Here is a 132,489-nt window from a genome sequence, read left to right on the forward strand (position 1 = left end):
GTATAGACTCTTTAAGAGTTAAGACATGTTAGTTGAACACACAGTAGGAGAATTTGTAACTTAAGGATAATAGAGGTAGTCTTGAAAGGTAGATAACTTTCACCTTGTTAGACTATGGACACTAGTTCATAGGGAAATTGAACATAATGGATAGTAGGTCATGGATTTGAGTACTTGGTGTCTTGTTGTTATTTGTATATGATACCAGAGTTCAATTGATTCTTTGTAGTGACATATTTAATCAACTTCATAATTAGATTATGAGATTGCTAGTATCCTATGGGACTTAGTAACCCCCTCTTTGAGCTCATATACCTTGTGCATAAGGGCATTTTGGTAATTACGTAAGATTGCACATAGGTAAGTGAACAAGGTCCCTGGATTGGACTAATTGATTAATTAGTAGGCCATATTGGATTAATTAATCAATTAAGACCCGTTTTGAGCTAGATTAAGTAACCCAAACCCTTAGTGAGCTCAAGTCACTAAAACGTGACTTGAGCCCAATGAGGAACCCTCTAAATACCTTCTTAGGAGTTAGGATTTCCACAACTTTTTATAGAGAGCCGTTTTCCATCTCCAGAGAGAGAGAGAGTCATAGTCTCAACCTTTCCTTCCATCCCCATCGGAAATGTGTCAAGATCAAGATTTGAGTCATTAGACAGAAGACTTCAATTTTATAAGACTTTTGTGATTTTGTCCTTCATTTTCACTATGTGGATTTGATTTGAGAATATCCGAATATGAGGTATGGTTTTCATTAGCACTATCGAAATCCCTTTAAAGTTTAAAAATGCTATATTTTTCCAATGTGTATAGGATTTTAAAAAGCCTAGGATAGTTATTTATGTTTCTAACCTAATCCAGACTTAAGAAATAGAGAGATTCGAGTTTTCTCCATCATTTTGAAGACCCTAATCCTAAGAATATATTGTATTTCTCCTAGATCTTTCACGTGGAATCAAGTAGATAACTAGATTTTGATTGATGATAGTAACTCTACATCATTCCTAGTGAGTTGAATGTCATCAATGATAAAAAATACTACCATGTTTCTGTACATCTTCTTATACACACAAGATTCATCTTCGTTTTGATCAAAATTAAGGGTTTTATTACCTGATCAAAACATTTGATTCGTGAGTGAGATGCTTTCTTTAACCCATAAATGGATTTATGCAACTTACATACTAGTTACTCTTGGCCCTTTGCTATGAAATCGTTGCAAGAAAACTCAGATCTTTCTGTTCCCTGCACTCGGATTAGGTTAGGAGCATGAAAACTTTCCTAGGCTTTTCTAAATCTTATACGCAACGAAAAAATTGTGTTTTAAAAAAATAACAGGATTTAAAATGCGTAATGATATCTTCTGTGTAATTCATAATGAACCAAAGTCATGTATAATGTAAATGATATAAATATGAATGCTCAAATAATAAATAATGTAATCATGGAGAGAAAAGTAAAACCATAAATCATAATATATATATATATATATATATATATATATATATATATATATATATATATATATATATATATATATTGATGAAAACTTATTCTATTATATCATGTTGTGCTTTTAAGGGTTCTATCTTGATGGTATAAACCTGAACATACATTAAACTCCTAACTATAAAAGAATAAGAAATGTCCTTCATTTTTTCCCTTTCCCTGTCATTTCTTAGGTATGGGTTCAAATTGCATTTCTTGAGTATTGGTTCAAATTGAATTTGTTACCTTCTATGATAGGTGCAACACCAAATGAGCATTCTTTCATATGAAATTTCTCTAGAACTTTATTGATATAGACTTTTTGAAACAATCTTATATATGTGTGTGTGTGTACACGCATGTGCTTGCATGCACATCCTAGTTTAGGATTCTAAAAACTTTTTTTTTTGTTGTTAATTTACACTTCTTTGAACATTTAAGGTTAATCAACCTAGGATAAAACATGTAAGTATGGTTGATGTAGGAGAGAATAGTGATGTAAAAGGCATAAAGTGGACTTATGGAAATTAAAAATAAAATTAATTTGAAAATAATTTTAAATTGAGAATTCAAAAGATATATATATATATATATATATATATATATATATATATATATATATATATATATATATATATATTCAAATAATAAAATTAATTTGAAAAGGAATTTTTAAAAGGGTGAATCTTTCCAAATCTTTGAAGAATTTTGAAAAGTAATTTAAGTTAAAAATTTTAAAAGGAAAATCCTTCTAAATCATTTTAAACTTTTTTAAAAAATAAACTTTCCAAATCTTTATACAATTATCTAATTTTCCTAAATTGTTTTTCTGGTAAAATATAATTTCTAAGTTAATTTGAAGTGTAATATGTTTTCTTTAATATATATTTATTGAGAGAGTTCTCTCAACTACTCATATGCATAAACTTTTAAGTTATTATTCTTTGCACTTAAATTGCAACTCTCAAAGGTGTTTGTTTTATTTTTAAGTTCATGAAAGATACATCCCTTTAAAACACCGAGAAGTCTACTAAGGAGCATTATAGTGCAACATTGCGAATGTCAAATTAGTTGTAGTTTTTGGGTGTGTAAATCTCAAAGACCATAAATTGCTAGGTGTATATATATAATTTTTGCGATCATTGATTCTATAATTTTTATATCTACAAAATCTCTAAAAGACTTTATGAGTGGTTTTTCACATAAATTGTTGTTTTCTTGTATGTTTAAATTTCTTTACTTTATTAGAAATCTTCAAAATAAAATTTGGACTAAAAGGAAAGAACTATGTATTCACCCATTCTAGGAATTTTATAAGCAAGGTCTAAATTTTCAATTGATAAAAACATATAGTAAATCTTCAATTATCTATTAATAGTTTTTGATAATTTGTGTGAGCCCTTTCTATCGAATCACTTTTTTTTTAATACCCACAAAATTGCTTTTCCATACTTGTTACATTAAAAAAAATAAATCAAAAGCTTCGATTAGTTTTAATAACATCTGTAATATGAATACCTTTAGACTTTGTAATAATAAAAAGTGTTATTTTATGATTGCATTTTCTAATGTCATATCCTAATATTTTCTTATTATTATTTTACATAATCTCTCTTTCTTTTTCAATTCCCCATCAGGAAAAAAGGGGAAGCCACTAAATCGAAGGCTTTGCTTGCTCGCTCAAACGCTTGTGTCCTAATTGGAGGGTTTATCATATGCTTACCTTATTGGAGATTCCAAATACTGGGTTGTTTGAATTGCTTGCTACCTAGAGGGAAATCAATACAAAGATAAGTTTCGACTCAATCAATCAGGGCATTGCTTGGGCGCTTGGGCTAAGTTAAGTAAAGACGGGTTACCCACTTATCATAAACCACTAATATCTATGAGCACCCTCATTGCACACTTTTTATATCTCACATACACATTTTTCTTATATAATACAATGGTTGATTTAAAATTTCTTATATAATAAATTCAATAGTCCTCTTTGATGAAAAAATTATCCCTCATTTATTTTTCAAATAAATGTTTTTTTTTCATAAAATGATATCATTATATTGCCTTGAATGGTATTATAATCCTTTAAGTTTGTACTAATGGCTATAAAAAATAAAAAATAAAAAATAAAATCTTATACTTATTATTTTCTCATTTTAGTAATTTACATTTAATTACTTATTATTTACCCTATAAAATTTGGTTGAAATTTTCATGGGATCTTTAATATTTATTAATATGCCAAAACTATACTAAGAGTTTGTAACTATTCTTTAAATGGGCTTTTTTTATTTTTATTTTTATATTTATTATTTCTCTTTTTTCTTTCTAATAAGTTTTCAATGGTATTCATAAAAGACCATATTATCCCTTCAAGAATAATAAAGTTCCAATTTATGGAAGGGTAATTTTGTCTTTCTATCTTATTTAGTGTGGTAATACACCAAGTTTACACCTGTATAGAGAATTAAACAGTAAAGCCCCTGTAAACTATTCGGCATTCCCATTTTTTTCACTCTCTCAACTCCCAATTCCGGCGATATTTTCCGGCGAAGCCCCCCGACTACGGTGATATCGCGGCCACAATTGGCAGTGTTTCACTAGCTCCGGCGCGCAGATCCGGCAGTCTACAGTAACTCCATCTCCGTCTTTTTACTTTCCTGCTTTCTGTCTATAAATCGAAACCCTAGCTCAAATAAGCTTCAAGGACATGCAAAACGGAAGTTCAATAAGTAGTATTTCGAAAATGGGTTACTAATTTTCTGTTTCTGAACATCTATATGTGAACTCTTGCTTAGAAGTCCTGATGATTTGGGGTTAATTTTTGTTTTTTTGGTTAATTTGTCGTTTTGACATGTGGGCGATCCTTTATTTCGCAATTAAATGCATATTTACTGGGAACACTCTGGTGGGTTTGCTTTTGTACTTGGTTATGTGTTTGTTTTGCTGAGTTTTAGCTCCTATGCTTGTTTCTGATGCGGTTTCTTGCTTTTTAGCTGAGAATTTTGTAAAATTACGATGCTAGAACATATGCAGATTGAATTTAAAAACAGTAGATTGATTTTATATTCTAGATTGTTTAGACACTTATGTGTGTGGGTGTATATGCTTCAATTGTGGCCTTTTTTGGTTTTAATTCTAAATGGTGGATCTTGTGTTTGATTTGGTAATTTCTGTACAAAGTTGTTGCTTCTTTGGGTTAGAAATCTGGTCTTTAAGATGCTGCTTGGAGTAATGGTAGAGGCTGTAATTATTGAAATTTTGCAAGAGTAAAGGCTAGAAGCATCACTTAAAATTTAAACACTATTATTTAAACTTTTTGGCAAATTTAAAATTTTTATCTGAACTCTACTCACCTTTACAAATTTGCACTTATTTTTTTTTTGATAAGCACGCACATATATTAAAGAAGGCTTAAAAGCCGCAAAGCATACAGGGAGTATACGAGGTGGCTAAGGCCTCTCAAACAAAAAACAAAACAACCCAACCCCTAATTGGAGGCTAACCACTCCAAGAATCCTATTAGGGAATTCGACTCCATATCAATGTACACTTTAGCCCAACCCCAAATATTCTACACAAACGAAGTTTTTAACTTCTGAAATGCTTTACAAATTTGCACTTATAAACCTAAGTCGGCGTTCTTTCAGCATTCTGCAATGATGTATGTGGGTATATACATATACATATATATGGCGATAGTGTTGAATCTTGAGCCCGCCAATGCCCCGTCTAAAGAAGAATACATTCATTTACTAGAGGAAGTATGTATCATTTTTAGATGCATGGTTCCATAGACAATACTAAAAAGTGTTCAATATGAGTTTGGATGCCCTTGACTGTTAATATTAAAGTGTTCCATGATTTGTTTCTAAAATACATTATTTGTCATGAGGCACACACCCATTACAGAAATGATGGGGTAAAGTTGGCTAAACTACAAACATCCAAACAGAGCTCTATAGCCCTTACCAATTTATTGTTGTTGCTAGGTATTTGGGATGCTTAGCTAATCACACTGCAAAGTAATTAGCTTTTCTCTTAAGTGGTTTGGACATCTTCTTTTTTATCAGATTTTATATACTTTAGAATGATGTCTCATCCTTCTGTCCTTATTTATTCTTTTTTTTTATTTATCAGAAACAAAGATAATTTTTTATTGCGTCCTTATTAATTCTTATTAATGAATTCTTTGTTTTTGAGAAAGAGAGGACATTCTCTAAACTAGAAACTAGGTTAGAATCTTTGTCTCAGCTCTGAAGAGGAAAACTTTATGCACATGAGATGCAAACCATCACCACACTTGCAGAGAAGTTTTTTGTATCGTTGATTCCAATCTTGGAACAAGTGTGATGGTTGAACCTTAGTGCTTGGCACATGAGCGATAGATGACCTAGGATATGTCACCTGAGATACAATTGCAAATTAAAGCTGAAGGGGCATGGATGAGCAATTATATTTGTCATTGTAGCCTCCCCTTTTATCAGACATCTTGGCTGCCTTGAATACCATGATTCTATGAATGTTTTTTATTCTATGTTCTTGATTTTAAATATCCATGATCTAAAAAACCTTTTCCATGATCAACATTATAAAGCTTGTGGAGGGATATCTTCAAAGGAGAGATCAGTAACATGAAGGAATTGAAGAGAGAATTGGTTTTATTTGAAGAAGTGGTGGAATTTTTTCATTCTTCAATTCAGTCCCAGGTTACCTAGGGAGCACCTACAAATTTGAGCTTAAGGCAATTGATCGGTGGAGGGCTCCACTTAGCCATAATATTTATTTTGTTCTTTAAATTTTATATCAGCTCTTGCCCCAGGAAAGTGGAAGTGTTTGACTATGTCAAAGGTGGAAATTAGTAGCTGTATCTGTTATTTTATTTTATTTTATTTTTTCAATTATAGAAAACAGTTAGGATTGTGTTGGGGCATGTCTTGGTGTTTTTTTCTGGTCATAAGCTGAACATCCTACAAAATAATCTCTGAATTTATTCAAATTTTATGTAACTAAAACTTGTTTTTTCTTTTGTTCAGTTGTGTGTGAATGAACCTTATGTTTCTCTGGTTGATTGCCTCCCATTTTTGCTAGTTAAAGATTTTAACAATTGCTTTCTTATGAAAAAGGTTAATAAAAAGCGTTTGGATGTTCATTTTTGTTGATTACTGCTGCTTTTAGTATTTTTCTAGTCATAGATAGTAGAATTTCTTATTTTTTTCTTCTTCTTTTGTCTTTGTTGCAGAATATGAGTAGTTTGGTTGAGAGACTACGTGTAAGGTCAGATCGAAGGCCAATTTACAATTTAGATGAATCAGATGATGACGCTGATCTTGTGCATGGGAAATCTGGCATGTCTCAGGAGAAGTTTGAAAAGATTGTTAGGAGTGATGCGGTTTGTTTTCTATTTGTTTATTTTTAAATTTTAATTTCATTTTCACCAATTTTCATTTGATCAGTCTGTTTCTCCTTTCTGTACTGTGTTTACGTGTTAAAAAATTGTAAGTTTGGCCTTACGCACTAGGCACAACTGCCTATTGCTCAATTGCAAAGACTAACATTGCTGTTTGGTCTAACTATTGAATTTTAAAAAATTTGTTTGCCTCATTAATAGTTATGCAATCTGTTTGAAGATATGTTTGAGTATCTGTCTTCATTAAACTTTTCTTGGAAAATTTCAGGTTTGTTACATTTGTTGTATATTAATTTGAAATACATAGCTGTGATTTGAGGCCTTTTAAGTTTCAGATGGATTGACAATGGTGTTCAAGCATATTTTTAACATTCGATAGAAGGGATTACTGATTTGAAATGTTTCTCCGTCTATTGCAGTTGCACTTGTCCTGGGGTTTATTTGTCATGTTTGTTGCTCTTATTTTTGCAGATTTTGAGAATGCAAAGTTTTACTTGACTTTTTTTTCCTCTCTCTTTTTAATTTCATCTTGTTTATTCCTAACAGAAAGATGACTCATGTCAAGCCTGTGGAGAAAGTGGGAATCTTTTGAGCTGTGAAACTTGTACTTATGCTTACCATCCCAAGTGTTTACTTCCACCACTGAAAGCTCCTCTTCCTAGCAACTGGAGGTGTCCTCAATGTGTATGATTCCTTAATATGTTTGGAACCATTGTTAATTTATTATACCTAATTATGATTATGCTTTGGTTATAACTGATAATGAAAATGTTTTCTTTATTCAGGTTAGTCCTCTAAATGATATTGACAAGATACTGGACTGTGAAATGCGCCCTACTGTTGCTGGCGATAGTGATGCCTCTAAGCTGGGATCTAAGCAAATATTTGTAAAACAGTATCTTGTAAAGTGGAAGGGATTATCTTATCTGCATTGCACATGGTAATTCCATTGTTAATTATCTCCATTAATTATGTTTATTTTTTGAGGAAACGTTCTGTAGTTGATGGTTTTCACATGAGAAATAATTTCTAGCTATAAAGTTTTTTTAAACTCTGCTAAGCCCTTAATAATGCTTTCTAATTTTTTCTGTTGTGTTGCTGTGGTAAATTATCTTCAAAGGCGTTCTAATTAGTTCTGATGGTCTTGTTTCACCTACCATCCACACTTTCTTCTAGGGTGCCTGAGAAAGAGTTCATTAAAGCTTTCAAGACGCATCCTCGGTTAAAGACTAAAGTAAACAACTTTAATCGTCAAATGGCATCAAACAATAACTCTGAAGAAGACTTTGTTGCGGTTCGGCCTGAATGGACTACTGTTGATCGAATTATTGCTTGCAGGTTAAACCCTCTGAAAACTGTTGTGTTGTTTCCTCGTATAAGTTCTCTTTCAGTAATGTGCTTTAAACCAGAGGTTTTAAACTTTGAACTTGAGTTTAACTTTGCTTACTTAAGAATTTGAATCAAGTTTGTGGGTTCCAAGTCTGCTAAGTAAAGTTTGAATTTTGTTTGAACTTCAGTACATCAGGAAACAGAGTTTATTCTTACAAGTTAAAATAAGTCAGGACAATACTTGGATCTTTATTATGGCCATAGCCTAAAATATGTATGAATATATATATATATATATTTTTTTTTTGATAAGTAAAAAAGTATATTAAAAGAAAAGAGGGAACACCAAAAACCGGTGCCCTCGAAGTATACAGGGAGTATACACAACACCTTTCCTAACTAGGAGCCTATCCAGTCTACAAAACTTACAATAGAAGAATGACTCTCTGCTAGGGAACCCCTGACCCAGTACCAAAGATTACATACAAAAGAATATTTCAACCTTTGAAGCAAAAGGTCCTCATCCCCAAACGCTAGCCTATTTCTCTCCTTCCAAATTGTCCAAAAAATACATAACGGCGCCATTTGCCAAGCCTTCTTGCGTCTTTTGCCCACAAACCCTCCAGTCCACCCAAGAAAGGTTAACTTCACTGAACACGAGAGAGTCCAAGATATACCAAAAAGAGAGAAGAGGAGGTTCCAAAGGACCCGCGTCTTGATACAATGCAGTAGGAGATGATCCACTGTTTCTTCTTCAGATAAACAGAGAAAGCACCTATTTGCCAAAGAGAACCCCCTCCTTTGAAGTTGCTCCTGAGTTAAAACTTTGCCCCAAGAAGCCTCCCAAGCAAAGAAAGCTACCTTGGGAGGCACTCTTGCCCTCCAAATTCTTTCACTAGGAAGCAAAGGAAGACCCCCCGGCTCTAACATAGAATAAAGGGATCTAACTGAGAAAACCCCATCCTTTGAAGCTGTCCATATCACTCTATCTTCCTCCTCCCTTTGAACCCTGAAAACTTGGATCTTTTGCAACAACTGCTCCACCAAAATAATCTCCCAATCGTTAAACGCCCTTGCGAAGAGAGGAGTTCAACCAATCCCATCACCAACCGGATTCCACACATCCGAAACCCAAGCATTCTTTGACATGGATATGGAAAAAAGAGATGGGAAAGACTCACAAAGAGGCTCATCACCACACCACTTGTCTTTCCAAAATTTCACTCTTTGCCCATTACCCAAATGGAAGGCTACCCGGCCATTAAACAACCCCCACTTCTTCCTAATTGCTTTCCAAAGCCCAACTCCATTTCTTCCCAACACATCCCGAGTACACCAACCCCCTTCCTCTACGCCATACTTAAGGCTAATTACACTCCTCCATAAAGCATCTCTCTCATTAGCAAACCTCCAATTCCACTTACACAATAGGGCGTTATTCATCAAGGATAAATTTCTCACCCCTAGACCTCCTTTTCTTTTCTCCAAACATACCAAGTTCCATCTTACAAGGTGAGGTTTATGGGCTAAGGTTCCCCCACCCCACAGAAAATCCCTCTGAATTTTCTCCAATCTCAACCTTACTTTTCTGGGCAAATGGAAGAGAGACATCAAATAAATAGGCATACTTGACATAGTGCTTCTGATTAAGGTAAGTCTACCCCCTTTAGATATGTACTGCCTCTTCCACATAGCAAGCCTTCTACGAAAACGCTCTTCAACCCCATTCCACACCGCCACCGAGTTAAACGCTGCCCCAAGGGGCATTCCCAAATAACTAGAAGGAATCCTACCCACTTTACACCCCAGCTCCAAAGCCAAGCCCTCTATATTCAGCACCCTTCCAACCGGAATCATCTCACTCTTCTCTAAGTTAATCCTCAACCCCGAGCACGCCTCAAACCACATGAGAAGCCAACTTAGATAAGTCATCTCGTCTGGAGAGTCCTCACAAAAAACCAACGTATCATCCGCAAACAACAAATGCGATATATGCAACACCTCACCCCTCCCACCACACACTTTCCACCCAGATAAGTACCCCCCACTAATAGCCCTTCTCATCATACTACTAAAAACCTCCATGGCAATCACAAACAAATAAGGGGAAAGGGGATCGCCTTGTCTTAGCCCCCTCGTGCTTTGGAAAAAACCGGATGAAGACCCATTGACTAACACGGAAAATTTTACTATGGAAATGCACCAATCAATCCACTTTATCCATCTCTCTCCAAACCCCATCTCTTTAAGAACAACCATCAAAAAACTCCAGCTAACACGGTCATAGGCCTTCTCTATATCCAACTTGCATAACACCCCTCCCACATTGTCTTTCAACCTAGAGTCCACAGCCTCGTTTGCAATCAGCACTGCATCCAAAATCTGTCTACCCTCCACAAAGGCATTTTGAGACTCTGAGATCACTTTCCCCATAACCTTTTTAATTCTATTGGCCAACACCTTGGCCAGCAACTTGTAGAGGCTACCTACAAGGCTGATGGGCCTGAAATCTTTCAAGTCTTCAGCTCCTCCCCTCTTTGGGACTAGTACCAGGAAAGTTGCATTAAGAGATTTTACAAATCTACCCCTCTCATGAAATTCCTTGAAGAATCCCATTATTTCAGCCTTTACTAGATCCCAACTGAACAACCAAAAGGCCATGGTGAAGCCATCTGGGCCGGGGGCCTTATCCTTGCCTAGATCTGAAAGTGCCACGAACACCTCCCCTTCCGAAAAGGGAATTTCCAGCCCCTCAGCCTCACAACTGTCTAATCTCAAGAAGGGCAGCCCCTCAACACCAGGACGCCATCCTCCTTCTTCAGTGTACAGATTATTAAAAGCACCCACCACACTATTTTTTAAATCTAACTCCTCCGTATGCCAAACATCATCCACTTTCAGCCTTGACAACCAGTTCCTTCTGCTATGCGCATTCGCCATCCTATGAAAGAATTTGGTATTGTTGTCCCCCTCCTTCAACCACAATTCCCTTGATCTCTGTCTCCAAGAAATTTCTTCCCTCAACACCCAAGTCTTATAGGCCTCCTTAGCCTCCTTCCTTGCTTCACAATCCTCCAGACTCAGAGTTGAATGATTCTCCACTGCATCCCAGTACACCACCTGGCTAAGAGCTTCTCTCTTCTTAGTCTCAATTACCCCAAAAACTTCTTTGTTCCAAGTCTTTAACAGCCCTTTTAAGGCTCTTAATTTTGCATCCAAGACAAAGCTAAAAGACCCAGTAAAAGATAAGCTGCCCCACCACCTCTTCAGCTGATCCATGAATCCCCTTTCCTCCAACCACATATTCTCGAATCTGAATGGTGATGGACCCCTCTTCAAACCTCCACCCTCAAGAAGGATAGGAAAATGATCAGAGACTGGTCTAGCAAGAATCCCCTGCGTGGCTCCATTGAACATTCTGTCCCACTCATCTGTGACTAAGAACCTGTCAAGCCTAGATTGAGACTGGTTGTTTAACCCCCCTCGCCAAGTAAAGAGACCCCCCTGTAAGGGGTAGTCCCTTAGCTCCAAATCCTCTACCACTTCAGTAAATCTCCTCATTGAAGCAGATAACTCACCTCCCCTACTACGCTCTTCCGGGTATCTAATCATATTAAAGTCTCCCCCCACACACCAAGGATCTCTCCATAACCCTTTTATTGAGCCAAGCTCCTCCCAAAAAACCTCTCTATCCCTTCTGCACACCGGCCCATAAACTCCAGTGAAAACCCACCTCATCCCATCCATACAATTCTTGAACAGACAAGACACTGAAAAAAACCCTTCTTCCACCTCCAACAAGTCAACCACTCTGTTGTCCCAAAACACCAGAACGCCTCCAGCTGCCCCCTTAGAGTTAATTGCTCTCCAGTCAATATGTCTTCCCACCCCAAGGCTACGAACAATCCCCGTACTCATGTCCTTGATTTTTGTCTCCTGCAAACACACCACGTCCACCTTGTTGGATTTTATTACAGACTTAATGATTTTCCTCTTTTCATTATCGTTTGCCCCTCTAACATTCCAAGATAAAATCTTTATCTTCATTTAATTCCTGGTCCTGAAGCCCCTCCGAATTTGCCTTCATTGGAAACCAGCTTAACTCTTTTATAGCTTACTGTCCATTCCAGCTTCTTTAATTCCCTGTTGGATTTTGTGACCGAAGACTTTGTCTTTTTATTCTCCCTGCCCTGATTTTTCTTTTCAATTCTCCCTCTCATTCTTCTCAACAGGTATAGGATTTCCTCCTCAAACCCAACTGTCGGCATGCCCAGGCAGTGACTGAATTTCGCAAGGCAGCTGGAGTTCCAATCTTCCTCTCCTTTCCCCACTTCCACCTGAAGGGTCATCGTCTCCACTAATGGGCTTTCTAAAACCCCTCCAAATGGAACAATGGATAAATCGGTCCCATTTGCCTCATCGCCCGACACTTGCGGAGACATGTTCCCATCTTCGTGGACCGAGAGGTCTGCCAGCCACTCTTCACGCGAAGGGGCCCTGCTCCTTTCTTCTTCCACGACCCCAAACAAATCGTTGATCACCCCCACCTTCCCCACCACAGCAACATCCGACCCCAAGAAAAGAGGAGAAGGAGAAGAAGCCCCACACCCCAAAGAGAAAATAGGGGATTTGAGATTACGGGGGTACCTAGAAGCCTCGTACAAAAGCGCGTCATCAGTGGGCTTCCGATGGCCGAGGGATGGCTCCATGCTGCCGACGCACCTCGTGACCAAAAGCTCCTCCTCCATCTCCGTAAGGGTCCCGACAGTCTTTGGGGGAGCCCTAGAAGGGACGGGCTCCCTTAAATGGTCCAAATGGGCCTCAGGCTTAAAAAGCCCAAAAGGCTCCTCAGGCCCCTTAGTCCAACCCGACAAGTTGGGGCAGAAGGGAGACGGGCCTTCAGTCCAGCCCAAACCTTCCTTTGAAAACAACCCTCCATCACCTTTTAAAAAAGCCCCACTGCCAGTCTTGGGCCCAGACCCACTCCCTGAGCAGCCCACTGCAGGTTCAACAAACTGCCTGCCCCATTCTTTGCCATCCTTCCTGCTTTCGCTACCACACGCCACCTTCGCTTCAGTTCCCCTTTTTTGAAAATCAGCTTTAGGCTCCCGTACTCTAGATTCAGCGCGTGAGGCTCCCCCAACTTCATCCCTAACCTCCCACTCACTTCTTCTCTGCATCCACGAGCATGACCCATCCTGCAACACCCTCGGAATGGCTTCCCACCACAAGCAAAGCTCCCACTTAGTGTTACCAGCCTCCACCTCCATCGTTCCAGGCCAATTCATTCCCGAGTCTTTAACCAAAATCCGAGCCCACTGCAGCTGAGAGAATAGGGCCGTGTCCTCATCCACAGCTACAAACCCTCCACAGCAGTCTCCAATACTCTTGAAGACCTCCCTACTCCAAAGATGAAGAGGAAGACCCACGACTCTTACCCACACTTCCTTTGCATGGCTCTCTTTCCAAGTGCACCCCACTACCGGTCCCCACCTTTGCAGTAGAAATTCTCTGTCCTTAAATCGTCTGCTCCCTCTAAGAAGCACCATATCAGCTTCCCATTTGTTTTGAAACTCAAACAGCACCAGGGCCCCACCCAACCTGAATATTCTTACCTCCCCTTTTAGTAACCAAACCTCATACTCCCATCTCTTCAAAGAAGGCAGTGACGGGATAGACTCAGGACTACCACCGAAACAACCCACCAGGCAACGCCCAAGCTGTTCCTCCCTGCACATTGTTTCCTTTTCCCCTAGGTTCACCCTCATAGACTCCACTGGCATGCCTTTCTTCCCTTTAACTACTTCTGCATACGAACTTGACCCTTTCTCTGAGATATTGGCATTGCTCTCCTCCTTACCCATGGACGACACACTCTGGTATCTATTCCTCACTTCTGTGGAAGAGACCCCAAGAGCCCTCAAATTGTTAGCCAGCAAGAACCATCCCCCTACTAAGCCACTTCCCTCAGGAAAAACTAGACAGAACTTTTTCCTTTCCACATCTCTGACCGAGCAAAGCAAAAATCTCCCAGCCACATTAGAACGACATTCTAGACTGTATTTTCTTCCACCTTCATCCCAAACTTTTAAAAGCTTCGAAGTAGATTCTCCTCTGCACCAAGCTTCCACTCCTTCCAACAGAAGGCTTAAACCTTTTTCTCCAAATCTTATCCAAGAGGAGAGACCTTTACTCCTCTCCCAGATAGTTCCTCTTAGCCTTCCTCTGACCTCTTCAATGGAAATTTCGAAAGACTTAGATTCAACGGCAAACCAACTCTTACCTCCCTTCGGAACTCCATAGGAGTCCCTCACTCCCATGCTTCACCTAATTAACTTATTGGTGATTTTTGTATTAGAAGCCTATGTATGAATATATATAAACACTCTTACATTAGAAGAACCTGTGGATGTATGTTGTAACTATTGGAAGTACATGTGTGCTATTTTTTTTTTTTTTTTTGCATCTATCTCTGCCGGTACTTAAATCTCACTACCCCTTAAATTCTCTTGGAACATTGTAAGGTGTGGAACATGAGCATAGCATATGCCAGATGCCACTAGTTCTCTTAGCATGTTATTTGTTTTCAGGCAAAGAAAGAATTCCATCCATAACATTTGTGGGAAACCTCTGTCTTGGACATGGGTTGAAACTACTAATATGTCAGCAACTAAATTACTGATTGATTTGATGTATGCAAGGTTCATATATTGCCCAATAACTTGTTTTGTCAAAGTTGAATCTTTCACTGTCAATTGATGTGTTTGCCTGGCTGGCCTGCCAATTCATCTACAATAGAACAGTATGTATCAATATGAAAAACTGTGGCAAGTTGGATAATTTGTTTTCATTCCCTTTAGTCAACCTTCTGATGTTTTGGCCCCTCCCATGATGGCAAGTTCATGTTTGGGAGGACCTTCTCCTCTGTGTGTGTTATTTTTGTCTCTTCTAAATATTTCTTTTATACCCTTACTTCCAAATCTTTCTTTTATACCCTTTCCAAAAGTGAGTATCCAACCCTTTTTCCTTGTGCGAGATTTATCTAAAGCTTGATAGAGGTCAGAGCCTTTGCATGGTTAGCAGCTAATAAGAAGGTTAATATTAACGACTTGTTATAGGATATAATACTCTATAAAGCCAGTAGTCTTAAGCATTGTGTCTTGTCCTGAGGGGTGAGCAGACTGTTGACCATCTTTTCCTTCACTTTTCTATTACTATGGCTTATGACAAAGGTTATTCTCTTTAGTGGACGTTGGAAGTTCCACCTGAAAACATTGCGGACATGATGGTTATATCATATTTCAAAGATTTTGGAGGAATCCTGGCAGGGAATTTTGTGCCGAGGGGCTCCATTAGCCATTTTATGGGTTATTTGGCTGTGGAGGAACAATGATATCTTCAAAGAGAGGAGGAAGTTAATTGATTATTTATTTGGAATTTGTATGCTCTCTGACATCATATTTGGCATTGGCTGCCAAAAGATTCTCAGGTGTCCCTTTTTAGTATAATCTTGCTGTATTGAAGGGAGGCTTGTGGTTATTGTAGACGTGAGGTGATTAGGGCTGAGTAAGTGCATGCCCTTGTAGGAGAACTTTATGCTTTATTTTGGTGGATGTTCATTAGTTAACCTGGGGCAAATGGGGCATGGTGGAGTATTAAGGGACCACCAAGGCAGTCTGGTTAGAGACTTTTCTAAGCCTACTGGCATGGCTTTGGCTTTGAAGTGGAGCTCCTTGCTTTAGTGGAGGGATTGACCGAAGCAACTTTGTTGGGTGTTTGTTACCTTTTGGTGGAGGGGGATTCAATTATTATCCTCTTCTGGGTCTTTTGAGGTGGAAGAGAACCTTGGAGTTATTATTATTCTATAATATGCAGGATACCGGACCTCTGCAGAGGTCTTGGTTGTTCCTTTGTTTGGAAGCCTAAGTATGCCAACTTGATAGCAGTTCATTTTTCAAAGTAAAGTGTCATCCTCATTTGATACCCTCATATTTGAAGGGGTCTTTGATAGGCTTTAATTATTACTTTTTGTTTCATGTGCGTGATATCTCATCCTCCTTGGTGCTACAATTTTCCTTTCTTATGATATAAGATGATATTGTTTCCCGTTGAAAGTTTAAAAATTGTGAATTTCATTCTGTTGATCACAAACCAGATGTACACATTTTTAGATCCAATAAAACTGGGGACATGGTACTGTATCATAATACCCTTTTTCTGTGAAATAGTATGACTGGAATTTCTGCTTTAATTGAGAAAGTTATTCAATAATAATTATAGATCTACAGGATGTAATGGCATTTCTATCTTATGCTTTAGTCCATATTCAACATCAGATCTCTTGCTGGCTGATAATTTTCTCTTTATCTATCTTTGGTCATGTTGTACACTTCTTGTATTTGCGCTAAGCAGCACCAGGATTTTTAAGGATAGATGGAGACTTATTGCTTGCAAGATAGAATATCCTTCTTGATTTCTCTTTGGATGTCTGTGAAGATGGAATTTGCAGGCATTACTTCTAGCCTGGTCTCTTTGGAAATGGAGGCAGCCTATTTTCTTGTTCAGGGACTAGGGGCATTTCTGGTCTCTAGTGTTTGGTTTTAGATGGGGTATTTTTGGAGCAGGGGTTTAGTTTCCTTTTCTGTTTGAAGGCTATCTCATCCTTTATTTTATTCCCTTCTGTCTACCTTCATAATATTCTATGTACTATATCAAAACACTAATATGGTTATCTCTTATCCATATAAAGAAAATTGATTTTCTATTGCAGTAAGAGTGGGAACATGAAATCACTTTGCATTGTGCAAAAAGAAAGTGTTTGTATGCAAATCCCAGAAATTGTAAACAAACATTCATCTGTAGTATCTGTATGGGTTTTTGATTCGTATATTTTATATTGTTATTTTCATATATTGTTTTCTTCTTTCTGATAAATATAAAATGTTATCACTGAGAACTGGCTGTTAACTGAAACACTGTTTGTGAAACTTTTCAGGGGAAATGATGATGAGAGGGAGTATCTTGTAAAATGGAAAGAACTTTCCTATGATGAATGTTATTGGGAATTTGAATCAGACATTTCTGCATTTCAACCTGAAATCGAAAGATTTAATAAAATTCAGTCTAGGTCTCGCAAACTTTCGTCTAGTAAGCAGAAGGTTACCATTCGTGATATTAGTGACTCAAAAAGGAAACAGAGAGAATTTCAACAGTTTGAACATAGTCCTGAATTTCTTTCTGGAGGTATATTATTTTCAGAAATGTGCTTCCTACAACTTTTTGTTTTGCTTTTGTTATGATGACCATGAACATTAAGCGCATTTTTGGTGTAAACGAAGGCTCACTACATCCATATCAGCTTGAAGGATTGAACTTCCTAAGGTTCTCTTGGGGCAAACAAACTCATGTAATACTTGCAGATGAGATGGGCCTGGGTAAGTTTTGTTTTTTGTTTGTTTGTTTCATTTCTTTTCCTGGTGGCTTTCTGCATCTTGTTGGTTATAGTTTGGTTTTTTGTTTGGGTGCAGGCAAAACTATACAAAGTATTGCCTTTTTAGCATCTCTTTTTGAAGAGAACGTCTCTCCACATTTAGTTGTAGCGCCACTTTCAACTTTGCGAAACTGGGAACGTGAATTTGCAACATGGGCACCTCAGATGAATGTTGTATGTACATCAGGACGTGTGAATTTTCAATTTATTAAGTAGTTAATATACATTATTCCTAATAAAAGTTAACTTGCTGCAGGTTATGTATGTTGGTTCTTCCCATGCTCGTTCTGTTATACGGGATTATGAATTTTACTTTCCCAAAAGTCATAAGAAGATCAAGAAAAAAAAATCTGGTCAAATTGTCACTGAAAGCAAGCAAGACAGGATAAAATTTGATGTTCTCCTGACATCTTATGAAATGATAAACTTGGATTCTGCATCATTGAAACCAATTAAGTGGGAGTGTATGGTAAATTCTATGGCAAATTGATTTCATTGCTTGTCCTCAAATGTGTATTGCTACTTTATTGTTGATCTCTTTATGTAGATTGTTGATGAAGGTCATCGTCTCAAGAATAAGGATTCGAAGTTGTTTCTATCACTGAAGCAATATTTGAGTAAACATCGTGTGCTTTTGACAGGAACTCCTCTTCAGGTATGTTGTCAGATTATCCTTTTGTGTTATGCAGGTATTTAAGATTATTTCTCATTCATTTGCTTTCTTGGTATTCTGTAGGTTTTTTAAGGTACCCATATATTGGATGGCAGTTTGCCATGTGAACTATTTTTGTCCCACATGGGAAGTTGTTTGCCTGCTGATATATTTTTTTTGATAGGAAAACACACAGAAAAATATATATATATATGAAAAGAAGAAAAGGGTGCCTAAAGGCCAACCCAAAGCATACAGGGAGTATGCAAGAGGCGCCAAAAAGCATGAACAAAAAAGAAGAGGGGGGACAAAAAATACACACCAGTCCTCATCCCCTACCAATCAAAAAAATTGATTAAAGGTAAAGGTCCTTCATATATAATCGACTTAGTCCAAGACCAAAAATTACATACAAAAGAATTTTTCATCCTTTGAACCGAAAACTCCTCATTTTGAAAAGCAATTCTGTTCCTTTCCTTCCATACCGACCAAAAGAGACATAAGGGAGCTGCCATCCAAGCCTTTCTATACTTCTTGCCCATGAAAAACCATGCCAATCAAGAAGTGTATCTTTAACTGAGAACGGGAGGACCCACAACACTCCAAAAAGAGCAAATAATAACTCCCACAAAACCCTTGCCTTGGTGCAATTGATTAGAATATGGTCAATAGACTCCTCTTCAACACCACAAAGGAAACATCTATTGGCTAAGTGCCACCCCCTCCTTTTTAGTCGATCCAAGGTAAGCACCTTGCCCCACGAAGCTTCAGAACCAAAAAAACCCACTTTTGTGGGAACACAAGGGCTCCAAATAATGCTCTTCGGGAAAGATACTGCACTTCTAGGTTTAAGGGCACTATAAAAGGACTGAACAGAAAAATTCTCGTCCTTAGTCTCTTTCCAAGGCTCCCTATCCTCCATGTTAGTGGTTATCTTCTTCCCTTGAATTGTCAAAAGGAAACCTCACCACCTCCTCCACCTCCCAATCATTAAAAGGGCTAGAGAACCTAGGGCTCCAATCATCCCCTTCCACACCCATTGAGTTTCATAACTCCACTACCCATGCCTCTTTTGAAATCGCTAAAGCATACAAGGAGGGAAAAGAATCACAAAGAACATCGTTCCCGCACCGTTTGTCTTTTGAAAATCTCACTGTTTTACCATCCCCCACAGAGAATATGGTTTTATTTTTCCATAAAGACCATTCCTTTCTAATTTCCTTTCAAAACCCCACACCAAACCCCTCCCACACAAACTATGGTTCAACATGAGAATGAGACATATCAATGTTTATTACGTATACATATTCTTTTGGAATCACTCTCAATTGCATTTGTTATTGTGGAGCAAAATTCTATTTCTCATTCATATTTTAAAAGTATACAACCCTAGAAATATATATAACAATAGAAAAGAAAGAATAAAGAAAAATTGCAAAGAGATTTTTTGTGGGGAGGGGGAAATCTGGAAAGGAAAGCTCACCTTGTTAAATGGGAGGTGGTTTGTGGGGATAAGGAGAAAGGGGGGCTTGGAATAAGGAAGCTAATACTTTTGAACAAAGCTTTACTTGGCAAATGAATTTGGAGATTTGCTTGTGACATGGAGGCTCTTTGGAAGCAAGTGCTTATGGCGAAGTATGGACAAGAGGACTGCGGTTGGAGGACAAAAAAGGTTGTGGGTGCGTTTGGAGTGGGGGTTTGGAAGGAGATTTTGAAGGAAGCTGGCTGGTGCTGGGAAAATTTGGTGTTTAAAGTGGGGAAAGGCAATAAAATTAGGTTATGGACTGATCATTGGTGTAGGGATACAGTGCTGTCCCAGAATTTCCCGCACCTCTTTACTTTGGCAGCTCATAGGAAGGCGACAATAGAAGAAATGTGGGACCAGAATTTTGGAGGAGGAGGGTGGAATTTGAGGTTCATTAGGGATTTTAACGATTGGGAATTTGATATGGTAGGCAACTTGCTTCATGAGTTGAGGGGCCACAGTATAACTTTGGAGGAAGATTCGGTTTTTTGGAAGGTAGGAGGTAATGGGCAGTTTAGAGTGAAGGAAGTTTACAGCCTGTTGGATAGGCCTTTGACAGTCGCTTTTCCGAAAAATAAAATTTGGGTGGAGAGAGTTCCAACTAAAATTGTGTTCTTTGCGTGGAAAGCCACTTGGGGGAAGATTATGACTCTTGATAGACTCCAAAAGAGAGGGTGGCAGCTTTCCAATCGCTGTTTTTTGTGTGCTTGTGAAGAGGAAAATGTAAATCACATCCTTATTCATTGTACAGTGGCTAGAGTGCTGTGGGACTTAGTTTTGGGTTTGTTTGGGGTTCAATGGGCATTTCCTGAAACTGTAAAGGAGGTTTTATTTAGTTGGAGGGGATCCTTTGTGGGGAAAAAAAGGAAAAAACTTTGGAATTCCATTCTGTTATTTATTTTTTGGACGGTTTGAAAGGAAAGGAATAAACTAACTTTTAGGGGGGAGTTAGTTATTCAGAAAATTAAGTATTCTTTTGTATGTAACATTTGGGATTGGGCTAAATTGTATATGGGAGAGGAGCCGAACTCCTTTATAGGATTTCTGGAGTGGTTAGCTTCCAGATAAGGGGTGGTGGGTTTTTTGGTTTTTTTGCTTGTGAGGCCTTAGTAGCCTTGTATATCCCCTATATCCTCTGTGGCTTTTTGCCTATTTTCCATGAATTTTGTGCTTACTTATCAAAAAAAAAAAAAAAAATCCCTACTAATCAGGGATTATATACATAAATATATACAAATATACATAAATCTACACAGCTGAATATTCACACAGTTGTACACACACACACCAAATATGGTTTTTGTTCCAAAGCCCCCCTCCCCACATAAAGATCTTTTTCAATCTAACAACTACCTTCTTTGGGTGACAAATAGATACATGAAGTCAGCAAACTATATGAAGTATTCTTCACTAGAGTCAACCTTCTACCTTTTGAAAGGTGTTGTTTCTTCCACAAAGCTAGCCTTTTTCGGAATCTTTCTTCCACTCCTTCCCATGTCATCTATAGGTGATATAATTATTTATGGAAAGATCACATACATATGAAGGAAAAGAGAGATCATTTTATTAGCTGTATCCAAGTATGCAAGCCAAAGGAGGGAGAAGGGTTGGGGTTTGGGAGAGTATCTTTTGAGGAATTGGACCCTCCTAGGTAAGTGATTTTGGAGGTTTCTTAAGGAGAGTACAACTTTTTGGCACAAGGTTATTTTAAGCATCCATGAGACACATCAAAATGATTGAGACACAAACATTTTAGTTAGGTGGACACATTGTTAGCCTTGGGAGGTTATTGCTTATGTTTTCCAGGATTTCTCTAGCCATACTTGTTTTATGGTGGATGATGGGATAAAGATTTGTTTCTAAGAATATTTGTGTTGGTGGGGGAGGGGGGGTTTCAACCTTTGGATTCTCAATTTCCTTGTCTTTATAGAGTGACATCAATTAAAAATTCTCTTGTTTCATCTATCCTTGAACTCTTCTTTAATTTGGAACTTTAACTTTTGGAAAAACCTCGCCAATTTGTAGATAAAGGATCTTGAAAGTCTAATATTTATTTTTGATCATGCAAACCTTTCATTGCCTTCCCCAAATGTGAGAGTTTGGTTATTATCGTTTTCCAACTTATTTTGGGTTAGATCTTTCTTAGCCTTACCTAGGCAATCAACTCTAGATTTCTTCTCCCCGTAAAAATTCATATGGAAATCAAAAGCCCATCAAAGGTAATGTCATTTGCTTTGTCAATGGCTGAGAAGCGGGTTAATACCAATGACTTACTTTTAGGTGAGAAGACATTTCAAAGCCCTTAGTTTGGATTGTTGCACTTTGTGTATGAGCAGTTAAGAATCGATAGGTCACATTTCTTTACACTGTTAGACGACTTTACAGTTGTGACATAAGCTATTTTTTTTGATAAGTAAAGCAATTGTATTAAAGGGCCTAAAGTAACACAAGATTGTTTTCCCTTCGACGAGGTACCAAGTCAGTTCAAGAATATATGAAAGAATTCCATGAGTTGAGCATTCAGAATCAAGTGTGGGAAAGTGATGCTCAACTTGCAACCCATTATAAAGTTGGACTTTGGATGGAGATTCAACTTGAGATGATAATTGCACACACTTAAACTGCAGATGGTGTTTATCAAGTAACCCTTAAAATAGAAAAAGGGCTCAAGTTTTTTTTTTTTTTTGATAAGTAAACATCAATATATTAGCAAAGGCAAACGCCGCAAAGCATACAGGGAGTATACGAGGCGACAAGGGCCTCACAACAACAAAACAACAAAACCCACCAGCCCTCAACCGGAGGCTATCCACTCCAGGAATCCTATAAGGGACCGGGACTCCACACCATTATACAATTTTGCCCACCCCCACATATTACAGACAAAAGAATACTTAATTTTCTGTATAGCTAGCTCCCCCCCCCTAAATGCTAATCTGTTCCTTTCCTTCCACACCGTCCAAAAAATAAACAACGGTATGGATCTCCATATTTTCTTCCTCTTTTTGCCCACAAAGGAGCCCTTCCAGCTGGTAATCACCTCTTTTACAGTTTCTGGAAAGACCCACTGGGCTCCAAACAGACTAAGAGTCATCCCCCACAGCACACTCGCCACTGTACAATGTATAAGAAGATGACTAACATTTTCCTCATCACTACCACATAAGTAACACCGGTTAGGGATTTGCCATCCTCTCTTTTGGAGCCTATCAATAGTAAGGATCCTCCCCCAAGTAGCTTCCCATGCAAAAAACGCTAACTTGGACGGCACATTCTCCACCCAAATGCCCTTTTTGGGAAATAGAATAGTACTGTGGCTGGTCAACAGTTCATACGCGTCCTTGACACCAAACTGCCCATTTTTACCCCCTTTCCACAATGCCAAATCTTCCTCCAAATTAATTCTTTGATTCCTTAGGATTTGCAACAGTTCTTCAACAAAGGGCAGCTCCCAATCATTGAAGCTTCTCAAGAACCTTAGGTTCCACTCACCTTGGCCAGCATTCTGGTCCCATAAGTCCCCCACAGTGGCCCCTTTTTGGGCAGCCACATTGAAGAGTTGAGGGAATCTCCGGGCCAGCTCCACATCCCCACACCAAGTGTCCTTCCAAAACCTGATTTTGGTGCCTTTTCCCACCTTGAAAGTCATATTATTCCAACACCAATCTGCTTCTTTCATAATCTCCTTCCAAAGCCCCACCCCAAATGGCCCATTTGCTTTTTTAGTTCTCCACCCAAAGTCCTCTTGCCCGTATTTTGCTACAAGAACACGTTTCCACATTCCATCCCTAGCACTAGCAAATCTCCAAACCCATTTTCCAAGAAGGGCTTTGTTCAACTGGACTATTTTCCTCAAGCCAAGCCCCCCCTTCTCTTTGCTCACACACACCTTCTCCCAACTGACAAGGTGAGCTTTTCCTTCCGTGCTGCCCCCTCCCCACAAGAAGTCTCTTTGCAGTTTTTCGAGTCTTCTCGCCACTCCCTTGGGCATACGAAATAGTGACAGCTGGTATAAAGGCATGCTAGCCAATGTTCTCTTTATGAGGGTGATTCTACCACCCTTAGACAAAAAAGGGCTCAAGTTTTTGGCTTCCAAATGTTGAAGTTCACAAATTGGGAGCACTTTCTACAACCAAACAACAAGCAAACCATTAAGCACAACAAGCTTTTAACTATGTGAATGGTGAGGATAGCAATCTACAAGCTTTGAATGTGCCTAATCGAGATGCTAATAACGGTAAAACTTCAATAAGTATTGGAGATAAAAAGTTAAGCATGGCTCCTTTCTGCTTTAAGTGTGATGGGCATGGTCATTATGCAATTGTATGCCTAAGCTAAGGTTTACACTTTTGTGTTGAAGAATTAGAATCTGAATTAGAGAGTTACCCAAAGGAAGAAGATACCCACAATGAAGATGAACTCAGCGAAGAATGCGATTACTATGATGGTATGACATACCTTTATTAGCAACATCCCAAAGGTAAAAAGAGAAGAAGATTGACGACATACTAGCATTTTCCATATGCTTATTTCTTGCCAAGAGAGGTTATGTACCATGATCATTGATAAAGGTAACAGTTTGAATATAACTTCGAAAGAGCTTGTTGAGAAGCTGAACCTTAAAACAGAGAGATCCAAATCCATTTTGAGTAGCATGGGTTAATGACACCTCTATTATAGTAAGTTGTCGCTGGTTTGTCACATTCCTTTTTGGTAAGGACCTTGAAGAGTCTATATGGTGTGGAGTCTAATCAATAAAAGTAAGTCATATTTTGCTTAGAAGACCTTGACTTTTTGATAGAAGGGTTCAACATGACGGCCATAACGGATAAAATAAAACTATTTTTATGTAAAAGGGATGGAGCTATCTTTATGAATACTTAATCACATGTTTATTGAAACAAATAATGTCAAATTTCATTTCGCTAATTGAGCTGCTACAAGTCAAAATTCTTAAGCAGCCTTTGGACTTGAAATGTAGAGGCAATGGGAAAAAATAGAAAAAAGAATGCTAAGGAATAGGGGCTTGCTTGAAAACATGAAATTGTTTTCAATAGAGGCCCCTTTTGTTTTTAGAATAATTCTAATCTTTTTTCAAGTGTTTTTTGTAAAATGTTTTGAGAAATAACTAAAACAATGGAGAATACTTCAAAAAATTTTATAATATAAAAACGTATACAAAAACTTCATGAAGAATAAGTTAAGAAAACCGTTTTTTGTATTTAAGTTCTCAAAAAAAATTTTATTCTTAAAATGAATTGAAATTTTTTTAAGAACTATTTTAAAAAATGTTGCCAAGTAGACCTAATTTCTTATTTAATTTGTTATGAAAAACACAAAAAAAGAAGAAGAAATGTAGTGAAATTTTAAAAAACTTAAAGGTTTTTAATCTCTGAGATTTTTATAAATAATTAGTTCTATATAAACCAAAATATTTTTTTCACATTAGTTCTATACATACACTCTCATACACAATGGGCGTAAGAAGATCCTTTGTCCATTGAAAAAAGTCCCATCAATTGAGAAGGCAGAGGAGGCATAACCAAAAAAGGTGTTTACCATCATGGAAACTAAAATTGTTTTTGCTCTAATGGCCTGAGAAGTGGATGAATTTAAAGAGCAAGATAAGGAATATTCAGCAGAAGTACGTGATATCCTTGATGACTTTTTTGACTTGTGTGGACTATAGAATTATATAATTAACTTCCTTCTATACTTGACATACAACTTACCACAAGGTCGTTGATGACGCACAATTATTTTGAGAACTATCAATTTGTTTTACAACATCGGAAAGTCTTTCGAAATTTGGTACTTGTCTTGCATGTAATTGAAGAAGTTCCAGAGATCTTGAGATCCTATCTTACTGTGGTGCAGAGTTGACAAAGAAAAAAATGGTGGTAGGCATTGCTTAAGAGTTCAATTGATCATGGAAAATCACTAAAATTCGAGGTTGAGTTTTTTTTTTCAAGTTGAGGGAAATTGATTAGAATGGACATTAATTTTAGTTGGAATTAAATTAGGATTAGTATTTATTGAAGTAAAATTAGGAGTAGTTAATTAAATTATAGGAGAATTATAATTAAAGTCATAATAGGTTACCTAATAGACTTCATATTTCTTAGAGAAACCTATAAATAAGGCTAATTGATATAGATCATAGTAATTGATTGATGATTAATAATTTTACGTTTTCTTGGATACTTTGTAATTTTCATTGCGAGACTTCGTTGTTTTTCTTCTATGTGAGACTCCTAGAAGGCCTTAGTGAGACTATAAGGTTCTTGTATCTTTTTCTTTTTATCTTCTCTCTCTTTATTTTATTTTATTTTGCTATGATACACTTTATCCTGTGTTCTTCTCCTTAAACCCTAAAAGATAGACATCCTAGCCTACCTATTTGATTGTAGATAACCATCCTAGGGTTGTCCAACATCAATACCTCTCAACATTATTCAACTTGATATGTAGATCAAAAGGGTTAAAATAATAATGTTGAGTTGTTTTGATGTTTATTGGAGTGTACTTCTTTTCTTTTTTTCATTTTTATTAGGTTTTGTAATTTAGGGATGGATTTCTCATCCTTCTCTTGTAATCTCTTAGTTTTTATGATTTTGTTTCTGATTATTTTTATTTTATTTTAAAAACCAATGGATATGTTTATATATAGGGGTGTGTGTGTGTGTGTAGTATACATATGAAAGAAAAGGAGTGAAACATTTGATGTCTCTTGTTGAAGATTTTTTGCCTCCTTGGGCTTTAATTAGTGTTTGTTATGTTTTGCTCTTAGATTTACATAATCTGTTTTGGTTGCTCAGCTTGTATGACTCCTTGTCAAGGGGTTTCTATTATTATTTGATCAAATTTGTATGTTCTGGAAGGATGTCTTGTTCTTCTTGATCTTTTTATTAATAGAAAATATCTAGTGTGCTTCTTCTTTTAAAAAAAAGGAAAAAAAAAGGAACATATACAAGAATTCAAATATTTAATTCGTGTATGAAGAAACATATACAAAAATATATACTTCTAATTTTCCTATAAAAAAAACATGTAGAAAATTGTGTTTAGGAATTTGCCTATCAGATAAATATGTGTAGTCTATCAAGGAAATCAAAAGAAAGAAAGAAAGGAAAGAAAGCAAGAAAGAAACTGGATTTGTCTGTGCATGTTGAATTGAGGTTTGCTTCTTTTTGTGCTTCTTGTATGTATTTGGAAAGAGAGGAATCTTGGGAATTTTTAGGGTTTGGTTCATTCAGATCTGGGATTAAAGCTCTTAGACTTTGTGTGCCAAATTCTGGGTCCTATGGGGAGTGATGATGTCTCTTCCTTAAATTTCATTGCCAGCTCAGGCGGAGGTTAGGTTGCAGTAGGGCCTTCTTTGTTGTTGTTTTTTATTTTTCCTAATTTAAATACACCAGCAAAGTTATTGATTTGCAGGTTGATGCTTCAATTTTGTAAATCGCCAGGTTTAAGCCTTCTATGAGCATCATTTAAAAATAAATTGAGTTATGCATCATTTTAAAATGACTTGAGTACTAAAATAGGGTAAGATGGGTGTTCCCTAGTTTTCTTCCTATTTACTAGAACAAAGATAAAGAAAAATGTTTCAGTGTCTGAAATCCAGATGCAACAGCCCGTTTTCTTCTTCTTCATCATTATTTTCCCCCTTTTTTGGCAGAGGCACTTATTAGGAAACAAATTCTGATTGTTATTTTATTTTATTTTTCAAATCATTTGAGGCAACTTTTATTTTCATTCTCATTGAATAATTTTTCTGTTTACCTCAGAACTTGTAGTGCCGACTTAAATGCACTAACTATCATACATGTGAATTACCTGTTACAAAGTCACTAAAGCTGGTTGTTATATTTTCAGAACAATCTGGATGAACTTTTCATGCTCATGCACTTCCTTGATGCTGGAAAGGTCAGTATTGTGAAGCTAGTGTTAAACAAATTAGGTTTTTTTTTTTTTTTCAATATTGGTAATGAATTAAAAGCCATTCACTAAGTATATAATTTTTTAATACTTGCAGTTTGGAAGTTTAGAGGAGTTCCAGGAAGAGTTCAAAGATATCAATCAAGAGGAGCAAATTTCAAGGCTTCATAAAATGTTGGCTCCCCATCTTCTTAGAAGTATAAATCTTAAACTTTCGAGTAATCCTATTTCATTTCATTCACTGGTAGTTCAGCTTGTCAACATAACTTGTTTGATCTTTGGGCAACATTAACTAGATATGCTTGTGCTGTTCACTGATTTCTAATTTTTTTCTCCTTTCTTGTTACTTATCCATTTCATCATCCTCTTTGTGGCTTATTCTATAAATAGTTTTTTTTCTAGATTGTCCAACATATATTTACCATAAACAACAGATATATGATGGTTGCAGAATCATAATGCTGAAAAGGTATAAACAATTTTTATGCAACTGCAGGAGTGAAGAAAGATGTCATGAAAGAACTGCCTCCTAAAAAGGAGCTCATTTTACGTGTTGAATTAAGTAGCAAGCAGAAAGAATATTACAAGGCCATTCTGACTCGTAACTATCAGATCCTAACTCGTCGGGGTGGTGCACAGGTAAGATACATGACTCAGTGGATTCTTATTATCTTATAATGACCTATGATGTTAACTGTCGTTTATTGTCCCGTAAATCAGATCTCTCTTATAAATGTGGTTATGGAATTGCGCAAGCTCTGTTGTCACCCTTATATGTTAGAAGGAGTTGAACCAGATATTGAGGATGCAACTGAAGCTTACAAGTAATTTTGTACATTTTTTATATTAAATTTTCCTTTTGTTTACTGTTTGAAAATACCTGTTTTGCTTACAGGGAGCAGTGAATTTGTTCTGTTCTTTCATGTTATCTTTGGTGTCCAGAAACTGATCTACTCATTTGAGCTGAAATTAGTAGTTATTGTTGTGCTTTTTTGTTGAAAGGAGTTTTCTGACAATTCAGATGTATTAAAGGATTAGCTTTTTGACTTGGATGAAATTATGTTTCTATGTTCTAACGATTGACATCTTTTCCCTGCTTTTGTATGTTTCTTTACTAATTTACAGACTACTGCTGGAATCTTCTGGGAAATTGCAACTGTTGGACAAAATGATGGTGAAGCTTAAAGAGCAAGGACATAGGGTTCTTATATATTCACAGTTTCAACACATGCTGGACTTACTCGAAGATTACTGTACTTATAAGGTATGAATGTGAAGCTAGATTATTCTATATTATTCAATGTTCGTATATTGTCTGTGACTGAATTAGTTGAAGCTTTTTTCGTATGTGGAAATTTGGTTTGATGTATTTTCATAATCTTTTTGTTTTTTGATCAGAAATGGCAGTATGAACGGATTGATGGAAAGGTTGGCGGGGCGGAAAGACAAGTTCGAATAGATCGGTTTAATGCAAAGAATTCTTCAAGATTTTGTTTCTTACTTTCTACTAGAGCAGGTGGTTTGGGAATAAACCTTGCAACTGCTGACACAGTTATAATATATGACAGGTGATATATTTGTGTTCTAGAATTTTTTCTATGTTCTTACGTCTTGCATTGACTTTTTGTGGAAAAAGCAGCATAGTAGGTACATGGTGGTAATAAAAGTTGAAAAACCAAATCTCCAGTAGGGTAACACCTACAGGGGGGTGAATAGGTGTTTTTGACTCTTAATAGCCCCAAAGTTTTTAGTTTTTAATCCAATTAATACCTTAGAGAGTATTGGAAAGATTAAAAGTAAATTAACACAAGACACAATATTTTTTATGTGGAAAATTATCTATAAAAAAAAAAAATATTTTTATGTGGAAAACCTCCACACAAAGTGCGGAGATAATAAACAACGGGGCCCGAGATCTCAAATCAATGATCCACTATTTGAGAAAGTAGTACACAAATATTGAGAAAGAAGAAGATAGAGAAAATATTATTATTTATTCTCATTGATGATGAAGAATATTTATATACAAATATACTTAAATTCTACTTTAATTCAAACTCTATTTCTTACTCTAATTCAAAGTAATAGTAGACTTCTACTTTAATTCAAACTCTATATTCTACTCTAATTCAAATTAATAATAAATAGATAAATACTAATATTTAAATTAAGGATAAACAATATTCCTAAATTCTTGGCACTCTCCCTCAAGTCGATGCATAGATATCTATCATGCCTAACTTGTTTGTTAGATATTAAAAAACTGGTCTATGAAGTCCCTTAGCTAGGATGTTAGCTAGTTGTTGGGTTGTTGGAACAAATGATATGCCTATAATACCAGCTTTAAGTTTTTCCTTTATGAAATGTCCATCAATCTCCAAGGATTTAGGCGACTACAGGCCAATCAGCTTGCTTGGGGGCCTTTATAAACTATTGGCCAAGGTGCTGGCCAATAGGATCAAAAAAGTTATTGGCAAGGTTATATCTCCTGATCAGAATGCGTTCATCAAAGGGAGACAGATTCTTGATGGTTCCCTAATCGCAAATGAGGTGATAGATTCGTGGCAAAAGAGGGGAGAGAAAGGTATAGTTTGTAAATTGGATATTGAGAAGGCGTATGATAGCATCAATTGGCAATTCTTGCTAAAGGTCATGCAAAAGATGGGCTTTGGATCAAAATGGATAGGATGGATGTGGTACTGTATCTCCACTGTCAAATACTCAGTGCTGGTGAACGGGGTCCCAGCTGGTTTTTTCTCAAGCACGAAAGGTTTAAGGCAAGGGGACCCCCTTTCCCCCTACTTATTTATCATGGGAATGGAAGTACTAAGTGTGCTTATCACTAGGGCTGCTGAAGGGGGATTTATCAAGGGCTGCAGAATTTGGAGAGATAGAGAGCAAGCTGTTAAAGTTACTCACCTTCTTTTCGCGGACGACACAATTATTTTTTGTGAAGCCAAGAAAGAGGCTCTCTTGCATTTGGGCTAGGTCCTTTTTTGGTTTGAAGCTGCCTCTGGACTGAAGATTAACTTGGACAAAAGCATGGTTATTCCGGTAGGGGAGGTGGATGGGGTGTTGGATATGGCGGCTGAAATTGGGTGTAGGGTGGGGCAACTCCCTACTGTTTATTTGGGATTGCCTCTTGGGGCTCCAAATAGGGATGTTTCCGCTTGGGATGGGGTGGAGGAGAGAACGCGGAGAAGGCTATCCCTTTGGAAACGTCAATATCTATCCAAAGGTGGTAGACTCACTCTTATAAAGAGTACGATGTCCAGCTTCCCCTTGTATCAAATGTCGATTTTCCGTATGCCTAAATCAGTGGCAAGAAGGATTGAAAAACTTCAAAGAGATTTTTTGTGGGGCGGAGCTAACGGGGGGACTAAGAGTCATCTGGTTAAATGGGAGGCGGTGTGTGTGGAAAAAGAGAAGGGAGGATTGGGGCTAAGGAAAATTACTATCTTGAACAAAGCTCTCCTAGGCAAATGGATTTGGAGATTCGTGTGTGCTAAGGAGGAGCTTTGGAAAAAAGTGCTTGAGGCCAAGTATGGGAAAGAGGAGTTTGGGTGGAGGACAAGGAAGGCAAACGGGGCGTTTGGTGTTGGAGTTTGGAAGGAGATCTTGAAGGAATCCACTTGGTGCTGGAAAATATGGGGTTTAAGGTGGGAAAAGGTAGTAGAATAAGGTTTTGGACTGATCTTTGGTGCGGTAACAGTGTGCTGTCCCAAGACTTCCCGAATCTTTTTTCCATGGCTGCCCATAGGAATGTCACAGTGGAGGAATGCTGGGATCAGAATACGGGTCAAGGAGGGTGGATCTTAGGGCTATTAAGGGACTTGAATGATTGAGAGGTGGGCTTGGTGGGCAATATTCTAGCCGTGTTGAGGGATTATAGTGTTACTATGGAAGACGATGCGGTTTGTTGGAAGAAGGGTGAGGACGGGCTGTTTAAAATCAAGTATGCGTATAATGTGTTGGCAAACTCTCATGGGCTGGATTTCCCTCATAGCAATGTTTGGGTGGGCAAAGTCCCAACCAAAATTGCCTTTTTTGCTCGGGAAGCTACTTGGGGGAAAGTCCTCACGTTGGATAGGCTGCAAAGAAGAGGGTGGCATTTACCTAATCGATGTTTTTTGTGCGGGTGTGAAGAGGAAACGATCAACCATATATTAATTCATTGTACAGTGGCAAAAGGGTTATGGAATATCATTCTTGCGTTGTGTGGTGTGCAGTGGGTCTTTCCAAATTCTGTAAAGGAGGTCCTTAGTAGTTGGAAAGGCTCTTTTGTGGGGAGGAAAAGAAAAGAAGTGTGGAAGGCCATCCCGTTATTCATTTTTTGGAATATATGGAAGGAGAGGAATAGGCTAGCTTTTAAAGGGGGGGTGTTGGATTGTCAGAAATTAAAAACGTCTCTTGTATACCTTATTTGGGGTTGGGCTAAAGTGTACATTAACATGGAGTCGAAATCCCTAATAGGTTTCTTGGAGTGGTTAGCCTCCAAGTAGGGCCTGATTCGTTTTGTTGTTTTTTGAGGGTTGGTAGCTTTGTATACTTCCTGTATGCCTTGAGGCTATAGGCCGTTTTATATATATCATTTGCTTATCAAAAAAAAAAAAATGTCCATCAATCTCCACATATTTAGTCCTATCATACTGAATTGGATTATGTGCAATACTAATTGCAGCTTTATTATCGCAATAAAGCCTCAAAGGGTAAATAATTGGTTGTCTCAACTCTTTTAGGACATGCTTAAACCACAACACTTCACAAACCTCGTGTGCCATCACTCTAAATTCTGCCTGCGCACTACTCCTGGCTACCACACTGTTTTTTACTCCTCCAAGTAATCAAATTTTGCTAGATAAACATGCAATACCTTGAGGTCGATCTTCTATCAGTTACTTAACCAACCCAGTCTGCATCTATGTGTACTTCAACTCCCTGCTGCTCATTCTTCGTAAAAGATAGTCCTTTTCCGGGTGTATTCTTCAAGTATCTTAAAATTCTATAAACTACTTCAAGATGTACTTTAAAAGGTGAATGCAGATATTGACTTACCACACTAACTGGAAAGGTAATATCCAATCAAGTGTGAGATAGGTAAATCAACTTACCGACAAATTTTGGATACCTTGTAGTATCCATTGCAACCTCAATCTCTACTTTTTCGAGCTTTACATTGGAATCTATAGGAGTATCCGAAGGTCTATAACCACTCATTCCTGTTTCCTTTAGGAGATCAAGAATATATTTTCGTCCTAGATCTTTAATTTCAAATTCAGCAGCTAGACACTTATTCAAATGATTCATATCTCAACTATATTATCTTTAGTTAGAATAATGTCATCCACATAAACTATTAAGATTGTAACTTTAACTTCTAGAGAGTATTTCAGAAATAGGGTGTGATCTGTTTGTCCTTGACAAAAGCCTATTTTCTTCATAGAGCGGGTGAGCCTTTCAAACTAAACCCGAGGAGATTGCTTAAGGCTATGTAATGACTTTTGTAATTTACAAACCTTTGAGTCAACCCTTTTATCAAAGTCTAGAGGTACATCCATGTACACTTCCTCCTTTAGGTCTCCATTGAGAAAAACATTTTTAACATCTAGTTGTTGTAATGACCAATTCAAATATACAACAACTGATAAAAGAAATTTGACTGTATTTAATTTTGCAATGGGAGAAAAAGTTTTTGAGTAGTCAATCTCACATGTTTGTGCAAATCCCTTCGCAACAAAACATGCCTTATACCTTTGTAAAGAACCATCAGAGTTATATTTGATAGTGAACACCCACTTGCAACCAATAGTAGTCTTCCCTTTAGGTAAAGTTACCACTTCCCAAGTCTTATTCTTCTCAAGGGTCCTCATTTTCTCAAGAACAACCTCCTTCCACTCTGGAATTTTTAGAGCATCTTGTACATTCTTCGGAATTTCTACACTAGAAAGTTGAGAGGTAAATGTGACCACGGAAAATGACAAATTCTTATAAGACACAAAATTGGACATAAGATGTTTAGTACAAGACCTAACACCTTTTCGAAATGCAATAGGGACATCAAGATCACTACGAGACTCTTCATGATTAATATTGGAAGAAGAACATGGTTTAGATGGAGGCTTACCTTTCTTAAGTGGTGAGATTAGACCTGTTCTTGGGACATATTCATGGCCTTGTTGTAAAGTAGGTTCCTCCCTCCTTTAAATACAGTTTTTCCTTGTGTAGACACAAAGCTCTTGATTGTTTTTATTTGTACATTCATCGGATTTAGTATTTTCATGATCTTGATCATGTGTTGGCATTAAGGCGAGTTGTCCAACATTTTCTATAGTTAGATCATTTGTTCCCAAAATTTGTCTACTACCAATTGATTCATCAAGCACGAGTGGTTGTTTTCTGTTTTTTTGGAGATTTTTCTAGGAATTTTCTTAGAGTTTATAATTGTTATTGAACTAACAAACTAACGATGGTTGGAACGGTGGCTGGTCTAACTCAAACACCTTACTAGGAATCAAATCTACACTTTTATTGATAGGTAAAGACAATTTGAATTGAGGAAATGTCAAAACAGGGGGCGCACCCTACGTATACATGTAGTATACAAAAAGAGCCAAAACAAGGCTACAAAAAGAAAGAAAAAACCTAGAGAGATAAAAAACTAGCCACCATGCCTATCACCTAAAAATTTCAGAAAAGAGGGAAAGTCTAAATCCAAAAACTGTTGAGACCACTCTAGAAGAGAATGGAAAAAGAGGTTTCTCAAACATTGGTCTGACAACTCTTCTTTTTGGAACGTTCTTTGGTTATGCTCTCTCCAAATACACCAAGAAAGACAAATAGGCACCAATCTCCAAACTAGTCTCTTCTTCTTCCCTAGCCCCTTAACTTTCCATTCCAGAAGTAGATTTCTCACTGAAGCTGGGAACACCACACTAGTCCAAAAGATGATAGAAACAAAGTCCATAGCTCCCTTGTCTTACCACAATGAATCTAAATGTGGTCCACCGATTCCTGAGTGTCTTTACAAAGGCTGCACCTATTGAACCTGGACTAACTCCTCTTCATTAACATGTCTACTATTAAAATTTTTCCTCAAACTGCTTCTCAAGCAAAAAAATGAGTTCTAAGAGGGGCATACAAACCCCAAATCTCCTTGGCTAGAAATAAAAAGCTATTCTCAACCCTTAAAGACCTATAATATGATTTGACATTAAACTTTCTCCTCCCATCGATCTTCCAAACTAAGGAATCCTCCCCTTCTTGAACCTTTACTTATTCTCCCCCTAAGGATGATCAGGATTAAAATAGGGCTTTTTGACATCCATTGTTACAAACATTCTTTTAGTAAGTGGATCAAAGCATTTATACCCTTTTTGTGTTGAAGAATATCAAATATGCATTTGAATGCTCTAGTATCAAATTTTTCACAGTTATGATTATGGACATGAATGAATGTGGTGCAACAAAAAAAAATTTCAAAGGTAAATTCGTTGAAATCCATGAAGTAGAAAAACACGTGTTGAAGAAATCAAGTAGAGTTTGATATTTTAAAACCTAGTAGGCATCCTATTGATCAAATAGGTGGCGGTTAAAATAGCTTCACCTCAAAGATATTTAGGAACTTTTGTTGAAAAGATGAGTGATCTAGCAACTTCTAAAAGATGTCTACTCTTTCTTTTTGCCACTCCATTTTGTTGAGGTGTATCAACCCAAGAACTTTGATGTATTATGCCATTTTCCAGAACTTTGATGGTAACATAGATTTTGGAAACAAAAGTAATAGATTACAAAACAAATAAAAGAAGTCTAAGAGTCCTTATCCACCTAGGAAGCAATGGTGGTAGAGGTGCAAAACTAGTGGTACCATGAGACATAAGCTAGGAAGCAATGGAAGTTAGTTGCCCCTCTATGCTATAAAATCAAGCATCCACCTCATGATGATAGGCATTTGTATGCGTAAGGAGCTCTCGATGGTGATCATCCACACGAGTCCCGAATGCATCAACCTGCAAGTAGAGCTTATCCAATGAGTCCATCACTCCTTGAAATGAAAGAGCATCTAGTGTAGAAGCTCTCGGGGTCGGGGTGGGGGGGGGGGTGGAGCTTGCACACCCTCAATTATAATGCCTTCTTAGAGTGGGCTAAGGAAAATTAGGCTCATGCACAGGAGGATCTTGTGCCATGGCATGTATCTCGGTCTCCTCCTGAGCGGCCTTGACCAGTGACGAGGCTCACATGCTTGGACCACAAACTCTCATCAATGAGAGCACACAACCTAGGTGTACCTAAGGTCTGATCAATCTCAAACCCAATGTCCACCAATAAATGGGAGATAATCATCGCAAATGGGAGGCTATCGGGAAGAGCAGGATCACGTAAGGAAGCCAAGAGGTTTAGAATGATTTGGGCAATGTCCAGTTGTACCCAGTCAATATAGCATGTATGAAACGGACCACAAGGTGTCAAATCTAGGTCTAATGGGTGGAAGGATAAAAGGTATACAAGAAAAACATAGCAAGGACCTATTCTGACTTGGTGAAGTTAGCAATAGATATGTGTACAGATACAGGACGAGGCTCGCCATATAGAGAAGACAGGATGGCAGCAAGCTTGAAATGGGTGAGGGTTTGGACCTTAGCTGAGATGCTAGGAAGGTGATCAGATAGGGTAGGCATACGAGGACATGATGAATGGACTTAGTAGAAACCATAGAAGTTTAGCCATACATCAAGACTTGAAACATGACCCCTTTCACGACAGAGTGGATGTATGTGTAGAACATTCAAATATAATGGGGGTAAGCAACCCTGCAAATCGAAGAAAAGGGCTCCCAACCCCATGCTTTAAAAAAATAGGAAGCTCGATATCTCAAAAAGCGTGAAAGTTGGTACCACACTATATCTCTACCCAACGAAAACTGAGAAGATACTTGAAAAAAAAAAAAAAAACTGAACTGTTGGGAAGGCTCAAAAAGTAGTCCTGGACTCTCCTAAGAAGTTAGAAATGTGAAAAGACAACATGCTAAGAAATAGTTAAGATACATGGACATGCTAAATAAGGAAAAGGGATTCCTACTCCTCCAACTGATGAAAAGTTTGATAAACACAACATAGCAAGAAACAACAGATTAGCAAAGGACAACCAACAGAATTTCTAGATATCAAAATGCTACAAATTACAAAAAACCTAACATCATTATGGGAACAGAGATCCCTGAGCCCTTTAAGGATCTGGATCTGGAATAAAGTCCACTAAGGATCTAAATCCTAATGAAGTCCCATAAGGATGTAGCTCCCCTCTTAGCAAAACCATTGGGCACCTGGTTAACTGACTTGTGATTACAACTATGTGAAGACGCCAAGTTTCTCATGTTACTTATCAGTATAATGTGTTCAAATTTTGTGTTTCATTAATTATGATCTATTTATTCACTGGACATATACTTTCCTTTTCTAGTGATTGGAATCCTCATGCTGATTTGCAAGCAATGGCTAGGGCTCATCGACTTGGGCAAACCAACAAGGTAAAAGTTTGTCCTCTAGTTAGCAAGCTGTTATTCTTGTTGATTGCTTTAATATGAGAAGATCGGTTTACTAATTTCTTCTCATGTTGCAGGTACTGATTTATAGACTCATAACAAGGGGGACCATTGAAGAAAGGATGATGCAAATGACTAAGAAGAAAATGGTTTTAGAGCATCTTGTTGTTGGGAGGCTCAAGGCTCAAAACATTAACCAGGTAGATAATTCTCATTCTCCATCATCATCATTACCTTTTGGCACTTTCACTAATCCATTAGAATTCATATACTTCTCCTGAAGTTCTTTTACTACCTTTTTTATTAGGAAACAGAGTACCAACATGTTTCTTCTTTCCAGAAATAAGAAATGAAAAGGAAATGTATGTGACTGAAGACAATCTTATAATTCCTGTCTCCAAATTGTTATCAGGAAGCAGGGGATCTATGATCATTGAATATTCATCTCTCTTTCTATGAGCAATTATGCCATTTTTCCTTTATGTGCAGATTGGTACATTTAAGACTGCTGTTTGTGTTCTATAGAATCATGTTTTTGGATCTCTTTCCAGTGTGCCTTAGTACATGCTATTGCATATAACTAGGGAAATTTGGGGAATTTTATTGCTGCATAAAGATATAAAAAAGCTGAGCTGCTTTTAAAAAAAATGTTTTATGGTACACAATAGTCATTTTAAGTTGTGCATATTCATTTTGCTTGGATGCATTGATTGGCTCTTTGAGAGATGCTCATCAATTTTGGTTATAGATTAGTATGCATTTCCTGGGGCATTTTGTGATAAAAGTTTTATGTAAGTTAAAGACTATTCCTAATCTTGAATAATTACATTAAAGAATTGATTAATATTGTAAAATGATTTTTATTCGAGTTTAGGAAGAGTTAGATGACATCATAAGGTACGGGTCAAAGGAGCTATTTGCTGATGAGAATGATGAAGCAGGAAAATCCCGCCAAATTCATTATGACGATGCTGCAATAGATAGGTAAACTATGTTTTTCTGCCATAATCTTCATTGCTTCGACATTTATTAAGTTAGCCTCAAGATTTGATCCTTGGGTTTCTCCTTTTATAGATTACTTGATCGAGAACAAGTTGGGGATGAAGAGGCTACATTGGACGATGACGAAGATGATGGGTTTTTAAAAGCATTTAAGGTAGTTTATCTCTTTAACCATCATCTGTATCCACAGTAGCAAGCAAATGCCCTCTAGTTATTTGCACCAAGCATGATTCCTTGTTCAAGCGAGTTGCATGCTTGATTTCATACTGTTGGTTTTTTTTTTTTTTTTTTTTTTAAATTTATTTTATAAACAATTCATTTCATAGAATTGCACAAATATATACAAAAAAGAAAAGGAGTTGTGCTTCTCAAAAACCAAAAACTGACACACAAAAAGGAGAGAAGTGTGGAGAGGGGAGTATGTGAGGAAGGACTAGTAGCAGCAACACTACCAGAAAACCTAATACTAAAGAACTGTGAGGTTAACTAGTCCTATTACTCAAGGACTAGTAGTAGTCTCTAATTGGGAGGCTCCACACCTAACTAAAAGGTCTGCTAACCAATTGGCTGTGTGAGGAATTCAATTGAAAGAACACCTCAAAATTCTGGCATTGTCAACAACTTGAAGCAATCTTCTTCATACTTCTAAGGGTCTTTTCATTTGACACCCAAGAAATGACAATAGTAGAATTTCTCTGCACTATGAGGCTGGACAGGTCCAGAGATCTAGCCAAAAGCAATCTTCCCCGAAGGCCTGAATTTCTGCATTAATAGTCAATCCAGAATGGCAAGTTTAGAGAAGGCTTTTATTGCACTACCATCATGCCCCCTAATAACCCTACCAATCCCTAGCTGACCCGGGTTACCTGAAGAACAATCATCAAAGTTAAGCTTGAATGTTCAAACTGGAGGGAGATTTCCATTCAGCTGGCACCTCCAATACATTCTTCCTGGATGAATTTTCATACTGGAGGGAGATCATATCTATCACACTCTTGAAAGGAACTCGATCCATCTCTGCAAGCCTAAATTATCTGTGACAATGCAAAAAGGACTAGGTGATGAATAAAGAGATGATCCACCGCTGCAGTCTAGGCACAGAACATTCTGGTCTGGGCAGAAGGCCTTGCAAAAGAAATCATTGTATCTGCTGTTGCATGAGAGCACTATCATCCATAATCATCGCATAAAATCTGTGTTCAAAGATTAAAGTGCCATAATTGCTCAACTGGGGGCATATTTATTTCTCCATCATCTATTCTTGCTATAGTCAGAGCACTAATATAAAATGTGTGATTCTTATTTCCTCCATTATATAGGCTATAATATAGCATTATGTTATTAAATCTTCTAAATAGATTCCATTTTTGAGCATTCTTAATGTTGAATAAAATTAATTAAGCAGTTTTACATAGACTACCTACAAATGAGGTAGCTCTTCTTTTACTTTATGAAATAGGGAATGGCGGAATCCTTGATTAGCAACGCAATTGTTCTGTTTTTGTATGTCCAGGGGGCAAAAGGATACATCCCAAACTTCCCTCTTCTATTCAAGTAACATTTCAAATCAAAATGTTACACATTTTGCCTTAAATCCGATTTTGGTAATGGAAAAAATGTACTTTATAGTTAGAGAAACTCCTATTCCATAGTGTTGACCAATGGCCCATGATCCACCACTAAATGGAACAAGATGTTGGGAAGTCTGAATTATTCTGTTCCTTAGCCTTGCATTGTATAAGGTACATGCATTTTATTTTAGGTTTCTCTAAATCTATTGCAGTGGAAATAATGGCAACAAAAACCATAGCATAGTATTGCAAGTATAGAAGATGCAAAGGGATTTTCTTTGGTTTGGGGTGGGGGAAGGGAAGAAAGATCATCTTATCAGATGAGAGGTTTGGGCTTTGGGAAGACTTCTATGAGAAATATTGCTCTCTTAGGGAAATGGCTTTGGAGGTACCCTAGAGAAAGGAGTGGTCTTTGGCATAAGGTTATTGCAAGTAAATATGGGACACATCCTAATGGATGGGACGCCAACATGGTGGTTAGATGGTCACACAGATGTCCTTGGAAGGCTATTGCTCAAGTTTTCCAGGTGTTTTCCCTTTTTATCCGCTTAGTGGTGGGCAATGAGGAGAGAATTCGTTTCTGGGAAGATCTTTGGTGGGGTAACCAAATTTTGTGTTCTCAATTTGCTGATCTTTACAGAGTTATTTATGTGAAAAACCTCACTGTCTCAAATGTCCTTGACAATTCCTTTCCACTGACTTGGAATTTTAACTTTCGCCGCAATCTTACGGATTCAGAAATTGATCTCTTTCAGAGATTAATGTCCTCCCTTAGTTCTGTGCTTTTCTCTCCTTCTTCGGCAGATTCAAGAGCGTGGTCTTTGTCTTCGTCAAGATTGTTTTCAATGAAATTTTTTTTCTTGGCCTTGTCAAAAGTCTCAAATCCTATATTGTTCCTTCCGGCCAAGTTCTTGTGGAGTTCAAAAGTCCCTTCAAAGGTTAAGGCCCTCGCTTGGTTAGTAGCACATGGGAAGGTAAACACTAATGACAAGTTGCAATTGAGAAGACCCTACAAAGCCCTTTGTCCTCAATGGTGCATTCTTTGCAAAGGAAATGGCGAGTCGATTGACCACCTTTTTCTTCATTGTCCCGTTACCATTGGACTCTGGCACAAGTTGTTCAATCTAGCAGGGTTGGTTTGGGTCCCTCCAAGGAGTCTTGAGGACATGTTGGTTATTACATTTAAAGGCTTGGGGAACTCATTAAGAGGCAAGACACTTTGGCAAATTGCTTGCCTTACCTTGATTTAGATGGTGTGGCAAGAGAGAAACAATAGGATCTTTGAGGATAAAGGGAGAACGGAAGAGATGTTATGGGATTTGATTCGGTTTTATTCTTCTTTATGGGCTTCTTGTATTGAAGCTTTTAGAGGAGTTCCTCTAAATGTTTTACAACTCAACTGGATTGCGATGCCAGTTTATCAGATGTCGTTATTCCGTATGCCCATGTCCGTGACTAGAAGATTAGAAAAATTGCAAAGAGAGTTCTTATGGGGGGGGGGTCTCATGGAGAGGAAAATTCATCTGGTAAAGTGGGGGGTGGTGTGTGGGGATAAAGAAAATGGGGGGTTGGGAATAAGGAAGTTTACTATTATGAATAAAGCGCTTCTTGGCAAGTGGATTTGGAGATTCGCTTCAGATAAGGAGGCTCTTTGGAAACATGTGCTGGAAGCAAAGTATGGTCAGGAGGGTCATGGTTGGAGGACCAAGAAGGCTGTGGGTGCGTGTGGTGTGGGGGTGTGGAAGGAGATTTTAAAGGAAGCTGATTGGTGCTGGGATAAAATGGGGTTCAAGGTGGGGAAAGGCAATAAAATCAGTTTCTGGACTGATGTGTGGTGCGAGGAATTAGCGCTGTCTCAAAGGTTTCCGCATCTTTATACCTTGGCAGCCGATAGAAATGCAAAGATTGAAGATTTATGGGATCAGAATGTTGGGGAAGGCGGCTGGAATTTGCGTTTCATACGGGATTTCAACGATTGGGAGGTGGAGCTGGTAGGGGAGTTGCTCCAAGCGCTGAGAGGTGTTAGGATATCTTGGGAGGATGACTCTGTTTTTTGGAAGAGAGGGGGAAGCGGTAAGTTTAGAGTGAAGGACGCGTACAGCTGGTTGGATAGGCCTATGGATGGCAACTTTCCGAAAAACAGGATTTGGGTGGGAGGAGTCCCAACTAAAATCATGTTTTTTACGTGGGAAGCGACTTGGGGAAAGATCTTGACTCTTGATAGGCTACAAAAAAGAGGTTGGCAGCTTCCGAACAGGTGTTTTTTGTGTGCTTGCGATGCGGAAAGCGTGGATCACTTACTTATTCATTGTACAGTGGCTAGAGAGCTTTGGGATTTAGTGTTGGGCTTAGTTGGGGTCAAATGGGTGTTTCCTAAAACTGTAAAGGAGGTGTTATATAGTTGGGGAGGTTCTTTTGTGGGAAAAAAAAAGAAAAAATTCTGGAGTTCCATTCCATTATTCATTTTTTGGATGGTTTGGAAGGAAAGGAATAGATTAGCTTTTAGGGGGGGGGGGGGGGTTTTAGCAATTCAGAGGTTCAAATATTCTTTTGTTTGTTATATCTGGGGTTGGGCTAAGTTGTATATGGAGGAGAAGCCGTATTCCCTGTTAGATTTCCTGGAGTGGATAGCTTCCAGTTGAGGGGTGGTTTGTTTTTTGGTTTTTGCTTGTTTTTGGCCTTTGCTGCCTGGTATACGTCCTGTATACGTTGAGGTTTTTGCCTCTTTAATGAATTGTGTTTACGTATCAAAAAAAAAAAACTCAACTGGATTGCGGTTTGCGCTTCAAAAGTTTGAAGATTGTTGGGGTTTCTCTTTGTTTTTAGAGTTCTATTGTTGGGAGTTTTCTCTTTGTTCAATTTGTGTAGGAAGGACCTCTCATCATTCCCTTGGTTTTTTCTCTTTCTTTTGTATCTTTTCTTTCTCCTGTATCTTTTCTTCTATTAATATATTATTCTTCGTTTCTGATCAGAAAAAAAAAAAAAAAAACCATAGCATAGTATAAATCTAGACAAGAAGAGGCCATACCTTTGATTTGGATGTTTTCAAACCAATTCCAATTCGATGGTGATGTTGTAGAAGATTTTGCAACTGTAGAAATCTCTCTGGACAAGACTCTTGATATGAGAAAAGGTTGGGCTTTTCTCCCTAGAAGAAGACTAGAGTTTCACTCTCTGGAGGCTTTTTGGAAGAAGATTGTAAAAGTTTAGGAAACCCTATCCCCAAGAGGTGTATATAGGGCTCCTAGTGGGCTTAAGTAACTTGAGTTCAAATTAGGCTTGGGTCACCTAATCTTGCCCACCTGGGTCCTAATTAATTTATTAGACCTATTGGGCTTTAATTAATTAATTAGCCCATACTAGAAAGTCAATTCATAAGATTTAATGCAACCTTACATTTTTACCAAAATGCTATTACGTACATTTATGAACATGAAACTCAAAATGCTTAAAACAAAGGTGTCTCCTTAATCACAACAAAGTGAATGCTCGAGTCTGTGACCTAATATCCATTGCCTATAGATTTCCCATGAACTGGTGTCTACAATCTAATAAGGTAGTGCTATCACTTATCAAGATTACCTCTCCAATTATTGAGTTGCATATCTCACTTAATATGTGATCAATTGACATACTTTAGCTCCAAGGAGCATATGTCAAATTTCCAACAAGGAAATAGTATGATCATAGTCTTCTAGATCACACGTTCTTTAGATTATCCAAGGGGACACACTGTCTCACTCTTATGAGATATGATGGAGCCACTATTGAGAATACCTGTTGCCATCAGCCTCCATCAACAATGACCTAATCCATAAGAATTTATGACCACCTTCGGATTTCACCCATAGGTCAAAGCTGCCCATAGACTTTGACATAAAATCAATATTCTATCAAGATTCAAAGTCCATGCAACATATTAGGTTGGTGAATCATGACAATCGATAACCTTGCGTCATGATTCAACGTAGGTTTTGTCCAATGTGTAATCATACACGCTAGTGCACTTACCATTTTTTTGATAGGAAACGACAACGGAATATATTGATAAAAAGAAGGTACAAAAGAAGGATGAGGAATCCTCCCAGCAAAGAAAAACAAGACTACAAGAAATCAAAAATAAGAAAGTACATAAAGAGAAAAGACACTCTAGTTACACGCCGCTAACCAATCAAGTTGTAGCATGTTAAGAGGAATCCCCTTAAAAACCTTAGAACAAAAAGCCCAAAAAGAGGTAAGAAAACAAATAGAATCCCAAAGATACTCAGAATTCCTTGCTTTGTCCTCGAAAATCCTTGCATTTCTTTCCCGCCACACCACCCACATTAAAGCGATGCACGCATTTTGCCATAAAACAATCCCTCTCTTGGAAGATCCAAAACCATTAAAATTACTAGATAACATGTCAGAGATACTCCTTGGGGAAACCCAATCCATCTTTGCTGATTGAAATAATCTGTGCCACAACCCTATCGTCAAAGAGCAATGAAGGAAGAGGTGATCTACTGTTTCTCCATGCTTCATGCACAACTTACATATGTCAGGGCTAAGTGCTTTGTAGGGTCTTCTCAATTGTAGCAAGTCATTAGTATTAACCTTCTTGTGAGCCACCAACCAGACAAAGGACTTGACTTTAAAAGGGACTTGAGCATTCCAGACAAACTTGGTAGGGAAAATTGTAGGCGACTCAGAATATTGGGATAAGGCCAGAAAGAAAGATTTGACTGTGAAAAGACCTGAAGGAGATAAGAACCAAGATCTCTTATCTGGAACCGAAGATGAAATGTGTAGACGATCTAAAGACTGCATGAGGCCCTCTAGATCTTCTATCTCAGAATCAGAAAGATTTCGGCGAAAAGTGAAATTCCAAGAGAAAGGGCGGGTATAACCAAGAATTGATGAAATAGGAGCATTTTTATCCGTGACTACTCTAAGTAATCTTGGATATTGGACACCCAAAGGTTGTTCCCCCCACCACAAGTCATCCCAGAACCGAATTCTATCCCCATTACCTACCACAAACCGAGTAAACTTGGAAAACTCTTGGTAGACTAGTGCAATGGCCTTCCAAGGACAACGATGAGACCATCTAACTATGTTGTTGACATCCCAACCATTGGAGTGTGATCCATAAATGCTTAAAATCACCTGATGCCATAGAGCAGAACCCTCTCTAGGATATCTCCACAACCACTTCCCTAAAAGAGCGGCATTCCTTATAGATATCTTTCCAAAACCCAATCCCCCTCTCGATTTCGGCTTACATACCACGTCCCAATTAACCAAATGGTCTCTTTTGCCTTCCCCTATGCCTGACCATAAAAAATCTCTTTGCATTCTCTCAATTTTTGCTGCCACAGAGGCGGGAATCTTAAACAAGGAGAGAAAATAACAAGGCATATGGGTGAGACAAGATTGAATGAGAGTAATTCTGCCTCCAAAAGATAAATATGCCTTCTGCCACCCATCTAATCTCCTTGATATCCTCTCAATCACAGGATCCCAAAAGCAACTCGTCTTAGGATTCCCTCCCAGAGGAAGACCCAGGTAAAGTATAGGCCACCCAGAAGCCTTGCAGTCAAGCATCTCGGCCAACCTAGAAAGGTGATTCTGCTCCAGATTAATACCATAGATATTGCTTTTGTCAAGATTAACTTTCAAACCGGAAATATGCCCAAACACTAGCAGGACATTCTTAAGGGTCATCATATCCTCCTCTCGAGAGCTGGAAAAGAAAATGGTATCATCTGCAAATTGTAAGTGGGAAACCCTTGTTCTATTCCTACCCACCTTGAAACCCTCCAAGACGTTTCTCTCCTCAGCTTTCAATAACATCCTACTCAACACATCTGCCACTATAGTGAACAAGAACGGTGATAAAGGGTCTCCTTGTCTTAAACCTCTAGATGCCTTAACCCACCCTTTCGCATTACCGTTCACCAGGACTGCAAAAGAAACCGAGGACAAGCAACCTCTCATCCATTTCCTCCATCTAATACCAAACCCTTTCATCTCCAACACATGATCCAAAAAATCCCAACTCACATGATCATAGGCCTTTTCAAAGTCAATTTTGAATACAACTCCTTCCTCCCCTGATCTTCTTTTCTCATCCACTATCTCATTGGCTATGAGAACTGCATCCAAAATTTGTCTCCCTTGTACGAAGGCTCCTTGAGTAGAGTGGATGGTCTCATGAAGTACCCCTCTTATACGCCCTGCTAACACTTTGGCTATTATCTTGTATAGACTAGTGATCAAACTAATAGGTCTAAAGTCTGAGATTCTCCTTGACATGCTTTTTTTAGGTAACAGAACTATAAAGGAAGCATTGGTGCTTTGATTAATAATTCCGCTCCTATGAAATTCTGTAAACACTTTCACTAGATCCTCCTTTATCACTTCCCAACAATCTTGAAACACTGCTATGGTAAAGCCATCCGGCCCCGGAGCCTTATCCCTGTCCATCTGAAATATAGCCTTAAAAATCTCTTCTTCAGTAAAGGGGGATTCCAACCTAAACGCGCTCTCACCAGATATAGGGGACCAATCTAAGCCTTCCACTCTCCAAGATTCTCCAGAAGGACTCGTGTAGAGCTTTTCGAAGTACCTTAAAATCTCCTCTTTTATGCTCTCTGATTATTCATCATTAGGCCATTTTCATTCTCCAACTCCTTAATGAATTTCCTATTTCTCCTGCCATTGGCCACCTTATGAAAAAATCTTGAATTGCAATCCCCTTCTTTTACCCATTTTACCCTAGCTTTTTGTCTCCAGTGTATTTCTTCCCTCAAAATCAACTCCTCTAACTCCCCTTTTTTTAAAGCTCTTTGGGCTAAAAGTTCATGGGTTAGGCCCCCTTCTTGCTCCAATGCATCAAAGTTAACTAAATCAGATAATATATCTTCTTTCCTTTTACTTAGCTCTCCAAAAGAAGCCTTATTCCACACTTTCAATTTGGCTTTAACGAACTGTAATTTCCTCATGAACTTGTGCCCTTCCCACCCATTTCCTTGAAACTCCCTCCACCATCTTCCAAAATTCTCCTTAAAACTAGGATGTTGCAACCACATATTTTCAAACCTGAACGGCGTTGGACCCCACTTGAACGGATTAGTTTCCAAGACAATCGGCCAATGATCCGATGTCCATCTTGGTAGTACTCCTTGAATACTTTGAGGAAATGCTTGTTCCCACTCATTTGAGTACAGGAAACGATCTAATCTCTTGCAAACTGGATTCACTTGCATGTTTGACCAAGTAAATAATGCACTCCTTAAAGGTAAATCTATCAATTCGCAATCACTTATGAAATCATCAAAATCCTTCATGCTTGGGGTTAATCTAGAACCGCCCAATTTTTCTGAACTTCTCCTTATGACATTAAAGTCACCTCCCACACACCAACGCGGAGAAGCCAGCCCAGCAATGTCTGAAAGCTCCACCCAAAAATCCTTCTTGAGAGCTGAGATGTTTGGGCCATAAACTGCCGATAGCCACAGAGATTCGTAACCGTTCAATGCAAACTTGATTGAGACCGAAAAAGAACCTAACACTACCTCCTCCCTGCTCAATTTTTTAGCATCCCATATGATCAAAATTCCACCCGAAGCCCCACATGCCGGAAGGGCTGCCCAATCCTTATTCCTGGCTGTCCAGACACTACCCACAAATCTTCTATCACACTCTTCCTTTTTTGTTTCCTGAAACATCACTACATCCGGCTTTTCTGATCTCAGAAAATCCTTAACCACCCTTCTCTTTTTCTTTGAGCCCAATCCCCTGGTATTCCAACTGATTATCTTCATGTGAAACTATTGTGACCCTAAACTCCGAACCAAAACCAGATAGTCTCACAATCCTGTGGAGCATCTGCTCTTCCTCCTGGAATATACCTTGATATCCAGATTTTTTAAAACCTCGCGTACTTTTGCCATTTTCCTAGGGGACAGTCCTTCTATTTGGAACTCGCCCGAAGGAGAGCCCGCAATACCTCCCAAGTGAACTGTAGCCTTACTGGACTCCTTGCAAGGTGATCTTAAAATAGCTGAGAGAGAATTGACACTCTCAGACATCTGGTAAGGACAAGCAGGCTGGATCACCTCCGTTTCCATTTCTAAACTAGGAATATCAACCGGAAAATGACCTTCATCGTTGCCTTTTTTGGAAAAAAATTTAGAGATTACTCGGTTTTCCATGGGTGCCAGAGATTGAGAAGATGAGTCGGGGGACATGGGGGTAGAGGGACACTGAATGTGTACGGGAGGATTCAAGAGGGAATTAGAAGAGGGTATAAGTGGATGTATGGAATTAAAAAGTGAAGACGTTACCTCCAGATTTTCCGCAACCCTCGGAACACAGTTCCCTATCAAGCTAGGCCCTTTACCTCTGGTTTCTGGCGAAGAAGGCTTAACAATGACTGCTGAGCCACGAGAATCAGACCCCACTCGGCCCAAAAAACCTTCCATATCTTCGTTGGATGAAAAAATTTTCAGATCTGCTTCCTTTATCGGCGACGAGTCCCTTTCCCCTAAATTTTCCTTGCGAGGCCTTGATAAACACGGAGAAAAGAGAGGGCTTGCATTTAATCCTCTGTTTGCCTGAGATTCGGCGCCTAAATCATCTGTCTTTGGGTCCTCTTCGCTGTCCACCTTGATTTTTCCGCGCGAAGTGGGCTCGCTATTGCTCCGGATACCTTGTCGGTGCTCTGAGCTTGGGGGAAAGAAAGTTGACCACCGCTTCCTTGAACCGTGCAACACCTTCTTCTCCGCTAACCTGCTCGACTGAAACTCGAGGAGTCCAGGAGCTGATTTCACCTTTTCGTTTGCAGAAGAAGCGTCTTCTTCTTCCTCGCGTGACGACGCCGCTGTAACAACTGGGGTAACCCCATCTGGGCTTAGGCCCAAGCCCAGCATGCCTTTAATCTTGCAGCCCATTACAGCTCCACTTGGATCAGTCTTTGCCAGCAACTGGGCCTTCCTCTCTCGGGCCCGACAGCCCATATCAGCACTAGCCTCATCTTCTCCGGCCCGAACTTCTCCTTCTTCTCCAATCCCGTCCATCCCATCTGTTGATTTCAAACGAGACTGTGACGGGAGCTGGCAGCCCTTACCCCTATTTCCCTCCTTCCTATGTCTGTTATCCTCCCCGACACGATACCTTCCCTCCTCCGTTGATCTTCCGCACTCCCCTTGCCTTCCTCCACCTATCTCCATGTGAGAAGCGACAGCCACCCGAGTCGACTCATCCTTCTCGCTACCTCTCCGTCTTTCTTCATCTCCGACCACCACCACGACGACTGTGAACGCCCAATCCCCATCCGTCACCTCTAACATGGCTGGAAGGATTGCCCTATCCCTCATTACAATCTTTAATCTCGCACTGCTGAGATCGAATAACTTCAGCGTCCGCCAATCAATTTCTTTTACAGACCCCCATTGATCCACTATCTTCTTCAGGTGAACCTCCGACCATAGGTGAAATGGCAACCCCCTTAATTCGATCCATCCTTCTCTAAATTTCCGGTCTAATTCCGCATTTTCCTTCGGCGACCATCTTCGCAGCTGAATAATGTTCCTTTCCCCAACCCTTAACTTCCTCAGATCATGGAGGAATAAGGCTTCCTTGGTTGTTTCAACGAAAAATACACCTTTTCCAGCTGAAAAGGGTACAATCGTTACAACTCCATTCTTCCCTAAGCTTCTCGCCACCAATCTTCCAACCTCAGCCCAATTCTCCCTGTCAAACTTGCTTTCACATATCACAGCACGCGCCCACCTCCCCACTGGAACTAGACCACCTCCTCTTGGTCCTTCGTCACTAACTGTCTTCGCGTATGATCTGTGCATCGAGCCTGCTTTGTAGTGAGGCCAGCTTTCCCCTCTTAAATTCCTTCCTTTTTCTTCTGCATACGGATAGGGGACCACCAGCATTGTATCTAACGCATTTTTGAGACTCTCCCAACCTCTGCCCTTGTCGCCCTCAGGAATGATCAGAACGGAAGGTTTTCTGTTGGTAGCAAACTCCGAGATCCTTATGAACCTTCCATGATTGTTGAAGCCAACTTCCAACAGATGAGCCCTGCATTTTCCCCTGAACTTTTTGTTGAACCCCATATGACTCTTCAATGCTATGGCTTTCTTCAAGTATTCAACCAACCACCCAACTGCTTCCTTTTCAAAACCTAATGCAAAAACAGAGCCTCTACTTATCTCTGTCATCGAACACCATTCACCTCCTTGATCTCCTTCCAGCCTAATCAAGAAGGTCTTCCTCTCAATCAGGACCTTTACCGTCTTCCTCTCAACCACCTCACTTCTCATGATATTTTACTTCCTGTGAGGTGGATTTTTTTACTCAATCTAGTGCACTTACCATGAGAAACCCATTCTGACAATCAAAACAATCCATCCTTCCAATTAGGTGATAATGCACTATAGTCTTTACTAGATTGTCCAAATCCATGAACCGACTGTGAACCAATAATCATCTTACAAGGAACCCATAATTTGTATCTTCTATGTAACTCCTAATACACTCAAGTCATGTGCAATGTAAGAGATTCATTGTGTATGCTTAGATAAGCAAGTAATGCATATGGGATAATAAAGGGAAACCAAGAAACATAAATAAATGAATTTATTAATGAATCTAGAACTATTACATTATGTCATGCTTTATAGGGCTCTATCCCAACACGAGACATGGTTTCCATCCACTTGGCTTTTCTTGTATTTGGAGTGGGTCATTGTATTTGGTGTTGAAGCTAGTGGACACAAGTGGACCCTTATTCACACCATATCTGAATAAGTAAAAGTGAGCAAGCATGGAATCGTTTAAATTGGATTACGATCATGTGCAGCTTGAACTTTTGACCTGTCATCAAGGGATTCTCTGTCTGGTCTTTTAGTGGCTTCTGCACTAGATGCAGACCTAGGGAATGCTGCTTTCAATTGATATCATAAGACCTCATTCGAATTGTTCATTGATGGAAATTTTTCATATTTTTAAACCTCAGATTTATTTCTATTGTGGCTTTTTTGGACATTTATGCTTTCTAGATTGTTGTATTCTGTACTTTTCTCTTTTCAGTTTTTTAGTTTTCATAAATTAACCTTACACTGTATGCTGTATAGGTAGCAAATTTTGAATATATTGATGAAGTAGAAGCTGTAGTAGAAGAGGAAGTACAAAAGGCTCCTGTGGAGAACAAAGCTGCTGTCAACAATTCTGAAAGAACAAGTTATTGGGAAGAGTTATTAAGAGACAGATATGAAGTTCATAAAATTGAAGAGTTTAATGCTTTGGGCAAGGGAAAGAGAAGCCGTAAACAGGTACCATTATGTTCTATAAGCCATTTTGATAGAAAAGCATAAATTTCATTATCATAAGTTATTTAAATTGGTTCACAAAGCTTCAGTTTTTCTAAGGGCATATGTTTTTTAAAAGAGTTTGGAAGCCCCTTAGGTCTGACTAAGGTGCAAAGGAGTTGGGGTGGGGATGGAGAGATCCCAGGTTCAATTCCATGCAAAAAGGAAAATTTATCCATTAAAAATTGTTCTTTAAAAAGTTTAAATTATCTGTACTGTTTCTATGCTGAAGAAGTTTTTTCATCCTTGTGCTTGTGTGTTTTAAATTCTAATTTTTTTTAAAATAAGAGTTTTATTAACTTTACTCATTTTGGAAAAGGAATTAACTTTTGAACTTTCATAGAATTAAATCTTTATTTGCATAGTTCTGCCGCTACACTTGAAAATTATTTAATAGGAAGATACAAATTTCTGTCTTACTTTTGCTTTTCAAGTTTTCTTGGCAAGTTCTTCTGACCAATGTCTCACTTAATTAATGGTGGCACTGTTCTGATTCCTGATTTCCGTTTTTTTTCTTGTCTGCTGTGCCCTTGTAACTCATCTAGATGGTATCTGTTGAAGAAGATGACCTTGCTGGTTTGGAAGATATAAGCTCTGAAGGTGAGGATGATAACTATGAAGCTGATCTGACTGATGGTGAAACAACATCAGCTGGAGTTCCATCTGGGAGAAAGCCTTACAGAAAGAAAGCTCGGGGTATCTTTTTCCCGACAGTATTATCTTGATGAGCTATTGACAATAATTTGATGATTATGTATTGATGATAGCCGTGTTTCAATGAATTCATTTCCAGTGGACAATATGGAACCACTCCCTCTGATGGAAGGTGAAGGCAGATCATTTAGAGTACTGGGATTCAATCAAAATCAAAGGGCTGCATTTGTCCAAGTTTTGATGAGGTTTACTCTTACATATGTAATATCTTACTATATTTTAGTCACTCTTTCTGTGTGTATGTTTGTGTGGGTTCACGGGCACAAATTTTCCTGATAGCTTAATAGTTTTTAATTTTTTTAAATGTATGGATATGCACATATTTTTTTGTTTTCCATTAATTGTTGTGGCTGGGTTTTACAGGTTTGGGGTTGGGGAGTTTGACTGGGCAGAGTTTACACCCCGCTTGAAGCAGAAAACTTTTGAAGAAATTAAAGAGTATGTGGTTTAACTTTGGATTCGTGTTTGAAAGCTTATCTTTATGTATTAAATAATTGCAGTAGTCATATTTTTTTGCAATAATGTTGTTTCATGATTTATGGCCTAAACTGATTGTACCATGGCTAAACTGCAATTGAATTTCCTGTGCAATTGGAGTTCTTTGATATTTCTGCATATGCATGGTTTAATCCTGTACTGCTATGAAACTTGGTACCATCTAGGGTTCTAACTCTTAAGTCAACTCAATTTAACAAGGCCTTATCCCAAAATTGTGTGTATTGGAATTGTTTGAAATTTCTGCTTCCATGTGATACTTTCTATGCAACTTGGTACTCTTCTAGGCTTTCACTGTGTTGTTGCATCTCACTGTTTTCACCCTGAAAACATAATCATTTGCATAATATCTAGTTGCTCTGCTGTCTCATCTCGCTGCACCACCATTGTGTCTCAATGCTATCACTTTTGCATCTTGCCATCAGCCTTGCCATTGCCACTGCTTTTTGTGCGGTCTTGCAACTTCTTTCTCTAGGTTTTAACCATCCTAGAAGCTTTTCTAAATTTAAGACAACCTGATGAACACAATTTCAACCTGAGATGAGAAAAATGAGGCAAGGTTGAGCCTAGGTTGACTTTCAACCCACCTGATTTTGTTGCCTTGTGTGTGTGTATTTTGTGCCACCATTGCATCTTAGTGCCATGCTTTTGCATCTTGTCATCACCCTTGCCATTGACACTGCTTGCATCTTGTTATGGGGTTGCAACTTCTCTCTCTTCCCTCATAGTTCTCTATATATAGGTTTTAACCACTCTAGAAGCTTTTCTGAATTTGAGACAATCGATGAACCCAAGCTCAACCTGAGATGAGGAAAAATGAGGCCAGATTGAGCTTGGATTGGCTTTTGAACTGCTTGATTTGCAGCCTTGTGTATGTGTGTGTTCATTACATATTTATATAATGTTTTTGCACATACTTATATTTCATAGAGGGGAACATGTTTATATGTGCCTGTTGCATCTGCATGGCATGTTATAAGTTCATCTAAGTGAAACACTAGCATGGAAATTGTAATTTGTTCGAAGCGAAAATTTGTTAATAATTAAGCAATTAAAAACATAAGCTTAATTTAAAGATCAAATTTTTATTTAACTATTAAAAATTTGAATCCATTATTGGGAATTCAGTAAGCAAGTTCAAGTCTGGGTACTTTCTTCTTTATATCTTTGCCAATTGTGTGGAAAAAAGGAAAAGGAAAGAAGCTAACCACTGTCCAAATATAAAAAATTAAGAACTGGAAACAGAAAATGATGGATTAAATTGAAGTTTAATTGAAAAAGGAAATAAAATAAACTGTAATCCAAAGACGGTTCAGGATTTATTATTATTATTATTATTATTATTATTATTAAATTAGATTATTATTACATTGAATTAGATTCACATGAAGTTATTTTATTATTATTATTATTATTATTATTATTATTATTATTATTATTATTATTATTATTATGATTATGATTATTTGTTTATTTATTTATCTTTTTGGGTGGGGTGGGGGCGCACTAAAATTAGATTCACATGAAGTTTCATTTTTTGTTTTTAGTTGTAAAGTTGTAGCCATCTGGGGTATTAATATGGTGAATATATTTTCTTATTCAGTTATGGGACTCTCTTCTTGGCTCACATTTCTGAAGATATAACTGACTCACCAACCTTTTCAGGTGATTCTTGTCTTCTGTACTGCTAGATTCGCTATGGATTCTTTGAGTTAATGCTATTCCTTTAAGAAATTACATTTCTTTGTTTGGCCTGCCACTAACTTTGTGTTCCTACATGGTCATAGATGGAGTTCCGAAAGAAGGACTTCGAATACCTGATGTACTTGTTAGGATTGCAGTCCTGCTTTTAGTAAGGGACAAGGTATTTTTTTTAAAAAAATTTTAAAATTTTTTATAATGGAGATTCTTACATGGATAATAAGTCTTTGTTCTTATAAGAGTTCTGTACCATCTATTCTGCATACAAATTTTGAAGCTCTTTTCATTGTGATTATATTTTACATTTTAAGCAGTTCATCTTTAGCACCCCCTTTCTAGGACTGTTTTACCCTTATATCCTAGTTACCATGTTGGATATACTCATGACAAGTTTGTTGTAGATATTATGATGTAGGACAACCCTAGGATAGTTGCCTACACTCAAATAGGTGTGGGCTAGGGTTTTTATTTTTAGGGTGTAAGGAGAAGAACAAGAAATAAAGTTTATGGTAGAGAAAAATAAAATAATAAAAAAAATCATAATAGAGAGAAATAAGATATGACAAAGAGATGGAAACTTTAGAGTCTCACTAAAGCCTTCTAGGAGTCTACCTAAACGAAAATCAATGGAGTCTCACCATTGAGGATTGCAACACTTGCAATAAAAAAACAAAAAAAAAAAACATAATATTATGAACATCAATCAATTCATTTTTTGATTTAATCAATTAGCCTTATTTATAGGTTTCTCTAAGAAATTCAAAGTCTACTAAGATTCTAATGGCCTATTATGACTCTAATTTGTATTATAACATCCAAAGTTACTAGGATTCTAATAGCCTATTATGATTCTAGTTTTAATTATCTTATAGCCTAATTAGTTAATCCTAATTTGACTCTAACAAATACTAATCCTACTTTAGTTTCAACTAATACTAATTTTAATTTAATTCCAAGTAATACTAATCCTAATTTAATTGCAACTAATACAAATTCCCTTTCTTGATATACATTTTAGAGATTCATCCTCATCAATTCCCCTTAACTTGAAAAAAAACTCGACCTCGAGTTTTAGTGATTTTCCGCAATCAATTGAAATCCCGAGCAATGTGTTTCACCCTTTCTTTCTTCATCGATTCTTTACCATGGTAAGACAAGACATCAAGATCTCTTGAACTTGTTTAATTTCATGCAAGGCAATTACTAAGCTTTAAAAAACTTTCCAATGTTATTTATGGTCTGGGACAAAATTGTATATAGATGATAGCCCTTTATTTTTAATCGACTTTTTTGATTGGTTGGGCTCTAGGTAAGGACGGGTGAGGTTTTTGTTTTCCTTCCTAATTTGCTCTTTTTAGCCTTTTGGCACCTGCTGTATACTTCCCATATGCTTTGGGTTGCCCTCCAGGCTTCCTTTTCTATGTAATATATTCTCTTTTGTGTTAAAAAAAAATATATTCTCTTTTGTGTTTACGCATAAAAATAAAAAAAAAACTTTCCAATGTTGTAAAACAATTTGATAGTTCTTGAAATAATTATATCTCATCAACAAGCTTGTGGAAAGTTGCCTCCCAGACTCTTCTTGCAAATTATCTTTTGGAAGAATAAGATTCTTGAATTCCCTATATTCAAAAGAAATTTCAGCAGATTCTTCATGTTTACCACTACTCGTGATAATGTTTTGCTTTAGGAATTCAAGCATCGGTTTTTCTGAAACTTCTATAGCTTCTTTGAGCTCTTCTACTGGTTGATCTAGGATCAGTTCCATCACCTCTTGTATTTTAGATTCATCATTGATGATTTCTTCCTTCTCACTAGTAACTTTGACTTGCTTTTTAATAGGAGTATTTGATTTTAAGGGTGCCAATTTTTCCTTTGGTTGCTTAAGTGGTGGAATTTCCTTCATTGGACGAAGGATCTTCTTATGCCTATTGCGCACAAGTGTGTAAGTATTCTCATATCCATCATGTTGGACCCTTTCATTAAAAAAGTTAGGGTCTTCCAAGTATAATATGAGCAACTTTCATCGACAAAACGTCACACCATGTTGATAACTCAAAATTATTATCGAAATTAAATGTCACTAGACAACGAGAACTCACCAAAATAGATGTGTCATTTACCTATGCTATTTGATTGGGATTTGGATGATCTTCTGTCTTTAGATTAAGTTTCTCAACAAGCTCCTCTGAAACTAGATTAGAACAACTTCCTCCATCAATAATCAAAGTACATAGCCTCCCTTGGCAAGCAACACAGGTTTGGAAGATGCTAATATGTCGCTAATTCTCCTTTTCGTTTAGCCTTGGTATGTTCACCAATGGTTGCATAAAAAAGTTGTAGCCTTCGACCATGTTTGCATACGTTGCTCCACTCCTCAATTGCATATGCCCTCATGCCAAGAACTTTCACTCTAATACTAAAACTAATGTGGGACAACCTTAGTATGGTTACTTACACTCGAATAGGTGGGCTAGGGTTTTTATTTTTAGGGTGTAAGGAGGCTAACAAGGAATAAAGTTTATGGTAGAGAAAAATAAAATAATAATAATAAAAAAAGATACGACGAAAAAGAGATGGAAAACGTAGAGACTCACTAAGGCCTTCTAAGAGTCTCATCTATATGAAAATCAATGGAGTCTTACCATTGAGGATTGTAACACTTGCAATAAATCATTAACATTAATCAATTCATTCTTTGATTTACATCGATTAACCTTATTTATAGACTTCTCTAAGAAATCCAAAATCTACTAGGATTCTAATAACTTGTTATGACTCTAATTCTTATTATAACATCCAAAGTCTACTAGGATTTTAATAACCTATTATGACTCTAATTCTAATTATCTTATAACCTAATTAACTAATCTTAATTTGACTCTAACAAATGCTAATCCTACTTTAATTCCAACTAATACTAATTATAATTTAATTCCAACTAATATTAATCCTAATTTAATTCCAAGTAATACCGATCCTACTTTAATTGCAACTAAGACAAATTACATTTCTTGATGTATATCTTAGAGATTCATCCACATCATATTGGGTTACTGGTTAGCATTGCTTTATGATGTAAAAAATGTCTACATCCGACCTTAGATTGTGGCGCTAAATTAATTTGTAGAGTAAGGTGCTCTATTTTACTTCAGTTGTCAAATAACATATGAATAACTGCTTAAATAGCACAAGTAAATCAAGAGCTAGTACGTCTGGGACTATGATTTGGAATTTTTTTCCTTCACATCCATGGCTGATAAGGTCATTCCCTTTCCTCCAAAAACACAAAGATTTAATTAAAGGAGTTTTTAGAGACCGCTTGAAGGAATTAAATCCTAGTTTCAATATCACCTTCTTTTACGTTCTCTTCTTTTTCTCCATATCTTCCCCTTGCAAGCACATTTTTTGTGTCATACTTTCTCATCGTTGTGCCTTCTTATGATTGAGGGTGCTCACATGTTAGCTTTGTACACTTCTTCATGGTAAATTTCCTTTTTCTTTTTGTTCTTGCATTTGTGCACCTTCTTTCAAACTTTCCTTCTAACATGTTTGCCTTCCATCAATCCTTCTTTTTAAATACTAATTTGCATGTTTTTTGGTTATCACTAGTTTTAGTGTTGATATTAGCCCTCTATTGCCAGTGGCTCATAACTTGAAAACTACCATAATTTTCTGTCCTGTCATCTCTTTTATAGTTTTATTTTCTTATTTACCGGCAGTTTTATGTTGAAACTGTCAGAGTGACAAGAGTTTTGATTTTTGTAGCTAGTTCCATTTTTGTTGAGAATTTTTATTTAGCCTCATATTATTTATTTTAAACCATTGTGGATGATTTTTCTGTTGAAACTATTCCTAGCCTGCATCACTCTTCATGCAAAACTGGATGGGTGAGTTCCAATGCCTTAGGTGCACGTAATAGAAACCTGGTAGAGAAAAGGAGATGCTACTTAACTTTGGAATGGAAAAAAACAGTGACTAAAGTGGTACAAATCTAAGGTTTAGGATGGTTACAAGTAAAACCAAATTAATTCAAATCCAATATTTATCATCGTAAAAGAGTGGTTAATGTTAACACAACATGCAGCTCAAGCAAAGTTTTAATTCTATATCTAAGAGACTGACTAGGAGACTAAAAGGCACATTGATTAAATTGTCACCTTAAGACATACATTTCTTGACAGACAACTCCCACCATGTGCTCTATATGATTTTCCCTTTTACTTATCTTTTCTTCATGTTTTAAAATGGTTAAAACATTGGCAAGTTTTTTGGAGCTTCTTATTTATAGGTGTAAGCCACAAGCCATATTCTTCATTACTTAAGACAGATTAATTAATAATAAGATAAAGCTTATGCAACATGCTAAACATCTTGATTAAATGAATAAAATAATGTTTATTGTGAATAGTGCTTTGAATGAGATTTAGGGTATTTATGACAAAAATTTTGAATGAAGCCTCTACCTTGCTCTAGAAGCGGGCTGCCCTTCTTTGTTTCCTTCTAGCTGCATTTGGAATGTATGGGTGCAGCCCAAGATTAGCTTTTTTGCGTGGGAGGCTACGTGGGGCAAAGCCTTAACCCTAGATCTTATTTAGAAAAGAGGATGGGCCTTGGCAAATAGATGTTTTTTGTGCCTTGAGAAAGAGGAGACCATAGACCATCTTCTTCTACATTGTACAAAAACAAGGGTCTTATGGGATTTGCTCTTTAATTTGTTTGGGGTGTCATGGGTAGCCTTCATCAGTTAGAGAGACTCTCCTTAGTTGGCATGGTTCTTTTGTGGGCAAAAAGCGCAAGAAGGTGTGGAGAGCTGCTCCCCTTTTCATTTTTTGGACAGTTTGGAAGGCGAGAAATAGATTGACCTTCAAGGATGATGTGTTGTCAATCCAGAGACTCAAATACTCTTTTGTTCTTTCTCTTTGGTCAAAGGCTAAGTTGTTTATAGTTGATTGCCCTCTAACTATAATTAGTTTTATTGATTGGTTGGGTTCTAACTAAGGTTGTTTGTTGGGCCGGCTGGGTGTTTTTCTTCTTTTTTGGCCGTTTTGGCGGTGGGTGTATAGGTATTGTATACCTTAAGTCACTTTTTTGGTGCCTCTTTTTATTTTAGTTCTTTTCTTACCTATCCAAAAAAAAAAATTGAATGAAGTGTTTGTACAAAATAAAATGAGATGACACCATCATAGGGGAATCAGTTAAGTAGGATCCATGTTGACATGATGTGCCACAGTTATCTAATTCTAAGTTCATTTGTACACAACAAACTCAAATGTCAGATTTATGATTGTTTCAGCAACTTACTAATACTATTTGTTTTTTTCATGTGTGACGTGTACATTACTACCCAGTTAATCTTTATTTTGCATTATCCAGGGTAATTTCATTTTTTTCTTCTTGTGGAATTATAGGTAAAACTTGCTTTAGAAAAGCCAGGGGCTCCTCTTTTCGAGGATGATATTGTATCACGCTTCCCTGGATTGAAAGGTGGAAGACATTGGAAGGAGGAGCATGATTTATTACTACTGCGTGCAGTAATAAAGTATGTTTAACTACTGAAGTTTTTCAATGCTATGCACAGTAACTGCAATAATTTTTTTCTTGTTCTGTAGTTGACTTGTATCCATGGTTTCAGATTATATTTTAATGGCTGTAGCTTACATTTCTAAGCATTTATGCATCCAAATTATTAAGTTATTCACGAGGAAACTAACTGTAGCAGAACTAGACCTGTTGGTTATAAACCCAGATGCACTTGTGTTAATTTGCAGACTATACTTCTTAATACGGTATGAAATGTATATATGATTCTCATAACCTGAAGGTCTCATGTCATTATTTGCAGCCAATTTCTCCTTATCCATTGGATTCCAAATTTATTTTCATCAATTTTGTAAAGTACACTGGGTTTCTTTTTCTTTATTCTTATTTATTTATGTCTTTGAAATAGTGCCATGCACTTTGTTCCAGACTGCTGTTTTATATTTTTTTCATATGCATTTTACACATCTTTTTGCTATTGAGAAAAGATTGGTTCTTGAATGACTCAAGCCTTAAGAACTTGAATAAATTTTAGAAGTGTATTGGCTCTGAAATGGAAGTTTTATAAACACAAATACTTCGATTGTATGTGTGCTTTGTCAGAAGTTTCAGCAGGGAAGTTTTGGGCTCGAGTAGGATCATTAGACAAACTTGAAAATACTGCTGGACCAAGAAATTATGAAATTTGATGGTTTAATTGTCTTTTCATTATCGTTTATTTTCTGAATTTACCTTTTGAACCCTAAGGCATGGATATGGAAGATGGCAAGCTATCGTTGATGACAAAGACTTGAAAGTTCAAGAAGTGATTTGTCAAGAGCAGAATCTCCCCTTCATAAATTTTCCTGTCCCAGGAGGTTCTCAAGCACCAGATGGGACCCATACAGCTAATTCTGAAGCACCTGGAAACCAGACAAAAGGAACAGGCAGTGGGACTGATTTAGCCCCTGATGTTACACAGGGAGGAACTGATGCTTCAAACAGAGCACAGCTGTATCAAGATTCTTCTGTCTTATATCATTTTAGAGAAATGCAGAGAAGACAGGTTGAATTTATTAAGAAAAGGGTGCTTCTATTGGAAAAAGCTCTCAACACCGAGTACCAGAAAGAATACTTCGTAAGTCCATTTCCATGCTCAAGTGCCATTATATTTTGAATGGTGTTGTATGTTCTATAGAAATAAATTTTAAACATGGCTACATCAAGTGTGTTACTGGAAAGCAATTTCAAGGAGGCTCACTAGTAATGTCCTGTAGAGTGTGTTCTAATAGCATAGTTAGAATGTCCTTTCTGCAAAAGAATAAAGATAAATAATAATGATAATAATAATAACAATAACAATAACAATAACAATAATAACAATAAAATAAATAAATAAAAAGTATTTGAGTTTGGAAAATTGTTTCAGGACAGGAAAAGAAATGTTCGAGAGATGCTTGTTCCCCATTCTTCTTTGTCTCCTAATTATGAGGAGCCCAAAACCCCACCTTCTTCAGAAAGGACCTAGAATGACGTAGTTATCATCAGACACCAAGGAAAAATTAATTGGTGTCTCATTTTAGTTGGAGCTCATTTTTAACCAGCAGTCCATTAAAAGACCACGTGGTCCACACCTGCTGGTTCCATAGCAGTCACCAGAGTTTGAACATGTATCTCCTTATGGTATTACCTTTTAGTCTCCAAATGATCATTTCTTCTCACATATGTGAAGAAATCCTTGCACTTACCTTGTAGATCACTACACAACTTCACTATGGAAGTTTACTTGCAGTCATTTTTTGTTGAAATTTCTGACACACCTATCCTTAGTTTTTATTCCACGTGTTACCTTGGTTTCTTTTTACCTTCATTTCTGTTATGAGTCATATTGATTATTTAATCTTTCAAAATGGCCATACAGTCATATTGATCCTTGTTGAACATGGTAAACTAAAGATCATTTGTACTGCAGACAGGATAGTTTAAAATAAATCGTTGTTACGCTTCTTAGCTTTGTGGTTCAGAAGATACCATCCAGGTAGCATATGAAGTGAATTTGGAAATGGTGCATAATTTCTAGATATATGGATTTGCAATAATTGGCAAGAAAATCTATTAATCATGAAATTTATCATTATATTTGTCGGGGTATGTTTATTTTATAGAACTCCGACCAGGAAGTTACTGAAAACCTATTGCTTCAGTTTCTATTCCCATCTTCAGAGCTATCGATCAACTTCTGTGTTCCTATGTAGGATGCAAATGTTCTGTAATAATATGATATGCTGTAAATATTTATCCCTTTCATTTCACTGGTTCTACAAGGAAATATAAGACATTTCCTGTCTACTGGACTTGTTTTCGTATCTATCATTTACTGCCTTTGTTTTCCTTATGTATTTAATTTCTGTGAACATTTGGAGACTGTCTAGCTGTCTATTTTGATTATTGCAAAATATTTTCTAAATGACGTATTACACATAATGAGCTGATGCCTAATATTCTGCTATACTGTTTGACTTCTTATAATTCATCTTCCTGATTTTAATCACAGGGTGACATAAAATCAAATGAGATTGCAAGTGAAGATCCTGAAAATGAAGCCAAGGTTATAGACATATCTAGTCCAAGCAATGTAGAGGTTGATGCTCAAATCATGGACCAGTTGCCTCGTATAGAAGTAATTGGTAAGTCTATTCATTCATTTCTTCTAGCTTTGCTCTGTTGGATCATGACTGAATCATCTATTCATTTTTAAGGGCACTGATGTAGTAAGCTCATACTTGCTACTATTATCTTAATCATTTATACTTCCATTCATTTTTATGCATCTCCAAACCTTTGCTGGTGCTTTCATGGGAAGAGACCCTTATACTTGGCAAGACAGATGCTTCACTGGTTTGGTGGGATACAATAGTTTGCCCTTTTCTTTTTATTAGGAAATTAATTAGGAAGGGGTTGCAATAGTTTGACATGAATGTTGTATTGCTCACTATTTTCTCAACTAAAGGAATGATAAGAATTCATAATGCTTAAACTGGTGTCTTGGAAGGGTTCGGGCATTTGAGATTCGAAAACTTTTGGAAAAGATAAACATTATTAGAGCATCAATGTCCCTTCATTTTAGATAAATCCCTTTGTCATGTCATATTAAGGATTGAAGTCAACTTGTTTCTTCTGCCCTTCACAAAAGATGGGTTTTGGGGAAACATGAATTGGTTGGATGAAGCGGTACATTTCTACAACAAGGTTCTTTGCCCTTGTCAATGGCACCCGGTCTAGTTTTTTCCAAAGCTCTAAGGGCTTAGGGATTGAAGTCAACTTGTTTCTTCTACCCTTCACAAAAGATGGGTTTTGGGCAAACATGAATTGGTTGGATGAAGCGGTACATTTCTATAGCAAGGTTCTTTACCCTTGTCAATGGCACTCAGTCTAGTTTTTTCCAAAGCTCTAAGGCAGGGGATCCCCTCTTGCCCTATTTATTTGTGATTGTTATGGAGGCTCTTAGTTGCCTTCTTAAGAGAGTTGTGATTAAAGGTTATTTTTCGAGTGAGGGGCAAGGGTGGTGCAAGGGTTCAAATCCTTCATCTGTTGTTTACTGATGACACTTGTGTTCTACGAGGCTTCACAGTATCAGATGACTTATTTAAGCTGGTTGCTTACTTGGTTCAAGGTCATATCAGGGTTGAGAATCAATCTGAATGAAAGTGAGTTGATTTCAATGGGGAGGATGGGAAACTTAGAAGATTTGGCCTTGGAGTTTGGTTTGTAAGGTGGGTGTACTCCCTTCCTCTTACTTGAGTCTTTCTTTGAGTGCCTTGTTTAAATCTGTGGTGGCTTCAAATTGGGTGGAAGAGAGGTTTTGTAAAAGGTTGGCCATGAAAAGATACAACATATCTCAAAAAGAGGGGAATACTTTGATTTGAAGCACTCTTTCTAGTATGCCTATATTCTATATGTCTTTGTTTTCCATGCCTAGGTCGATCATATTGAGGTTAAAACAGATTCAAAAGGATTTTCTTTGGGGTAGTGGGGCTCTCTTTCGAAAGCCACACTTAGGAAGGTGGATGGTTGTTTGTTTAGATAAAAGGAAGGGGGCTTGGGCGTTAAATGTCTATCAACGCTCAATAAGGCTCCCCTCTACAAATGGAGTTAGCTTTTTGTTGATGAAATTGGAAGCAAGTTATCAATGGAAAGAATGGAAAAGGAGGGTGGCACTCTCATTAAGTGATGGATGGGTATGGTGTTCGGTTACAAAAATCCATAAGGAAGGATTGAGATCTTTTGAGTAGTATGATTTCTTTCTTAGTTGTTAATGGTTGGAGAGTGTGGTTTTAGAAGGACAAGTGGTGCAGAGATGAACTGTTGTGTGTAACCTTTCCTTATTTATTTGCATTAGTCATTTCAAAAGAGGTGTTAGTGGCGGATGTTTGGAATTCATCAGTTGAAGGAGATGGTTGGACTTTTTGCTTCTCTAGGCTTTTCGGTGATTGAGAGATGGAAAGTATGGAGTGGTCCTTTTGAGACTTAAAGAGAAGAGGATGTGTAGGGATGAGGTAGACATGTTGCTTTGGAGCTGGGAGGTTCAGTCTCCTTTCCGATGAGCAAAACTCCTAGGTGCCATCTAAGGTGGGCTTCTTTACTTGGGAGGCAACATGGGGAAAGGTCTTAACTTCGGATCAAGGTTTGAGGAGAGGGTAGTCTTTAGCAAGTAGATATTTCTTTTGCCATTATGAAGAAGAATCCATTGACCACATCCTTGTTCATTGTGTAAAGACAAAGGTTCTTTGACAATTGCTTTTTGCACTCTTTTGCATGCCCTGGATTCTCTCCTTTACTGTTAAAGAGACCCTTCTTGGTTGGTATGGTTCTTTCATGGGCAAAAAGCGCAAAAAGGCTTGGAAGACGGCCCCCTTATGTGTCTTTTGGACAGTTTGAAAGGAAAGGAACAAAATTGCTTTTGAAAATGAGGAACTTTCAAATCAAAGGCTGAAAAACTCTTTTGTTTGTAATTTTGTGATGATGGACTAAGGTATTTATAGATGATGGTCCTTTGTCTTTAATTAACTTTATTGATTGGTTGGCTCTTTTCTCTTGGTTCTACGATTTGGCGAGTGGTGTATACTTTCCATATACTTTGGGATGCTCTTTTGGGGCCTCCTTTTTATATATACTCTTTTATTTTACTTATCAAATATATATATATATATATGTTGAATATAATGTATGTATAGTATACTATCTTTCCTTGTTAATATAGGTCACATGTATGGTAGTTAGGACTCCTAGCCTTGTATATATATCTCTCAATTGTAAGTAGAGATCAGATGAATGAAAATAAGGTTTTTCTCCTTTCTCTCTCTCTCTCTCAACATGGTATCAGAGCCAAAGGAGAAAACCTAATTTTTCGGTTTAGCCGTGTACTCAATTCCGGCGAACCCTCTCTTCCCGAACCACCCTGGACAACCTCATCGCCGTCGGATCTCCACCACGCCGACAACCCTTTCCGGCGAATTTTTCCGGCGACCTCTTTTCCGGGAACCGACCACATATTCCGAACCGCCGGAGGCTGATCTACACGCTAGTGGAAACCCCACCGGCAACCGGAGTCTCACGCGCCCCCACGCGCCGATCTTCCCCGTCGGACTGTCACCCACGCGCCGGCGCGTGACGGCGCGTGGCTCACTTTCCGGCCACGTCCGACACATCTCCAGGCTCGTCCGGCGGCGTCTTGGCCTTCTAGCCCTCCGGCAGCCCCCCCCCCCCGAGCCCTGCATCTCCACCTTTTGTTCTTTTTTTGGCTTTCTTGCCATTCCGACCACATCTGACAGGGCTTCCTCTCCATCTCCGAGGCTTGGGTACTGCTTCTCTTCCTCTCCAGGCACGTCACGACCTTTTTCTCCGTTGATTGCACCTCTCACAGCCGTGGTCTCACTGTTTGTCTCTCTCCGCCGAAATCTGCACCCATCTTAGGGCTCTCTTCGATCCAAATACGTGAATATGACCACCAAAAATCAGATCTTTACCTCTGTTCTCTCTGGATCTCCTCTGATTACCTCAGAGAAATTGATTGGCAGTGAGAATTATCTCTCCTGGTCTGCCTCTGTTGAACTTTGGTTTATGGGTCAAGGATATGAAGATCACTTGGTTACCCAGGAGGCAGATATCCCTGAGGTTGACCGCGTACAGTGGAGGAAGATCGATGCCCAGTTATGTAGTGTATTATGGCAATCGGTTGATCCCCGGATTCTTCTTCATCTTCAGGCCTATAAAACTTGTTTTAAATTTTGGACTCAGGCCAAAGGATTATACACGAATGATATCCAGCGTCTCTATAAGGTGGCTTCTGCTATTGTCCATCTCAGCCAACAGGACTTGGATCTATCTACTTATATTGGTCAGATTGCCTCTCTTAAGGAGCAGTTCTTGACTGTGATGCCTCTTACTCCTGATGTTGGGGCTCAACAAACGCAGCTTGACAAGTTCTTCAGGGTCCTTACTCTTATTGGCCTCCGTCCGGATCTTGAGCCTATTCGTGATCAGATTCTTGGTAGTTCATCAGTTCCGTCCTTGGATGACGTGTTTGCTCGCCTCCTCCGTCTCTCGTCCACACAGACTTTGCCATCTGCTAGCGCTTCAGATTCTTCTGTGTTAGTTTCTCACACTACCTCTCGAGGAGGACGCAGTGGTACCCGAGGTAGAGGCCAACGTCCTCATTGCACCTATTGCAATAAACTTGGCCACACTCGTGATCGTTGCTATCAGTTACATGGAAGACCTCCTCGCACTGCCCATATGGCCCAGTCCTCTGATTCTCCGCTGCCTCAGCCTCCGAGCTCCTTTGCATCTCAGACATCTCAGGCTTCTATTGCCTCTGTTGCCCAGCCTGGTAATGCCTCTGCTTGCCTTACCCACACATCGTCTCTTGGACCCTGGATTCTAGATTCTGGAGCATCTGATCACCTATCTGGTAATAAGGATCTTTTCTCCTCTATTACTACTACCTCTGATTTACCTACTGTTACCTTAGCTAATGGTTCTCAAACTGTGGCTAAAGGTATTGGTTTGGCCCTTCCTCTGCCTTCTCTACCTCTCACTTCTGTCCTTTATACTCCTGAATGTCCTTTTAATCTTATTTCCATCAGCAAAATCACTCGTACTCTTAATTGCTCTATTACCTTTTCTGATAAATTTGTGACCTTGCAGGACCGGAGTACGGGGAAGACGATTGGCATAGGACGTGAGTCTCAAGGCCTCTATCACCTCACCTCAGATTCATCTCCTGCAGTTTGCATTTCCACTGATGCTCCTCTCCTCATTCACAATCGTCTGGGCCACCCTAGTCTCTCCAAGTTCCAGAAGATGGTTCCTCGTTTTTCCACTTTGTCGTCGCTTCCGTGTGAGTCATGTCAGCTTGGGAAACATACTCGTGTCTCGTTCCCAAAGCGTTTGAATAATCGGGCAAAGTCTCCTTTTGAGCTTGTCCACACTGATGTTTGGGGTCCTTGTCGGACTGCGTCTACTTTAGGATTTCAGTATTTTGTCACTTTCATTGATGACTATTCTCGATGTACTTGGTTATTTTTAATGAAAAATCGAGCTGAGTTATTCTCTATTTTCCAGAAATTTTATACTGAAATCCAAACCCAGTTCAATATTTCTATTCGTGTGTTACGCAGTGACAATGCCAGGGAATATTTTTCAGCCCAATTTACTTCGTTTATGTCTCATCATGGAATTCTTCATCAGTCTTCTTGTGCTCATACTCAACAAAATGGGGTAGCTGAACGCAAGAATCGACATCTTGTTGAGACAGCTCGTACTCTCCTCCTCCATAGTCACGTTCCTTTTCGTTTTTGGGGGGACGCTATTCTTACCGCTTGTTATCTGATTAATCGTATGCCCTCTTCTGTCTTACACGATCAGATTCCTCACTCCCTTCTTTTCCCTGACCAACCACTTTATTTCCTTCCTCCTCGTGTCTTTGGTTGTACTTGCTTTGTTCATATTCTCACTCCTGGACAGGACAAGCTTTCCGCCAAAGCCATGAAGTGCCTCTTCTTGGGATATTCCAGACTTCAGAAGGGTTATCGTTGTTATTCCCTTGAGACTCATCGGTACTTTATCTCCGCTGATGTCACCTTCTTTGAGGACTCACCATTCTTTTCCACCACTTCTGAGTCTCTTCCCGTTTCTGAAGTCTTGCCCATTCCCATTGTCTCCCCACCTGAAGCTATGCCCCCTCGACCACTTCAGGTTTATCATCGTCGCCCACGTGTCGTTGCTCCTCTCCCTTTTCCTGAGGCACCTGCTGACTCACTTCCTATCCCTTCGGCTTCACCTGCCCCGGCTCTGCCTTCTCCTCATGACTTACCCATTGCTGTTCGGAAAGGTACTCGCTCTACTCGTAACCCTCATCCTATTTACAATTTTTTGAGTTATCATCGATTATCTTCACCCTATTCTGCTTTTGTTTCTGCTATATCCTCTGTTTCTCTTCCCAAGAGCACCCATGAAGCTCTTTCCCATCCAGGCTGGCGACAGGCAATGGTGGATGAAATGGCTGCTCTGCACTCTAATGGCACTTGGGATCTTGTTGTTTTACCCCATGGTAAATCTACAGTTGGTTGTCGTTGGGTCTATGCAGTTAAGGTTGGTCCTGATGGTCAGGTTGATCGCCTTAAGGCCCGCTTAGTTGCTAAAGGCTATACTCAAGTTTATGGTTCTGATTATGGTGACACATTCTCCCCTGTTGCCAAGATTGCTTCTGTCCGCTTGCTTCTCTCCATGGCTGCTATGTGCTCTTGGCCTCTTTATCAGCTGGATATTAAAAATGTCTTCCTTCATGGTGATCTTGTCGAGGAAGTTTATATGGAGCAACCTCCTGGTTTTGTTGCTCAGGGGGAGTCTGGTTTAGTGTGCAGGTTACGCCGTTCTCTATATGGCTTGAAACAATCTCCTCGAGCATGGTTTAGCCGTTTTAGTTCTGTTGTTCAAGAGTTTGGCATGCTTCGCAGTACAGCAGATCATTCAGTTTTTTATCATCATAACTCCTTGGGGCAGTGTATTTATCTGGTTGTTTATGTGGACGACATCGTCATTACAGGCAGTGATCAGGATGGTATACAGAAACTAAAGCAACATCTTTTTACCCACTTTCAGACCAAAGACTTGGGAAAACTCAAGTATTTCTTGGGAATTGAGATAGCTCAATCCAGTTCTGGTGTGGTCCTTTCTCAAAGGAAGTATGCTTTAGACATCCTGGAAGAAACCGGTATGTTAGACTGTAAACCGGTAGACACACCTATGGATCCGAATGTCAAACTTGTACCAGGACAGGGGGAGCCTTTAGGAGACCCTGGGAGATATCGACGGCTCGTAGGTAAATTGAACTATCTCACCATTACTCGTCCAGACATTTCTTTTCCTGTGAGTGTTGTTAGTCAATTCCTACAGTCACCATGTGATAGCCATTGGGATGCCGTAATCCGTATTCTTCGATATATCAAAAGTACACCAGGCCAAGGTGTATTGTACGAGAACAGAGGTCATACTCAAGTTGTTGGTTACACAGATGCAGATTGGGCTGGGTCACCCACAGATAGACGTTCCACTTCAGGGTACTGTGTTTTTATTGGAGGTAATCTAATATCTTGGAAGAGTAAGAAACAAGATGTAGTGGCCAGATCTAGCGCTGAAGCCGAGTATCGAGCTATGGCTTTGGCAACATGTGAACTCATATGGTTGAGACATCTTCTTCAGGAGTTGCGATTTGGAAAGGATGAACAGATGAAACTCATCTGTGATAACCAGGCCGCATTACATATTGCATCCAATCCAGTCTTCCATGAAAGGACCAAACATATTGAAGTTGACTGTCATTTCATTAGAGAGAAGATCGCATCAGGATGTGTTGCTACAAGTTTTGTCAATTCAAATGATCAACTAGCAGACATCTTCACTAAATCTCTCAGAGGTCCTAGGATTAAATATATTTGTAACAAGCTTGGTGCATATGACGTATATGCTCCAGCTTGAGGGGGAGTGTTGAATATAATGTATGTATAGTATACTATCTTTCCTTGTTAATATAGGTCACATGTATGGTAGTTAGGACTCCTAGCCTTGTATATATATCTCTCAATTGTAAGTAGAGATCAGATGAATGAAAATAAGGTTTTTCTCCTTTCTCTCTCTCTCTCTCAACAATATATATCAACCATTATCACTAGGTAGCTACTGATCCATGAGTATGTCAAGTTTGACTTTGATGATTGCTCTTTGGAAAACCATGGTAATGATGCACTGATGTTTTATGAAGGGACTCCTTGGGTACCAGCCGAGCAAATGTGAGCACAACAATGTCCTAGAGAATATACTGTTGGTTTATCACATTTTTAATTGGTGTTACAGGTGTGGCCTTTAATATAACTTTCCAAAGATGCAAGCTTTAGAGTTGAAAGGTTTTAGGATAAGTCAGATGAAATTAATTTACAGTAGAAATGGGTGGTGAAAGCAAGACTGATGACTACATTGCCCATAGATGAAAACCAGACATACATCTTTTAAAAATCAAGCGTAGTAGCAACTATGAATGAGATGATTTGGCCTGCTGTCACTGGTTAGTCAAGTGTGTGATCAGTAATTGATCTGGGGAGGTGGAGTGATAGTTGAGAGCTTTACAAGGAGAAAAGGAAGGTTAAGATGATTCCGGATGAATACTTGCATAGATAATGATGATGTGGAAGTGGATTGGTGAAGATAGCATTGTTAATCTAGAATAAGAATTTGCAGAATCAAGTTGGGGATTATTAATTTTTTTCCACAGGTAGCTTTGTGGGATGGGGTGATAGCAGAAGTTTGAGAAGGTAGGGCTATTTTTCCTATCATATGTATCACTTATTTTATTTTCTGAAGATTGGAAGGGTCATCCATCAACAATCTAGCATGTTTTTGAATGGATTAGGATGACACAGAAGGACTTGTATGTACCGTGGAGATGTGGATGAGATAGATCTGGTCCCAAATGGACTTCCAAACTAGGGGTCAATCTATATTCCCAATGGGATTTGTTTTATGTCAAACTCAATTTCTTTCTTCATTTCATTTACCTTCTTTTTCCATGAAATCTAGAATAAATAGTGGTAAAATAGTGAAGATGAAATTATTCTCATCCCCTCTCCCTCCCCAACAGCCCCCCACCCTCACTCCACAACCACACACACTTTCAAAAGAAAAAGAAAAAAAAAACTGGAGGAAAGAAAGAAAGAAAAGAAAGATTGGAAAGGTTTGGAATATAAATGTTTGGAATCGTGCTTTATTGTTGTGTCCTTTTTGCTTCTTTTATTCTAAGGAATCTGTGAGAAAAGCCTCATATTACCCTTAGTAACAGTTCAATATTTCCAGATGATCTCTTAGTATAGTTACTAATTTGGTCCTAAAACAAATTGTATTAATATGCTAGAATATTGAGAATGAAATTGAAAAAAAAAAAAAAGAAGATCAAGGATGATTAGTATTGGCTTTGTGGAATCATCTAAAATAATTTTGAAAATTTGCTAACATCCAAGTCTTGTATACTTCAAAAAAAAATAAAAATTGCATTCATTAAGAGCTTTCTCAATGGATGCAAAATTTTTTGGGTCTATGTAAGTTTTCTGGCTTGGCTTAAAAGGTGGTGTATATTCCTTTTTGTAGCTTCAGAAGAAATTTCAGCGACTGCTTGTGATGATAAACCAGAACGTGCAGAAATGGCTCGGCTTTATAACGAGGTATATCCTAGTGTTGTGCACGCTTCAGTCACTCTGAAATGGGAAGCATTTCCACACTGATTGACACATTGGTTTTTCTTATTCTTCCATTTTATTTGCAGATGTGCAAGGTACTTGCAGAAAATGTCCATGAGTCAGTTCAGTCATACTTAGCTAACCAACCAGCAAGTTTACAGTTGAGAAAGAAACTTCTTCCTCTCGAAGCAATTTGTGAAGACATAAACAGAATACTCTCACCCCAACTGCAGAATCCTGCCACTTCAGAACAGACTCTGCTAGGTTCAAATCAACAATCACTGGCTGAAGCGCCAACCAGTGTTGCTGGAAGTAGTTCACCATCCATCCAGCAGCAAGATGATCAGAGGCCTAGTGCTGAGCAGGATACCGAAATGAGGGATGCATTAACAAAATCTGATCCAAGAAAGGATAGTAGTCAATCAACAAAGTCTGACTCAGAAAAAGAATCAAGTAAATCCCCATGTGATGTTCCCACGTCTGCAGATTCACATTCACCTCAAGTAGAACCTACTTGTGTTCCTGCAGGAACTGGAGAAGATGTGGAAATGGAGGAAAAGAAGAATGAGGCTGATGCTGCACCAGATGGAAGCAAACACAAGTCTGAGCCTGGGATCATAATTTTGGATGATTAAGTTACATAAAAAAAAAAAAAAAAGATTATTAGACCCATACATTTAGTTTTCTTTTTTCCTCATGGTTAAAGCTTCAAGGCTAATTGCTTGTGTAATGTAACAATCTGATCAACTTTGCTTACACAAGTAGTTCATAGGAAGTCTAATACATTCTCAAGTTTATGAAAGGGGGAGACTTCAAAACTACTCAAAGAAGAGTGTTTGTGATACAATGGAAAATATGAATGTAGTCTTTCGTCAATTTGGTAGAATTGAACTTTTGCTGAAATTTAACCGGTTTCCAGCTTTTGTTTCCTCTTGAAGTATATCCTTCTTGTTGTTTTTTTTTTTTTTTTTTTTTTATTTAAGATTTGGGTTTTTTTCTTTTTCTTTTTTTTAATTGTCTTTTTTATGGTAGATGGGATTCTTAAATGGGAGTGAAATCACAGATTTGCAGGTGAATGGATCAGTTTTAAAGGCATGAATGATTATTCAGTTGAGGTCTTCTACTTCACCTTCTACTGACACTCACATCCTTTGATTGTATTGATACAGGAGGATGAGAAGTGAGCTAAAATAACGATGGCAATGGATGGTGTTTGGAGCAGTCTTCTGTCCAGATTGAACATGATGGGAGACGGGCGGACCTGAGCGTACTGAATTTTGGCCCCCAACAAATGCCAAAGCCTATGTTTGTAGGTATTGTTCCCTCCACCTCAATCATAGCACATGCAAGCCAAGGTAGATTCCCAGATTATGCTTCATTTTTGAATCCCGATCTGTTTCTTCTTCTCCCTCTTTTTTCCCGTGAAAAAAATGGTCGGCAACTGATATGAGATTAATGATAAACCACTTAAATGGAGTTGAGTGAGACTTAGGTGGTGTTTGTTTATTTACTTAATTCTAAATAGAACTTTAATGCTTAATAGTGTTAAATATTTGGTTGTTTGTTTTTTTAGTATTTTATTTCTATTAAATATTAAAAAGTAAAGAAAAATCAATATGTTATTTTTTCTATTTAGAAAAAACTACATATTTTGGCTTTTTCTATTTAGTAAAAAGTTTATGATAAGTTTTGAAAAAATAGAAAAACAAACCACCTAAATTCTGAAAATAAATTATTTTCAATAAAAAACTAAAAAAACAAACACACTTTAAGTTATGTTTGATTCCATAAAATTTGAGGGCAAATGTGGGAAAGAAAATAGAATAGAAATAGAAGGGAAAAAAAGTGGGAAGAAAATAAAAAATATTTAATTTAAAATCAATAAATTATTTTTATTTGTATTTTTTATAGTGAAATAAAATATAAAACAATTATTTTTCTTAACATTTGTACTTTGGGTTTAAAATCTTTTCCATGAGCTATGTATGCTTAGGTTATATTTGGTTATCGGAAAGTATCGAGGAGAAAAGAAAAAAAAAATATTAAAAGAAAATGATTTTCTCACATTTGATTTCAACATTAAAGTATTAAAGAAAATTAAATATAATTAAATTAGTTAAAAATGTATATATTTTAAAATTATTTAATCCTTATATAAAAGATGAAAAATAAATTTAAAATAGTATCTAAAATAATTTATTGATTTTAAATCTATTATTTTATTTTATTTTATTTTTTTCATTTTTCCTCTCGATTTTATTTCCCTCGTCGGACCAAACATGCATCCTATGTTTGGATTAGGCCTGACATTCAAATATGATAAGTGATAAAACATCTTTTTATTTTTTTTTACTAATGATTAACGTAACAGCATTTTTGTCTATCCTGATTTTATCAAAAAAATGTTTTTATAAAGAATCAGTTAGACTCATGATTCTTGTAAAAATGAATTTTTTCTATGAAGAATTAGTTAGGAAAAGAGGGTAGTTCAGAACATCTAGAATTTTTTTCTTTTTTAGAAAAAAAAAAAATTTCTTAAATTGTGTCAAATACTTAAAATTTTATAAGAAGAATCATATTAAAATAACTTTCAAATGCAATTTTAAATATTCTTCTTTTAAACTTGTTTGTTAATGATAAAGTATTGAGTTAGGTTCGAAGCTAATTTCAATTTCTTATATATATATTTAGTGTATATAAATATTATGTTTGTTATGTATGAAGATAATTTAGGATTTATTAGTTATATAATTTTTTTATTATGTATGAATAATTTATAAGTAATTTAGAAGCGAAAATATTTGGAAAAAGTGAAAGAAAAAAAAAAGGTATAGGCGTTTGACCTTTTAATCTAACTTGAAGGGTTGGACATAAAAGGAGTGCCCGGAGGTATAGTGTCGGATATCAAGAAAACCTCCAGAGATGCTATATTGGACGCTTTAAAACCGCCAAACTCTATAATTTTTAATACTTTTATCGCTTCTTCCTTTTTCAAGCCCAAATAAAAAAATAAAAATATAAACTTTGACGAAAATTATTTTCAAAAATTTGCTTCATCTTTCGTTTCTTTTCCATTACCATTAGCTGTGACTGTGAGGGTCAAAAGAAGCATTATTGCACCTAAGCAGCTAGGGGCTCAAGGCACCTATTGGGTTTATTTAACCCGGGCCTTTGCGTAAAGCCACCACCCAGTACCCACCATTTGATCTTTCGAGTGAAGTAAGGAACAACACCCTCCTCTCTCTTATTCAACTCATCAACCACACATCACAATCTCCTCACTCCTCCTGTCTTTTAATATTAGAATTATAGATGCATGCCCACACACGTCTCATTCAACTACAATCCCATCTCCAATATTCCAGTATTGGTATATGATTTCAAATACTAGGTTATACAGAGGTTTTCAGACTTAAAATTTATATATGTAGATGTAGACTTTAAGGGAAGCATATTATTGAAGGAGCTATTAATGTTATTTGTCTTGAAAACCAACAAAGTTAGGGAAGGATGTTTTGATATGGTAGGAAAGGGGAAATGCATTGGATGGAAAGTAGTCATTGGGAAAGAAATGGGGAAGCTAAAAAGATGAGAGACAAGACAATGACATGTAAAAGCTGAAGTGGGTTAGCATATATAACACATGCATTATCATGCATGTATGGATGTGCATGTGGAGGTGGATGTGATCAAACATAAAAGATGAGGAGGCCGGGTAGTAAAGAATGGGATGTGGTCAGGAGAATACATTCCTGAGGGACTAAAATAATATGGAGAAATGGCCAAAAGGAGGATTGATTTGTGTAGTAAAGAATGTAGTGGATGGGAGGGAAGGAGCAAAGAAAAAGGAGAGGAAAAGAGTGAAAGGAATACCCCTGGAAATAAGGCTAATGCTGGGAAAGTGGAGACAGCCAGAGACAAAGTCTGGGCTTCAATTGCACGCATGCTTTCCACACATATATCCCTCCTTCCTCCCCCCCTATAAACACCAAATCATCATCATCATCATCATCATCATCCTCCCCCCATCTCTCCTTCTCTCTCTCTTCCTCATATTCTCATATTGTGAGGAGAGGAAACATGCCAACCTGTTTTTCCAACAAGCTTCACCCCACATCTCTTTGTTCCACCAATCAACCTCTCTACTTTTCTATATCTCTTCAAAAGAAACAAAAAACAAAGTTTCTTTCACTACCTCTAATGGGGTTGCTCTCTCCCAAAGTTCCTTCAACCCTTAGCTGCTTTGATACTAATCAAAGTATACCATACTCCATACACTAAATAACACAATCTAATAATATTATGTCATTGAACTCATATCTATCTCAACTACTTCCCAACACATCTAGCTAATTCCTTCCTCTTTGAATACTAGCCCATTTCACCTGAGGCAATGGTAATAAACCAATCTTCATTTTCACCAACAATCATCATCATCATGTACAGACAGATACATACGTACATATATATATATATACTTCTCACCACAGGAAAATAGCACATACATGCTTCTCCATTTCAGGTCAAATAATCGCTCAATGAGTTTGGATTTTTGCTCAATCAGTTACCAATACTAGAGACATGATCCGTTTTACATGGTACAGAAAAGCAACAATTGAATTGAGAACTCCAAAATCCCCGTAACATTCAGTGAGCTGTCATGCTACCATCACACTACTCATGCGTCCTGATGTTCATGTTCTTTCAATAAGCTGATATGACTTCTAGCTATAATTTGGATGACACTCAGCTGACTACAAGGATCATAGATCAATGGGGTCTAGCCACCGTACACAAATGTATTTTTTTGGTACTCTAGTAATCGTGAAACACCCCAAATCAAATAGTGTCACGTATCCATTTTAACATCCTATTATTTGTATCCTTGTGCGTTTGTCTCCTTCATTTGGATCAGATCTTTTATTCGGTAGGTTCTACTAAGGTACTTAGCATTTTCCAAATCAATATTACGACCAACAGGAACTAGCTAACTATCAAAGCAGATGAAATTTGATAGGCTCACCGGAAACCGGAGCTTGCAGATTGGATGTCCATGGTGGCCCTACAAGGTTGACGTGTGGGCCTATGGATGATAGCCAGGTTAGACCCTTGTAGACAGGTGGTCGGTCACTGTCAGGCCAGCGAGTGCGAGCCAGATAATACAGTCGGCGACTCACCGGAATTCTTTTTATTCATACAAGCCAACAGTACCATGCAAAGCATAATTTCTATTTAGTAATTGGAAAGAGGGATTACAAATCATTCCCATGCCATCAACATCTTAAAATAAATCCATAAAGAGACTGGGCTTGGTTCCTAGGAATCTATTTCTTCTCTTTATATTCACAAATCCTTCCCTTCTTGTTCACACACCACCATAGACAGAAGCTAGCTAGGGCTGAAATCAAGAACAGCATTCATGGCCACCCAACATGAGAATTATTCACTAGTCTCTATAACAAAGAGAGTTTCCGTGTACCCCAAATCACTGCGTCCCCAACAGCTCCTCAGCCTGTCCAATTTGGATAGGCAGTGTCCAACACTCATGTACTTGGTTTTCTTTTACAACCCATCTCATGCTTTGAAAAATTTATCCATCAAGACGGTTTTCAGTAGCTTGAAGTCTAGCCTGGAAGAAACCTTGTCTGCCTGGTACCCAGCTGCCGGTAGGCTGACTTTGAACCCTAGTGATGGGAAGCTTGAACTCTGGTGCAACAACGGTGGTGCAATTCTAGTTGAGGCAGTGACCCAAGTTCAAATCTCTGAGCTTGGAGATCTCTCAGAGTACAACGAATTCTACGAGAAGCTCGTCTTCAAGCCATCTTTTAATGGGAATTTCTCCGATATGCCTCTCCTTGTTGCCCAGGTGAGGGTATTAATTGATTTCTTGAAGCTTGCTTGCTCGTTTCACCACTTCTGAAACTATTGTGATTTCATTAGGGTTTTCAGTCATCTTCAAATTGTTGAACAAGACTGAAAAATCACCCATGTTAGCCGAAATGATTGTTTTACTACCTACAAACACTCACAAAGTGGGATTTTTTTTCATGGAAATGATGCATAAAAACAAATGAAGTTGGTCTAATCTTTGTACTATGAAGGTTATTTTTACTTTTTCATGAGATGGTAATATGGTAGGTGACAAGGTTTGGATGTGGAGGCTACTCGGTGGGTGTGGGCACGAGCCACTCCTTATTTGATGGACCAGCTGTGTTTGATTTTCTTCGTGCATGGGCTTCTAATACAACTATGATAGGGAGTACAGGTCTTGATCATCAGCAGCATAAGCCCGTGCACGATCGAGGGACACTGTTGGCTTGTATGCGATCGCAACCAGCAAGTGCTAAATTGGGTAAAAACCCGAATTCAGTGTCAAGAGTTGCAGCAATAGATCATTTATATCTACTGATAAAACAAGCTGCTAGCGATTGGAATCATGTCTCAGATGGGAAGCTTGGTGGGCAGAAGCTTTCCCACATGGGTAGCTCAAATCAAGACAATTATGTGCTCAAGACCTTTCATCTGAATGTTTCAATGATAGAAAGCTTGAAGAGGAAGATCTTTGGTGAGAAGAGAGGAAGCCTTCCATGTTCATCCTTTGAGGTGGTTGCAGCTCACCTGTGGAAGGTATATATATTTCTCAACACTTCCAACTGGCTTGAATTTCTCTATTTGCAATATATTATTATTACAAGTTCAAGAAGGATTGGATAGGCCAAAGACTAATACAAAAACAATCACCAAATCCATGTAGATAGACAGTTAGTAACTGTTTGGTCAGAAAACAAAATTTAAAATCTTGGCTCAGTGCTCCAAACCCTAGCAGGATTTGGGGATGGAAAGAAAAGCTTACTGTTTGATCTTTTATGAAGATTTACACTCAGATGCCTTTAGCATATAAAAGTAGATTACAATCCTGACACCTGCATGAGACCAAAAGAAAAAGAGAGAACCAAAGCAGAAGTTGAGGAAAAAAGCTCACTATCTGCTCCATTTACGAAAAATTTATACTCTATATTTAACACATAAAACTAGATTACAACCCTGAAACCTGCATGAAACCAAATTAAAAAAGAAAAAAAAGGGAAAAAGAGAGCAGCAGCAAGGACAATGGAGGCAGATATCAACGAGGTGAGGGTAGCTAGCTGTTGTTTGTTGTTTGAATATCTCTTGGTAATAAAATCCAATTATTATTCACCTTCCCATTCAGACAAGATGATGGTGGTGGCTCAAGGGTTGGGGATATATGGCCATGATCAGTCATAACCCGTATAGTTAAACTGTATCCTATAACTGTGTAACATCATTTGTAATGCGTCCTACACTCCAAGCTTCATGGTGGAAGCCCACAAGTATTGAAGATCTTTGGGTTCCACTCCCTCATGTTTTACGCTGTAAGCTTCATGGTGGAAGCTCTGTGCCCACCAAATAATGGAACTTCTTGTGTTCCTGCCCAATATTATCACTCTCCCATAATTTATCTTGTTCCTTAGCCCAATTGCTACAATTGTACTTACTATTTTCAGGCAAGGACCAAAGCTTTAGGACTAAGGAAGGAAAGAATGGTGTGCCTGCAATTTGCTGTGGACACAAGGACCAAGATGGTGCCGCCACTGCCGCAAGGCTTCAGCGGGAATGCTTATGTACTTGCATCCATAGCTCTAACAGCAGGAGAATTGGAGGAAGAAAGCCATGGGAGCTTAATCGAGAGGATAAAGGAAGCCAAGAACTCGGTCACCACCGACTACATCTGTGCATACATGGAAGCACTGGAAGCACCTCAGACCAGTCTCCCTCCCCTTAAGGAGCTAACCCTGGTTTCAGACTGGACAAGGATGCCATTCCACAAGGTCAATTTCCTCCATGGAGAAGCTGCCTTTGTATCACCACTGGTTCCTCCTATCACCCAAGTGGCATACTTCATGCACAGCCCCACTGAAAGTAGAAGCATTGATGTGAGAATTGGTCTACTCCCACAAACCTTGACTGCCTTCTCACACCACTTCCTCACCAATATGCAATAATTTCAAAGGCCAACCCCCTTTTTTTCAGTTTATCTTAGGTGATGTGAAACAAGATGCTTAGAAAATGATTATCTGATATGATAAATGGGGATTTGTCGTCGTTTGCGAACAGATTATCCGACAATGATGTATGAAGAATGTCATTAGGTAAGACATATAATCCAAAACAGATTTTCTGTCAACCATAATCAGAGCTTTTCTTGGTTAACAAAGGAGCCTTTTTTGCCTTTTTTGTTTGGAACGTGGTGGCTTTGTCACCATCTCCATGACTTGATCTTTATGGTTTCATTCTAACAAACTGGAAAAACATAGCATGTGGAACCAAGAAACATCATTAACTCCATAATGTGTGTCGGGCCCATGGACAAGGACCTGCATTAATTTTATAACAGTATAAAACAGACCATCTAGATGCTTTTGGTCTCAGAATTTTGTGTTTTCATCCATGATTAATTTCAAATATAGTTGGTAGCTGAGATTAAGAACAGCATATAAATTCTTCTATGATTGTTTCTTTCTGGTTTCCATCAAAACTTAAGAAGGAAAATTGATATTCCCTTTTACTTTTTTTTCCACTCCATGTTTCTGAAATCAAAACAAAGATTTAGTGCATTTTCATCAACAAAAACAAAAGCCAAAGCCAAAGTTTATGACCTCTACGATCAAATCCACCTGGGATTTTAGAAAATTCCTTCCCAAGAGAAATTTTCTTACCATGAAATTGATATTTTCTACACTGCCAATTTCCCCATGCTAAAACATCCAAATGCACCTTATAGATTTGAGGGATTTTCAAGCATGGAAATTATAGGGAAGAACTGCATGCAAGTAGCAATTGCAAGTACTATATAATGATTTTCATAAATTCAGAAGTTATTACATTAGACAAATTCAGTATAAAATTACATGAGCGATGAGGCTAATTCATCAAAGATGGCACCACTTTTGTTGCACCAACATCTACTTCATAGACACGTCCCAAGGGAATAAGCATCATATCCTAAGTCTCCTTCCATCAATGTCGTCTTGTCCTGTTCCTGCATCACATGTGAAAATCATGTTACTTGAAGGCCTGGCCTAGAAGACAAAGGGTTAGAAATAGTTCTGACAAAAGATCAAAACTGAAAAAAACTCCTACCCTAGTTTGGAAATATCAAAGTAAAGAGGAAAAGTGTTTTTTTCTCCAATATGAGGATGATGACCAGGTGGAGGCACATCACAATTCAAAAGCCAAGAAAGCATACAAAAACATTCATCAAGCCAGATAAACAGAAAATAATGCAAAGCCTATGGAATTTGATACAAAGGAAAACGGGGATTCTAAATTCCAATAAAAAATTGAAGGATAGAGCGAAATGCTTGCACCATTGCAGGTATTCAATACACATTTATACAAGTGCTTAAATCTAACAAGATTTTCATCTGCATGCAATTTTTTTCGCTTCACATAGTCCTACAACATTGGGATGGGTAATAAGGTAGGGGGGCTGGATATTGTTCAAGTAGATTATCGCCATAAAGATAGCTGCATTTTTTTTCTAGTGAGACCAATTGGCCGAGTGATGTTCTGATATCCTAGAAGCACAGGCAATGACATACAGTTCAAGAACTTCTCCCACAAGCAACAATAAAATATAAACCCTCTCAAAAATGTTGCAAAGTGGTGATGAATTAATCTCTAAACAAAGCCTCATCTCAACAATTGGGATTAAGCATGCAAATCACTTCCTGAATTTTGCTCTATATATGATTATATAATAATAATATTATGTCCAGAACAATGCTGTGTGAAATTTAAGTGAAAAAAGAATGTAAAATTACAGGAGTGTCTCAACTGCAGCCTTGCAAATATACCACCATGATGAGGGGAAAACAACTTAGAAAATTATGTTTGTCTAGTCCCATATTTGGAACCACATCACCTACTCCCGCATTCCAATCATAACTCTCTCTCCTACCTCTTCTTGAAGGTTGTCACTCATTGCACAAAATGTCTACACCTAGTCTAACAGCTCTAGTCTCAACAACCTTCAATTCAAAATGGTTGTCAGACTCAGTCAAATTAGGATGTGTGGCAGATAAGGGCATGTATCACCTTCTTCCTATTGGAGATGACTTGGCCAAAGCACAAAAAATGAACATGCATACCGACAAAAAGCATCAGATCATTTTCCTAATAGAAAACTAAATCCATTTAGTCAGAAGAGTAACTATGATCACTGTTATCAAATATAAAATAGAAAATAAAATAAATCTTTATCAAGATTTAAATCTACATGCATTTCCAACTCCACACTAGAAAACAGTATCCAGATTATGTTGAACTTATAAGGGAAATATTCACTGCAAAACAAAGAATGGTGGGGAAAGGGGACAGTCGCTGAAATATTTTACAGCTTTTAGCTCAAGTGTACCAAAATTCAAGTAGTTATTTGGTATACTCTCAGTAATTATAGCATCGCTATATGAACACTAGCATCATCTATGATTGGGTAGTGAAAGGCTCAGGAAAGGAGCAGAGAAGGGGTTGTGTGCGCCGTTATGTTTATTTTAATCATTTTTATTTTATCAAGGTGCCATATTGAAAGTTATTTTTAAATTACCAACATTGGTATCAGAGCCTACAATTTCTCCCTTTTTTTTTCCCTTCATGCTGAGTGCTCGGGTTTTGAACCTGTATCAATCACTTCTCAAAGCAAGCATACCCAGCAATAACTCATAACAAATGAATGAAGTTTAAAAGGTGGCAACATAGAAGAGCAAAATAGGCAATAAATGTAACACAAGGTACAAGTATGTCAGACAGAATTCCAAGCAAATAACAAAAGATGGAGGAAAACTTCCCTCAACATATTCACCAAAAGGGGGAGAAACTTTCCTTGATATATTCATTAAAAGAATATCTTACCCTGACTAGAGAGGAAGTGAACTTTACCTCGGACAAAGAGAGAGTCTGTTGATGATCCATTATTTCAACCATTCATTTTGTGCTTATTTATCCAAAAAAAAAAAATATTTCAACCATTCAGTATCAACAACACAAATCCTACTTTATTCCCTTATTTCAGCAATTCAAATCCATATTTTGCAAAAAAATAAAAATAAAATAAAAGACTGTCACATGAACTTTTCATATGGTTGAACCAGCTGTGAGAACATCAATGGCACTGGAACCTTCCAATGGATTAAAAAGGAATTCTTTTTATTTGCTCTAGTTAGTGATTTCTTAAGAGTCAGAACTAAGAAATTACAGTACATTGTAACTTAAAACTTTCTGCGACAGAAAAACTCTCAAAAACAAATAAAATTTACTTTTTTTTTTCTTTTGGTATTAACTGATAAATATTAGGCCTCACGTGTAGAAGCACATCCATATTGTGGTAATCATGATAAACCTTCACTTTTATTCAGTATACTCCTAAAACCACAACTCCAACTTAGCGGGATTTGTTCACCCAAAATTGTCAATATTTAACACTAGTGATGCAGAGCATGTTTAAGAAGAACAAGGCAAATTAGGCTTCTGGAACATTTGGTAAGTTCCAGTATTTTCTTCTACATCAGATATATATGAGCAAAAGACCAGAGTTTGTTAAGCTACCAAGAAGTTGAAATTAAAATAGTTTCAGCATCAGACAATTAAGTCTTAATTAATTTTTTTAAATTTATCACATCAAGCTCAAAACTGATGGAAAGATCACTCTAAACCAAATTCTTATAAAGGAAATGAGAAAGAAGATATTTCAACAGAAAACCTTGAAGATAAAGGAAGATAACCTTACCTGTTTCATCATTGCACTCACTAGATCTTCCAAGGAACCAACATTATTAGAAGCATAGCTGCTTTGTGGTTTTCTTTGCCCCAAGGTGCAACCTTGCTTCAACTGCAATGCTGTATCTGAAGCTGATTCCTCAACTGCATTCTGCTGCATGGGCAAGGGATTGACAAAATTCGACTCCCCCATCAAATTGAAATCCATATTTCTGTCAGATATTGTGTTTTTCAGGTCCAAACCCTGGTCAAATGTACCCATTACTCCAGGAGCAGGGATCAAAGAGTTTGCTGAGCTGCATCCGAGACTTGAATGGTGAGAGAGCTTGTGTTTATGGTCATCCCACACTTTTGGGGAATAATTCATAATTTTTACAGAATTACTACTGATTGTCATTGCTTGACATTCTAAATCTGTTCTTGAATCTGGCAGTGGAGGAGGCATTGAAGTGACACAAGAAACATCACGTAGATTAGTCCCACTTTGCAGGGTCACTGAAGAGATATTGTCTCTCAAGTTACTAGGATGCAAAGTAGCCTGTTTAAAGCAGTCACTTAATGGAAAAGAACTTGATTGGATCGCAGATGGCTGAACAGCAGTTGACCAGTTGTCATTACATCTACCATGATCTGGAAATGAAGAAGGAAGCTCTGCGTTTAACAATGTAGCAGAATTTTGATTTCTCAACCCTCCTCTTCTTTGGTTCTCTTGGGAGTGTCCTTGTAACATTAAGGGACTGTTTGCAGCAACAAGAAGAGAGCTGGATGACCTACTGGAAGTCATTTTTGTATCTGGGAAGCCACTTGAAGCAGGGAAAACAGTTGAATCCCCAATAGTAGTAGAGAGCTCTCCAACACGGATGATGCCTTTATTATGTTGCAATTGCTCAAGTTCTAAGGACATTGGCATCCCTTGAAGTATAATACCATTTTGGTTTCCAGGTAGTAACACCGGCTGGAATTTACCCCCACTGTTAATAGGATTGCTTGAGTTTTGCAAATGTCCCAGTTGAACCATCTCTGAAGAAGAAAGGCAATGCATACCCATACCAGAAGGAGTGTTCAATCTACCGAGCATTCCACTAGGTGGGAAGGATCTGAAAGTAGAGTTTGGCAACTGCCCAGATCCAGACAAATTGTAGAAATTTCCAAGGCCATTAAGTGAATGCAAATAGGTAGAATCTGTACTGCCCAAGGCTGCAACCATATTAGCTTGCTGATTTGCCACACAGCTGATCCTTTTTAGGTAAAGCCTATATTTCTGCAACCATGAGATACGACAGTAAGCTACCAGGAAACAAAAGATTTAGATTACATTGAGCTGATGCAGGAAAGAAAAGGATTTCACCTGGAGATGGCTTGCTACATTTTCTCTTGTAAGCTTCTCAACATTCATCAAATCTAATATCTTTTTAGGTACAGCCCCTGCATTCAAAACAAGGGAGAGAGTGATGAAGTGAAACATTGAGAGCTGATGCATGCATGGTGAGTGGTGAAAATTCTGAAACAGGAAACTATTATTCATCATTAGATATACTTCATGGTTCAGGAATATGGTTAGGAAAAATTCAATAACACAAAAGAAATTGGAAATTATCTTCAATGACTGGGATATTTGAACATAAACTTGCTAGATAAAAAATATACACGATAAAATAGGATGACATATGTCAAACTTTTTAAAAAAGAAAGGTTCGGGAATTGAAAAATGTGTGTTATATAGATATATTCTCCAACTGATCAGTAGCTGCAACAAATTTGGAAAGGTAAAAGAAATGGAACTAAAAGGCTCCCGGCATTATTAGTTTCACATATATGAAATAAAAAGCTGACTCATGAAGACCTGGTAACAATTCAAAGATATTTGGAATTTATTAGTAAACATTAGAATTACAGTATGATTCAGAAATTTTTCAGGAAAGTTCAATCACAAATCTGAGTGAGTGAATTGAATAATTCAAGATTTCCACAAACTGGAAATCATCCTCGATGGTCAGGAAATGTGGACGAATTTGCAGCATTAGAATAAATATGCACATTATACAATTGGATAACACCAGGAAAACTTGAAAAAAAGAAATAAGGGGTATTTAAAAAATAAAAAATAAAAACATACTGTCAATGCCCAACTGATTAACAGCTGCAACAAATTTGCGATGCAGCTCTACAGACCAAACAACACGAGGCTTCTTCTGACTTGATGGGTCCTCATTATCATGTCCATTCTCATCATTTTCCTCATCGTCATCTTCATTCTGGTCCTTCCGCTTTTTATTAAGCTTCCCATGATCAGGATTCCCTGGTTCACTGGACCCTTGTCCTCCTTCACCAGGTCCTTGACGCTTGTCTCGACTGTCAGAATTATTCTGGTCCCTAGGATCAAACCTCCTTCTCCTGATTACATGTTGCCATATGTTCTTTAGCTGCTCAATTCGAACAGGTTTCAGCAAATAATCACAAGCCCCATGGGTAATTCCCTTCATCACAAGCTTCGGGTCATCATTTGCCGATAGCACTAGAACCATTTTAACAGAAAATGATTATAATAAAAATTGGGTTAAACTGCCAAAGAACAACTTGCTGCATAGTTTAGAGATGATTCTCCTTGAGTACTGAAAATAAATATAGACTACATGTCAACCCAATTGAATATTTCCAAGGGTGTAGATTAAGTTTCTGAATACAGCTCTGCAATCATTTCCTTGAACTTGGTCCAAAACAGTCTCCAAAATTTTCTCTTTCTTTCTTATTCAAAATTTTCAATGGAAAGGATGAAATCAATAAAAAAATCAAAATTTCTCAAATGGCTAATACAAAATTTTTTAAATTTTTGTGGAGATTTAAGACCTTGGAAAATAAAGACATGATGCATTTCAATTTCAATGAAAAAAAAATTGAAAAAGGAAAAAAATATTAAAATAATAACAATGAATATCATCTAAAGTGTTGCTTGCTTACTTATTACAGGTAGGTCCATCTCAAGCCCCACAAGCTCAAGCAGCTTGAAACCGTCCATATCAGGCATATGCACATCACTGATAACCAAATCAAACTGGTTTTTGTTTTCTCTCAGCATCTTCAATGCTGTGATTGCCTGACTAGTTGTCGTAACTGCAAATCCATACCACAGTGAAAACAGATATTCACAAAAAAAATAAAAAAATAAAAAATAAAAAGTCATATGTACAATGAACAAAAGCTAATTATACCACAAACCAAACAAAAACTCAATCTGGGGAAACATCAAAAAAGATCCCAGAATATGTCGATTGAATCATGAGACAAATATTAAGATTTGAATAACACTAAAAAAACCCGTGTACAGAATACATCTATCTAATTTTCTAAATCAACCCACTAATCATAGGTCAACAAGAAAAAGTTCTAAAGTTCTAAAATTCTACAGTCCTGCAATCAAGTCAACAAATCATATATACCCCATATTTTAATCGTAGACAACTAGAGAGACGGAGAGTTTGTGGGTCACATTTGTATATTCTCTGGCAACCACAAAATGAAGAACAGAAAGCAAATCCCAGAACCCATCCGCAAAATTAAGAACAAAATGAAAAAACTGACAAAATAAATCAAAATAAAAAGCGCTAGAGAGGAGAAGATTTCGCATATGTATGAATTCTATGCTACTTACCAAGGAAGCAAGAAAATCTAAACAAAAATACACAAATCCAAGAGCCCATATCCAAAAACCATTAACAAAATCAAAGAAATGGAAAACAAAGCCAAAGAATCAGACCATGGTACTGGCATCGACGAAGCAGAGTGTCCAAGAGCCTAAGACAGGTAGGGTCATCATCAACGGCGAGAACCCGCATACCAATCGGAAATTGATCATTTGGGTCTTCAACCCTCGGTTCAACTGTCATCGTATCAAATAAAACCGCAGAATTACAGACTTCCTTTTGGGTTTTGAAGATCACAAGTTTACAACCACCGTATCTATGGCCTTTTTGGAACAAAGACCCAACAAAACCCAGCAAGTATAAGGGGAGAAAAAATGGAGATTAATGGGTCAATGCAGAGAGAGAAAGTGATTAAGGAAGGTGATTGGCAGAGATGGAATATTGGATAAAATGTAGAGAGAGAAAATCCCGAAACAGAACAGTGAAACCAGCTCTTCTTTCTCTCCAAACAGTGAAAAAGAGACAAAAACTGGCTCTTTCTCTCTCTCCGAACTGTGGAAAGAAAGAGAGAGAAAATGGAATCTAGACTTCTATATGGATTGTCAGAGCTGTATTCTGAAAATATAAGACTTTCTTCCTCTGTAACACTTTTAATTTCTTATTTGTCTGTATTAATCATTTTTTTTTTCAAAATTTTAAAATTCTAAAATTATAAATTATAATCATATTTAAAAATTAATGATTAATTAATTTAAAAGGCCTAATATTAAAAAAAAAAAAAATTGTTTTATTAATCTAATTTGTCAAAAAAAATATACCCTTTTTTTCTTCTTTTAGTTTTTAATTTTTACAAATTAAGGAAATAAATTTTGACTTATTATTTAAATTTGGATAAAATTATAAAAGGCAATTAGTAGTTAAAACATGATATTAAAAGCTAATTATGAGAAATTAAGGGTAAAATATTGATATTTTAATATTAATTTCCATAAAAATTCATAAATATAAAAACATGTGCTGAAAATCCTCAAAATAATTATCATTTCTTTAATGAGTTTCTATCCAAAAATATTTTTCTTTTTTCATTGAATTATAACTTCCTATCACATGACTCTCATTCCTATTCATATGTTGTTTAAATTCAACTCTTACCATAAATAATAATAATAATAATAATAATAATTTTAATAATAAAGCCTTGTAAGAAAATTTTTAGAATTAAAAAATTGAATATTTATTATTAAAATGAATGCTATTTAATACAAAAAAAAAAATACAAGTCTAAAATTATATTAAAAAGAATTGAGTTGAAATTGATTAAAATAATTATATAAAAAAATTAGACATAATATTATCAGTAGTCAAGATGAGTTTCACCATAAATAAGATTCGATTATAATATGAATCATTGAATGTATTACAATCAAATAACTTCATCTAGAAAATGAAGAATGTCTTTGACAATGTTTTTACTTACTTTTAGTGAAAGTGTTTTTTTCGAGAAGTATTGTTAGAAACACGACAAGACAAATAGATTCTAAGATACTCTCATGGTATCTAAAAAAAGATACTTTAATATTAAAGGTGTTTTTGAAAAAAAAAAATTATCCCTACAATCAAAATTCAAATAAACATTAGATAAGTAATTTTTGTAAAAATATTTTCAAAAAAAATATTTTCATCGAATAAACTTCGAGTAGAAATACCGATAAGCGTGTTCTTATTTTAATTAATTTATGTAAAATCAATAATTAATTCATTGTGCAAAATTGATTGTTTCACTTCTATTCCAAATGTGCATGGTAAAAGCATTTGAAAGAATTCCAAAATCCTTGAATTATTTGGACCTTACTGTGACACATGTGATTAGACTTACTGAATTTTCAAATATATATTTGAAAATTTTTATTTAAATAAAAAATTTTGAAAAATAAAATTATTGTTATTAAATATTTGAAAAAGACAATATCATTATTGTATAGTCTAGGCACACAGCTCTTGAGTCTTGGTCACAGAGAATCTTAAAAAATATTTATTATTTAAAAAAAAAAAAAGGGAGGGGTTGGTTTTGGGGGATGGTGAGAGTGAGAAAGACACGCGTGAACCCTGACCCAAAAGGGTCAGTTTTGCTCTGGCCCTTTTCAGTTTTAGCCTTTAGGTCGGTTCAATAGTATCCTTTTTAACTTTACCCTCACCTAGGGACACCCCCCACTACATATGTATAGTATTTATATACCATGAATATAATGATTTAATTCCCAAAAAAAAAAACATGGTATTTATTTTGGAATTCAACAAATTTGTTCTAGTAGGAAAAAACACACGTAGCCTAAAAGTCCATATCAATAGTGTTTGGATAGAAAGAATATATGTGGGAAAAGAAAATGGACAAGTTGTAAACAGAGAAAGGACAAATTCCACTCTTTTCATGCCCTTTCTAATCTAAAACCCTAATGTGGTTGATAATTCTTACAACAAGGATAAAGGATAAATAGCACTCTGGTTTCTTAAAAGAACATTTTTTTTTTCTTGGAAAGTGGGAAGGGAGGAGGCAGAAGAGGATGAAAAATGTGATAAGTATTGAGAGATTCATACTGAGAAAGCATGATTGCAGAGAACCCCACCAAAGGGAGAGGGGCAAATGACCTTAAATTTGAATGCCCACTATTTTATATGGTGGTTTGTAGTGGAGAGAACACTATGGGCTATATCCATGTGGGGCTTGGAATGGTAAGTGGGTCATTATATTATGTGTGATGATTCCTTTGGGGTTTCTATCATCCATTTAGAGAGGCTTTGATCTCACTCTTCATATGCATTAACTCCCAATCATATCTCAATCAATTTGCCCACCTTCTCTTTTGTTTTTTTTTCTTTTTTTTCTTTTTTTTAATCCTCACAAAAAAGTTGTACAATGACATTAAGATAGAGACCCACGAGGTGGACTGCACTTCAATTTTATTTTCAAGTCAATTCTTTAGTGGTTATTCATCTTGAGATCAAATAGAAAATTTCAAGTTGATAAATCATTTGAGGATTTGGGTGGCTTTTCTTTTTTCAAATTTAAAGGTTCAATAGGTTTAAATTTATCTAAAATGAACATTAACGGACTTCAAATTGAACATAAAGGTAAAAATATTTCCTTTTCATATTAAAAAAAAAATATCTCATACCTTTGTATCGAGTTTTATTTGTTTATATCATTATATTTGTCTTTTTTTTTAATACTTTTTGTTTATAGATATCAAAAAACATCACCAAATACGTCTTATACTTTTATATTCAAATTTCATTTATTTGTATTATTGTGTTTTAATCTCATTTATTTATATATTTATCTAATAATTTAAATTCTATCAGTCAAGATGGAGTATTCAATGGATAACAATTTGGTAATTTAAGGCATTTTTTTTTAATTATTTTAAAAAACAGTTCTAAAAAATGGTTTTTCAAAAAAATTTCTTGATTTTTTATAGAACAAAAATTTGTTTGGAAATCTAAAATGTTTTTAACATTTTTTAATATCTTTCAAAAATAATTTTTATGTGTAGTATTTTATTTTTAATCATTCTATATATTTATATAATTATTTTTTAAAATAACTCTTAAAAAATAAGTAAAAATAAGATAAAACAAATAAAAGATGTTTTCCAAAAATACTTTGTTTTCTGTTCTTAAAAACATATAATAAAGAACAAAAAAATGAAAACATAAACAATTTTTAGTTGTCAAATGTGTTTATTTTTTTTTAAATATAAAATTATTTTTTAAAACAATTATCAAAGATACGTTTAGTAATTTTCTAACTTTTACCATTACACTCCAGTAATTATAGAAGTTATTTTATGTTAGAGTTACGTGTTCACAATGATCCCAATATTCTTGTCATTGTGCACGGTCCAAACCATAATCATTTGCTACCGATATAATAATTCAAGAGGGTTCCATTCCAATTATGGATGTTATCACAACCATCTCACTTTTTTCATACAATATAATTTATATTAAATTATAGATATCTAGAAGATTCATCTTGGTGCAAAATCTTTGAGATTCCCTCCATTTCAATGTCACATGTCTTTCCATTGGCGTGATATAAAGTAATAAGGGATAGGGGAGAAGAATAATGAACATTTCTCAATAAAATGCCCATGTAATACTAAAATCATGCCTAATGTTGTCTCCCATGAGGGAATATAATAACACTTTGAGTGCTTTCCCATAATCTTCCTTGACATACAAAATTTTGTTGAAATCACTCCTTAACAAACGTGGTCGGCTATATTTTATGCTTGTATTATTGTCATCATTATTTTTTCCTATTTAGTTCCCTTAAATGATATTTATGAAAACAGGATATAATGATGGTAAAAGTACGACAACCCACGTAGAAAAGTTAATGACATTATATTAACGTTTTATATGTACAAACCCTTTTAATTAAGTAGACGTGTTTGAAAATTATAAGAGTTTTTTTAACTTAAAACAAATAATATTTGCACAATTATAAGTAGATCCTTATATATCACTCATACTCTTAACAAAATAAATGACTTTTAAAGTCATGAGAAGTCTAAAGTGGACAATATTTACATGTTTGGAAGTAGATTTTTATAAAAAGATAGTAGCATACTTAATTTTAAACAGAACTTATATTTAAGAAAATTAGAACTTCCTAACTCATATTTGGATATGGCTACTCGTTTTTGTAATTAGAATAGTATGTTAAATTTGATATAATTTTAACCATTTAAGAGCTGCTTTGGAACATTGAAATAAAGAATGAAAATAAGAAATTAATCCAATAAATAAAAATGAGAATAAAAATTTATTAGTTTAAAAATTAAATCGGATAATAATTTCTCTCTTTTATACCATCTTTAGAGTGTGATTTAGAATGTTTCTATTAAAAGTATTTTATAAGAGAATTTTTAGGAAAATCATTTATCAAATGTTTTTTTATTTTCAAATTTTTAATTTTGTTTTGTAAATTTTACAAAACATTTTTTTTTTCAAAAACACTTTTTAAATTAAAAAGACTTTCTAAAATCGTTATACTCTTATGTGATATTTGTTTTCTAGCTGAATAGAAAAAATCAAAATATTTAGCTAAAAGTATCTTATTGATATTAACCAACATAATTAAAGTTAATTTGTTATCCATAAATTTAGTTTAATTATGTTGGTTGATGTCAATGAGTTGCTTTTAGTTGAATGGAAAAAGTCAAATATTTTAGTTTTTTCTATTAAACCAAAAAACAAATACCACCTTATTCTTATCCTATTTTTGTACGCTTGCTCTTCAATATGTTTTCAAATATTATAATAGTGTTGTATCGGTGCGGCCTAAGTAAGCCGGAAACTTGATCCAAGACTATAAAACTTGGTCTGGACATGGAACTTAGGCCTCCGGGCTTGGGAAAAGGGCACCTGTAGCCCATTTTTCATATTCCCCCGCCCTTCCAAGCCAGGCCCAGCCCAAACATTTCAAGCCCTAACTTAGGGGTATGCAAAAAATCAATTGAACTGACAAAATGGATCAAACCGAATCAGTCTGGATTAATCAATTTTTAGGATTAATTGAATAAAAGGAGGAAAAAATTCAAAATTTGTAAAATTAACCTCACCCAATTTTTTAACTTAAAAGTAATCCATTTTTGACATAAATACCCTTCATCATTTTCATTATTTACATGTATGTTTTAAAATAAAATATTATTTTTATAAGAAAAAATGAGGCATTCTTATCCAAAATAGGTATTTTTTTAGTAAAAAAAAAAAGTGAGAGGTTAAATTTGTAATTTCATGTTATTTTGTCTCTTTTAATTGGTTATTCCTTATTTTTAAATATTTTCAAATAATTTCTGTTTTTTAAATATAAAATTACATTAAATCAAATTAATTCAATTCACCGCTCTTCCATTTCAAACACCGTAAATAGAATTAAAAGTTATACATCTATTACTTATATTATTTATTTAAGCTATGTTTGATTCTCCAAAAAATTGAAAGAAAATTAAGAGAAAAAGTAAAATAAAATTAAAAATAAATTATTTTTATATGTTTGTTTGTACTCATTTCACTTATTTTCCTCTATTATCTAAAGATTAAATAATTTCAAAATATACAAATTTTCAACTGATATAATTTATTAGAATTATTGTAGCCTTGATGACCATATGAAGTTAATCTCCACAATTCTAAAGGTTCATAGCCAAATTCATAAACCTCGTGTGTTTACATTTCTATGTTTTACACCTTTAAAGTATGTTTGATAATGATTATAAAAAATGTTTTTAATCTCTTTAATACTTAAATAATAAATTTTTTCAAGTGTTAAAAATATTGGAAGTATTTCTTAAAATTAGTATCAAACACATTCTTTTACATATGAGAAAAATTATATATATATATATATAGTACGTGGTATTTGGAAAATACAAGGTATCATGACCAAAGTTACGAACCTACCAAGTTGTATACAAAGTACAATGACCAAAGTCATGCACCTAAATCAATGTTTTCATATATCATGAATACTATATGAAATCAATAAGTGAAAATTTATGTATATAGAAGGAAGTGTTCATTTGTAACTCTTGATTCTAGGTCACTTGAAATGATATAAAAAGGGCTTTTCGTCTATTTCTCCACTCATCCTAAGTTTGTGAAGTTTTCCATCATTTTGTACAAACATAAAAGTGTGAGACAGGAATGATAAAAAAGATATAAGTTGTCAATACCGATTCAAGAGATATAAGGTGCTCCCAAAGGTGACTCAATATTGTAAACAATCTACAAAGGTAATCTTTATTGCAATGTCACAAGGTGAGTTTTATAGATCCATTTTTGGTTCATTAAATTATAATTGAGAGATCTTATTTACTTGATTTCTAATAAAATTAAAGAGGAAAAGTAAAAAAGAAAGAAAAAAAAAAGATTTAAAATCAATAAATTATTTTATATATTATGTCAATTTATTTATTTATTTAACTCTTCTATATAAAGATTAAATAATTTTAAAATACATAACTTTCTTAATAATTTTAATTATAATTGACTTTCTTTCACATTTTTCATAATAAAACCAAATATATATATAAAAAAAGATCATTTTTCTTAACTTTTTTTCTTTCCGGAACCAAATATGACCTAAAAAAATAATTTCATCATGATTAGTTTTATCATAGAAAATACAAAAACATAAAATAAAATATAATATAATTAAAAATTTAAATTATTTAATCCTAGAAGAATTAAATAATTAAAATGAATTTGAAGTAAAATATAAAAATAATTTATTGATTTTAAATTGTTGTAAAATGAGAATAAATGTGACTCAATTAAAAGTAGGGATGACTATGTATTACTTTAATAATATATATATATATATATATATATATATATATATATATATATATATATATAGAACGGGGAAAAAATCAAAGAGAAGTGTTGAAAGAGAGAGAGAGAGAGAATGAGAGGAAGAACTTTTCTTTCTTTTTCTCGGGATGCCTATTACAGGAGATGAGAAACCCTTTTATAGGCTTTTCAAATGACTTCCATTAATATTCTCATTAATGAATATTAATGAAACTCATAAATAACATTAATGGTTTCCATTAATGACTATTAATGGAAGTCATAAATAATACTTAATTAACATTAATGTGGTGGTATTCATTACTTCAGTTATAACATAAATTTATTTTTTGATTAAAATATTTATTAGAATATTAATTTCATAAAGATGCACAAAAAAATAATAAAGATGAGAAATTTAATAATAGGCTTTAAAAAAGAAAAAAAAACTAGCATATTTGTAGAAAAGTAATTTGGAGAGGGCATTGAGACGGAGGGAATAATTTTCCCCTGTATTTCTCTCTTGACAAACAGTCCAGGCGGATGTCTACGTACCAAACGTCTCTGTAGAATCCAACGGCCAATATCAAAGCATCTTCATTGGACACGGATAGCCAATAAAAGGTCCCCACGTGTCCTCTCACAACCAACATGAATAATGAATTTAGACCGACCTTGCTTCGTTTGCAAGCCCAGCCCCTCCCGCACCAACCCCGGAATTTCCCAAACTGCCATCGCCAGGCATATCTTGGCTGCTTCCACACCCTCCCGCCAGTGATTGCACAATCACGCTCTGGCAACAGCCGTGGAAGAAGCAAATGCACCGCGTAGCGAAATTAATTCTATCTCCTTGATAAACAACTCTCCGATTTGGACCCTCTGAATCTGGGATTCGGAGAAAAACAGGCCGCCCTCATGGATCCGCCTAGCTCATGGGACGCCCTCCGGAAGCAGGTTCGATTCATTTCCCTTTGTCTGGTGCCCCAGAAAACGCAAGAAAATGAAATGAAAATATGCTATTTCGGTTTTCCATTTTTTCTTTTCATGGTTGAGAAATTTTGTGCTGTTAGGAGCCGAATTGAGCGAAAATTTGCTTTGTCGGCTCTCACGTAATGAAAATGATCAGGAGACAACCAAATGGGAATTTAAGGTTTTTGATCCGAACAGATATTATGAAATTCGATTTGCTCATTGGATGATCTGTCTATAGACGCTGTCTTCTGGTTGAATTTTAGATGTTAGGAAATGCATATATATCCCGATCCCTCTCGGTGTGAGGAGTATATGATTTACCGCATTTCTTATCTTAGCAGTTAGGGTTTTATGAAGCTTTGAATGTGTTGATACATTTGTGGTAGTCTGTTGGTTGGATACATTATTTGCATTCTTTTACTTTGAAGTTTAAATAATTCGTGATTTGGAGGATTATCTGAAATAATTGGGTAAATAAATGAAGGATGATATTGCTTGAAGGGAAGTCATGAAATTTAAGAAAACTGAAAATAAAAGGTGCACTGTCATTCCTTGATTATTTGGATCATGTGGGAATCTTGGAAATGGTTCTTGATCTTCTCTTATCTTCTATATTTTTGGGGGTGGGGGCTTAAGTGAAAGTCGGGGTCAAGGAAATTTTGGGAAATTATGGAACATTTTGAGAGTTTTGTTATCATGTGGGTTTTCGGTGAATGTTTTGCTTTTGTTTCTATGGTTCTGGTAATTCAAACTTTCTGGGGTTTGTGTTTGGGAAAATGTTGAAATTGCTTTGTATTATAACTTATAAACTAGGTCATGCTTGTGTGTCAAAATGGAAGTTCAATGCTCATGTTATGTTTCTACTTAGGTTTCAAGGATACAAATCCATCACACTGTAATGGGGATATATGGTTAAGTGGTGTGTGTGTGTATTTTGAAAAAAAAAAAAAAAAAGAAAAGAAAAGAAAAAGAACAGAAATCCAAAATTGATCACATACAGTTTGATTTCAATGTCATAATGGTTCCCATTTTTCTTAGTTACACTTGCGATCTGTTCAAATACCATGTTCTGTATGTGCCCCTCATAAAATCTGTGGTAGAAAAAGCTTAAAGTAGTGTTGTCTGGTGAGCTGTACAAGGATGCACATTGTTCTTTAATAATCCTGCCTTTTGTACAACTGTCCCTTGGACTTTAATGCCATTAAAGTGATTCACAGAGACTGCTTACAGAAATCACCGAGGCAGAGAGTGAGGGTGGTGTTCTTAACCAAGTTAATACTGTTTTAAATCACTCTTCTACATTAATTGTACTTTATTTTTTGATAACTTAAGATTAAATTCAATGGTGATGCTAGAAAGTGGGTTGTCATAACACAATATCAAGATTTTCCTTTATTAAATCGCCTTTTAACAGTGATTGGACTTTTAACTTAAGCAATTTCAGTTGTAATGCTGGGAAAAGACTTCTTTTGATATAACATCATTTTTCATACGAAGTTAGAAAGTATAACCTTTGCTATTGATTTTGCACATGCAGGCTAGAAAACTCGAAGCACAGTTGGATGAACAAATGCATTTATATCGCAAACTTGTTTCTATGAAAGTTGACGGTGATAAAGAGAAAGAGATTGATTCTGGAATAGATCAACTACTCAAACAGCTTCAGCAAGTAAATTCACATATGCAAGCTTGGGTATCATCTGGTGGGTCAGAAATATTTTCTCATACATTAACTCGCCATCAAGAAATCCTTCAAGATCTTACTCAGGTACTAGTTGAAGGAAAAGGTTGACTTAAACAATAATATTGGATGTTATGTTTTTCTTCTTTAATTTTTTTTTTAATATTAAAATCAGTTGGAAGAACCTAGCTTCATCTACAAGATTATGACCCAAAATAAAAGACTGCAAAACAGAAAAAGTAACCATCTCATTGACCACCTATAGAGTACTTAAACAAGAAACTTAAGCATAATAACGGATTTCCTTAAGGACTCCCCTGAAAATTTTAAGGAACAAAAAAAGGACTAAAATTGATCTTTGATGGGCCTTAGAGAATGAAGGTTATGCTCATAAGCTTAACAAATAGCAGGTAGGGTTCTTATAAAAGCAGATATGGACACTTTTGCCCCCTCAAATGTTATATTTTGTGCAAAGGGAATTAGGAATATGTCAATCATCTCCTTCTGCATTGCACCGTGGCCTGGGAGTGAGATCTTTGATGTTTCCTACTTTTACAATATATTCTGTTCTTCTAAGTCAGTGAAGGAGTTGATATTGGGTTGGTTTAGGTTCATCTGAAAAAGCATAAAATATATTTGGCAGACTGCCACCTTTTCTGTGATATGTTGCCATTGGGAAGAATGCAATGAGAACCTTTGAAGGAGTTGAGATCCTGGCATTGAATGCAAAGACATCATTCTTATTTCTCATGTTTTAAATTGTTTTAGACGATCTACATGCTAATGTTGGCTGTGGTTTTTGTGACCTTTTGTTTCCTTGATTTTTTTCTTGGTTTACTCCCTTTGCACTCGAATTATGATGCCTCTTTTGGCATCTTTTAGTTGGTCCTTTTTATCTATTTATAAAAAAAAAAGGTTGACAAATGGTCCTTCTAGTTTCTAATATTGATTGTTAAAAGAAACTTCATTACTGTCAAGCCTAATGGACCACAAAATTGTTATAGTACACTGTTTGCTGTCATTAATCATTTCTCTGTATACACAATGAACCATGAAATAGTTCTCTAGCAGAGAAATCCTTGCCATTAGCATTCTATTATCGAGTTCATGGCTTCTCAGAACTTAAGTCCAGATCAAGTTTCTTCTTAAATCAGAATTCCTGGGAAACCAGTAGGTCAGCTTGATGCATTTAACTCTTTCCCTTATTATTTTGGCCTTTATTTCCTTCTTTTGTTCTCCCCCTTTTATGGTGAGCAGAGGGGAAGCGAGTGCAGTAAGGGTTGGGAAGAGAAGAATACCAAGTAAAAAATCCTCAAATGAAATTTTCTTTCAAAAGGACCCATCTCCCTAGTTTCATATCCATGGGATTTGTTTTTCCCATGACAGAGGTAGCATGCAATCAGTATAATGACATATCTAGTTTTCCACATAGATTACTCATTTTAATTATTGGAGTTCATGATTTGATGGACTCAAATTAAGAGCTCAATGGTGAAAGATCAACATAATAAAGGGTGGTTTGGGTGTGAGGAATTTGGCGTTGTTGAATAAGGCTCTTTTATGCAAATGGAGTTGGTGTTTTGCAGTGGAGAGGGAGGCTTTGTGGAGGCAAGTTATTTGTGGAAGTATGGGAAAGAAGCGGGCGGTTGGAGGTCTTGTGTTGTGAGAGGTAGTTTTGGGGTTGGTTTGTGGAAAACTATTAGGAGAGTTTGGGATGTGATAGGTAACAATATGGTTTATTCTGTGGGGAATGGTAGGAGGTTTAGATTTTGGAAGGACAAGTGGTGTGGAGACGATCCTTTGTGTATTTTTTTTCCCTCCTTATTTGCCATCTCCTTGGCTAAGGAGGCTTGGGTGGAGGATGTGTGGAGCCATTCTAGAGGGGGAGTGTGGGCTCCAAGGTTCTCTAGGCGACTTAACGATTGGGAAGTATTCGATGTGGAACGTTTTCTCTTAAGGCTACAAGGGAGGAGGGTTCATAGTGATGTGGAAGATCAAGTAGTTTGAACAAAGGCAAAGGATGAAAGATTCTCTATCAAGTCTTTCTATAAGGCTTTAGAATTGGAAAGACTAGGGGATTTTCCTACAAGACTAATTTGGAACTCTTTGGTGCCTTCGAGGGTGAGTTTTTTTGCTTGGGAGGCTACGTGGAAAAAGGTCATAACCTTGGATCGTATTCAGAGGAGAGGGTTCTCTTTGGCTAATAGATGTTATTTGTGTCTTTCAGAGGAAAAGTCTATTGATCACATTCTCTTGCATTGTGAGTTGGCAAGAAGTTTATGGAACTTATTATTTTCCCTTTTTGGGGTGTTGTGGGTGCTCCCATATTCAATTAGAGAGGCGTTATTGGGGTGACTTAGGTCTTGTGTGGGAAAGAAGAGGAAGAAAGTGTGGCTTTCAGCTCCCTTTTGTCTTTTTTGGATAGTTTGGAAGGAAAGAAATAGTAGGGCTTTTGAAAATGAGGGGCATTCGGTTCAAGGGTGTAAATCTTTTTTCCTTTGTAATCTTTGGGCGTGGGCTAAGGGATTTTTTGACTTTGGCCCCCCTTCCTTTGTGGGTTTTGTAGATTGGTTAGGCTATGTTTAAGGGGGTTTTTAATCTCTTTTGTATACCACTTGTATACTTTGGGGCGCTTCCTTGATGCGCCCTTTCCCTTTTTAATATATTGCTATTTATTCATCAAAAAAAAAAAGAGAGAGAGAGAGAGAGAGAGAAAGATCAACATAATAAAATAGGTACCCATGGAATTTGCAATTTGTTTCTTCTTTCAACACTTCTGTAAATATTCTTTTCTTTCCTAAGAAATTTTACTCAGCTGAGTGGCTAAAATCAATCATTCAGGTTCTTCATCTTCTTCTTCTTTTTCTTCTCTCTCTCTCTCTTTTTAACTTGTATATATATATATATGTTTATATTTTGGAAGAGACTCACTTTTCTTTGTTACATATTTCATTGTGTCAAAAAACTTGAAAATAGAGTGTATGTATATGAATATTGACCATTATCTAGTTGATGATTTAGAATTTGAAACATTGACTACTTCTGTCTTTATATTAGTTCTTCCAAGTTTTCATATGATTTTACTGCTAAACCTTCTAAAGTTCTGTTGCGGCTGAAAATATTTATTCAGAAATAGCATAGCTATGAGCTTCACAGACAATACTTACTGCTAAACTTCTTGACCTCATGCTTTCAGTATATAGAGATTGGCTATCCTGTAACTCTGAATAACTAAGGTAGATTGACTAAGAAGACTTGCTTTCCGAGTGCTCACGGTGTTTAACATGATTGAATTGCAGGAGTTTTATAGGCTTCGCTCTAGCTTTAGAGCTAAGAAGGAGCATGCGTCATTGCTTGAGGATTTCAGAGAGTTTGACAGGAGTAGGCTAGACTTGGAAGAAGGTGGTGGCTCTGAGCAGGCTTTACTTAAGGAACATGCATCTATCAGCAGAAGTACAGGACAGGTACAGGGAAATAGATGTTCCTTTCTTCCTTACTTAATAATTGCATTTAATTTGTTGCATTTTACTTTGTCCATGAACAATGGGCCTATAACTCCAGTTTGTATGAATGATGGATGATGCTACTTTTGAGCCTGTGGTTATTGATGCATTACCCATTAGTATTTGTGACTCTAGTTTTATTTCTTAAGTTTACATCAATATCCATGACTTGTTTAGTTGGTAGAAAATGACTTCTATTTTTTCTGTAAGAGGACATGATTTAAGCATTGTATTTTCATATTTATTTTAACTATCATCAAATCTAGCTCATCTTATTTTTTTTTTCTAAAGGTAGGAAGTAAACTTTATTAGAATCAAAGGTGGAAACAAGGATAAGATATCCATCTAAAGTGAAGACATGCACAACTAGGAAAAAAAGAACTTTAAAATACCAACTATAAAATCCTTAGAACACTCAAGGAAGTTGATTGTCCCTAATAAAGATCTATGGAAACCCAGCTCCCTTCTTATCCAAACTATCATCCGTTTGATTGACTGGTCTATGTCTCTACATGAAAGAAGATAACATGTCTCTGGCAACAGCATGGATCCTCCTCATCCATTAAGAGAAAGTTTTCACATACCTCTGCCTCTTGAAGAAACCCATGAAATACTGGGATAATTGTCAACTTGTAAAAATAGCATGTGTCATTTTCCCTTCTGTCTCTCTCTTTTTTTTTTTCACTCATATTAGAAAATAGATATAAAGAAAATATGTAACATATATTCCTTAATAAACCTTTTTTACTAACTGTTACACTGTCTTTGGGGAGTGGTGAGTTGATTGATCTTTTATTATAGTATTTGGAAGCTTGGGCTTATGGCATAGGTTATTCAAACTAATTGTAATGGATTGAGTTTTCCTTGGAAGTGTGAGTGACATGATAACTATTACTTTTAGGGCTTTTGGGAGTGCTTTCTAAGGCAAAGTACTTTAGTGTGTTGTTTATTTCACATTGATCTGAATGGTTTGGTGGGAGAAAAATTCAAGGATTTTTTAGGACAAGTGAAGGAGTTTAGAGGCTATTTAGGACTTAATTTATTTTTATTCCTCTTTTTGGACCTCTACTACAACTTTCAAATGTACTTCCCATAGCTTGCTCCCTATGTGGATTCCGTATTTGGTGTGTTCATTTAGTTTAAATTTTGATGGATGTGCTTTGGATAATTCAGGCTAGATGGGGATTGTAGGTATGAGCAAAGACCATATAGTGGTATACAATGTTGAGGGCTTTTTTAAAACTATTTGGAAAGGGTTTTGCTGGTGAGGCTGAGATTTTTTTAGCTCTTTTTGGGTTTGCTATGGGTCAAGGCTCTTTGTGTTTCTAACTCATGGGTGGAAGTAAATTCTGCTATCCCGAAATCTTGGATGTCTAGATCAGAGAGAGGACCTCAGTGGTATGATTGGTGGCTTTGCCAAACTCTAGATATTGATAGTAACTTGGGTTGTTCTTTTCCTTGGTCTTCTTGTGTAGCCAGTCATGTTGCTGATCTTGTAGCAAATTGAGGAGCCAAACGTCGAGCTTTTTGTTGGGGGATTTTCACTCCCTTAAGGACTATAGAGTTGCTCTAACTTGTGCAAGTTCATGTTATATTCATTGAGATGTATAGCTGTCCTGTTGTTTCGACTTGACAATTTCATTTTCTTTGTTATTTTTATTATTTTTTGTATATTTTGAAAGGATTTCTCGACCTTTTTTTCGGTATTTGACAATTCATATAATTGAATTAATTTGTTTCTAATAAAAATATATATATATATAAAGAAAGTGAATTTCAGACAACAAAAGGTCCCAAAGCAAGTAAGCTTTTTTGCAATGGATAAGAATGTGGTTCTCTGACTCCTCTCTCCTTGCACGAGTAGTATCTATTTACCACTGCCAGCCCCTTCTCATAAGCTGATCAATTGTGAGGATCCTTTCCCACACAGCCTCCCAAGCAAAAAGTCAAGCTCTGAACACCCAGAACCCAAACATCCTGGGTGGGAAATTGCATAGAACTCACTGAACATGAGGAGTAGAAAGATTTAAAAGAAAAACATCTGTTTCTTTCCCCCCTTTCCACACCAAGTTGTCCTCTTTGCAGAGGCTCTGAATGAATGTGCAAGCTAGCCACCTGATTCAACTCCCCAATCATGGAACAACCTCAAAAAGCAAGGGTTCCAATGATCTCTCTCCTCCTTCACCAATATACTATTATCAAACTATGAAAGTATTGATATCATTCGTCCATATACCTAGTATACCAAAAATTCCAAGTTCTAACTTTCCATAAAGTTAATACTATACGAGGAATCCTAAAATTCCAAGTTCTTTGAGAATGGTGGATGTGTGTGGAATTTTCATGAGATGTACTCCATTTTCTTTTTTCCTCTGGGTGCAAGTTGTTCATGAGTTATGGGTCTACTTCTGGCTCTGACCTTGTGTGGGCTCCATAATAATCTGAAGGACTCTGTGGTTATCCAAAGGACCCAGTATCCTGATTGATTGCTTGAGTATATTCAAAGAGCCGAGGCAGCTCAATTGCTTCTTTCTAAAGTTCACCAGTTCTGAACAGGGATGGAGAAACCAATATTAGGTGGAATGGGATGCTGACTTGAATCCGAAAAGCAGCAATGGAGCTCCTGTGAAATTCTAAAGCAAATGACTTATGACCTAAAGAAATTTAATAGTTAAATGAATAATTTTTAAGTTGTAGTTAGTGCAAAACAAGTGAGTGTGTGTGTGTGTGGATATACATAGCTTAGCAAGATGTGGAATAGTAGGAACAAGAAGGGTTCTAAAATCTAGTAGATATATGAAGTCTAGAAAATGGTGAGGTTAAGTCCAATGGTCATAACAATCTGTACTGTTAGTTTGGTGCTAAAGTATAGCGATAAATGTAGAAAACTTGATGTGTAAGCCATTAAGGGAGATAAAGACTAGAGACTTTGATAGTGTTAAGTGCATTAGATATAAAAGATGAAGACATCAAGAGGAGGAGGAATAATTGCTGACTTAAATTATGTAATGAAAATCACAATAAGGTTTTAAGGTAGTTCTTAAATTTTGGAACAGTTGGTAATCAAGAAATGTTGGAACAGTTGTAGATATAAAAAAAAGGAAACGTAAATGTTTACTAATCCAAACAGTCTAATATATCTGGATGACTCGAAATGGTTAAAGCAATGCTCACTGCAAAGTCAAGGAGGTAAAAAATATGTTATAAAAAAACCAAGGTCTTTCTCCACACTTTGCTAATGGATCCACCATATGATTGGCTAAGCAAGGAGCACAACAAAAGGAATATCCCTAGTTCTAAAGGAATATCAATAATTTGGCTCAACTAGCCATTAAACTTTCACTTGTAGCTGACCTTGAATGGCTTAACCTTATCATGCAGGTTTGGAGAAGGCTCTTATGTACCAAAATGCTCCCTGAACAACCCTCCAATCCCTAGCTGCCCTAGGTTACCCAAATAACACCCTTCAAAATTTAACTTAATAAAACCTTGATAGCCATTTAGGAAAGGTCTCCTTAGTTAACCTAGTGGTCTTGCCTATTTGTTTCAATCTAGTGGAATGATGCTCAAAAGGTGGCCTGCAAAGGCTTCAATTACAAAAGCCCAAAGAAGAGGAGAATTAAAAATAAGTCCCCAACTTATTTTTGTTGTTGAGGGGTTTCTTTTTGTTGTTCCTGTGGCCTTGGGGCTGCTTAGTATACCTTTTGTATGCGGTGCGGCCTTTTGGCCTTCTTTAATATAGCTTCTGCTTTTGCCTATCAAAAAAAAAAAAAAAAATAAGTCCCCAACTGCACTCAAAGTCCAACTATCCTCAAAGATCCTAGCATTCCTTTCCTAGAAACAAGTCCAAATCAAAGTGGGGCTAGCAATATGCTAAAGAGCCCTACCTTGAGGAAATCCCCCAAAACCTTTAAGGATATAATCATCTTGGTCACCCTTCTGGGTGGAACCTAGTCAAGCCCAGAAACTCTGAATAGCAGGACTCCATGTGGGCATTGTATTGCAACTTGGCAACTGGGAACTGCTGCAGACTCTCTACAGGATCCTAGCTAGTTGTATAGGCATCAAGGGTTGCATGAATGTATTGCATCTTTTGTGATATTTTCCTAGGAACAACAAAATAAAGTTGTTGCTCCCTCAGCTGATGTGACCAGTTCTGCTCTCAATGGGTTGGGAGTGCACTGCTGTCTCAACAAGCCTTTTGTTCTCTAGCCACCAGGTTGCAACTACGTTTTATGACAAACATTTGTAAATGATAGATTGCTGCACCTTTGCTTTCAGTGTTTTCATGGTCTACCTTTCTGAAGGCATGTGATGTTACAGGCTCCACCTTGGATGGAAGTCTATCCCCTGGGGGGGAGTGAGAAAACTTTGCTTAAATCTTTTACTTGATTGTTGGTAAGTTTTAGCTCTCATTTGGTGACATTATTTGTTAATCAATTGTAGAATGTTCTTATTAGTTCAGGAAGTTCCCATGAGTGATTCTCTATACTCAGTTTTGAGTTATGTGGCTGAGGCCTTCAAGCTGGGGGGAAAAACTCTCAGTTGAGTTGCTATATGCCCCATTCTAGGGTAACATAAGTATTTTAACCTTGTTACCATGAGTTCATTTCTGCTTCTCCTGCCAAGCAAAAACGTTTTGTTTCTTTGTTCTCTTGACTCAGGTTTGTCTCATACATGAAATATTTGGCATAATTCATGATCATTTGTTTCACTTGGTTGAGATATGAGTGTGTCTTGTTCCTTCCCTGAAATTCAGCTCGTGATTATGGATAATTTTAGACTGCCTTCTGCATAAGGAAAAATCATACAAATTTCTTGAAATGCCAAAATTCATGTCCCAAAAAGATTGGATATTTGGAATATGCTGACATCACCTCAAGGGAGGACACAGTTTAGAAACCTCAGAAGAGGGGTGTGATGTTTGCAGAATCCTATGGGTTAATTTGGTTATCTTTATTGTCGATATGCTTTCAAATCCTTGACCTGTCCAATACCTTGTTGATATTTTCTTGTGCATGCAAACCTTGGTGTGCATTGCTCAAACATTTGTTACTGCTGCAGATGGATACTGTAATTTCTCAAGCACAAGCAACACTTGGGGCGCTTGTCTTTCAACGCTCAACCTTTGGGGGCATTAATTCAAAGCTTAGCAATGTCAGCAGCCGCCTCCCAACGGTATGAAAACAAGCCCACATCATGTCAATGTATCTATCTATAGGTTGCTTTTATCCTAGCACTAATTGATGGAGTGGTTCACAACCACATGGAAAGTGAATTGTTTTCATTTGGATTTATGTAGCACGTGAAACCACATGCTATCTTGTCTTGAAGTTGTCACAGGATGTACAGATATTTGTAATAAAAGAGGCAGCCATCCCACCAAGTTTTGATATATGACTATTTTAATCAAAAAGGCAAACAGGGATGCTTGAAAATTAGAGTACAGGAGGGCTGTTATAATAAACAAAAAAAACAAAAAGAAAAAAGGAAAAATGGAATGATTCATGTCAAAGTCATTTCTGAAGTGGGAGTGAGAATATTTCCCTGTGCTGAACAACATAATAATAAGGTCTTACTTTATTTCATCGTTTACTGATACTTATTTGAATTACTGATGCAGGTGAATAACATCCTCTCGGCTATAAAGAGGAAAAAGTCTCTGGATACTATCATCCTTTCCCTTGTTGCTTCTGTCTGCACATTTCTCATTCTGATCTATTGGTTGACCAAATAAGAAGGTATTGTTGGTTTTTTGGCCAAGCCCCGTGCACCATCTCATCTTCTCTCCATTGTATTGTATGTAAATTCTATGATTTTTTCTCGAGTGCCTTTTTTCCCTCAATAAATTTGGGTATTTTCGATTTATACCTTGGTTGTTCCTGAGATGACACGCTATCCACCCTGTTGGGTGATGATATTCAGTTAATTGGAGCATAGTAGACATTAGAAAGGTTATCAAAACTTCAACTGGCATAGACAAGCATTTGCTGATTGGAATGATATTTTTGCAGCCTGTTTCAATGCCTGAGGACAAGAAAATAAAACTTAGAGAAGTAAATGAAAACTCTTGCCCACAGCTCGTCCTCTAAAAAAGTGAGAAGAAAAACTTCAACAGGAATATTTCTGTTTCAACCTTGACGGTAATGCTTGTTCTCATTGGGAATTACTCAATTACTTGGTTGGAGTGATAAAACCAAAAAAATGTCTCAAATTGGGGGGCAAAGTGGCTTTGGATGCAAGTATAGCAGATGAATTAACTACTTTTATTTGAAGCAAGTATAGCAGCCTTGTTTTGTGATGTACACAACATATGATATTCAGCCATGGTGGTTCTTGGAAGCATCCCCGATAGCCATAAGCTCTTCAAAAAGATGTGATGTCTGCATCATATAGAACTTTTGCCAATGTATGATTGAGAGATCATTTTGTTATGACTTTGATATCAATCAAAATTATCGGATCTTGTCTGTTAATGAACGGTATCTTTGCAAACGGGTCATGTCACTAATGAAGGCTGTCTTCACAAACAGGTCTTGTCACTGATAATTTTGAGCTCTCATGGGACGTGGGAGGCAAGGATTGAACCATTCCCAGTGCCAAGCGATTCCCAAATCTTAATTTGCATTGATGGCATTCCAATTTTTGACTTCATTGGCTTAGATAAGCACCTTGGATGATTGTTTATGAGGATGAGAGATGTTTTCTACAGTATGAGTGTAATTGGTTATGTATCCTCTTCCCTTTCTTGCATCTGTCTCAGTCTCTTTAGGTAAATACAAAACCCTAATTCCGTTGGGTCACTAAACCCGACATCTTTGGAAACCATACCTTCGATATCCATGTAATCTTTTCTTGAGTTTAAGTTCGGATTTTGGTTAGGAGTAGATGTAGGGATGCCAAAAACGATGTTACAAGAAAATAAATAAACAAAATAAGCGTGTAAATGAAATTGGCAGATTTGGGGCAGACGAGGTAAAACTGGATAAACTGTTCATGAAAATCCAAAATGGGGATAGTTGGAACCCCAGGATTTGACAAACAGAAAGGGTCATGCAGAGTGCTTGTGAAGCAATCCATGGTGGGGGGTGGTGGTGATAAAGTAGCTTTAGTAAAAGGATGTTTGGACTTTGGAGTTTGGCAGAGGAGGAGAGTGAGTCACACAAGCCTCCAAGTCCAACGCTAGTGCCTTTTTTTTATTTTATATTTTTTAACAAATCCCAAGAGTGGAATACGCATGGATGATTTTCACTAGGATGAGGTCTGAGTAGGGCTGGCTAATGAGTCGGGTTGTTTTCAATGTAGTGGCAGAGGTCCTATTTGTCCTTTTTAACTAAAGATGCGTCTCCTCGACTCAACTTCAAAGTACAGTCAAGTTCTGTAGATGCAGTTGAATTGAATTTCTGAGGCAGATGATTCACCTCCTCATACAAAAAACAAAACCAAAACCAAAACCAAAACCAAATTATCTATAAAAAAAAACCTTGAGTAAAGCTGTGAAAGATGAAACGTCAACATTTCCTTGACCATATTATTGGCAAGGGCACGTGATTATCATGAACCCAGATCATCATTTCCATGGACTTTGTTTCTTGGAAATGGGGCATTTAAATAGCTTTCCGGAAGACCAAGTTTTCATGTCTCTTATTCCTCCACAATCTTGAGTTTTTCTTTTGGACTGCCTACTTAACGGATTCAAGCTTATTTTCGTAAAAAGTCAAGAATAGTAGCCAACCAAGTCTCTCTTTACAGAAAGTAGTGGTGAAAAATGTAGCAATTGCCAATACTCTCTTTTTAACAACATATTCCTCAAGAAAAAGCGATGGTAACAATGATGATAATTTAAAAGAGAGAGAGAGAGAGAGGAAAGAAGGTATTGATGATAAAGGACAAATTTGTTGCCAAACTCCAACACCTACCCAATTTTGGCCATTTCTATGAGATGGCATGATGAAGATGAGAGAGAGAGGTGGGTCATGGGGTGTGTATGTAAAAGTTTGATGGGGTATAGTGAGTTGGAGACTTGGAGTGTCCTGCGGGAGGAATGGGTTGTCCTATTGAGATGTCCTGTTGATATTGTTATGTGCTAGTGATGGGGATGGAAGTAGTAAAAGTGTTTTGAATTTGTTTTCTTTATTAAGGTGTTTTCAAATGTGGGCTTTGTTAGACAGACATAGAGATCTGATAAAGAGATTTGATCCAATTTGATTAGACAAGCAATGAAACAATGGAATCATATGGGGTGTTTGTGTTTACATGTGCCAATGAAAATATAATGCCAAACTGCACTCATCCCCCCATTTCCTCCCTTTTCTCTTTCCTACCTTTTTCCTATGTGGGTTCTGGATTTGGGTGAATCAAAGTTAGGCTCTAGATCACCTCGATTTCCATATACTTATTATTCTTAAAAAAGCTACAAAGACTATACTCATCTCAAGGGTTTAACCTTTGGGGATTTGATCATTGGTAGTACTAATAATGCAACATAGAGTAGCACTATCCCTAGCATACGGAGGGGACTCCACATCAGCTTCCCCATTTCTTTGTCGGCCATTTGTCCCCATCTCCACCCATTCGCGACCATCCACGACACATGCGACAAATTACATCTCACGTGGGATCGTTTTGGCGTATTCTACTCTACATGCAAAACCCCCCAAACTAATCTTGGAAGTTGGCAACAGGCTTAACTCAACTTCACCCTGCTACTAATTCTTTGATTCTATGATTGAGTAGTTCTGGGGAATATTAGAGAAGCACCTTTCTTGATGGGGTTCATTTCATCATAAGGATCTAGGAAACAGGCTCCTAGTCTACTCTTCAACAACCTCCCAACTTCTCTATTGAATTATCACTAGCCTACAACTTAGTCATAACAAAAATGCTTTAGGAAAGTGCTAATAGACCTTTCTTTTTCTTTTGTTTTCTTGGGAAAGTTTAAGTTAGGTAAACTCGTGTCAAATGGACTAATGATCATCTATGATGACTAAAATGTGTCAGAAGGTTTGAAGGGTAATGCCTTGCTCTTGGGGAAAAAAAAAAAAAAGAAAACAATTTCTGAGGTTTTTAAGTGTAATGTAGCCACATATTCAGGGAAGGAGCCTATCGGTTTTTAAGCTCTTTGAATCTCAAACCCACTTCTGATAAACTAGCTTTTTCAATCACAAAATGCATAAATGGTCATTTGAGTAAGTAAACAATTATATAGAATGCCCAAGAATGTCCATGGAGAAACAGCCCAATGAAGAATGCCCAAGAATGTATCATTTTCCTTATTTCTATCCATCCAAACAGGGGGGAAAGAAGCTTTGCAAACCAATCTAAATAGAGAAAATCAGCAAAAGATTCAAATGGTTACTTGAAAAAGAAAAGCAGTTACAGAATGTGAGAGACAAAAATGAAAAGAAGTGACAAACCTTAATATACATGATTAAAGCTAAGAATGATGATAGGAAGGACAATTACTGATGCCACCATAGGACACATAATGATCTATATGATAAATATTAAAGAATGTGACCGAAAATACAAGTTGCAAAAAATTAATTTGTCGGTTTAAGAAAATAAAAATAATAGTAGGGAACATGGAATAAAAGCGATGCCCCACAAAAAGAGTAAAGGAACATACTCCAAGTAACAGGGGACATGGAGCCCCCGGGTGATGGGGTTGTGGTACAGAGGAGGTTTGTGTAGTCTACATGACAAGGTTACCCTGTTCCCCTATGATTGGCCCACTCTTAAGCTGCTTTTTAAACTTCCTGTTAAATTCTCGTCGCCTAGTGCAGCACAACATTTTAAAGTTTGTGCAAGAAAAAAGAGACCTGCAGCTATTTGCTTGTCCTAAAATTGTGTTTTGCTATGTGTTCACAGACTGGTTGATCGAATTTAGTGTCTCTCTGCAGCAAGGCCAGGTTCCAATTAGGCTCATGCGGCCAAGAGGTGCCTCGGGGACATGTAGTCAGACACAACTGTCAGATAGAGTAGTTGTAAATATAGAATTTTTTAAGACAGTTGATAAATGGATTTGTAACAATACAACAAGATGTCAAGCACTTCAAATAAATTAGATTTAGGTATGTATAGGAATTCCAATCAAAATGCTAAGTGTCTACCAGCAACTCTCTCTCTCTCTCTCTCTCTCTTCTAGTATTTTAAAGCTTTGTGGAAAAAGGTATTTCCTTCCTTATATAGCACAAACATTTACTTCCCATCAGTGAGGTTTTTATCCTTTTTTTTGGCTATCTGGCACAAATCAAAATGCTAAGTGTCTACCAGCAACTCTCTCTCTCTCTCTCTCTCTCTTCTAGTATTTTAAAGCTTTGTGGAAAAAGGTATTTCCTTCCTTATATAGCACAAACATTTACTTCCCATCAGTGAGGTTTTTATCCTTTTTTTTGGCTATCTGGCACAAATTTCATAATCCACCAACAAGGAGGAGAGACTTAAATCTTCTCTGATGGAACAACTAAGGAAGGAGCCATGTCCCTCTGAGACCTCAACCATCATCATCTCTACACCAGAGGCTGCTTCATGTCCAGATAAGCCATCCCAAAGCCCAAAAGAGATCAATCTAGAAGAAGAAGAAGAAGAAGAAGAAGAAGAAGATCATGAAAAAAAGACAAAGGTAGATCTCTTATTTAATCTGGAGCTCCATAGTAAGGATGCTGCTGATCATGGATTCAATACAGAACTCAATCTTATTGATTGCTTGAACACGGATTCATCTCAAACATCCTCAGAAATTCCCCAGCCTGCTGATGCTGAACCACGAGTTTTCTCATGCAACTATTGTCAAAGAAAATTCTATAGTTCACAGGCACTAGGGGGACACCAAAACGCCCATAAGAGGGAGAGGACCCTAGCCAAGAGAGGACAAAGGTTAGGTGCACCGATGGTTGCTGCAGCCACAGCTTTTGGGCATCCTTACTTCCATCATCAGCATTATTCTAGCATGGCATCTCTTCCTCTCCATGGTGCTTACAATAGATCACTTGGGATTCAGGTTCACTCGATGATCCATAAGCCTTCTCTCACAACACCTTCTTCTGGGTCTGGAAATTTGTATGGGCATCGCAGCTGGTCAAGACCACCTATTGACCAACAACCTGCAGTAGGAAGACTAGCAGTGGAGAATTGTCATGAAGGTGTAACAGCAGGACCATTGTCCCGAGGCGGCATTGGTAGGTTTGACACAGTAAGGATGATGATCAATTCACAGGCTAATGAGGGGATTGGTGGTTTTTGCTGGACAGGTGGGGGTCGCCTGAAGACTAATCAGGATGAGTTGCAGAAACTTGACTTGTCTCTCAAGCTCTAAGTAGCCAATTGTTTTTGTATTTTTAATTTTTTATCTTATCTTTTATCTTTGATTGAGATTCTGTTTAGTCTTTTTTGGAATAATACTGTAAATTTTGATCATAGGAAAGCTAAAGATTTTTTTTTTCTTTTCTTTTCTGTTCCTGACTTGAACCATTCAACTAATATTAACTTCTGACACCTGGAGATTTGTTTGGATGTTTGAGCAAAAACTGTCCCTAAGATAAGGCAATTCCTATCTCTTAATTCAGAAGGGGTGGAACAAAAACATTGTAGAGAGGTTTCTAAACCTGCAGAAAGTCCCTATCTCTTTGTTTTCCTATTCATCTGCTAAAAGGTTGCATGCATGAATATTACCTGTATCAATCTAAGGGAAACCAAAATTAAAAGCCTCACTATACCTTTGAATTATCAGCACCCAAAGTAGAGGCAGGCCAAAGAGGTTTCTGAGTTATGATTCAAAGTACCTAGTCTCTGATGAAGAAAATGAATGGATGGCTCTGATCCACTAGATGCCATATCTGGGTCCACTACTAAATATAGATTTCCAGTTGAATATTGTATATCAATGTGGTTTGATGACCAGGCGCACCCATTTGATCCCTAAGAAAATCAAGAAGATCTTCCAAATGGGACTCTCCTTAAATTGTTTATCCATCCCAAATGAGTGCACATCACCATCAAATGACTACTAAACATAGGTTAACCCCTAGAGCAAGAAAATATAACAGAAAATCCGGAAGCTAAGACATCTAAAAACTAAGAAATGTCACAATAATCACAAGAAGCTTTCATTGTCTCCAACCTTTAAAAGTATTAAAACACCAATAGCAAAAAAGATAACATGAAAATGTGAAGCTGTCAACATAACATCATAAGAAAACCAAATAATGAAGTAGGGAAATATAATCTCTTTTGATTACAAGACTGTTAATTTGTCCTGGCATGCCATATCAATAATACAAACAGCTTTATTTTTTAGTTTAAACTAATCGAGGGTACATTTGTCCACTTCAATGGAGTGTGTACGATGTCCCTTTTATTAAGTGATCTCTAGATCTTTAAAAGATTTGGTTTTATGTTAAATCTAATGTGATAGTCAGTCCACATTGCATCACATTTTAATTATTCAAGTTTATATTATAAAGTTTTCTAGGGTTGGTGTGATCAATCCTAACCTGCCTGACCCATAGCTTTTTGCATTTTGGTGCACTAAATATCTAATATTTTCACTTTTCATCCCCTGTTTTCCAAGTAACTTTTTTTTACCCCACCTTACCACTGAGTTACTTGGCATAAACTTTGTGAGCTACAACAGTTCTGAACTGCCATTAGTTTAGAAGCTAGAAAGATTGAGGGTGTGACTAACCTAGAGAACTCCAAATTCAACCAATACATTAACAACACAAGGTTCAACTTGGAGCTTTCCCACTCATGAGGTAAGAACTCTGAAATACAGCAATTTAAATGCCTAGACCCACCCAGTTGGTCAATAAATCATCTGATTGGACTTGAGAGTGGAATGAGTAAAGCTAGGGGGATCTGCAGGACGGGGCCAAGCCACACCCCAGTTTGAGTAAGCAAAACCTCAAGTAATGCAACAAGTCCAATTAAGGTGAGAGCTCAAACAGCCAAGTACTCTGTTTGGTAATTGTAGATAAGTATTGGGATATAAATTTAAAGGATTATGTAAGTGGATAAACTCCATCAAAGATATTCTTAGTATTGTATGAGGGATGGCAATGGTCCAGGCCTGATACAGAGCAGTTGCTCCCTCTCAACACCCCACTGAAGGCCTTGTTCGGTTGCACCTCCAATCCGTAATGGATAGTGAAGTTCACTATGAGTAGCCCTTTGGTCAGGATAACTCTTATCAAAAGGCCATGTTGCATAGAACCAATAAATATTCTGATTGGAAACAAACTTAAGGACAAATTACTTAATGACACTCTCTTGGCCCATCCATAGAAGTCAGGTCATGTTCATTGCAAATAGCTGATGTTCACCCACATTTGACAGATATTAATTGACAAAGCAAGGTTCTCAAAGACACTTAACAACCCCTGTGATAGATCACCATCCTAGAACTGTTACCACCCCTAATTTAGCATTGTGTCTGCCTTGGGCCAATGGGAGTAGGGCAGGGTGGGTATTCTTCCAAACCCACCAACAGCCATCTCATATTTCCATCACCATTTGGCTGCATCAGAATCAACTGGTTAGATTTAACTTTGCCACAAAATAGATATAAGAGAGATACCAAAATGCCCATGTTTCTGCGACAAAATGAGTGTCTCCACCGCATGGAAACATGAAACTGTTTTTTTTTCCTTGTCAAGATCGATAAATCAATCAGGGGAAGCCTATTCTTGAAGCATACACAAGCTTCACTACCTTGATGTCTAGATCTATCAACCAAGCACACTGAGACAAACACAATTCACAAACAACAAACACAATGAACTTTTCTCATTAAGTAAATCTGATAATTTTAAATCAAATGCTGGTATTTTCAAATCTAATCTACATATGCATTTTTTTTTTCTTTTTTGATAGGCAAATGATAAAATTCCATAAAAAGTGTAAAAAAAAAGAGTGCTCCAAAGTACACAGGATGTATACAAAGGGTGCCAAAATGCACACCCAACAAAGATCTACATATGCCCATGGGAACCCACTCTACATATGAAGGTATATAATGCTCACATAACTAGCTTGCAGGTACATTTACATGTTTTAACCTTTTACATCTAGATCTTCTTTTACTCCCTCTGCTATCAAAGCACCACGACGTGAGAGTTTGTTCATAGACTGAACACCAATAAATTATGATCCATTTCATTCACTTGCTTTATATTTCCTTGACTAACCTGAAGGGTCAGGCTTTTTGATAAACTACGAATTGCAAGGCAGAGAACGAGTTTGGGGCCAAAGCTATGCATGAAGCATTAAAATTCCAAAGGTAGGATGCTTAAAACTAATTATTCACATCCTGCCATGTCTTCTACCAAGGAGGATGGAGGCGATGACATGGCATCTTTACATCAAACATTATATATAATGTTCTCCAGCACGCAAAAAGGCTGCTAATGAATAGCATTCTTAAGCTGTTCAAAATAAGTCAGAAAAAACCATTATTATTAGCATTTTCAAACTATTTTTAGAAATGCTTGAAAATCTATTTACAATGAGTGTGTGTAGTGTGATGTGGCACATGCCACATAATCACCTCTATCCTTCTTGGAGGAAGACATTGTAGAATGAGACTAATTGGTCTCAAGCATCCTACCTTGGAATTTTAATATTCCATACAAAACCATTTTGGCCCCAAACTTATAATAATATATGATGGTTTTCCAGGAGGTTCTGTATGATTAATTGGTTTCCCTGGCCATAATATCAGTGCCACTGCTTTGATGAAACAATCATGAAATCAAGAATATAGGAACTAAGCTTACAAGAACTGCACAGCCTTTCCTTGGTTTTTGGAATACTTCAATCCTAGCCCAGAGGCACATTATTGTTCATAATTCAGTCAAAGATTCCAAAACTGTGATTCTATTCCTTCCTAGAGTCTTCTCGTTCTGGAACTTGCTACTCTAATGCTCTCCAGTATGCATCAGTCTGATTCCCGGTTGTTCATTAGTATGTTCACAATCGAGTCAAAGTGCCAGAAGAACTGAATTTGTAAAATGTGGATGATGCAGCCAAATCACCTGCACTAACCATGAAGTTGCAGCTTGACTATGAAAGAAGAAAAGAAAATATAAATAGGTGTTCACATGTCCTACAACAATAAGGTCCAATCAAATCCTATACATAAGCTAAGGTAACACTAACTAGTCTCCCATAATTAAACAAATACACAAAAGGCAAAAAGAGGAAACATCAGATTTGATTCCCAAGTGCTCCTCATGGCAATTCTCTTGTGTACCATAGCATCCAGAACACAAATCCATCTGCTACAGCAGCTTAAATACAAAACAAAAACGAAGCTATTGCAAAATAAGCAGGATCCCTTAGTAAAAACAAAACCAACAACTAAATAGACTAGTTGCCATTAAAAATGATCTTAAACCATGTCACTTATTGAAATTCTAAAAATGATTCTAAACATAAGGGGGAAAATCATCTATTTCAAAAAAATAAAATGATCTTATCTCCAATGGCCATTCAAACACTTCCTTAGTGAGTTCCTAATTACAGCAGCACCTTATTGATAGATCCAATTGCTTTGAGCTGAATAAAATCCTAAGCACTGATTTCGAAGGCTCTCAATCATTGAGACCATATAACAAATTAAATCTCATCAGCATGGAAGCATTCAAGATGCTTTTGTCCCAATTAAATTTGTCATACAAAAGAACGTCCCCTTTTAACATAATATTGTACTGAATTGTACCATTTTATGAACATGTAGGTATTTTCAACACCAACCATTCCACAACACAGAATACAGATTGGTGTATAAGCATCTAATTGAGCTTTTCCTCTACTTTGATAGGTATTGGATAATCACACAACCCAACATAGCAATTTTCAACTTTATCTATCCCACTTAAATATTATAGGCACCTTTCTCTCAATGTACCCTCATTATGGATGATTAATTGAAGACCAAAAAACAATCATTTCTGCAGTCTCTGGCTTACAAACTTTATTACTCCCTATTATTCCTACCCTTACAAGTTGCATTTCATATATTTATAAACCTTCATGTCATAAAATCTTTAAATTCCAAAAACCCACAATTCGAACTCAAATAACCCCAACTCCACTTTTGTTGCCAAAGACTGCATCAGTAGGAAACATGAACTATGGCCTGTTTCCTACATACACCCAATTAGTTCATGCATAACTAAAGAAAAAGAGAAGGACCTGATGCAGATACAATGCAAGGCTTTCTTGTCAAGAATCTATCACTAATTTCTCTAGGGACCCTATCATTTGCTTTAAAGAAAAGAATAAGAATCCTAAAGAGGTCTATCATATATCTATAAGCCATTCCATCAATCACCAATAAAAGAATGGCTTCCATGATTGATAAAGCTACCTAAATCAAGAAAATTTTGAAAATGGTGGAGATTGATTATGCAAAGTTTATCAATTCTAATTTGGAATAATTCCATATATTTTCAATTTTTTCCAAATTAGGATATCTAGAAGGAAAAAGTTCACAACATATTCAAAAGTAACAAATATCTATGATGCCAGCTTGATATTAACCATTTCTTTATTTTTTATTTGATGACTAGTTTTCTCCAAAAGCCCTCTCCTTTGTTTTAAGGCAGTATTGATTCAATTTTTACAATGTACAATTGGAATTGTGATATGATTTTGAATCCTATACATCTTTAGGATCTGACTCAATTTAAATAAATATGAAACATAGGGTGCGACAATGTCACCACCTGATATAATGCACACCGTAATGTATTTCTTCAAAACTTGCAGAATTTTTTTTTGATAAATAAAGACTTAAATTAAAATAAAAAGAACCGCCAGAAAAGCGACCCAAGGTATACAAGAAACAAACCCCCCTTCACCACCAAGGCTTGAACAAAAGAAAACAGAGGAATAACCTCAACAAGTACCCAACCATTCAAAAAACTTACTAAAGTCAGTGGGCATTCAAAACATCCAGAATTTCTGCAAGCACACACCACCACCAAAAGCAAGGTAGAATATCATGACTCCTAAGTCTTACGTTTACTTTATTATTTGGTGAGAGGTTACTTAATGTATGAAACAAGGACTTACCAGACACAAAGTCCCACTGACAAACTATTTTTTCAGGAAAACTGAAAGGTTCAGCAAACACAGAAATGAGAATCAAGTACCTCCATGATTTGTTAGTTTTCTTTAGAAGGCTTGCAATAGAACTACACAATGAAAATCAGATCAGAGAACAAAACTCCAACTTTAATTTGGATTTCGACGATGCTGTGACACCGTTGATGGTGATTAGTCAGTTGTCCTACGAGGAGGTTCGCCAGCTTATTACCAACCATGAGAATATATGTTGCTCTTGCTTGGTCAACAGCTGTTTGCACCTCAAGGTATTTGAATGATGCTTTCCAACAGAGCATAATCATGACAGTCTGGTGCAAACATTTTTCTAAACAATGCCAAAATGAAATCTAACAACCAATTCAGTCAGGAAATAGTAAAGAATGTCTCTATTTCTCCACAAAAGACTTGACATTTCTCAACCACTGGATAAGCTCAGTTCTATCCTTGTTCATCATATATTCATGCAAGAAAACAGAAAGTTCATCATTTACCCCCCTTTCCTCCAAGAACTCACAAAGTGCATTCTGAAGCTTATAATCCAGACTCCTGAAAATTAAATAAATAAGCCAAACAGAGTTACCACCAAACCCAGAACAACAAACAAATCCTCAAAGAAATGTTCCAGAAGTTATAAGGAAAGAAGAAAAAAATTAAGATTCTTACAATAACCATAAAATAAAAAAGAAATAAAGAGAGAGAGAGAGAGCAAGCCTCTTATACTAATCACAACAATCACAACCTAATATACATGTCAAAATTTTCATTTATTTCACATATACAAGGTTTTAAATCTCAGCCCAAATCAAATTTGGACCAGATTCCCAAACTGAAGTGAACAATAATTAAGGTTGAATAAGTGTGAAGCTGGAGACTGCAGGATAGATCTGGAAAACCTAAATGTATTAATATTTGATATTGCTAAGAAAAATTTAAATGAAAATTTCAGAAAATCCAGCAAGTGCCATGAAATTCAGATGAGTAATTAAAAGAATTGAAAGGTTGGTCGTCCCAGATGTCATTCTAATATTTAAACTATATGATAATAAAAACTCAGATATGCACTTTTTGATCGAAAAGATTCAAACTAAAATGAGTTCAAAAATTGCATTATGAAATAGAAATCATGACAAGGTATTCTGGGAAAGCAACCAAAGTGTCAGAGAAGAGGAAAAAATCATACTTAAAACCAGGTCCCAACCAAGGCCTAGGAAGCAACCGTCCATGTCGATAGATGAACACTTTCTGAATCTCCAAAGAGTCTGGCCATGCTGAGCACACAAATTCCAACATATCACAATCCTCCCCTTTTGAAATGTCAACAAGTAAACTAATGTGGGGACGCAGTTCTTGCCCAGTGATATCATTTTCATTGAAATCATCATCAAGTTTCGGAATAAAAATGCACCCATCAAACATTGTAACGTCAATTTTAATGTCTTCTTTCTCCCTAAATTTGCTTCTCAATGTAACCCACTGCTGACCAGGGTGATCTTCAACAGTAAAGGAATTGAATATCCTGGGAGGCTATTACAATGCCAAAAACAAAAAAATACAAGTAAGAAAAAGAAGGTAGAATTGAGATTGGAATCTTACTATTATGAGACAACAATTCAAGAAACTTTTAAATTGTCAATGCTTTTGCTTTCTGAAAAAATGTGGGGTAAGAGAAAAGACATAAAAAACTTGAACCATATTTTCTCTTGGGAAAATGTAGGATAAGATAAAAGAAACAGAAAGCTTTATCATAGTTTCCATTGGTTGCTGCCCCAAGATATGTAGAATTTGAATCTTATTTTAATAATGAATTAAAATTTTTGAACCTTTAATTTGGGACACCAGAGACCCAAAAACCTGGCACTATCACTTTTTCTTTTCCTCTTAATCAAAATGCCAAAACCAGGGATTCGAAATTTTCTTTTTATTCTATTATGCTCAAATTTTTCTTGAAAAAAAAAACCAAACAACAACAACAACTAGCACTGGAGACAAACCAAGCCCATCAACCATGCAAGTAGCGACGTCTTGGAGAAGCTCAAGAGGCACAAAAAGAAATTATCACTGTTTCCCCTCATTTTCGAGAGATCAAATATTTGAGAAAACAAAAACTCCACTCCATGAGCACAAATGTCTATAAATGGTCAAGTACATTGCATTGAATACTTTTTCTGGGAAACCTGAACCACAAAAAGACATTCTTCTTCCCCTTTATTTTTCCTACATTTTCTTAGCAACCAAACAGAACCTTCGATTTTTTATTTTCTGGAGCCTAAGACATCATGCAGACGAACAACAACCATAGGCAACACTTTCTTTTCTTTTCCTTCATTTTTGTCGCCAAAAACTCCGTAAGAACTCTAATAAGTTATATTGGCCTGAGGCGAGTTGATTCAAATAACTACCAAAAAAAAAAAATAATAATAATAATAATAATAATAATAAATAATTAAATAATTAAAAATTGCAATTTTCTTTTCCCTTCCTTCATTTCTCGGAGCCAAACAGGGGGTGGGAAATACCTGATTAGGAGGCCCATCTTCCGTTAGGTATTCGATCTCGTTGCGAAGGATTCTGAGAACGTTGGACTCGAAGGGCGATTTGAGAATTTCGAAAGAGTTTTGGTAAGACCGAGTTTGGAATATGAATTTGGAGGTGGCGTTATGCGATTGGAGGGAAGGCAGTTGCAGACCATGAATTAGGGTTTTAGAGGAGCGTTGAAGAGGAGGAAGACGGAGGGTCCTTTGAACGGCTCTGATGAAGCGAGCCATGATCATCTGAGGTGGACGACCAGGTGGGAGATTGTGGTTTTGTCCGGGTGGAGGTTTCACTTACCAGAATGACCTGCGATGAGCTTTGAAAAGAGAACTGCCCGATCATGGCGCTACACGTGTAAATGTTTCAGAGATCAAACATCGGCAAGTGCATCCGATATTCGCCCAACCGAAACCGAAATCAAATCCAAGCTTGCGGTGTGTTTGGTTGTACTTGGCTACTTGCAAGGTTTACAATGATTTTTTTTTTTTTTAACTAGGGTCTTATATGATTCAAAAATTCACCTGCAATATTTTTAAATATATATTTTTATATATTTATATAAAAATTTAAATAGAAAAATAAAACTAAATTTTAAGATAAAAATAAAGCAAAGATAAATTTATTTGTCTTTTTAGAAAAATAAAAAAGCATATAATAGATTTATAATTTGATATTTTTATTAAAAAACTTAAAAGAAAATTAATTAATATTATTATACATGATAATATAAATTTTATAAAAATATTAAATCGGTTTAGATTAGGTTGTTGAAGTATTGTCTCAAGCTCAATTTTCATTTGAAATATTGTGATTGATCTTCATTCCCATCATATTTTCATTCTCATTCTCATTCTCATGTGTGTAACATAATCTAAAATCATTGAAGCTCAAATTTATGTTAATGTTTTGTTTGACACCAACTCCAATTATGAGCCTTGAAATGAAAAAATACGTCTACATCCCAATTGACTTATTGGGCTTGTTCATTTACTTGAAAGATACACACATGTTAAAGATATGGTAAGTTTTTGTATTCAAAATTTATAATGGTCATCTAAAAAATTGTGATTGATTTTCATTCCTTTCATATTTTCATTTTCATTCTCATGTGTGGAACATAATTTAAAATTATTGGAGTTTGGATTTATGTTAATGTTTTGTTTGGTACCAACTCCAATCATGAACCTTGAAATGAAAAATTTGTCCACATCCCAATTGACTTACCGGCATGTTCATTTACTTGGAAGTGCATGCATGTTAAAGATGTGATAAGTTTTTGTATTCAAAGGTCATGAAAACCATCTCAAATCTCGTGATTAATCTTCATTCCCATCCCATTTTCATTCTCATTCTCATGTGTGAAACATAATCTAAAATCATTGAAGCTCGTATTTATGTTATTGTTTTATTTTACACCAACTCCAATTATGAGCCTTGAAATGAAAAATATGTCAACATCCCAATTGACTAACCGAGCTTGTTCATTTACTTGGAAGATGCATGCATATTAAAGATATAAGAAGTTTTTGTATTCAAAGTTTATGAAAGTCATCTCAAATATCATGTTTGATCTTCATTCCCATCCTACTTTCATTCTCATTCTTCGGTATCAAATGTAACCTAAAATTGTTGAAGTTCGGATTTACATTAATGGTTTTATTTGACACCAACTCCGATTATGAACCTCAACATGGAAAATTGGTCACATCCCAATTGACTTCCTAGGTTTGTTCATTTTTACCTAAAAGATGCTTTCATGTTAAATGAGGATTAAGCTCTTAATGGGCCTACACCTACCCAACTTCCCCCACCATTTGAGTAGATTCAAAACCAAATCATTTGACCAAAGCCCACTCCCATCCACCACCTACTTTTCTAGTTTCACATTTAAACAAGGTCCCTGATTTAGTAAAGGGGTTACTTCCACTTTTCAATAATTCAAACCAATATAAAACATAATCTTAGATTCTTAGGTGTTGAATTTGCATTGAGTGGTGTTCATTTTAGAAAGTAATTAGACTGATTTACTAAGTAACCAAAGCTACTTTACAATGGTCACCAACTTATTTTCAAAACTCAATCAAATTACTTTTCATGCTTTCCAATGTGACAGTTGGTATATAAGTGAAGTAAATTACTTTTGACTTTGTGTGATTAGGGTACTTTAAAATTAAGGTTTTTTTTTATGCTTTTATATTATGGGTGTAATTTGCACAATTTGATCCGATCAAATTAACGTGATGTTTAAGTGAACTTGGATGGGTATACTTAATATTCAAATTTGACCCGATCAGACTTAGATTTGGATTAAAGTTTGAAATATTAGGTTAAAAAAGATAAAATAATTCTCAAATTGTGAATTTAATCATTCACATAATTTTTCTTAAAAAGTAACTTTTTTTTTTTTTTTTTACACAAATACACTTAATCATTTAAAGTATTTACATGAAGGTTTTAAAAAAGATGATTATTTTTACAAGAAAATAATGATGGTATTTTTGTCCCAAATGAGGTCAAAAAAGGATGGGAGGTCAAATTTCAAAAATCAGATTTTCAAAAACCCTTTTGATTAGATAAATACTAAATTATTAAGATTGATTTATCTTTATTTACTGATATTTTTCTTTTTGACCATATATATGTCAATTACACTTAGAAAATAATTTAAACATGGATATTTTATTTATTTTATCATTTTTTTAGTTTTTCTAAATATTTTTATAAATTTTGAATAATTTTCGTTTAACCAATATTTTTGTCAAAATATCCATCGATATTTATGATATATCCATAAAATTCAAATTTAAGCACCGATAAATCCGTATTTACCGATATTTTAAACCATTGTTCAGACTAAGTATTTATTAATTCAACTTAGACTAGAGTTGATTATAAATCCAATCCAACCTACCCAAGTTGTAATATTACTTTATATCATTTGAAAACACACTAATACAAAATTTTTTAACTATTAATACTTTAAAGTAATTGTGAAAATACCCAAAAAAAAAAAAAAGTTTAAATATTAGCATACTATCTATCATATAAGTCATTCAAATTACTATTAGATGTTTAAATATACCTTTGAAAAGTCAAAAGCTTTAGTTTTTAAAATCTCAATAAGAGTTGTTATGTGGCCAACTTTATTCAAAGAGGTTAGAGCTTAAAACAAAAAGTTTAAAATGTTATTTTTCATAGAAACTCTATTTTTAACTTTTATTTCATATTTAATAAAATTTTTACAATACTAATATATTATTCGATAAAAATTGTGATTTCGGTTTTAATTTTACTTTCTAATTAAAAATAAAAATAGAAATTATTATCTCAATACTAATAATATTTAGAATGCGTTTAGATGTATTTATAAACTTTTTCAAGTATTAAAAAGATATAAATACTTTTTAAAATTACTATAAAACATAACCTTAATTATGATTCTATATCTTTATCAAATTCATATATCCTCTCAACCAAATACACTTCTTAACTAATTTAGCTTAAAATAGGTCATAAATAGTATAAAGAAGGTGATGGATTGGTATGGAAAGTGACCATGATGATGAAAAGGATAATCCTAGTCATTCAAATTATGACTAATGAGTGATACCATTGTAAATATTAAATAATTGATGTTGTTGGTGTGGCTCCTATCATCTCCACATCTTTATCATGGCTCTCCTAGTCCTTCCTTATCTAAACTCTTCCTTTTAATCTCCCAGCATGTTACATCATCATGAGTTCTATTTTTTTTTTTTTCATTCATTCCTTAAAATTTGAATTAAGGCTTACAATTCCAAATTTTTAATCATTTTTTTTTTCACCCTTCATTAATTTTTTCACCTATTGGTACTAAACATACCATGAATGAGTTTGTACTAATAACAAATCATGCCCCTACATTACAACCATATTTGGAGTAATTTAGGATATAGTATTAATGTCTTTAGTTTCGCATTTAGCTAGATTTTGGGTTCTTCAATGTAAGCAATGGTAACCAACTTAGAAGCATGTATAGGGTAGGATACGATCACGCTTTGTAGACATGATAGTATAGGATAAGTGATAAGATATTTTATTATATCTTATTATCAACAAAATTTGGAATATAATATATTATCTCTACTTTTATTTTATCTCATACTATATTTGATCAAATGAAATATCGACGAATATTATATTTAGTTAATGTGATAGTATAAGATATGTATATCCTTAAATATTATATCTTATTAGATAAAATATATGTCTCAAAATATCATTTTCAATAATATATAGTACATGATATTCCAAAGTACCATATGTCTAATGAGATATGTTATGTTCTACTTATATTTAAATTTAAAAATAAAATATTTTTAAATTTTTTTTATATTTGTTTAAAATAAAATTTATATTATATTCCAATATTTTCTATTTAAAAAATATGAAATTTCTTATATGTTTATTAATATTTTGGAAGTGGTCAATAATTTAAAATTTAGTAAAATATTTATTTTATTTATTAATAATATGCATAATTAAAATATTTAAAATTCATAAATAAATTTTTTTAATTATATTATTCCATAAATAAAGATTTTATATATTAAATAATACAATAAAAATATTTTTGTTGTGAAACAATGACAAATACAATGCAAATCAAAGTAGTAAAGATGAAATGTATATTACTTTGATATATAATAGGGAATAAGAAATCAAAGAAGAGAGTTGAGAAAGTAAGAAATTTCTTTCTTGCTTAGGGATACATATTATAGGGGATGAGAAACTCTTTTATAGGCTTTCTAAATGGCTTTCATTAATATTCTCATTAATGAATATTAATGAAACTTATAAATAACATTAATGGTTTCATTAATGAGTATTAATGGAAGTCAAAAATAATACTTAATTAATATTTATTATAATTAATGTGGTGGCATTTATTACTTCAGTTATAACACTCCCCCTTGGATGTCTACCACATTGAAGAATATGCCTCATTAAAACCTTACTAGTAAAAAATCTTATGAGAAAAACTTAGCGAAAGAAAAAGAGTATAATATTCTTATAATTCTTTAAGTTGCTCTTGGTATGTTAGGACTGCCTCGTTAAAAACCTTGTCAGTAAAACCCAATAGGACAAAACCTGGACGAAGGAAAAAAAGAGTATAATACACTAATAGCCTTTTACAAGCATACTCCCCCTCATGTCGATATCATTGAGTTAACGCATTTTAACATTGTGTATTAACTTCTTGAATGTTGAGGTTGACAATGATTTTGTGAATAAATTTGCTAGATTATCACTTGAACATATTTGTTGCAGATCAATTTCACCACTCTTTTGGAGTTCATGTGTATAAAATAATTTTGGTGAAATGTGTTTAGTTTTATTTCCTTTAATATAACCCTCTGTTATTTGTGCAATGCATGCAACATTATCTTCAAATAATATTGTTAAGTCACCTTTGATAGAGGAGAGTCCACATAATTCCCGAATATGCTGGATCATAGATCTTAGCCATATACATTCATGATTTGCTTCATGAATTGCCAATATTTTTGAATGATTTGATGATGTGTCCACCATTGTTTGTTTGACAAATCTTCATGAAATAAAAGTACCAATGCAATTAAACACATACCCTATTTGTGACCTACATTTATGTAGATATGAAATATATCTTGCATCTACATATCCAAACAATTGTTGCTTTGATTCCCTTGAGTAAAATAAACACATATTAGTAGTTCCGCAAAGATAACACAATATATGTTTGATACCATTCCAATGTCTTCGAATTGGAACGAAACTGTATCTTGCTAATAAATTGACAGAAAAAACAATGTTTGGATGTGTACAATTGACAAGATACATAAGTGCACCAATAGCACTAAGATATGATACTTTAAGACCAAGTAATTCTTCATTTTTTTCGCAAGGACGAAACGGGTCATTTTTCACATCAAGTGATCAGACAACCATTGGAGAACTTAAAGGATACGCTTTATCCATATAAAAATGCTTCAAAACTTTATTAATGTATGTTGATTGATGTACTAAAACTCTATTTGGAAAATGCTCGATCTGTAGGCTAAGACAAAATTTTGTTTTTCCAAAATCTTTCATCTCAAATTCATTTTTTAAGTAATTTGTTGTTCTTGTGAGCTCTTCAGGAGTTCTAACAAGATTTAAGTCATCAACATACACTGCAATAATTGCAAATCCGGTTTCTGATTTCTTAATGAAGATACATGAGCATATAAGGTTATTCACATACCCTTCCTTTAACAAGTATTCGCTAAGGCGATTATACCACATGCATCCAGATTGTTTTAATCCATACAAGGATCATTGTAACTTGATTGGGTACATGCTACAAGGCTTTGCACTATTTGCTTCAGGCAATTTAATTCCTTCAAGGATTTTCATGTAAACATCATTATTCATGGATCTGTATAAATATGTTGTAATAACATTCATGACACGCGTATCCAGTCCTTCTGAGACTGCAAAACTAATTAAGGAACGAAATGTGATTGCGTCCATGACGAGAGAATATGTTTCCTCGTAGTCAATACCGAGTCTCTACGAGAAACCTTGTGCTACTAATTGCACTTTATATCTTATGATCTCATTATTCTCATTGCGTTTTTGTACAAATACCTATTTGTACCAAAAAGGCTTTACATTTTCAGGTGTTTGGACCACAGGTCCAAAAACTTCTCGTTTTGTTAATGAGTTTAACTTTGTTTGTATAACTTCTTTCCATTTTGGCCAATCATTTCTATGTCGACATTCTTTCATATTTTGTGGTTTGTGATCTTCATCATTTCTTATGATATTAGAGGTCACTTCGAAAGCAAAAACATTGTTAATAACAATATTATTTTGATCCCATTTTTCTCCTTTGTGTACATAACTTACTGAGATCTCATAATTTTCAGGTACCTATGCCTCTTCAGGGGCTTATCGTTCAATATGTGCCTCTTTAGGGGTTTCTTGTTCAATATGTGCCTTTTCAAGGGCTTTTTGTATTATTTGTGTCTCTTTTAGGGGTATAGATTTATAAATTTTAAATTGATCAGTCATTTTGATGGCATCTTTTAGAATGCCAAGGTTTTCTTGGGTTTTCCTCTTCCGGGGAGTTACATCCTTTAAGCTGACAGGTCTACTACGCTTCAAGCGTATCTTATATTCATTTGTTAATTGTCCTACATGAACATCAATTCGTGCTGGAGTATTTATAGACGAAATATGTGACTTTGTCACTTTCTTTGTATTAATGAATGTATCTGGTAATTGATTTTGCAAGATTTTACAAATGAATGATCCTTTGAACTTTTAGTTCACATTGATTTGTACGAGGATCAAGATAGGTCATAGTAGATGCATTCTAACTAATTTCTCACCGTTCTTCAGGAATTGACTTTTCTCCCTTTAATGACGGGAAAACACTCTCATTAAAATGACAATCCGCAAAGTGGGTTGTAAAAACATCGTCTGTCAAAGGTTCAAGATATCTTATGATACATGGAGAATCAAAACCTACATAAATCCCAAGTCTTTGTTGGGGACCCATTTTAGTGTGTTGTGTAAGTGCAATTGGTACATATATTACACAACCAAAGATTCGTAAGTGAGAGATATTTGGTTGTTTGTCAAGCACAAGTTGTGAAGGAGAGTATTCATGGTAAGTTGTAGGTCGAGTAGAGACTAAAGCTGCAACATGCATAATAGCATCTCTTCAGGCGAAAGTAGGTAATTTGGTTTTCATTAGTAATGGTCGAGCTATTAATTGAAGACATTTGATGAAGGATTCTGATAAACCATTTTAGGTATGAGTATGAGCAACATGATGCTCAATATTTATCCCTATTGACATGCAATAGTCAATGAATATTTGAGAAGTAAATTTGCTAGCATTTTCAAGACGTATTGTCTTAATTGGATAATTTGGAAATTGTGCTCGTAATTTGATTATTTGTGCAAGGAGTCTAGCAAAGGCAACGTTACGTGTAGAAATGAGACAAACATGTGACCACCTAGTAGAAACATCTATTAAGATCATAAAATAACAGAATGGTCCACATGGTGGACGGATAGGCCCATATATGTCCCCATGTATTCTTTAAAAGACTGGTAACCCAAATATGACTTTGGTAAAAGATGGTCTAACTATTAATTTACCTTGTGAGAACAGGCAACACATGAGTATTCATTGAGCGAAATAATCTTTTGGTTCTTTAGTGGATGCCCATGTGAGTATTTTATTATTCGATGCATCATTGAAGACCCTAGGTGACCTAGCTTGTCATGTCAAAGGACAAAAACTTTTGGGTTGTTGAACTTCTGGTTTACGACAACATATTATTCAATAGACTTTATAGTTGTATGATACAACCCAGAGGAGAAAGCCGAGAGTTTTTTTATTATAAGCTTCTGGCCAGATATAATGAAAGTAATGTAAAGGTATTCTACATTTTTTTCATTCATAGACTCAATATGATATCCATTTCTACGGATATCTTTAAAACTGAGCAAATTTTTTCTGGATTTGCTAGAATATAATCTTTTATTTCGAAGAATTGTGTGCGTGGTTGCACAGTCTGCAAGACTTACATCATCTTCATTTATCCTAAGACCAAATAACACATGGATTTCAGATATAACTAAAAAAAACAAGGTATAATGTAAATAATAAAAGAAAATCAAATGTAAATATAAAACATAATAATATATTATTTCATATATAAAGTAACATTAATCAATGTTAATTTTCTTATCATTTATTAAATGGTCTGTTTTTTCATTGGGACCTCCAAATAAATCAACGTCACAGTAGGTTAGGTCCAATCCATCACCATCGGTAAAGTTCATCTCTATCTCTTTTCCTTTTGCTTTTATTGATTCTTGGTAAAAGTCAACCAAATGTTTGGGCGTACGACAGGTACGCGACCAATGTCCCTTCATACCACATCTATAACAATTATTCTCATGGTTTTTAGGAGGTTTATCTTATAAACACTTCTCATTTTCTTGTTTTGCCTCAGTATTGTTCCACTACTGGTGGAGCAATGAGACTTTCATTTTCTGAGAATTTGATGAATTATTACTATAAGAACCATAGTATCATGGATTTCTTCCACGACCATGACCACGTCCACAAGTTTGGGACAATATTGCATTCATTTCAGATAATGGTTCAAATCCAGTTGGACGAGACTGGTGATTTCTCATTATTTTTTTTTCTTTTTAAACCTTCATGGAGATGATAACAAAGGAAAATCAGTGTTTTTGTGCAATCCTACAGGGATGCTTGATTTCCTTATTTGATCATAACTCCAAGATTCATTGCATCAAGATGTATTTCAATATCAAGAATTCATGAGAGAGAGTTCTTTCCCAAAATGTCAAGTGCCACAAATTCGAATTTTGTGAGATTTGACATTGTCAAATAATTTTAAATATATGACAAAACAATATTACTAGTATCAGTTATAATAAATTGATAGTATTGATATAACTTTGATTATAAACAAAATCAAATAATTTGTTTATAACTTTTAACAATACGTAACAAAATAAATCAACAATAATATAAAAATGTAAAATTTTATTCTATATAAATAACTTCAAGTTTAAGATACGAGAATTACCTTCAGAGCAATTCGTACTGATAACGTGTTGTGAAACAAGGACAAATACAATGCAAATCAAAGTAGTAGAGATGAAATATATCTTACTTTGATATATAATAGGGAAGAAGAAACCAGAGAAGATAATTAAGAAAGTTAAGAGAATGAAAAACAAAGAGAATGAGAGAAGTAAGAAATTTCTTTCTTGCTTGATGATACATATTACAGGGGATGAGAAACCCTTTTATAGGCTTTTTAAATGACTTCCATTAATATTCCCATTAATGAATATTAATAAAACTCATAAATAACAGTAATGGAAGTCATAAATAATACTTAATTAACATTTATTATAATTAATATGGTAACATTCATTACTTCAGTTATAACAATTTTATATATTTACAATATATTTCATAACTTTTTTTTTATTTTTTTATTTTTAACTAAAAATTTGAGTTTTTAATCAAAATTTTTTATTTTACAAAATAAGTAATATAAATGATAAAAAATTAATGAAAAAAATAATTTTTTTGCACATAAAATATGTATATCCTATATTTTTAACTTAATATTAGTGTATTCTATGTAGAAGATAAATAAAAATTAGAATATATAATATATTTGACTATTTATCATATCTCACGTTCAATAGAATATAAAATATAATAAATGATGAGATAACTTATTGATCACATCTACAATTAAACATATGATAAAATATGTTATCACTTCTTATATCTTATCATAATCAACCAAACATGACCTAAAGTCATGTTTGATTGGAGGAACAAGATAAAATAAGATATGTATACTTTAAAATATTATGTCTCAATGAAAATGATATCTTAAAATATTATTTCAATGGGATGTTGAATATTATATACAATGGACATTAAATCCTAATTTAATGTATGAAATTGGATATATATATATATATATATAACTTGTAAAATAAATAAAAAATATATTATTTTATGTTTGTTTAAAATAAAATTATATTATATTATAATATTTTTATTAAAAAAATATGAAATTTCTCTTATGTTTAATAATATTTATGATTAAAATATTTAAAATTAATTTATTGTTATATTATTCTATATATATATTAAATAATACAATATATTTTATAAATATTTTTTAGTTCTTCTTTTTTAATTATAAACATAATTTTTATTTTATAAAATAAATAATATAAAAAATAAAAAATTAATAAATTTATGATACATGAAGTGTATATCTTCTATTTAATTTAAAATTAACATATTTGATGTAAAATGGATATTAAAAAATGGATAATATAAACACATATCCTGCGCATCATAAACTTATGTTTTAATTAATTTGTTATTTTTTTATATTACTTATTTTTAATTTTTTTTATTATGAAATTAATCATGGTTAAAAAGGAATAACCAAAAAAATATTTGTAAAATATGTTGTAAAATAATATTAATACATGAATTATTTAATATAATTGAATAATATAATATAAAAATTAATATTTTAATCATGAATATTGTTAAATCAAGAATTTTTATATTTCTTTCAAACAAAAAAAAATTAGAATTTAAAATTATTTTCTTAACTTGACGGAGGTCAACTTAGTACAAGCACCATGCGTATGCAAAACAAAAACAATAATGAAGTGTTATTTGATCCAACGTAAGATCGAAGGTTTATTTTTCTTAAAATTTCAGTCCAAGTGGCAAAAGGAGGACACGAGAGATCCATGCGCGCCTTAACCAACCCAACTTTTTTCCCCTACACAATAAAAAATAATGATTTGACTCCAAATTGTCATGCTTTCGTGGAGGAAATTTAATATTTTTCAAAATTTTAATATTAATTACAAAACAAAAGAGGGAGGATTTAAAGGAAAAGATGATGAAGAAATTGACTAGTAGACTTTTAAATATATGGGGTTGGAAAATAAGGTTGAATTGGATCCACGTCACACAGTCATTGTAGGAGACCCACTTAGACTTGAGCTTCCATAATTAAAATCCACTTGCCTACCCTACACCTTGTGGGGCCCGCCTTTTATAGTCTTCCAATCCTAAGAAAAGGGTTAAAAAAAAAAAACCCCATTTCTTTAATTCCCTCTTTCGTAATTCACATAAAGTGCCCTTTTGGTAAAAATCCACTTTATGGGATGCTGTCATGAGTCATAATCATTTTCCTTTTTTATTTGCTTTTTTTTTTCACAATAAAAATGTCTTTAGTTCATAATTTTTATTTTTATTTAAAATGATAATATAAGTATGAAATAATTTTTATCTGAAATATATATATTTTTATTAGCAGCACTCTTTTAAAAAAATTATTAAAACCTTTATGATTGTATTGATCCATACGGATTTTTTTTTAAAACTTGATTGAGCTTTTAAATTCGTTTGATTAATTTTGTCCAAATAACTTATGTTTTAAAAATTAGTATGAAAGTCAATAAAATATTACATTTTTATAGAAATTTTATTTGGGCTTATCTAAAATGTTGTTGCATGTGTAATGAAAATTTTATAATATCGATATTTTTTTTTGTAAATTATAATTTCCACTTCAATTTTAGCTTCCAATTAAAACAAAAAAAAAAAAAAAAAATTCTAAGCAATGCTTCAATTTCAACTTCATTAATTTTTTTTTTATTATTTTGACTTCAATTTCAACTTCCAACTAAAGCAAAAAAAAAAAAGAAAAAAAAAGAAAATTATTCTAAACAATGCCTTAATT

At 35.9% G+C, this 132,489-nt stretch overlaps 6 protein-coding genes across 8 annotated transcripts; 4 read left to right on the forward strand and 2 right to left on the reverse strand.

The window, feature by feature from the left end:
- The first annotated feature begins 3,966 nt into the window (after positions 1 to 3,966).
- On the forward strand, positions 3,967 to 72,437 carry LOC100261114 (CHD3-type chromatin-remodeling factor PICKLE). Its single transcript, XM_002282882.5, has 31 exons — positions 3,967 to 4,126; positions 6,737 to 6,886; positions 7,451 to 7,588; positions 7,690 to 7,844; positions 8,081 to 8,242; positions 17,229 to 17,476; positions 17,572 to 17,667; positions 17,761 to 17,897; positions 17,980 to 18,192; positions 18,271 to 18,378; positions 27,776 to 27,826; positions 27,936 to 28,035; positions 28,335 to 28,477; positions 28,559 to 28,662; positions 28,964 to 29,102; positions 29,237 to 29,406; positions 37,295 to 37,361; positions 37,454 to 37,576; positions 38,251 to 38,360; positions 38,451 to 38,532; positions 51,085 to 51,282; positions 51,864 to 52,014; positions 52,112 to 52,217; positions 52,396 to 52,470; positions 54,131 to 54,192; positions 54,315 to 54,391; positions 59,640 to 59,770; positions 60,517 to 60,886; positions 62,303 to 62,435; positions 71,446 to 71,519; positions 71,621 to 72,437. The coding sequence occupies exons 2-31, from the start codon at positions 6,740 to 6,742 to the stop codon at positions 72,167 to 72,169; spliced, it is 4,419 nt and encodes a 1,472-aa protein (XP_002282918.2). The 5' UTR covers positions 3,967 to 4,126; positions 6,737 to 6,739; the 3' UTR covers positions 72,170 to 72,437.
- A 3,652-nt stretch (positions 72,438 to 76,089) lies between these two features.
- On the forward strand, positions 76,090 to 79,740 carry LOC100256029 (brassinosteroid-related acyltransferase 1). The gene is made up of 3 exons (XM_002282886.4): positions 76,090 to 77,400; positions 77,673 to 78,161; positions 79,061 to 79,740. The coding sequence occupies exons 1-3, from the start codon at positions 76,954 to 76,956 to the stop codon at positions 79,556 to 79,558; spliced, it is 1,434 nt and encodes a 477-aa protein (XP_002282922.1). The 5' UTR covers positions 76,090 to 76,953; the 3' UTR covers positions 79,559 to 79,740.
- A 643-nt stretch (positions 79,741 to 80,383) lies between these two features.
- Positions 80,384 to 87,592, reverse strand: LOC100250889 (two-component response regulator ARR12). Of its 2 annotated transcripts, XR_002029961.2 has the most exons (7): positions 87,085 to 87,583; positions 86,289 to 86,441; positions 85,447 to 85,845; positions 84,679 to 84,755; positions 83,341 to 84,591; positions 82,467 to 82,548; positions 80,508 to 80,595 (listed from the first exon to the last, which is right to left on the reverse strand). XR_002029961.2 is itself a non-coding variant. In XM_002282892.5 (6 exons), exons 1-6 carry the CDS (start codon positions 87,212 to 87,214, stop codon positions 80,524 to 80,526), a joined length of 2,082 nt encoding a protein of 693 aa, XP_002282928.1. In that variant the 5' UTR covers positions 87,215 to 87,592; the 3' UTR covers positions 80,384 to 80,523. The 2 variants fall into 2 exon arrangements, 1 of the variants encoding a protein (XP_002282928.1); XM_002282892.5 differs by lacking the exon at positions 82,467 to 82,548 and having other exon boundaries at positions 80,384 to 80,595; positions 87,085 to 87,592.
- Positions 87,593 to 95,011: 7,419 nt separating this feature from the next.
- Positions 95,012 to 107,370, forward strand: LOC100250846 (Golgi SNAP receptor complex member 1-1). Of its 2 annotated transcripts, none has more exons than XM_019219631.2 (6): positions 95,012 to 95,287; positions 96,843 to 97,073; positions 100,286 to 100,450; positions 105,554 to 105,667; positions 106,113 to 106,230; positions 107,023 to 107,370. In XM_019219631.2, the coding sequence occupies exons 1-5, from the start codon at positions 95,249 to 95,251 to the stop codon at positions 106,224 to 106,226; spliced, it is 663 nt and encodes a 220-aa protein (XP_019075176.1). In that variant the 5' UTR covers positions 95,012 to 95,248; the 3' UTR covers positions 106,227 to 106,230; positions 107,023 to 107,370. The 2 variants fall into 2 exon arrangements, with proteins under 2 accessions (XP_019075176.1, XP_010648701.1); XM_010650399.3 differs by lacking the exon at positions 107,023 to 107,370 and adding an exon at positions 106,504 to 106,965.
- A 2,966-nt stretch (positions 107,371 to 110,336) lies between these two features.
- Positions 110,337 to 111,943, forward strand: LOC100245739 (zinc finger protein 3). The gene has a single exon (XM_002282902.5). The coding sequence runs from the start codon at positions 110,946 to 110,948 to the stop codon at positions 111,804 to 111,806; it is 861 nt and encodes a 286-aa protein (XP_002282938.1). The 5' UTR covers positions 110,337 to 110,945; the 3' UTR covers positions 111,807 to 111,943.
- Positions 111,944 to 117,961: 6,018 nt separating this feature from the next.
- On the reverse strand, positions 117,962 to 120,470 carry LOC100245704 (uncharacterized protein At2g39795, mitochondrial). Its single transcript, XM_002285307.5, has 3 exons — positions 120,115 to 120,470; positions 118,779 to 119,122; positions 117,962 to 118,144 (listed from the first exon to the last, which is right to left on the reverse strand). The coding sequence occupies exons 1-3, from the start codon at positions 120,367 to 120,369 to the stop codon at positions 117,985 to 117,987; spliced, it is 759 nt and encodes a 252-aa protein (XP_002285343.1). The 5' UTR covers positions 120,370 to 120,470; the 3' UTR covers positions 117,962 to 117,984.
- Positions 120,471 to 132,489: the final 12,019 nt, after the last annotated feature.

This window comes from Vitis vinifera, chromosome 4 (assembly GCF_030704535.1).
Source record: "Vitis vinifera cultivar Pinot Noir 40024 chromosome 4, ASM3070453v1".
Lineage (NCBI taxonomy): Eukaryota > Viridiplantae > Streptophyta > Magnoliopsida > Vitales > Vitaceae > Vitis > Vitis vinifera.

Coding starts and splice junctions, on each gene's coding strand:
- LOC100261114 (XM_002282882.5), top strand. CDS start 6,740: ATGAGTAGTTTGGTTGAGAGACTACGTGTAAGGTCAGATCGAAGGCCA. Junction 17,668..17,760: donor TGCAGATGAGATGGGCCTGG/GTAAGTTTTGTT, acceptor GTTTGGGTGCAG/GCAAAACTATACAAAGTATT. Junction 29,103..29,236: donor AAGATTACTGTACTTATAAG/GTATGAATGTGA, acceptor TTTTTTGATCAG/AAATGGCAGTATGAACGGAT.
- LOC100256029 (XM_002282886.4), top strand. CDS start 76,954: ATGGCCACCCAACATGAGAATTATTCACTAGTCTCTATAACAAAGAGA. Junction 77,401..77,672: donor TGCCTCTCCTTGTTGCCCAG/GTGAGGGTATTA, acceptor GTAATATGGTAG/GTGACAAGGTTTGGATGTGG. Junction 78,162..79,060: donor TTGCAGCTCACCTGTGGAAG/GTATATATATTT, acceptor TACTATTTTCAG/GCAAGGACCAAAGCTTTAGG.
- LOC100250889 (XM_002282892.5), bottom strand. CDS start 87,214: ATGACAGTTGAACCGAGGGTTGAAGACCCAAATGATCAATTTCCGATT. Junction 86,442..87,084: donor TCGTCGATGCCAGTACCATG/GTCTGATTCTTT, acceptor ATGGATTTGCAG/TTACGACAACTAGTCAGGCA. Junction 84,592..84,678: donor ATGTAGCAAGCCATCTCCAG/GTGAAATCCTTT, acceptor TCATGGTTGCAG/AAATATAGGCTTTACCTAAA.
- LOC100250846 (XM_019219631.2), top strand. CDS start 95,249: ATGGATCCGCCTAGCTCATGGGACGCCCTCCGGAAGCAG. Junction 95,288..96,842: donor GGGACGCCCTCCGGAAGCAG/GTTCGATTCATT, acceptor TTGCACATGCAG/GCTAGAAAACTCGAAGCACA. Junction 105,668..106,112: donor TCAGCAGCCGCCTCCCAACG/GTATGAAAACAA, acceptor TTACTGATGCAG/GTGAATAACATCCTCTCGGC.
- LOC100245739 (XM_002282902.5), top strand. CDS start 110,946: ATGGAACAACTAAGGAAGGAGCCATGTCCCTCTGAGACCTCAACCATC.
- LOC100245704 (XM_002285307.5), bottom strand. CDS start 120,369: ATGATCATGGCTCGCTTCATCAGAGCCGTTCAAAGGACCCTCCGTCTT. Junction 119,123..120,114: donor AAGATGGGCCTCCTAATCAG/GTATTTCCCACC, acceptor GCATTGTAATAG/CCTCCCAGGATATTCAATTC. Junction 118,145..118,778: donor TGGTTGGGACCTGGTTTTAA/GTATGATTTTTT, acceptor TTTAATTTTCAG/GAGTCTGGATTATAAGCTTC.